Here is a 125,231-nt window from a genome sequence, read left to right on the forward strand (position 1 = left end):
AGTGGCCAACAGCTGGCCAGCTGTGCAGGATCTCAGAGTGGTGGGAGCAGGCTTGGCGGGGTCCACAATGCTAGCTCTGAAGCAACAGTGTCCTGGGGACAGAGAATTGACCCTGTGAGCCTCCATCATCTCTCCTCGGGCTGGAGTGCCATTGGGGAGCCAGTGGCTGGCCTGCTCCTGCTGGAACGGACAGCAGTGGCAAGCTCAGGGAGTGGGCAAGTGGAAGGGCGGGCGTCGGGGGGAGTCGCACTGCAGCCCAAACCTCAGACTTAAATGCCTCTCCCCCGGCACGCTGCGCTATCCTATTAGTCACACCGTAACTGTACAACCATTAAATGTGCCTTGAAAATGACTCATTCCTAAAAGGAAACTATTTCAGAGGTACTATGGGATGTCTCCTGCATTTTTCACATACCTGTAGCATTTTCTGATCTTTGAAACCAAGCAGAAGGAGGCAGGAAAGTGGGGCCTTTTCAACATGCCCTTGTTACCCGGACACAAACACAGTCAGATGTATTTCAAGTTAGTGGCTGTTCTCACGCTAGGATCATAATAGTAAAAATAAGGTCCTACTGGAGTAGTTCCTTGGACAATATGGAAAGAGGAAAAAAAGAGAAATGAAGAGATAGTTAGCAAAATCGAACAATGGAGCAGATTCGGTGCCATGTAGAATTTAAAAAAAACAGTGTTTGCCTGAGTTATCCAGAAAACTCGATCAACAGCAGTTCTGTACCTACAGCATCCTCCAAACAGCATCCTCTTCACCAGCAGGGAGGTGAGCACATGCAAAAGCAGCCCCAAATAGGGGCGCTGACTGGCCCCTGACTGGTCACTATGCCACTTGGGCCCCTGTAACCCGTGGGCGATGGCGGCATTCAAGTACTCGCTCCGCTCTCACTCCCAGCTTCCCGTTGAGCTAGCCTGGGGGGCAGCACTGTTTTGAGTAACTGGATCGCTGCTCCCCACGTGGGAGACCCAGAAGGAGCTCCAGACGTCCAGCTTCAGCACTTGGAGTTGTTGTATTTGGAGGAATAATCCGAATCTATGCATTTATTTTATTGATTGATAATTTTTTATTTTTATTTTTCATGATATAATTCCTTAGGCTCAGGGATTTCCCCTCTAGCCTTCCCCCAACTGCTCCTCCACCGACTGCTTGCCCGTATCTTGTAACAATAGTTCAGTCCTTCAACAACAGTCACAAGCCCATCATTCTGCTATTGAAGTGTATCCTGACATTGTACGCACAGTAATATGAAGCCCAGCATTCTAGTGTCAAGACAGATTTCACAGTTTCATTGGAGTCTGTGTCTTATCCAGACGTACAGATTCGTGCTGTAATGTATCTCCTCTTCAGAGCATACTTGCCTACATTTTACAGACGCTCTATAAATGTCTCTATATATGTGCTTAGCTATGTAGCCATTGATCTTGTATTTTGCAGGAAGGTTGTCTCGTATCAGAGAGAACATAGGTTATTTGTCCTTTTGGCATTGGTTTATTTCACTGAGCATAATAATCTCTAATAGGACCATTTTGATCAAATGGTAGAATTTCATTATTTTTAGTGGCTGGGTAGTATTCCATAGAGCAGCTGTATTAGTTTCTTCATCCATTCCTCTTTTGATGGGCATCTGGGTTGTTTCCATGTCCTTACTATTGTACATTATGCTGCTGTGAATATAGAATTACAGGTCACTTCCTCATGTGCAATCTCACTTCCTTTGGCATTGCCAGAAGCAGGAGAGCTGGGTCATATGGTAGCTGCAGTTTCAGCTCCCTTAGCATTTTCCAAATGGACTTATAGTGACTCTCCCACCCACAGTGAAGTCAGGCAGGTTTCATCTGTTGCTTAATGAATGTCCCAGCGTCAGAGTTCTGCTTGTTAGCCCCAGCTCAGGTTCCCTCTGCCTCGGTTGCATCCATGTTTGTTCATGGAGAAAGCGAATGCCAGCCGGGCGTGTTGTGGGTCAGCAGTGTGGCGTTGAGGGTCCTCCCAGCAATGCCCGTGAACCCACTGAACTCTGTCCTTTGTCCCCACAGGAGGATGCATGCACATGAAGTGTCCGCAGCCCCAGTGCCGACTTGAGTGGTGCTGGCACTGCAGCTGTGAGTGGAACCGTACCTGCATGGGCGACCACTGGTTCGATGTGTAGCTGGGCACCGCTGCCCCCACGGCCACCTTGTTGGAAAAGCACAGCATGCTGATTTCATCCATGGCTTTTCACCCTTCACACACATGTGCACACACACACACACACACAAACACATACACACATGCTGAGTTCTCTCTAAAAGTAGAACATCATGGGCTCCAGGACCCTTTGCGCTACATCCATGGCAAGCAGCAGAGCTGACTGGGACCCACACGAGGGACTGGCAGGCCCCAGGATTATGGCACAGCGATGCCACAGCACATTACAGAGGCTTCTCACGCTCCATTTCCAACGTTTCACTTTTAGTAAACACCATGAAATAGCCGCTGGCGAAGCAGAGGATCATCCCCGGGACGGCTCGCTGTGGTTCTTTGTCACTAACTGTGACAGAGACCCAAACCTGTGTTCATCTCTTTGTAAGAGCAGTGCACTTGTGAATTTTCGCACATAGCTTCTGTTCCCCAGGAACCCTGGGCAGCAATCAAAACCACCTGCTCATCCCCACACGCCTCCAGGTTCTTTGTAAAGGACCCTAAGTAAGAAGCATTAACTGCTGGTCAATTAAATGAGGAAATGCTGAGCTCATTTGAGAGTTGAAAGTTTACAGGGCGGGAAGGAAGTCAAAACTCAATCAGCTTCATTCCGCTTAATCGCTGGGGTCTTCAAGATAATGGGTTTCTCTGGGAACGATAGAGAATCATCACTTACTCCTCAGGACTCACACCAGGAGCTCCACGGTCAGTCTGTTTCATGGTGGCATGCAGTGTTCACAGGACACAGGCCATGGCTCTGGAACTGTCAGCAAGGAGCATGTCCAAGGCTGTGGACACACCCACGTGCCCCAAGGGCCGGTGCTCCCTCCCCGTGCAATCCTAGATGGAGGGCCCTGCTCTCAGAACCACACACACTCGTGGTCACTATCACTCCCACTAACACGGATGGATTGCATCCAAGTGTCAGTCAGATGAGGCGTTCGCAGCGCCGAAGGGTCTACACCATATTCAAGAATCTGCATCTTCCACCACACAGAGTACAGGGGCCGTGTAGACAGGACCCTCTGCAGGCCACACAGCGAGGACGTCTGTCGCTCCTGCCTAAAGTGCCTCAGCTGGGCTATGCCTTCACACAGTGACAATCCCTCCTGGCTCCCATTCCCCGCTCATCGGGGCACTGTGGGGCTCTGGTGCCATGTCCCGCAGCCTGGACAATGACACACAGTTGCACCTGAGGCCATGGGGAAATGCTGGAGGCGATGGGTTCCATGTGGGCACTGGGCCCAAGTGCCCAGTCAGGGCACCGTCAAGGCTTCGCATCACAACAGGCTGGTCATTTCAGCTCAGCTCCTCCCACTGCCCCGGGCATGACAGAGGAGAGAGCTGGGCATCTTTGCAACCCACAGCTTGGGTTCCTCCCAAGATGATCCTTTTGGGACAGTCACCTTCTACCTCTGCAAGGGCTACTGGACACACCACAGGGTCCAGGAGCTGCTGGACCATCCCGGTGGTCTCTGTCCCTACCTGGGCCTTCCTGGGTGATCTCTTCTTCCTGCCTAGTAGCAGGAATCTTTTCTTTCTTGTTTTCCCTTGAGAATAGAACAGTGATGCTTAAGGTAGGATTTTAAAATCTCGGCGCTGTACACGAACACGAATGCCACGCAATCTGAGCATGGAGTGTGAATGGTGTGCCTGATGGGGGCATATTAGAAGAATGGAAATACAATCTTTTGTGCAAGAGCCCTTATTTTCCCCACCCCCACTCCCCAAGAAATGTGCTAAGAAGTCTCTGATGGCTGTGTCTAAGGTTTGTGCTCAAGTTGACAATAAAAGCATCCAAAGAGCTGTGTCGTTGGCTTTGAGGATTTGTTTTCAATCAGCATTGACCATGTGGGAGGGAAGCGCCGCTGTCCCAGGGGGCACAGAAGAATCGCCTGGTGATAAAATGGCCATTTTTATCTCTGTTCCCAGCTCCAACTCAGCCTGACAGCTTCTAATTTTAAAATGAGGTCATCACAATTTGCAAGGACCCTGAGAAGCAGGTGCTTGTGCCCAAAAGTAGCAGAAGGTTTCTGATGGGCGTCAGAAAGCGCAGTCGCGTTAGGAAGGATTTCTTGCCTGACATTTTGGAAGACTTGCGTGACTTTGTTCTCGATCCAAGGGTGTTGACCCTGCGTTTTCATGAACTGTCTTAGCAGCCATGAGTGCACGCTGGAGTGATGTGAGTGCCATTTTAATTTAATTTTGGTTATCTGCAAGGCTGAGAGACCGGGAGTGAAAGAGCTCCCATCTGCTGTTTTCACTCCCCAGATGCCCACAATAAAATGCTAGAGCTGGGTCAAGCTAAAGCCAGGGACTGGGGCCTCAGCCTGGGACTCCCACATGGGTGGCATGGGCCCAACTTCTTGAGCCTTCGCCTCCTGCCTCCCACGTGCACCAGGCTGGGATCCGAAGCAAAGAGAACACAGACCCAGGCTCTCTGATGTGGGTGGGAGCAACACCTTACCCACCATACCAGACCTGGCCCTGAAGTGCAACACTCCTGTAAGGACGCGAGTCAAGCAATACACACCCAAGGCCCCTGGGTGCTTAACACTACAGGTGGCACACAAGAAATCCAAAGGATGGCATGACCCAGGGCCTGGTGTGGACACAGTCCCAGGGAGTGAGGTGTGTGTCCTGAGACGGGAGTGGAATCGCCACCTCCATCCCCCACCTGTGTGTGAGCATCTGCCTCATCGGGCTGCTGGGATGGCTTATTGAATTGAGTCGCTTAGAACGGTACCTAGTGCACAGTGAACTGCTCACTGTTATTAATGGAAGAACAAGTCAACAGCAGCATCAGAACGAGCTAACCCAAAAGCCTGAAACGAATGTGAGTGTCTTGACTGGTGCCAAGTGCAAAATGGGACCATATCTGTTTATTTGAACTTTAGCCAATTCATGGTAGATACAGGGGTGAGTCGTGTGGGTTTTACGTTGTCAGGGTCTTCCACACCTGGTCCCAGAGGTTTGGCTGGAGAGCCGAGTTGGAAGCTGCGCTAACTGCGTTATTTATGTGTGCACGCACATGCAGAGGACAGCCACTGTGTCAATGAAAGAACTAACATTTTGGCTGCATGTGGGTAAGCATGCCTGTGAAGAGACAAGCCAGACGCTGTAGGTGATGCCAGCAGTTACCGGGGACGTGAGTGCAGACCAACACCACCACCCCTAGGAGACAGCTCCTGTCAGCACAGAGAATACTGATGCTCAAATTCTCCTTTAAAAAAATCATATTTCTAAGTAACATTGATTCAGGCACAGGTATTGGCTGCCCAGGCATAGGTATGTAAGAGTTGTGTGTGTGACTGCAGTTTGGGAAATTATGAAAAAGAAAGCAGGGAGTGACGTCTGGGACGGCCTGCCTGACCACAGATCGGAGGCCTGGGCTTGCAGACCCCCGGGATTCCTCGCCCTCAGCAGCTACTGCCACTGCCTGGAGACGTGGCTGGACCCAAGATGACTACACACACTGGCCCAGCTGGTAAGAGGAGAAGATGTGGAAGGCTGAAGGGTGAGTGCATGACAAGTCTGCTCAGTGAGAAGGGCGCCCCCTGCTGTCACCATGCTTCCCATTCTGTGGAATTACGTCTCCGCAGCTCTGTCCTCACCCTTGGCTGGCTGGCGCCTGGGTGCAGGTTCATCAACCTCTCCACCACATCTCCACCTAGGCGCCCCTCTGCATGTCCTGCCCCAAGCGTAGCGTTGTACATGTGAACTTTAACCTCTTACGTACTTAACCCCACCCCACTAGGGACAGATATGGAGGACAACAGTCTGCGCTCACCACAGTGCAACTGGGACCAGGCCAGGCACCTGCCGGATGTCATGGCAATAGAGTTGCCTTTGGAATTCTGAGCTCATCTATGTGGGAAATCAAGCTGTGCATGGAGCTTCCAAATGCAGCCAGGACTTAGCTGCACTTCCTTGTCAGCATCACCTGGCCAGGTGCACCTGCTCCATTAAAGGTAAGGATGGCCCAGTTGGAAACCCTGGCTCTCAGATCATGGTACCCTTAATTCCCAAGGTGCCAGCAATGCATGGTACAAGGGGCCTGACCTTGAACTACCTCCCTCACACACTCAGTGGCCCAGCTAAGATCACCTCAACCGCACTCCAGGTCATTATGAAAGCCCCCAGAACCCGACACAGGCCAACGCAGATGGAAAAATCTACAGTTCTTGGATTCTCCAGTTCAAACTCAGAGAGTGACTTGAATGTATTGTTGAGATGCTATTTAGTATCTATCACATTTCCACACAGTAGTTCTGTCCCACAAAATGTTCCTTATATTTTTGCTTTATTTTGCTGCAAATATCATGTTACTGCATGTTGCTTACACAAGGTAAAAAGAAGGAGTTAAAATAAAACCCACCCTCCAGAATGAATTACTTTGCCTCTTGTTTCCACTTAAGAACACATGTCAATAGATTTATAAAATGACAGCTTTTCAAAGCATCCCTGTGGTCTGTATCTACCGTACTTGAATGCTTCTTTAAATGCCCAGATCTAATCAAAAAGCCTTCTTTTTTCTCTGTGAGCAGTCATATAAATGCTTACATGTGGAAACCTGTACCAGATGTAAACATGTGTATGATGCAATGCTCAGTGACAGAGCTGGTCAAAGCTTTGTGCATTCTCTAATTGCAGTTAGATTTTTTTATATATATAAAGCAAGTTTCTGTGAGCAGTACCTGCAGGATCACATGGGTTTCCTGTGCACTCCTATGCTAAAATGCTGCCCCCCAAGGTGATGACAGAGTCACATGGAATTAGCACCCTCACAGAAGAGGTGAGCGAGAGAACCCCCCGTTCGCCCTCTCACCAAAGACACCATGAGAAGGCGCCACCTCTGGACTGGGCGTCAGTGAGCACCTTGACCCGGGTTTGGAGCTTTCAGAGGATCATGTTTCCGTTATTCTAAGGGCACCCTTTGGTGGCGTGTTGCTAGCACAGCCAGAACAGTCTAGGGTTGGACCCACTGAGAGGCAGCTTCCTGCGGGGAGAAGCACCGAGGCGAGTTTGTACTCGTCTCCCCTGCCTTTATGGCAAAGTGACAACAGCATTTACAGTAGGATCGTCTTAATGTCCGTGACGCTTGAAGGTGCCCATATCTCCTACCGCTTAGCAGCAAAGATTTCCCAATAAAAGTCTGCTCTCTGATGACCTGAACTTTAGCAAAATGATTGTGAACCCTAGCAAAGGCCTCCCACTGCTTCTTTCAAAGGAATTTTTGCTAAATGAATTTGAGAAAAGATGGGGCAATGTGCAAACGATTGAATTTCCATCTCCCTGGCTGCTAAGCGTGGCATTTCATGACATTTCCATGTATGCTGGAATGGAGTGGACACCTCCCTGCCCCACTGAAAATATGAGAGGCACCAGGAAGTAGCCGGGCACCAACAGGCCTGCTGTGGGCACCGCAGCCATCAGCCCAGCCTGGCTACATGGGCCGCTCCCACTCATTCCTCTGCAGGTTGCCTCTGAAACCCACCTGACTCTCCCTCAGCCAAACAAACCAAGACGCCGAGGTCTCTGACACCAATGCCTCCCAGAGGGGCTTGTCCAGGAGGGGATGAGTGGCATCATTGGCATGCCCCGTTTAGTCCCCCAGGGATCCACCCAAGGTGCATGGGGGTCTGCCCTCTGTTGGCACCCGGCTGCGTTTGCTGGACCCTTTTTCATAAAAGCGTTCAGGATTGCTGATTTCCTGTGATTCCAGCAGATTCGTTACATTGGGTGGAAGGGTAATCCTGTTCCTCCCCCCTGCATGGTGAGCTCCTTGTAGGTCTCCAGGCGTGGCATGTTCTTCCCACACGCAGCTTGCTCCCTCGCCACCAGCAGGCCTTGCCACTTGCCCAAGGAGCTTCCCGAGCCAGCGCAAGTCCAGCTTTCCATGAGCCTTCCAAGGAGCTCGTCCCTGTGAAAAGGTCTGATTGCCTGCAGGATAAGCTCACAATGGCTGCTCCCTGTCGGGCTTGCTGGCTTGCAGGACACCGGAGTCCTTGAAGAGGACGTTCCCGGCCCACCTGCCAAAGCCCAGCTCCCTGGGATCTGCTGAAGCACTTGATCCCATGGTGCCTGGGCAGGTGGAGCCGCCCCTGCCAAGTGCCATGGCCATGCTATTGCTCCTAAGGTGTGGGTGACAGAAGTCATTGCTGTTTCATCTTCTTGCCTTTCCCTCTTAGAAGCACAAGGTGAAATTTCGTTTGTTGGTAGGCAGGCTTCCCCTCGCTTTTTGTCTTAGTGACCCAAGCATCTTTTCCTAAATAATAGGATGTACGAAGCCTTCCAGCAGTTGGATCTTTCCTGCTGCCCACTGCGCTTCCTCCAGTGATGTGGCAAATGAGAGCCAGTGCAGTATCATTTCAACAATGGCAGGAGCTTTGCCTCGGTCCTGTGTGTGTGATGGTAGCTCTGAGCCCAGGCAAGTGGAGCTGGCAGCATCCAGGGACTCTCGTGTGGAGTGGAGCGCACACTGTTGGTGAGTAGCTGTGGGCGTGGCTCACTCAGTGGACCTCCAGTTGTTGAGGAGTACCTGACAACTGCTTGTGGTTGTATCATCAGGCCCCAGGGGTCCCCAGAAAGGAGTGACAAAGGCACATCGACAAGCTCTGGTGATTCCTGGGCTAACTGCCTAAGGACGGCAACGCGTTTCCTTGAACTGCTTACCAATACTCACCGCTGTCCCTGAGGGTGACACGGATGGCAGAGATGGAAGCAGGTAATGGGGACGACCATTGCAGAGTTGGCCATGGCTGTGTAGGGAACCCTGCTCACCAGAAAGGGCTCTGGCAAAGGCAGCACTCAAGCAAGCAAGGAAGCCAGGAGCTGAAGTGGGTTAGTGACTCCCAGGTGCCAGAGACCAGAGAGCAAACAACATGGGCTTTGCAGGCGTAAGTCTGTCAAAACTATGCAAATGCCGCAGGTTAAGCCACCGTCTGTAAACACTAGCATCCCACGCGGGCCCAAGCAAGTCCTGGCTGCTCTACTTCTCGTCCAGATGCCTGCCAAGGCACCTGACCAAGCAGCAGGACTTGGGTCCTGTCAGCCATGTGGAAATCCAGGTGGAGCTCCAGGCCCTTGGCTTCAGCCTGGCACAGCCCCAGCCACTGGGACCATTTGGGAAATAATCAGCAAATGAGAGATTGTTCCTGCTCTCACTCTTGCTCTGTTGATCATTGTCTCTCCACAACTTTGCCTTTCAAATGAATACATCTTTTCAAAAGATCGTTCAGAATAAATGATACAGCACAGCCTTTACAAAGCAAAAGCAGCCATAAACAGGATGCAAACACTTGTGGCTATTCTCGACCCAAGAATCAACCAACACAGGTGCCGATGGTGACATACACACATGCATCACAGTCCCTGGAAAACCTCCTGCCATTCCAAATGTGAAATCACAGGAAGAGAGATACACAAAACACCACAGTTAGCAGCTCGGCAAGTAACTCTTGAGCACCAAGATGAGCTGAGGGCCCGATTCCCTGGGTTCAGCATTCCTCTGGGCCTGCAGACAAGACCAAGCCAGGCATCTCACATAGCAGCAGATCTTGTAGAAGCTGTGCTAGGTCAAGGTCTGGCTTGGGGAGTTTCCTAAGGGCAGGTTGGGCAAGAGTGAGTGGGAGCCAGTGAGGGACCGTGGGAGGGAAGATGCAGGGCACGGGTCAGTACAGCTGCTTCCCTCAGAGGAGGAGCAGGGACTGGGAGAGGCAGACATGGGCCAGCTTCAAAGCCAGCTGAGCTGGAGGGTGTCGGCTTTGTCTTGCAGGTGATGGGAAACAGTCAGGGGAAGACACAAAGGAAGCAACAAGCAGTTAGCAGTGTAGAAAGATCATTGCATAGGCCATGGCTAAAAGGATATGGACAGAGAGAGAGCTGAGACAGAGGAGCTTAGAGCCAGAAGCCAGGCAGCGGGCAGCAGCCTCATCGGGCAGCGCTGCTGTCCTACACCCTACCAGGCCCCGTTATGTAGGATGTTAAAATTAGGTGAAGCTGGGTGCCGTGTACAATGGAATACTCTCTCTACCTGCAAAATTTCCATAAATCCAAAATCACTCTGAAAGTTAAGGGCTTCAAATTTTTAAAAAGTTGTGGAATTTGGTCATCAGTGGGTTAGGTTAAAGGAATCAGAGAGAAGCCCAGGCTGGGTCCTTGTCCTTTGCCCCTTGCCTCTGGAGCCTGGGGAACCAGGAAAGCAGTGGTTCCTGCAGCTCTGGGCCAACCATGCCTGCTGCTAGGAAACATCTCAGGAAATAGCTGAGTCTTAGGAGGCACATCCCCAGAGGCACGCTCTGTGTAGCACTCTGCACTTCCTAAAAAGAATTTCTAATCCAGACCTCTCAAAATAACAAATTTCAGGCACCTTAATACATCTTCATGTGTCACCCTTGATGAAATACCTGGACAAGCCACCTCTGCCAGAGAGAGGTTCGTGTGGTTCACAGAGGTTCCTGTTGGTCACAGCTCAAGGTGGAGGGATCCCATGGGGCTCTTCTCTGATGAGGGCCGTGCATGGCAAGGGTAGAGTACCTGGAGCAGAGAGAGGCTGACTCTCACACACCCCCCTCTCACCAGAATCACCTCCCAAGGCATGCCCAGGGCCTTAGGGCCTTCCTCCAGGCCCACCTGCTAAACACCCTAATTGCATCAACTTTCCCCCCTCTTAGCACCACTAACCTACTTTCATGAATGCATGCTCCAAATAGGGTTTAAACCAAGTCATCAAAATTAACTCAAAGAATTGACCAAAGAATTGACCTTAAACCATGTGTGCAAGATCAAACACGTGTTTCTAGTCATTCGCTGCACATCATTTTAGAATAAACAGCCTCCTTCCCAGCGAATCATCTGATTACCTGATTGTAAGTGAATGTATTCTTCAGTGAGAGTGGACAGGGGTCGTGGCCGGTGGCCATGTGCTGAGCAGCAGCTCTCCCTGGGCCAAATCAAAGACAGGATTAATGAAAAGGAAGCAAGCAAACCTGGAGGAATTGTTCACAGCACTGAAAGTGGGCAGGGAGTGAGGTAGAATGTTGGGGAAGGGAGGGTGGAAGACGGGCATGCTCACTCGCCTTTGCAGAGCAAAGCCAATCCAGATTGTCTAAAAGGAGAAAATGTGGCAAAAGGAAGGTAGTCTTACTCTCTGGGTGGTGATTGCAACCCTCTGACGCTACTTTAGAAACCATCATATCTTGTGAAGGAATATTTATATATGCTTCCGCTCAGCCGTTCATTCCATCATACTTCATCTTCTTCCGCTCCCCTTCCCAGGTTAAAAAAAATAATGAAAACAAGCAGGAAAAGAGAGCCCTCTCATCTGAGTCCTTTTTTATTAGAACAAAATTCTGATTTGCAGTCATAGATCCTTCCTTGAGCGCTCGGCCAAGGTCGACTATTGGAGTGCTGCTTACCATAGCAAGGCTGGCGGTGAGATTTGGGGGGGACTTTTTATCTGTATAATTTTTCAGATTACTTGGAAACTTTTGTAACAAGAATGCCTCTTGGGCCTGACATGATGGCGTAGTGGTTAAAGTCCTCGCCTTACACGCCTGGGGTTCCCATATGGTCGTCGGTTCTGATCCCGGTGGCCCTACTTCCCATCCAGCTCTCTGCTTGTGGCCTGGGAAAGCAGTTGAGGACAGTCCAAAGCCTTGGGACTATGCACCCACGTGTGGGAGACCCAGAAGAGCTCCTGGCTTTGGATTGGCTCAGCTCCAGCCGTTGCGGTCACTTGGGGAGTGAACCATCGGACGGAAGATCTTCCTCTCTCTCTTCTCTTCTCTGTATATCCACCTTTTAATAAAAATAAATAAATCTTAAAAAAGAAAAAAACAAAAATGCCTCTTTGTTCATAGACAGCAATGAAAAAGTCCAAGAGAGAAAGCCTGCAGGAGCCTACAGAGCAGCCTCGCTTACCGAGGTGTGCTGAGGCGTTCTCAGCGGGGCGCTGACAGTGTGTGGGTTGGTGTGAATGTGTCCACATAGGTCTGATTAGTGAGTTAATCACCACCAGAGCTCCTGAGGGCAGGACATTAGTTGTGGTCCAGCCATAGAATGGAAGATTTTTTGGCTATAAAGAGGAATGAGGCAGGGAAACGTGTTGCAACAATGATGAACCTTGAAAGCAGTGTGCTGCACGGAAGAAGCCAGGCCCAAGTGACTACCTATGAATTACACCTATGGCTCCCCACTTATACAAACTGTCCAAGCAGGCCAATGCACAGGGACAGGGAGTTGCTTGGTCGTTTGCCTGAGGTTGGGAGCAGGGAGTGGGAGTGGCTGGTGAGGGTTGCAGTTCTTCAGAGGGTAACAGAGGCATTCACACTGATGATACTGGTAGGCACACCACTCTGCAAACATTCTAGAAGCCATTAGCTCGTACACTGCAGCGGGTGGCATGTGTGTGTGGATTGCATCCCGGCAGAAATATGCCTAAAAAGAATGAGAAGGAGCAGAAGTAGAGAAACAAACAGGCTTGACCGTCACCTTTCGGAGACCTGGTGGGAAGAGATGTGAAGGTAAGTTTAATCTGCAAGCATATTTATGCCAGGAACCACAAGTTGTACACCCAGAGGAGTGACTGAATGTTCCAGAAAAGCAAGGGCAGGATTAACACAAGCACCAGCCCAAGCAAATAGGCTGGCCAGGGATCCGATAGGCACTCTGCTCATCATTGTCTCCATCCTTCAGGCCCCACCAGGGGGCTGGAGCATAGACCTGCCCTACACCGCTGTGGGCTGCAGGGGATGGGCTACCGGAGAGAATTTCCTTAGAAAGCATTAACATGGGACAGACACCAAAGTCCCCACCCATTCAAAACAAGGCTCTGGGCCCGGGTATTTGTTCTCTTCTGGAGAACAGCGATGGGAACAGGAAACCCTGGCACCTGCAGGACAGCGGCAGACCACGGAGACCCACAGTTTGCAGGCATTTCCAGCCCTGGGGATGACCTCTAAGCGTGCTCTTTGCCTTCGTGACAATGTGGCAACAGCACGTGACCCCGACTTCTGGTTAAAAACTAGGGCAGCTTTGTTCTCTTGGTGCTAGAACTCATACTTTAAAAAATAGTTTCCTAACCATCAGCTCTGATAACGCACACACCAAGAAAAACTAACCTTGAGTCTCCCAACACTCGCCTGCAATCGGCTGATAGATAAGACAGAAAGCACCTACATGATGCAAGTGGGAACAAAATTTTGGGCTTGAAAATCTGTGCCAGCTCCTGATGGGTCCCCTGGATCAAAGCTGACTTCATTTTCTACACAATTCTCCTTTTCACAACTTCAACCAAAATGTTTGGGAGTCACTTCTTTAGAAAAGAAAAGGTTTGCTTCAGGTCATGGTCAGGGGACTGGCCAGCCCCTAGTCCAGCATCTGATGAGAGCTGGTCATGGCAGGTGTAGAGGGTAACCCCCTGCTGGGGCAGGCAGCAGAGCAGACCTGGATGTGGCCGGTGCGCTGTGGGTTTACGCAGATGCTGGCAGCATGCCCATTGTCACCCCATACACACACTCTTGGTGACAACCCCAAGTGTCTCTAGACATTGCCAAAAATCACTCCCTGAGAGCACCCACACCCTGCCCTACTTCTACACGCCTGGATGTTTAGATACCGTGAGTTCAGATCTTCCCTTCAGAGTCACTCGGGTGGAGATCTGGCTGGTTTGTGATCCACATCTGTGGGCAGTCATCTTGTACAAGTCCTGGGTAAAGAGGGGCACCAGTAGAGGAGTGGCGCTGTGGAGAAAGCCCCCATGATTCTGGTAGTGAATAGTCAGCTGCACTTTTCACTCCAGGTGAGGTGGCATCGGGGTGGAGGTAAAAACCCACCATGGAGCCATTGGTGGCCTAGAGCACGCCCTCTGCCTGCCTGGGGCTGCCCCTTGCCGCAGAGAACCAAGGACTAACCTCAGGTTCTCTGGGACTCCTTCCCAGCCTTGACAAGACAACCCGGCTGTCCTCAGAACAGAAGTGCAGGCTCTTCCACAGCACATCCGCCAGCTCTGGGGGCCTGCTTGACCAAGCAGGACCATCTGTTTCTCAGCTCCATTTCCAAAAATGCGCAATGGCTGAAGTCCTGGCCTCGAACACGCGGGGACCCCATATGGGTGCCGATTCATGTTCCAGCAGCCCTGCTTCCCATCCAGCTCTCTGCTTGTGGCCTGGGAGAGTAGTCGAGGATGGCTCAAGGCCTTGGGACCCTGCACCTGCGAGTGGCAGACCCAGAAGAAGCTTCAGGCTCCTGGCTTCAGACCAGCTCAGCTCCAGCCATTGTGGCCACTTGGGGTGTGAAGCAATGGACCGAAGATCTTCCTCTCTCTGTCCCTCCTCCTCTCTGTATTTCTGGGTTTTCAACAAAAACAAATAAGAAAAAAAATGTGCAGATGTGTTTGTACTTCTATAGCTGAACTCACTCCCTGAGTAACAAAAGGGTGTGTCAAGAGCAGAATTGATCCATGTGGCCTTTTACCCAATATTACTTTCACAATCTCACGTTGATGACTGTTTTTAAAGCTTGCTCTCAGCTTGCACTCCTACGAGACAGACAGAACATTAACCCTGCTGCCTGATGGGAGTGCCTGACCAGCTGTGCCTCCCACCCAGCCCTGGGTGCTGATAGAAAGCCTCACTTGCTGAGATCCCAAATCTGCCACATGGAGTCGGTGCTCAGCCCGAGACACAGCGGTTCACTCCGCCCTGGCTGAAAGGTGGCCCCTGGGGGACTTCCTGGGCCAGGCAGTGTCAGTTTCCTGCACGGCTCACCTAAGGACACACTACTCTGCGAAAACCCTCTGGACTGGGAATGTAAGGAAAACAAAACACGAGGCAGCCTCCCTTGGCTGTTCTGCCGTTTCCGGGGGAACAAGGTCCATTTGCCGGGTAGGAGGAAAGCACAGAGCGAGCACCTTTCAGGCTCGCTGCCCTCAGCAGCACTTCTGTAAGTCTTCCTTCGGTTTAAATTGCGTTGTTTGTTTAAAACAGAGATGAGGTCTTCCATCAGCTGCTTCACTCCCCAAGTGCCTCAAATGCCCTGGACTGGGCCAGGCTAAAGCCAGGAGCTGGGAACCCAGTCTGGGTCCCCCAAGCGTAGCAGGAGCCCAACAACCCGGGCCTTCAGCTGCTACTTCTCAGGGCACACATTTACACGAAGCTTGAGTTGGGGATGGAGCCAAGCCCCCTGCGACAGGATGCAGACAGGCCCAACTGCATCTTGGGAGCTTTTCAATGTCCTACTTCCCTTACTGCGCTCTGAGCTTGGGTCTTCCCAGTGCCATGGGAGCCACATTCTCCTCTTGTATCCGAGAAGTCAGCGCTCTCATCAATGGCTACTTTCTGTATCAGCGATCGTGATTGTCCACTTTGCAAACATGTTGCTGGGTTTAGCAAGATGAAACGTGAGTAACATGATGTATAAAAATCACTCCGACATAATTGTTAGGTCCACCGCTCGAACATTAATCCTATCACTTATAGGAAGCCATTCTCTGGGACAATAAGATGAGAAAGGCGCGATGTGTTTTGTTGTCATTCATGCCCTTTGCCTCCAGCCAGGTAATAATCAAAGGACCAGCATGCAGGAGGAAGCCCTGGGGATTTAGTCTTGGGCTCTGCTGAGCAAGCACAGTGATGGAGAAAGGAAAGGAACACCCAGTTTGCTGTAGGATCTGGTACATACAGTTCACCTGCCAGAGCCACCAGGCTCCTTCCTCTTCATTTGATGAGCAGAAAAACCTTCCTCTCAGCCTGGCTCGGAGGTGTGGCTTCTTGAAAAGAAAGCCGCTCTTGACTAGACAACGGGTGATTGTCCTGCTGGGGAACGCTTTGTCACTGGACAATGAGCTTGGACCATCAGTCACGCCTACCCGCAGATGGCTTCAGATGTGAAACAAATGAGGCTTTCACCAGGACACATCACAGGGAGAGTTCTAGAAGGAACCCAGAGGGGGGAGGATGCAAAAATTCCCCCTCTGACCCGAAGAGTCAAATCTCAGGTTGTTCAAAGAAACTGGAGGAAAAAGGCCCAGAGGCACCGAGGAAATGTGTTCATAACTTGGAGTTTCCTACAAGAGTGATGCTTCTTAACACAACGCTTGGCGATCATGGCTTTGATGAGCCTGCAGGACATTTAGAGCAACTCCTTGCTGACCTATTTATGCTACAACCAGGGATGTGTTGGGCCATGATGCTCAGGACGTGGTGAAGGAAGAAAAGGGAAAGAACAAACTGAATGGGGAGAGATTGACACTCCGCTCTTCTAAGCTTGAATGCTGAGTCATCGTGACAGTGACCTGTTTTTGCTACAGTCCAATGTTCCCAACCCCTCTCTCCCATCCATCCCAAGGCCACTGGCAAAGGGGCATGCACAGCCCATGAGAAAATGCCAATGACCTCCCTGCCCTGGACACAGATGTCCCCAGCTCAAGGTCACTCTTTAAACCACAGTCTCTCCTGGAACTGACCTCTGTACACAGCCACCACCCAGCCAGGGAATGGGAGCCCGGCGGAATCCTCCTCCTGCCTGCCCGTGCTTGCTTGCAGGGCGGTGGCCTGGCTGCCCTTGAGGTGCAGGACACATGAAGAAGCAGGGACACCAGCCTGCTTCTTTTTGGCCAAGCTGCTGATTTTCTCAACCACTAGGGACTCAGTGTCCCCTAATAAAGTCCACAGCCACGGCTGCGAAGCACACCCTACCAGGGGCGAAACTTCAGTGTAGACTGGGAGAACTGGTGGGGGGAGTCACCCAAAGAGCCACCTGTCTTTTCCAGTGTGAAGAGGCACAGAGGGGGTCTCTCATCCATTCGCCCCCCCTCGTCCCTCCTTTCATTCAGTCATCTGGCACTCCCTCAGAGGTTTCCACTGGCATCGTCTTCTGGCAGACCCTGAGTTGGGCTAGCTAAGAACGGGTTCAGGGTCAGTGGCGTGGGGGCATGGGGCAGGGAAGAAACAAACGGGCAGATTTGAAAAATTTGAAAATCACCTCCTCTCTGAAAACAAAGCCACATAGAAGACAGTGGATCAGGGTCTAATTAGGGTCCAGTATTTTTTTTTTTATTAATTACATTGTATTATGTGACACAGTTTTATAGGTACTGGGATTCCCCCCACCCCTACCCTAACCCTCCCCCCATGGTGGATTCCTCCACCTTGTTGCAAAACCACAGTTCAAGTTCAGTTGAGATTCCTTCATTGCAAGCATATACCAAGCATAGAGTCCAAATAAGTTCAACAGCTTCTTGGGGTTCAGCAAAATTATGCCTCAATGCTATAAAAGGCTAAATATTATAGTGAAAATAGACACAAGACAGCTGAACAGTAATCTATAGCTATTTTAAGATGTATAGAACCCGGTTGTATTTAAACTAAAATTGAAATGTCAATAAAGTAGTCACAGGATGTGGTTAAGAACTTGCATTTATTTTTAACATATTGGTTACTCAATACTATGTCAATTAATTCCATAACGTTATAAATTATTGCTGGTGTTATGTTGGGGCTTTTAATTGATCAGGATTTTACTCTGTTGGCTCTAGCTTCAGACCAGAGAGGGTCCAGTATTTTTTAAAAGTTGATTGGACTGATTGATGCATTTTGAAAGTCAAAGAAACAGAGAAAGAGAGACCTTTCAGCTGCTGATTCACTCCCCGACTGCCCACAGCAGTCAGGGTTGCCAGGCCAAAGCCAGGAGCTGTAACTCCCAATGACAGTTCTCGAACCATCTGCTGTCCTCCTCTCCTCCCCGTCCAGCCCTGCCAAGGTGTACAATAGCAGGCAGCAGGATAGGAAGTGGAGGCGGGGTGCACACCCAGGCACTCTGAGGCGGGATGAGGCTTCCCAAGCAATGAGCTGCCTCTACCTGATGGAGTCTCTACAGATGAATTCCTTCACCCCTTCCATTCTGTTCCTTTTCAAGCATATCTTTCTCAAACAAGGAGCATGTCAGCTGGAGGAGTTGTGAGAGAAGAGAAGGAAGTTGCAGGGACGAAGGATGCATCGAGGACCACCAGCTCTAGTCTCTGCAGTTCAGGACACTCGCAGCTCGTTTGGCTGCAGGCTTCTTGGTGAATTTGAGGATGAACAGGAACAACAGAGGTGCAAAGGAAGAAGTGTGGTCTGGCTGCCCTGCCAGAGTCAGGGCTCTGAGGTAGGGATGCAAGGACGCGACAGGGTCGTACAGGCTGGCTCTGGGTCAGGGAAGACAGTTGTCCCAGGGCTCAGGGCTGAGCTGAAGGCTCAGCAGGTCCTACAAAGACCGGATTCCTGGCACTGAGTCCCCCGTGCCTGTGAAGAACTGTGCTCATCAGACAGATCTTATCTCCTCTCTGCCCAGCACCCAGATGACCACCTGGCTGTCCCTGGAGGGGGAGGCACAGGGCTGTAAGGGGCCTGGATCACGTGATTACTGCCAGCCCTGCCCTTGTCTGTGTCCCTCAGCACAGTTCCTGCTGCTGCTTCAGCATGATTTGCAGTAAGCCTCACAGCCCTACCCTGCAACCACACCCACTTCTGTCTCCTCCAGACTCCAGCCCAGTCATTTGATCTCAGCCACCCGTTGAGAGACCTGAATTGAATTTCTTGCTCCTGGTTTGAACCTAACCCAGCTCTTGCCTGACAAGCATTTAAGGAGTGAGACTGTGAATGGCAGAGCTCTCTCTCTCTTCCACTCCCCCTCCTATTTCTCTTCTTGTCACTTTGAGTTTTTTTTTTTAAAAAAGGATTTGGGGGGGAGGTATTGAATTATGTCCTCCAAAATTTACATGCTGAGTCCTAATCTGTGGTTACTTGATTTAGGGGCAGAGAAATGTGAAAAAAACACTTAAGTTAAGGCCATTGGAGGAGTTAGGGGACCAGGCAAGTCTAGAGGAAGACTTACGAAGGCATGGCAGGATCCCAGCCAGCTACCTCCGCTGCCTCCTTGTTCCCAACGTCAGACCCTAAAACCATGAGAAACAAAGCTCTGTGATCTGAGCCACCTCATAAAACCCAGTCCTATGCATCAGGCCAGAAGGGGCGGGGGTGGGGATTCAGAAGGCAGGGACATTGTCCAGGCAGGGCCACAGATCCAGGGCAGCCAGCATGGGCAGGGAGGGGACAGGTCGTGGAAGAAGCATGACTATGTACCTGGCAGATACAGGCTGGAAGCCAGCTTACCTCTAAGGTCCCTTTCTGTAATGAAACTCTCTGGTTTGGATTCATGATTGGAGTTCACAGTGAATCCACAAGAAGAGGTGAGATCCCATCCAGCTTCCTGCTGATGCCCCTGGAAGGCAGCGAATGACAGCCTGCGTGCTTGGGCACCTGCCACCCATGTGGGAGACCTGGTCAATTCTGGCTCTCGGCTTCGTCCTGACGCAGCCTTAACTGTGGTGGCCGTTTGGGGAGGGGAGCCAGTGGATGCGAGCCCTCGCTCACTCTCTCCCTCTGTGTGTATGTGTGTGTTATTTGTGCACATATGCACATGTGTCTTTCTGCCTTTCAAGTAAACAAAACAAACCTTAAAAACAGGAAGAAAAAAAAGATTTAAGTGGCACCAGTCATGGGGATACTTTTTCCAGAAGAGCTGATGTGAAATCTGAGCGTTGGAAAGGGGCTAAGCTTAGGCTGCGGGCAGGTGCGCTGCACCTGGCGGGGTCAGTGCGCCAAGGAGCTCTCCCGTCCTCAGTCTGGTCCGCTGGCTTCCGGGATCCTCAGGCATGCGATCATTTGTCTGTGTGCGTTTGATCACCGTGTGTGGGGACACAGGCACTGAGAACAGAAAAAAACCCACTCTGTCGAGTTTGTCTCCAGGAGGGGCTCCAGCCAGCATACAAGTAAAGCCCCTAGAACTCTCATTGCATCTTGGTGTGGATGAGCTTAATCTGGCATGGCAGGCTCCTGGGGTGGCAGACACCAGAAACATATGGTATTGCACATCATGGGGCACTGGGAGGCTTTACCCAGGCCACCCATGGCTTCTCCAGTGCCAGCACGTCTTGATGGAGGCCTGAGGGTCTCCTCCGCTCTGATACCTTCCTCCCCGGCCTTCCAGGGCTGTGTTCTCTCATCCCCCTCCATTCCGCATGTTAGCCCTCAGCCCGTTCTCTTCCTCCTCTCATTCTCCTTGTGGAGTTACCACACTTAGCAGAGAACAACGCAAAACTCCATTAGATTTGAATTTCAGTTCAACAGCATATCATTTTGCAGCGTTCAGTGTTTCCCAGATACTGTAAGTATGTCCCAGAGAGTGCATGGCCCCAAATATTTACTTGGCTAGCATGTAAATATTTCATGAAACATGTTTTACTAAAACTGCTTAACGTACTTATGACAAACATGCTTATGCTAAATTATTCACTATTTGAATTCAGATTTAGCAGGCATGCTGTGCTTCATCTGTCAATCCTAAAATGATGCCATCCAGTTCTGTGGCTTTAAACACTATCTGTGTTCTGGTTCCTCCACGAATGTTATCTCTAACCTAGATCTCACTTCTGAACTTGAGGTTCCTACTGCCCTCACCCCATTGCACTGGGATAGTTAACAGGTGTCTCCATCTCAGCCTGTCAACATCAAGGCTAACCTTCACCTCCATTTCAGTTCCCAGGCTGACCATGATTCCTCTGCGTTGCCCATACCCCCTGTCCAATCAGGCAGCAAGGCCTTTTGCTCCCACTGGGTTGCACCAGCAGCACTTCTTGCCTCACTGTGTCCTGTAGTCACCTCATGCTACTCAGCATAACAGTTAGGGGTCCTCACCTCACCTTACAGTGTCCCCGCAGTCCAGCGCAACGCCCATCTTCCCCAACCTCAGCTCCTCTTGCCTGAACTCCATGCCGCCCCACAGCTCCCTGCTCCTGCTGCAGAGCCTTGGTCCTAACCTACCTGCCTGCCTCCCTGGCTGCTCATGGTTTGGATGTTTTGCCATGTGACACCTCCTGTACTTCCCAAGATCTCTCCTCCGATATCAGATTCTCGGTAAGGCCAGCACTGACCACCCTGGCCATGTGCCAGCCTAGGCACCCACCAGCATTGCACAAATTCCTTCCCAAGTCTTCATGTTTCCATAACGACCAACTTCTAACATATCATTTACTGCGGTCATTAGTTGTTGCTGTTCTCTCACCACTAGAAAGCTCCAATTCCCTAAAAGACCAGAAGAGGGCCTGCTTCCTAGCAGACAAGTAGCTTTGTTGGCTAGATGGACGGATGGGCAGATGGGTGGGTGGGTGCATGGACAGGTGGATGAGTAGGTGGGTGAGTTGGGGGGTGGGTATTGCATGAACGGTGGGTAGATGGATGGATCAGGGTGAGGGAATCTACAGGAAACCCAGGTCCCTGTGAGCTTATACTTCTCCCCAGGCACTGGGTTAAGACAAGTCCCTCTGAGAACTAGCTGGCTCCCCAGTGCTCACTGGTAAGCACAGGTAGGTTAAGCGTCCACCAGCTGAGCTGTCTTGGGCCATCAGCAGGAGGAGTCTCAGCCACACGTGAGGTCGCTGCAGAGAGGCCCCACCTTTCCTTCCCCAGAGGTTAACTCCAAGGTTCACAAAGAACTGTTTGTTCTTGGGCTGTGGGATTGGACTTCATTTCTCAGGGGCTGATGGGCCCCTGGGGAGCCTCCGGCCACCAACAGAGCACACCCAAAAGAATCTGGCCACCTTGGGATTGCAGCAATGTGACTTGGTTAATAAGAACTCTTTTCTCAGACAAAGTTGCAACTTTGAGATCTGAAGTATCCTTGGAATGCTGTGTTTGGGAGACTGAGATAGGAGGAGAAAGGATCAACATGTTTGCTGGAATGACTCCCTAAGTCCCTGGACTCACTTCCCCTGTAGTAGCATCAACGCAAGCACATCCTCCTGGGCACGAGGACAGGAAGTCCTGGGAGATTAACTGACCTGGGCTTAGGTCCAGCTCTCCTGCCTGCGGTTGCTGTAAGCCTGATTTTCCTCTTTGTGAAGTAGGGATACTGAGTCAAAAGGATTCATACAACTGCAATACTGAGATTTGTTCAGCAAATAAGAAGTGTGTGTGCTCATCTTGCCCGGTTTGATGTGACGTGATTTGGGTATACACTGTGAGATGAGAGCATAGGCAAGCAGCATGTCCTTCCCTTCACATAGCTCCTTTTCTGAATGTGTGCGGTAAGATATGAATATTGTGTAAGTAATGTGTGTAGCATGTACTCACCATGTTGTACATTAAGTCTTCATCTCACAGCTGAAGGTTTACCTCCCCATTTCCCAGAGGCTGCATTCTAGGGAGACTCTGGGATAGGCATTCGACACAGCAGGGAAGAAGCTACTTGGAGCACTCACCCCGTAGCACCGCGTCTGGGTTGGAGTCCTGGCCTTGCTCTCAGCGGCAGCTTCCTGCCTGCTTGAATTGCAGTTGATGGCTCAAGTCGTTGGGTCCCTGCTACCCAAGGGTTCCTGGCTTCTGACTTTGGCCTGGCCCAGCCTTGGGGGAGTCAACAGCAGAGGGAAGCATGCTCTCGCTCTTTCTCTCTAACTGTCTTACAGATGAATAAAATGTTGCAACAATGAAATCATACTTTAAAAATGAATGCTAGCTTCCACATAAAACATCTCTGCTATGGCCAGACACATCAGGTTCCCGCGATGACACTGTGGGAACAGGCTGTAGTGGCCGGTACACTCCAGTCCACTTGCATTCATCCAGATTGTGACATCTTTCTAGAATCAAACTGTAACCGATTCAGACACTGCCAAATGTTTTGCAATGATAATCAAACCAGTTATACTAGAGGCATGATAAAATATATTGGTTTTTTTTTTTGGTTGTTTGTCATAAAGAATCCTAAACTGCAGGAGTCCACATACTAAAGGAATAAAAGTAGACCATGCTGGGGGAGACACAACCACATGCAATAAAGAATTGCTAGTGAACACACACCATTAGCATTCACACTGTCTATCCAGACGTAAGTTTGCCGTGATATTCATCCTGAAGTCCTCGGGACAAACCAAAGCTGGAACCGGCTCCATTTCTGGGAACGCTGAACAAAGAGACATCTGCCTCAAAATCAGTACCTCAAATCTGTTGTGCTGGAGGGGAGATCCAGCGCTGTTTCCTGGATACCAGATGGAAGCACTCTTATTAAATGACACGAACACACAGGAGGGCACAGCTCCAGAGTGTACATCTCAGGCAGTCCCTCACACAGGACACCCCCAGACAGTGACCCTACTCCCCCAGGAGCAAAGAGAATACCATCAATTCCTCCGAAGTGTCCTTGGCCCCCCGCCCACTTCCCCATCGCTGGAGCCCTGACCCACCGCACGTGGGCTTGCTGTCCCTGGGGTCAGAGTTCTCAGTGGGTCAGTGGTATTTGTTGTTACACCAAGGTGAATTTTCACTGCTGAGTGCCACAGTGTATTTATTTTGTGGCTGATGAACTCAGGTTGGTTGCCATTGTTGCAGCTAAGGCTGGGGAAGTTACTGCATGGGGTTTGGTGCTGGAGTATCTGCATTTCTCCTTGGTGTGGAATTGCGCGCTCACAGGCTACGTCTTCCACTCTGTGAGAACACGACCCATTGTCAGTCTCCAGGGTGGCGAGGCTGCAGCAGCCCACCTCCCTGTTCTGGCCAGCAGCCGGTCAGCCCATCCTTTGCAGTTACGCAGATGATGGGTGCGTGCAAGTGGGGTTGTCCGTAGTTTGCAATGGTGGCCAGCGGGGTGGATGGTGTCTTGTCAGGTGCCTGTCCTAAGTTTCAACATTGTACCTCAACATCCACCCCCAAGGATACTTCACTGAATGTTGAAGAAGGGGTTGTTGCCAGTTGTACTCGTTATAGGTTCTTTCTGGCGCTGTATAGTTTGCCTCCTGATGCTCTTCCTAGCATCTTTGGAGGAATGGAATTTCACGTGAAAGCAATACAATTTCTCAGTTTTACAATAAACGATTTTTGAATCCAGTTGAATAAAACTGTCTCTCTGAAAATACATATATGTATATGTGTATATATGTATGTATGTATGTGTATAGTCCTCAAGATGCTGTATTGTTGCATTCTTTGTGTTTAAATCCAAGGCAAATGTGCATGACTTCCACCTGCGGTGGGAGCAAGGCACCGTGTTTGGTTTTTTGTCTGTGTGGCCATCAGTCAATACAGCACTGTTTTTGTAAGTGACTATTCTGTCCCCCACTGCCCTGTGACCTTCCTCATCAATCAGGTCCCTGTAAATATCGGGATTGATTTCTGCACTATCTGTTCTATTTCATTGGTCTGGTTTCTGTTCTTGCACCATCTTCATCACTGTAGTGACATAACGCATGACCGCAGTGTAGCCCCCCCACACACACCTGATTCTTTCTGGCTATGCTTGTCTCTCTGTGTCTCCACGTGTGTGTGAGAAACAGCTTGTACGGCTTCATGCCTTTGAATGTGGACTCAAACTGCTGACCATTGTAGGGGAAATTTACAACTTTGAATTTGCATCCATTGCAGATTCCCCTGGTACTTTAAATTCTTCTTCAATCTTCCCTAGTAGAAGTTTAGCTTTCTGATGTGAAGACCTTACTCCCTTCTGATTAGATTCCTCCTTTGAGAGCCGAGCTTTTTGATGCTGCTATAAATATTTGCACTTGCTAAATGTCACTCATCCGTTCATTAGGGCTGCATGCCTTTGCTCTCTGAAGCCATGTCACAAACCAACCCAAGCAGCAGTTACAAGGAGCAACAGCCATTTCTGCAGGCTCCTCTGTGCACACACAGTTTAGGCAAGGCCTAGAGAGGAAGGCTTTTGTGTTACAAGCAGTCCGGGCCTTGCTGAGCCAGCTCTGACCACAAGCCTTCAACCCAGTGCCTGGGGCTGCGGTAGACGGAAGGCCTCTTTGCCCTCGTGCTGGGCACCTGGGTTGGAGCGACCCTCAAGCTGAGTTCAGCTGGTGCTGGTCATTAAGCCCTATAACCCGACCAACATCAGAGGCTGGACTTTCAGGTTGCGGGGAGCCCTGAGAGTGACGTCCGGAGGCCGAGCCCTCTCCAGCCCCCCAGGGAGGAAGCCGCGTGGCTATCTCAGATGGAGCCCTGGGAGACACATGGTGTCACTTCTCCCACATTTTCAGTGACGGTTGAGTCACAAGGCCACCAGGCTGTAAGGCAGAAAGGAAGATAAGTCATACTGCCCAGGAGCCACAAGGATGGCGGGCATTACTGGGCACCTTTGGAAAAGGCAATCTCGTCCAATGTGGAGACTCTGCGGCTTTGTACATGCTGGTCTTGCCCAGTTTCTTCATTTGTTCTACGAACTTGTGGTTTATTTCAGAATTTCACCCAAGCATGGCTTCTGCAAATAGTGACACTCGCCTATCTTCTTTTCCAATCTCATCTCTCCCTTCCTAGTCAACAGTGTCTTTGCTGGATGGTAACTGGTTCTGTTAGGTCGGCAGTTAGAAAATAGCGTAAGAAAAACAAGGCTTGACCACGGAAGACACTGTGGCAGCCAGCTGCAGCCCAGGATTTTTCACGTCCCATCCTGCCCATATCCTGGTAGCTTTCCAGGTGCTCCCAGCCACCCCTCAAGGGCAGTCTTCCCTGCCCAATGCCATGCGGGCCAGCACTGGATTATAAAACTTTGGGAGGCTCTTTATAAAACTTTGGGACACCTCGCAAGCCCTTTGTCCAGGAGCAGAGCAGGTCAAGCCCAGCCGCGGTCTGTGTGAGCTGCACGCTCAGCCCTTTCCTGAAGCGCCTGCCTGGCCCTGTCCTGTGTGTGCCCTCATCAGACCGTGCCACCTTGCATGTCCCAGGCTGAGTGACTGGAAGGAGGTCCACTCTCAGATCCCGTCTGGAGAACCTGGCAGGTGACCTGCGCCCTGCCCCCTGTCCGGTCAACCTTGCTACTTTTGCTTACCATGGCTCTTCATCTCACATCTGAACTCTTTCTTGAGCAATGAAAAGAACCTATTCCACCCTTCTCTGCCAACTTTCTGTTGTTCTTCTGGATTGACTCTGCCTCCTGTCTCAAGATGCAACTGTTTTGAAACATTGTGGCAGGGTGGGAGCATGCTGTGATTACAGAGAGAGCGGAGCAGGAGCGGGTGACGGAGAGCAGCTGGGGCCACTTTCTTCCTAAAGGGGAAGTTTTGAAACTCTCTATGGTTTCCCTCTCCCCAGAGGCGCAACGAAAAAAATGGTTTAAAATATTTATTTCATAATTTGGCTAAGCCTTGGCTGTTAAGGAACCCACTGGAAGATTGCTCCGAGAGACAAATCAGAAGCTTCTCTTCTTCTCAGCAAAACTGACCTGGGGGGGGGGGGGGCGGTGGGGGAAACCCTTAGGAAAACCCCAGTCCTCTTCCCCATCTCCATCTGTTTGCTGGGGCAGTGCAGCATGGACTCATCAGCAGAGGAGCCAGGCGGCAGGCAAAGGCTGAGGAGGAAGTCAAGAAACTCCGTCCCACGGCCCCACAGCCCCACGGCCCCACGGCCTCACAGCACAGCGACTGTGGAAACATTCCAAGGCAGGTCCTCCTCCAGAGCCAAGGCCATCAGCCAAGAAGAGGAACTGACAGCATCCGCTTTCCGGGCAATGCCCCTGGAGGAGGCACCAGGGGCTCCCAGGGAGACAGGCTGCAGCATCGGGAAGGGCGCGCTAAAGGGAGAAGGCACCAGCGCCTCTCCCCGGCCTCTTCCTGGAGGCTGGCTGGGTTCTCCTCCGCTCGGGGTGGGCCTGTGCCCACTTGCTTGCATTGTTCCTCCGGCCAGGAAGCTTGCTGCTCAGCCACTGGCTCCAGCCCTCTCCCCTTGGCTCTGGGAAGTCCAGCAGCTTTTGCTTGGCAGGAGTCAAGTCCTCCAGCCTAGGGGCCATGGAGAACAAGGAGGATGAGGGGACGCCTTGGACTTCCTCAGCTTTGTGTTCCTGAACCCCAGGGGGAGCAGGGTCCGGGGGGGGGGGAAGGTCACCCCGGACTCCCATGGGATTAGTCTCCTCCTAACCCACACGTGCTTTCTTTGAAAGCCCACAAAAAGATGAAAGGATAGCACCAACGATGCTGCATTCATTCGGTTAGCATTTATACAAGTGTATGGTACCTATCCCTGAAAACAAGGACCTCCCCGTTACAGACTGCAGGGAGTACACACAAGACAACCAATTACATTCAAGCTGAAGCACATTTCTAGCAATGAGGGTAGGAAAGCAGGTATTGGAGGCTGGAGGGGGTGGCCCCTGGGAAAGTGTGGGGGAGGCAAGTGCTGGACCCCGGAGAGAGAAATGGAACTGGCTTGCATCATCTTGAGATGAGCATTCACAGAGAAAAGCAGGAGAAATAAGGACGTTTGTCCAGGTCCAAGGCTGTCGGCAGTGGGGAGGGGCAGGGAAGACACATTCAAAACATACAGAAGGAACTTCCATCATGTTGCTTCCTACAATGTCCAGAACTGAAGTAAAACTTGGTCTTCTTTACCATTTTAATCAATGAATTTTCTTAGATGCGCCTTTTAATCTGACATCTTTAGAAAACAGAATGGGAAGAATTAGGCAAGACTCCTGCACCTGCCGGACTTAATCAGCTGTCTCCTGGGACAAGCAAGCACGGCCTTCCCGGGCTGAGGTCCTTCCTCTGAGCTTTCAGTGACCTGCTTCTCAGCCCTCATGCGTACCTCCACCTCCTGGGAGGCTGGCTGACTCACGGGCACTGGCTGGGACCGAGACTGTGTTTCTAACATGCTCCAGGTCAGTGCCCATGCTGCTGGTCTGCATTCTAATGTGGTTGACCACATGGGTGCCCTCATGCCAGCAGCTTAAAAGGAAAACATTGTGTCAACAGCTGATAGCAGAGCATGTTTGCTTTAGATAATGAGAAGTCACTTGGCTTGTCTGCTTACGGATGTAATGCAGGCCTCTCTCTTTTTTCCTAAAACAATCATGCCATCCTAGCAAGTGAGAGCAGTGTTAATCACCACCCCGGCTAGCCCGTGCTCTCTTCATGCAGCAGCGTACGTGACAAGCGATAAGCTCCGGGATTTGTCTTGTGCTACCTTGTCTTTTAAAATGAGATCATGATTTTTTTTTCAACATGCATTTTGTGAAACTATTTCAAAAACTCTGATACGCGTGGATTTCAAGATTATTGTGCACCAAAATAGATTTCTTTTAATTCCATTTTCCACGAACCTCCTGAAACAGCCTTTATATTGTTTAAAAAGTCAATCAGAGTGGATTAAAAAATGCAACTAGTAAAGATTATATGGCTTTGTTCCTTTCCACTCACTCTCTCACAATCACTGTGATAAAATATCTCAGAAGAGCACCGACGTAAAGGTCGTGCAAGGTTCACAGCATCTGCTACCGCAGACGGGCCTTTAGACAGTCTCCAGTCATTATTCATAAATGGCTCAGAGCAATATGTGAGTCCCCAAGTCTTTGAATCGGTCTCTGCTTATTTCCTTGGTATAAATTCTAATGAGCTAAATTATTGGATTATGGAGCATAAGCATTTGAAAGGCTCATGAAAAATCTTGTTAAATTGAATTCCAGAGATTGTGTCGAGTTGCTGTTACCAGCCAGAGAGCAGCAGGGGCGCTGCCGCACCCTGCTAACCCTGCACGGTGCACTGTCTTGAATGTTTGGCAGCAGGGCAGGCAAATGGCTTCTTGTCGTTGTATGTTTATAAGCTTGCATCTCTTTTTATTTTCTCTCTGTGCATCCTTCTCTGAGAGCCTAGCTCAAATCCCTGCTTCCTCCAAACTTTGCTTCTTCTCTGTTCACTTACAGGTTGAGTAGATTTCCTAAAGTCCTTGACATAACAAGGGTTTTGGATTTCTTAGAATTTGGAATATTGAGCCTGGCTCAGTAGCCTAGTGGCTAAAGTCCTCGCCTTGCATGCACCTGGATCCCATATGGGTGCCAGTTCATGTTCCAGCAGCTCTGCTTCCTATCTAGTTCCCTTCGTGTAGCCAAGGAAAGCAGTCGAGAACAGCCCAAAGCTTTGGGACCCTGCATCCGCATGGGAGACCCAGAAAAGGTTCCTAGCTCCTGGCTCCTGGCTTCGGATTGGCTTAACTCCAGTCATTGCAGCTGCGTGAGGAGTAAATCAATGAATGGAAGATCTTCCTCTCTGTCTCTCCTCCTCTCTGTATATCTGACTTTCCAATAAAAATAAAAAATAAATCCAAAATAAAGAAATTGGAATATTTGCACTCATTATTACATGATGATGTGTCTTGGGCACAGGATTCACTGATGTTCACCGCCTGCAGATTACTGTACGTTCTCTGTCTGATGCACCTGCATTTTGACTGTGGATCATTGTGGGATCAGGTGTGGAGTTTTCAATTTGTCAAAGATCAAAAAAATTGGATGTTGGAATATTGCGGACTTTCAGCGTTTGATTAGGGATGCTCGGTCTTTATTTGCTTTTTAAAAAGAGGTATTTATTTCCTACTGCTTTGGTGAAGACTACACTAGCCACGTTAATCCCTTTTAGAGCTGGTCTGAGCTAAGAAACTATGGCTGCTCTCCTCTTTTCCTGCTCTCTGGGCCATCTCTGAAGCCATGAAGTCACCAGGCAGGGCCTTCCTTGTCTCGTGATTTGAGTCTCTTCCCCAGCTAAGCTTCTGGCCCTTCAGGGCCATGGGCATGGTTTCCCCAGGTTTTCCTGTCTCCGGCAGCTGACATGGCTACCCGATAAGTAACCGTGGGTTTGAATGGCTGGCTGGTGGCTAGCGACATGGACAGTTCTCACTGGGAAAGACGGCGCATGTGAATTAGAGACGGACTCCAAACGGGACTCCGAACCACAGTGCCCAGGATGTCAGCCAGGAACCTCGCGCTTCCGCCCTACATTTTTAAGTGTGGTAATTTTTTTCCTTACACATTTCTCAAGAAAGACAGTGAGCAAGATTTTCCAGAAAGACAAGATGTCCCCAATAATAAGCACGATGATAATGATGATCCTACTAATGGATCTTAAGGTATTAAGATCAGAGTTGGTTTGTCAGTGTTTAATCCCTCTTATTCCCATTACTGTCGTTGACTATATTCATGGTAAAGCAGCTCATGAATTCATCAAACACGCAGAGTTCCCAAGGAGCACGCTTTCAAAACCCAGCCACGCAAAAACGGAAATCCCCTCTCAAGTCTTCACCATGCCTAGGCGCCAAAGGATGGTAAACTGGAGAATTTAGGAAAGGACTCCTGGAAACTGCTGGGTGGGAAGGACCTTCGTGGGAGCCAGGTTTCCCTGTGCGCTGGACACCACCTGCACACCAAGGGAAGTGTCCCTTTTGTGGGCCTCGGAAGGGCCACAGCAGCGCCCCCTCCTCTCTCCTGGCAGCGCAGCGCGGCGCGGGTCTCGGGTCCCCGCGGCGGATCGCAGGACGCAGAGGCCCAGCAGGTGAACCTCGGCGGAAATTAGCGCACAGCTTTCACCCGCTCGGAAGAGGAGAGAAGGCGTGATTTCGAGGAACGCCGCGGTGGCCAGCAGCCCGCCGGCTCGCAACGTGGCAATGAGCCAGCAGCGTCCTACCTCGGGCCAGACCCGCGCGCACTCAGCGCACGTGCCGCGTGCGGGGTCCCGCTCCAGGTCGGGGCCTGCAGCTCTCGGCCTGGCGCTGGCTCCCGCCCCGGCAGCACGCACTCCGGACAGGGGACTCCGGCAGCGGATCACAATGGGAGCCCGCTAGCCCGGGGATGCAACAGGCCCGGGGCAACCTGCGGCCCGGCTACAGCGCCGCCCGCCCGGTAGGACCGCGAACGGGGAAGCGCCCTGGCCCAGGCCCTAGCCTCCCTCCCTCCCTCCTCGGAGCTGCTGGCGGATCGTCCGCGGCTTTAAAAGGAAGTGACATGGGTGGGGAGAGACGTCAGCCGAGGACCACTTTCCCCCCACCTTCCCGAACGGTCCACCCCTTGGGTGGAGTCTGGCCGCGGCTCGCCAGTGCGGGCCGACTTCGCGCCGCTATAAACCGGCGGCAGCTTCCGCGCGAGCCGGCTAGCTCGCTCGCTCGCAGCTCCATGTGCCTGGCTGTCCGAGGAGGAGCAGGAGAGGAGAAGAAGGTAGGTGCTGCCCGCGCCAGCCGCCCTGGGTGTGGTCACCGGGCGCGGAGCTCTCCCGCCACCGGCGTCCGTGCAGGGGGAGGCGGAGAGAGGAGCCGGGTGGATGGGCAGACGGGCGTGGGCGGCGGGGGGCTCCCCGTGCACTCCCGGCTGACTGGGTCCTGCCCCGGAGGGTTTGGGGCGCGGTCCCCGCCCGCGAAAGCGGGAGCCAGGGAGACGCCGTGAGCCTTTCAGGGACGGCTCTCTTTTGTGTCTGACAACGCGGTCTTTTCCCTCGCCAGCGTTCCTATGGCGACAGCGGGACTGGCGACCCCCCGCCCGGGGGCATCGCGGTGGGCTGCGGGTGAATCTCCGTCTCGAACGCCCCTCACCGCCCTAGGGGCGGCTCTGCGCCCACCGCGACCCCCGGGGCGATCGGGAGCCCCCACCCCCCTCGCGAGGGGCTTGGCGGCCACCCCCTCCTCACTTGCATTCTGCTTTTGCCCCTTGGCGGGGGAGGGCAGGGTGGGGGGAGGGGTCGTCAAGGAAACGGGTGTCTGTAATCACCTCTGTGTTGATGGACAGTTTGCCTCGCGGGTTGGTCCGTCAGAGCCTGGAATCTCCTGGAGAGGCCGGTCCGTGTTGGGGGAGGGGGTGTGTGAGATCCTGGGTGTGTGTTTGACAGCCAAACATTTTTCAAGACGCGATGGTGTTGATGATGACGGTGCCCGTCGCCATCGGTCCAGGCAGAGGGTACTCTGTTCTCTGTAGGAGGCGAGACCCCGCCCCTACTCGGGCCTTGGAGTTTCCAAGGGAGGGCACTGGAGGGTGTGCGCCCCTGACCACAGCGACTCCGGCTGTGCTTGCCGCCCAAGTGTCCCTGCCCTTCTCTGAACTTAATTCCGCTCACAATCCAAGTTCAGGTGGGGGCAGGCAGGAGAGAACGGAGGCTGCCACGCAGGAGCCTCTGTTTCTCCTCCCGCCCCATAACCCATGCTGGTGTTTCCTTAAGGGGAGGAAGGGTTGATGGATTCTCCCAACACAGATCAGGAGCAACCTAGCTGTTGGTGGAAAAAACGTTATCTTGAGACAGGGGAGAAAATGTGTGTGAGACATGCATTTGCAAGTATATGCTTTGTGAGTGGTGTGTGTGTGTTTGTGTAGGGAAGTGGGATGATACTCAGGAGTCAGAAGTGTTAATTAACAACTCAGTTCTTTATGGGGAGAAAACTGATCTTCAGAAACAAAAAACGTGAAATAGGAGAAAATGAGTAACCACTTAGTAATAAGGAAAGGTCAACATGCTTAACTCAACACATCGCCTAGAGAGATGCTGGTCCAACGGCCAGGTGAGCTGCCGCTTCACTCAGCGCATCTGAGGAGGTCTTTGATGGCACTACCATCCTCTGGACAGACTTCTCAGATGGCAGTTAGGCTTTGTAAGATAGGCCAGCCAGCATCCCATCTTTGATTCTTTATCCTTTCAGATACAGGTTTGTGAAGGTCATGCAACCCTTAGCTACCGAGGTCCCCAAATGGCCTTCACCACAGCGTTGACTTGTGAGGGGCCAGCAGCGCTTTGGTGGGGTCCTGCTTGCGGAAGTCCTAGTCTCAACATGCTGTTATCTGTGCCTTACAAAACTCAATCCTGTGAGAGGCCTGGGGCGTTTCAGTTGCAACACTGGAGGGCACAGAGTGGAGTTAGAGGTCTGCTTTAAAAGCACAAAGCATGCAAAGTATGGCTGAAAACAGAGCCTGCCACTCATTGTGGAAATGAGAGGAACGCTTCTCACGCAGAGATGGGGGCTGGGCTGTGAGTTCTACGTTTGTAACAGATTCTAGAACACAGTCTTTTTCCAGCCTGGAAATTGTGCTTACCGCAGGACCTTCCAAAGCTCATTGACAAGTTTCTCCACTCGGGAATTTCCAGCTGAAGACCTACTGGGCTGCAATTCAAAGGAGAAGTAGCCAAAACTGCTCGGAGGCACAATCCAGGGGAGAGAGAAAAAGCAAGTGAAAAACAAAAACAAAACTGTGTTCCGGTGTGTAGGTCCATGTAGAGGTTAAAAAAGTGCCCCTTGCGCAGGGGCTGGTCAGTGAAGCCGTGAGTACTGCAGGAGGTGACGCCAAGGGAATGACTTCTACGGACTCATGTGGTCAGCGCCAGATCTGGGCTCCACACCCGGCAAGGCTCTCACCCAGCTGCTGTGAAGCTGGTCATTTGGAAAGTGGAAGGTTTGTTTGATTCGCGGAGTTGAAGAATCCTCTGAGGAGTAAGATAAGCAAGCAGGTGTGCTGGAAGAAAACCAGGAGGGGTGCGGGGGAGAAGCAGATACCTCAGCTGCCAGCGATGGATGATAAGAAATGGCTGAGGGGTTGGGGTGCTTGCTCAACACAGCGAGAAGTCAGTTTCCAGTGTAGAAATTGCAGGTGCCTCATGCCTGCCGAGAATAACAATCCATTCAGGACAAGGACTGGTAAGAAGCAACATTACTTGGAAAGAACAAAAGGTACAATCCTTTGTAAGCCAATAATTCTTTTTTAAACTAAAGACTAAAGATGAGCCTCATACCAAACTTGAAACAAGCAATCTGGGGAGAGGAAACCGCAGGCTTACTTAGAACATCATCCTTAGAATTTTCTGGTTGCTGTTGCCCTAAACAGTGGAATGTGCGGATGAGTGTTTGGTAAACAAAGTACATTGTGTTCTAAAGAGGACTTCCGGTGAGTCTGGCCAGAAGCAGCAGCGAGTACATTTCAGAGTGGTTTTTTGACACCTAACATGTTTGGAGAAGTCTGTGACAGAGCCTGGCTTGGTAGTCACCTGATTTACCCAGAGCCTGGGGGCCTCCGAACTCACTTTCCCTCCGAGTCTGAATCAGCTTGGAGAGAAGAACGAACGGAGGTCGGCTGGGATTCGCGTGTTGATTACGGCTGACTCCGCATCAGGATCAAGGAAAGGGAAAGATTAAAGCCTACACTTGAACAAATACTAATGTATCTGTTATGGACTCAATTGTGAACAAAATAAGATACAGTTTAGCTACAATTTTCAACTCTGCAGAGTTTTAAAGGGCAATTCTGGCACTGTTCCATTTTATTCTAGTTATGTAGTAAGAGGAACTATCTTAAAGCCAGAATGCTTTTTTTTTTTAAGATTTATCTATTTTTATTGGAAAGTCAGATATACAGAGAGGAGGAGAGACAGAGAGGAAGGTCTTCCATCCGATGATTCACTCCCCAAGTGAGCACAATGGCTGGAGCTGAGCCAATCGAAGCCAGGAGCCGGGAGCTTCTTCTTGGTCTCCCACGCGGGTGCAGGGTCCCAAGGCTTTGGGCCGTCCTTGACTGCTTTTCCAGGCAGGGAGCTGGATGGGAAGCAGGGCCACCAGGATTAGAACCAGTGACCATATGGGATCCCAGAGCATGCAAGGCGAGGACTTTAACCACTATGCTATCGCGCCGGGCCCAGAATGCTTTTTGTTGAACATTATCATGCAGCAAAATGTGCCCTAGCTCCACATAGGATTTCCACCTATTTCATTTTTGACCTTCCTTTTGCTCCTCCAATCTGGTTTGCTTAGGGTCTTCCCATTGCCTTTCCTGCCTTTCCTCTGTGTCTCCCTCACTCACAGGTACCTGTCCACCTGTCTGCCTTCTTGCTGCCCCCCTGTCTCCTCCCATGCACATGCTGCTGTCCATCTCTGTTCAGATCCTCAACAGAGTTGAGTGTCATGTTTCTGGCACTAAATAGTCTGGGCACAGCAATAGGTGGGAAGACAGTCCTTTCCTAAAGGAACTGGGAAGAGTCAGCCCCTTAAACCAGAGGGGATTGCTGTCAGTGCGGGCTGGTGACACTCAATGTGTCTTATACCCAACAGGTTCATTGTAGAATGTGCTGGACAGGAAGGGCCCAAGTGATTAGCTGTTAGTTATTATAGTGTATTTCATAATTTTCTTGTGTCTTCTGCACTGGTTGGGTGAAAAGATGGTAAACATTTTTAAAGGAACCAAATGGGAAGAAGTGGCATTTGTCACCTGGGGACGGAGGGATGCATTCGTTTCTGTAGAAGAGCAAGGGGCATGTATGTGGAAGGACCCCGCTTGACGCAAGCTGTGCGTAAACATCCGGGGTCCAGTTTCCTCTCCAGCCGTTCAGAAGAATTTTTGTAAAGAAAAATTCCTGCTTGCATCAGAATTGCATATGCTTTGGTTTGTGTCATTTGGAGCTTACTTTCTGTAATGCAATGCTGGTCCATGTGGTGTTTGTATCAAAATCAGCAGGTTTCCTTGACCACATCCAGCCACATCGCATGCCCAAAGCTATTTGTCCGAGACCAGTGGGTGGCCGAATGGCGACACTGAGGAGGGCAGAACCCTGTGCTGCCTGCTCCATGCTGTTTCTGATGTCTTGATGGGCCTCCTCATAGAATTGTCTTCTACCTATATCCAGGAAATTATATGGACATGCAGAGTGTTCACGGGGAAGGCCACGGCCTGTGCTTAGCTGACCTACTGCAGGAAGTGCTACTTTGTTCTTTTAATCCTTCCTTGAGTACAAGCTGTTCTCAGTAACTCTGGTTGCCACACATCTGTCCCCCTACTTGGGTTGGACACAGTAGCTGTCTGGTGGATCTATGTGTAAGAACCTGTAAGCCTGCAGGTGCATTGTGGATTCCGTGGGAGTTTAAAGCTGGACCTTAAAACTGCACGTAGTTGCTTAGCATGGGGGAGTGATTTTTTTAAAGATGTATTTATTTTTATTGGAAAGTGGCTGCGATGATTAGAGCTGAGCAGATCTGAAGCCAGGTGCTAGGAGCTTTTTCTGGGTCTCCCTCGTGGGTGCAGGGTCCCAAGGCTTTGGGCCGTCCTCGACTCATCCTTTCCTTGGCTACACGAAGGGAGCTATATAGGAAGCAGAACTGCTAGAACATGAACAGGCGCCCATATGGGATCCAGGTGCATGCAAGGCCAGGACTTTAGTTAGCCACTAGGCTACCACTGGGCCCAGGAGGGAGTGACTGGTAACCAAGGCATCCAAGGCATTGGGGCCAGCCTGAGCCCAGGTGAGCAGGAGTGGCCTGCCCAGTGGTGTGGGGAGTATGTGTGAGCCTGTTGTAGTGCATGGACTTTCCACTGACTGGTTTATTTTTATCCTCACAACCCGACCAGTTTTGGAGGCTGTTCCTGTGTCTGTCTCCTGGCCACTTGCTGTGCTTTGGGACTATTGATCACTGTGCCTACAGTGTGTGGTACCTGAGACCAAGCACTCCACTCTATCTGCTAGGTGCACGGATGGATGACAGACGAATGCATTGGGGACAGCTCCCCACATTGAAGTTTAACAGGATAAAGCAACTCACCAGGGCTGAAGAATCTGAGCTCTCTGCTTTCCTGATTGCTGGCTCTGCCCCCACATCTTGCTCAATTGCGCCTCCCAGAGCCCGCTGCTCAGAGGTATACCACATGACTGTAAAGTCAGGAACAACTCTGCTGTGTACACCTGCTCTTACGCATCTTCCATCTTTGATTTTATCTTTTAAGATTTGTTTTATTTTCCAGGGCAGTTAGAGTGAGTGTCCATCCACTACTTCACTCCCCAAATGGCCATAATAGCTGGGGCTTGGCCAGGGTGAAGCCCGGGCCTGGAGCTGCATTTGGGTCTTCCACATTGTTGACAGCTTTCACCTTCAGCTTTCCCAGGCACATTAGCAGGGAGCTGGATCGGAAGGAGAGCAGTCAGGACTCCAGCCAGTACTCGCCTGCCACACTGGCTTTGCCCGCTGCACCACAGCGCCAGCTGCTCTAGCCTGCTTTTCAGAGCTGTGGGAGAGAAGAGGTTGTTAGAACTTAGGGAAAAACCAGTGGCCACGTTTCCAGGGCTGCTGTGCTGCTAGGGGAGTGTTGCTTTTCCCTGTTGTGGTTTAGCCAAAGATGTGACTTGGCGGGCAAGAGAAGGCCTCCGGGCATTCCAGCACGGTGCTTATGTGAAATTACAAATTGGTGCAGGTGTGGATCTGTGGACGTAGCTCCACGGGCGGCTGCCCTGGGGCGGTGGGGGCAGCTGCTCCTGCAGTCCCTGGGCTGAGGAGGGTGGAATGAAGCCGGCTCCCTGTCCCTGTGCTCTCAGTGCATCCGCATTCAAAGGCCAATCATTACCTTGTATGTCATTGTGAGGAGTCCGGGAGGGGAGCTGACCAGGAGTGGAATTTGGTCTGTTTCCCGGCTCTGCAAGCCCCTCCAGAGCTGTGGGTCCTCTGCAGGCAGAGTTCACTGAGGTGGCTGAAATGTTGAGAAAGCATCTACTCTGGGTGCACTGGGCTTCCTGGGGGATGGGGTCACTGCCATCGAAGCCATGCCCTTGTCCTGAAGCCCAGTCCTGGCTCCCTCCCGCCTCTGGGCCCTCTCCCCAGCCTCCAGGCTCTTAGCCTCACCTCTGCCCTACACTCCATGTTCCACACAGAGCTCTCTCTCACTGACTGTGGAATTCCAGTCTTTGGCAGTCCTGTCTGACTCTGGACTGGGTGCTTCTTGTAGGCCTGGGGCTGTAATTGTGCTGAATCCAGTCAGACAGAGAACAGACAGGCGGCACAGCCTGGCCGAAAGACGAACAGGGCAGCCAGGGCCTCGCCTTGCCAAAGCCAGGGCCTCCCAGCCACACTGGCCCAGGGCCGTGCAGTCTTGGCACCATGGACCTTGTTGGGGATGCCCTGCAGAATGCTTGGCTGCATCTTTGGCCTTAGGTGACAGCTGGCCTCCTAGAGGACAGCAGCACTCCTTGTAGGAGCCACAGCCCTGGGAAATGTGGGTGGTCCTGCTCCTGACCCAGGCAAACCCATTGAGCCCGCATGCCCAGACCAAGCCTGCAGAGGGGGGGGCTCCAACCTGGATGGCCATTTGTTGGTTTACATTGGTAAACCCTTTCATTAGGAATTGAAACACACACACATACACACACACACACACACACACATAACTTGGGCTACTGACAGACAGTAGGCAGAACAGAATTGAATGTCCTGGCAGAGCTTGTGGGGAAGTGTGAGGTGACCTGGTCAGCCAGGCAGGAATAGCTGGATGGTGTCATAGGGGTGATCCCCTCCATCCTGTCCCTGCCTCCAGTGCTCCCAAGCCCCGGGCTGAGACAGCTCCTGGTGTGGTAGCTGAGTATACCCCATTGGCTTACCAGCCCTGCCCTCTCTGCCTTCACTGAGTGGAAGCAGCCACCACGTGCCAGCGGTGTGTCGTCGGGCCTTCCCCGCCTACGTTGCTTGGGGCCGCTTTCTCTGCTGGCTTGGCCTGGGCTGCCGTGACCTCTGGGAGTCAGCCCTGACTTCCAGAACTGCTCTAAAGCCTCCTTACTGCCCCTTCCTCCCTCTCAGGACCCAAAAGCTCAAAAGTGAGTGAGGTGAGTGCTGGGCTGAAGCTCTGCGCACTGGGAGTCCCTGCCATGGCACTCCCAGGGAGCCCGTTTCTTTGCCAGGCACTGGGGCGTGAGGAAGTACCAAGTAAACCCAGTGGCCAGGAGGGGGCTGCAGCCCAGAAGGCAACACACGAAACCGAGTGGCTCCTGTGGCCTGTGGGATGGGGAGTGTGCGCGCAGGGACCGTGGTGGCCACAACCTGCCCTGGTTTCTGTTAGAGAAGAGCCAAGGCCTCCTGTGTAGTGCGCACACTTCCCCTGGGGAGGGGCCTCGCAGGTGGAGCAAGACAGCATTCTGCAGAGTCCAAGGAGGGCACCATGTGGGCCGTCCCAGCAGAAAGCAGAGACCACAGTTAGGCTGGCCCTAGTCCAGGAGACTGAGATGCCAGGCTAACCCTGGCCTGGAGAGGGAATCAGAGACGGAAGTTGTCTGAGAATGAAGCAGGGCTGGGGAACTGGTTGGGTAGAGGCTCCTGGGCCCCCTGGCACAATCAACACATAAGAGGCCTTTTCTAAGGTGTTCTTCCCAAGTGGTCGCTTTTCCAATCACCTTTGAAATGCGGCTATTTCTGGACTTCGGTGGAAGTTGTACGTGGTGTCTCTCATTCCGTCTTCATCCAGGCCTAAGAGTTGTTGAGTGATTCTCCTCTTGACGATTGGAAAGCCAAGGCACAGAGAGGATGAGTCACTTTCCTGGAGTCACACAGCTGGGGCCCTGAGCACACTGGAACTATTTCACCCTGTAGTCACGGCTCGGATGCTTACATTTCCTGAAACCTCCTGGATGTTCTTTCTGGGTACAGAGAGTTCCCTTCTCAATCCCCAAGCAATGGGAACATTTGAGTTGCCTAGCCCTCACATAGTGTCATGAGTTTTGTGTGTGTAAGCTGGCCTCTGGTTGGCTGTCAGGCCACAACCTGGCCCATGTGTGGCACTAGCTCGCTCTCTGGTATGTGCCCCCCTGTGCTGGGAGGTGGCTCACCACAAGTCCCTAGGCTGGATCTCATTTCTGACCCAGTCAGCTCGGGGTCCAGGGGCCATGAAAGCTTCCCAACTAGTAGCTTGCACGTGGGGCAGATCTAGCAGAGTTGGGGTGGTGCACAGAGTCACCCTGGGGGTGCACCTGGCCTGGAGCTCGCTGTAGGAATCGAGGAAAAAGGACAGGCTGTGATGTATCATACAGAATGGACGTGAGCGCTTCAGACCCAGCACGGGGCTTCACACAGAGTGACCTGGGCAGTGTGCGGGTGCAGCTCCGAGCTCTTCCAAGCTGCGCTCCCTGCTGCCAAGATGGAGTAGGCAAGGCGAGGTTTGAAAGGATGCATGTACATCCAGGGAGTTAGTGGTGGGAAGGAAGGGCAGGGAAAGTGTCAGGTAGATATAACAGAATGTGCAGGTGCTCAGAAGCTGCTCGGGAAATTCCGAAAATGAGCCGTCTGCTGACCTCGCTGCCCGGTCTCGCTGGAGTCAGGAGTTGCTGTTGTGCTGCTTGTTTCGGAACACACTGCACATTCCAAGAGCAGGAGGCAGCTGCCCTTGGACTTTGTCATTTGAGTTGCTTGTCATGCTTTCCTGCTGCATGAGAACAGTATGAGAAGTCTGTGGACAGATACAATGGAGACCCATATTGATTTTGATGTTAAAAAAAAAAAAGCCTTTTGAAGTTCGTGCATGGTATTTTCACCAGGTGACTTCTTCAGGAGGACCCCTTACTTGGCAGGCTGCCTGGACCTTTCCTGTGGTCCTGGCCCCCGGGGTGGTGCTTCAGTAAGTAGTTGGAAGAACAGGGCCAAGGGGGCTGCTCACAGGGTGGGGCCTGGCGGCTTTACTGCCACCTGCAGCATCTCAGGTGTCAAGTGAGAGGATGCAGCACCACCTCGGGGCTTTGTTCTGTGTACATCCCCCCCCCCCCCCGCCCCGGGACCATCAGCCCCAGATGCTCACGTGATGTGAGGATGCCATTCTGCCCATGGGGCCGCTCCTGGGCAGGTCTGACAGTGACTGCTGCTTCATGGGTGTGCAGCCTCTGCAGTCCCCCACCCTGCTCTTGGGGAGATCCTACTCTGGATTGAAACACTCAATGGGTTTGGAAAGGAATGTCCACGTTTGTCAATGTGGTGCAGACCCTGCACTGAATATGAGCTGCTCACTGCTGTGTAACCAAAGGGTGTAGCTGCCTGCTGGTCCTGTTAGTTCTCGACTTCACTCTGATTGGTTCAGTCTCCCTAGCCGGTATATGGGGAGACGTGAGTGTCACCAACGTAACTACCCATCTCTTTGTTCAGTTGCCCAATTATCTGCTGATTTCATCAGAGAAGCAAACATTTGACCATTTACCAAACCTCATTCATTTCACCTGGTTCTCCTGTGTTTCCTGGGGAGCCCCTGGGCATGGCTATTCGCCTGATCTAGCTACAGCGGAATTTCTCTCGTGCATTTGAGCCCTGACTTTTCCTCTGGGTCTGATCATGGCCACATCCCCGTGGCCCTCTGTTACTCAGATGTGGTGAGGGGACCGTGGTGAGCCTCAACAGGACCTTCAGCCTGAAGGGAGAAACAGCTTTGATCCTCAAAAGATGTACTTGGGTCTTACTGATTCTTCCAATTGGAGGTAATAGCTGTAGGCTTGGAGAACTCTGGCCAACTCTTTATTTTTTTAAATATTTATTTGAAAGGCAAAGTTGCACACACACACACACACACACGCACACCCCTACTCCTGCTGGTTCATTCTCCGGATGGCCACAACAGTCAGGGCTGGGAGCTCCTTCTTGGTCTTGCACGTGGGTGCAGGGACCCAAGCACTTGGACCAACTTCCACTGCATTCACAGGTATGGTAGCAGGGACATGGATCAGAAGTAGAGCAGCTTGGAACGCAAACCAGCTCCCATACGGGATGCAGGTACTGTAGGCGATGGCTTAACCCAGTGTACCAGAACACTGTCCGCTGGCCAGATCTTAATCTCCTTGCAGAGTTTCCTGTCAGCTGTCCTTGGCATTGCAGTTGAGGGCCAACCCGCTCTGCCTCATGGCCTTATCATTCAGACACTATCTGTTTAGGTCGATCTGCCTTACTTCCTGCAGGTGCTTGGTGGACACGAGCCGTCCCAGCAGCAGGGCACAGCTTGCCCTGTGCCCTGGCAGAGCGGAGGCCCCTGCTGTGCAGGCAGATGTCCTGAGTGTGAGAATACGTGTGGTCCCCTTACTCTGCCCATGTTGTCTTCCATTTGGCCCATGACTTTTTTTTTCTTTATTAAGTAGCTTTACTGAGACATAGTTTATGTGTCCTGAAATTCTACCATTCAGAGTCTTCAATTCAGTTGCTTTTAACATTCTCAGCAGCACCTGACCATCACCATGACCTATGTTTACACATCTCTATCACTCCACAAACAAACCGTGTCTGCCACACCGCACATGCCAGCCCTGGGCTGCCACTCGTCTGCTCTTTGTCTGCAGTTTTGCTTCTTGTGAGCGTATCTCACGCACACTCATGCAGGTACAGTCGTTTGTGACCGATTGGGCCATGGGTCGATGTTCTTTGTTGAGACAGGGTACTAGTCCGTTCCACGCTGGCTTTGTCCTTGAATCGGCTGTTGTGCGCTAGGGCTGCCTCTCCATGCTAGGAGCAGTGCGAGTGAGTGGCAGGGTGCTGTAGCGACTCCTACAGCACAGGAAGGAGGACACAGGCTCTTGCTGCCCTCCCCAGAACCTTCTCTGAGGTTCAGGAAGCATCCTGGACAAACAATGCTGGGGGGCTGTACGTATGCCACATCCTAGAAGCAGAAAGGGGGCAGGGTCAGGCTGGCCCTCCCCTTGCATAGGGCTTGTCACGGGGTACAGGGCCTGCCCGGCCCTGGGGCACCCTTGGAGGGGAGGCGTGGGAGCTGCAGCCTTGGGAATGATGGTCTAAAACCAAGTGCTGCTGGGGGTGAACCCCAGTCTCCTAGGACTCCTTGAGCCCCTGTGCTCTGATTTCAAAGAATTAAATTCCTGGGAAACCTTGAGCCCGAGGAGGACGATATCAGGGTGCGCGAGAGCACAGCGCTCCTGGTGGGAAGGGCCAGCAGAGGTGGTACTTTGGGGATTTGAGGATTTGTAGGGTGTGTGTGTGTTGATTTCCCAGTGTTTACTTATTGGGTACTGTGAGCAGAAACGTGATAGAAGTAAACAGGACTATGGAGCAAGTTGCCAGTGGTGCTGTCTCCGTGTTAATGGAGTGAATGAGTGTGTGTGTGTATGTGTGCGCGTGCGCATGCACATGCTCACGTGTGCACATTAATCACCTAGATCTTTCTTGGTGTGTCTAACCATCCTGTTTTATGGCATAAATAGATTCAGAGAAGGTGGGCAACTGAATGAATTAGTGACCAAACTAAATAAGTCTTAAAACTTACCCAAGCCTCCATTTTCTTAACCTGAAAAATGGATGTGCTAATAAGCCTAGAACTGGTTCACCGTCAGGTGACAAACATGAACACACTTATGTAATCAGGAAAGTACAGAAGTTTGTTTATTTTTTAAACTTGAATGTGTTGACCAAGTGATATATCATTTTTGGCAGAGTAATTGGAAAGGCAGGAACCCTTCCAGAAGTTCATGGAGAAATGGAGTGAAAGTACCGTGTGTCTGCTCCATGAACTTTTGGAAGACTGTGTATAAAAGTCCAACACTGCTTGGGGTGAGCATTCCTGGAAGCGCCCCGTGTTGCTGTGTGCTAACATTGAATGGGTGTGTGTTTGATGGTGTGGTGTTCAGCTCTGTGGTCTCCAGGACAGTGGGACAGAAACAGCAAGCCACAGGGTGCTCACTGTGCAGTGGTGTAAGGAGAATAGGATGTGGTCATAGGAAAGTGCTTTTCCTACTCCAGATGGGTGCAACTCACCATGTGAAGTCGAGATGTCTTGAGTTACAGAAAGGCCATCACGAGGACTTTGGAGGTTGTGCAGTCTGTGTTTTTGTGAATTCCTAGGCTTGCGATAAGAGAACAGCAGCATGGATGGGGAAGTAGCTTCAGTCCTAGGACACTGAGGTTTTTGAACTGATGAAGCATACACGGCATGACGTCTGTGTGAGGAAACACACGCTGTTCAGGTGCTCAAACACGCTGTCTCCTCCTTTCACAATAGTTCCGACATTAAGGGAAAGCTTGACAAGTGAGCGGTTGGACTGGCTGTCCTTGTTTCAGTCTCTGCGTGGGTCAGTTGACCCTGTAGGTCAAGCTGCTGTCCAGTCCCTCTACTGCTGCCCCGGCCAGTGCAGCTTACTCACATGTGGGCTCTCTGAGACTCATTTCTAGAAGCAGCCAAGTCTCTGGGCTGTCTTCTACCTGTTTATACTTGCTGCTTTTAGCTAATTCTTCATGACAATAGGTGACTTAGAGCCTGTTGGCCACTGAAGGGGCTCATCAACTAAAAGCAGAGACCAGATTCCAGTCTGGTTCAGGCAGAACACATGGAGCCCATTTAGTGTATTAGGGTGTTCTCCAGAGACTGGGATTCACTCCATGGAAGGTTCATTGATTTATCAATGACAGCCTTTCATCAACAAATGTCTCAGCAAGAGGACTCGCCCCCACACGATCAGAATCCAGCCTGATCAGCTGGCCCAAGTACCTACAACTTTCTCTGTCCCAGGCCACAGTCCTTCAACAAGGCATATGGCCATGGCCTGTCCAGGCTTTGTCTGCCTCGCAGGATGGTTTTTAGTGCTAGTGCTTGGGATGCAGCAGTTCAAGAGGCCCCCAACCTTGTGCCAGTTTGGGGCTGCTGTGCCCTCATCCCCGACAGGTGCAGTGTCCCCTTTAAAGTTCTGGGCCTTGAGTCCTGAGCATCGGCGCCGTGTCTGGAGTAGCAAAACCCTTCGCGTGGTGGAGAGCACATCCTCATCGTTGCTTAGGAAGCTGAAATGTAGCCTCTGCAGCCCCTGACCAACCCCTGTCCATGCGGGACTGGAGGGAAGAGGGGAACTCCGGAAGCTCTGGATCAAGTTCATGTCCCTGTGCTTTGCTCCTGGTGACAGGGGCTGATCTGAGAGCATGACAGATCGAGAAAGAGAGAGAGAGGAAAAAAAAGAGGAGAGGAGAGAGAGATAGAGAGCTAGAGGAGAGAGAGAGAGAGAGAGGAGAGAGAGAGAGAGAGAGAGAGAGAGAGAGAGAGAGAGAGAGAGAGAGGGAGAGAGGCAGGCCATGGGATATTCAGGCCAGGGGAACCAGCAACAGGAGCAGAGCCTGGGTGGCCAGCCTCACCGTGGGTTTTCTCTACAATGAACAGTTACTGTGCTGATTCTTATTACTGTTTAGTAACTTTAGTAACAGTGTATCATGGTGTTGCAGGTATAGGCCAAGGTAGAACATCTAGTATCGTATTGTCAAGGTAGATGGAACTGTTTCCATTGGGAGTCCTCCCTTTATTCTGAAGTAGAGATACATGCTGCAATGTAGCCTCACTTCTCCTAGGCTAGTCTCCATAATATAGTTAATTTATGAGAATACATGTGTATACATTTTGTTGTAAATGGTAGAATTTCATTTTTAATGGCTGAATAGTATTCCATTAGAGCAAATGTACCAGTTTCTCTATCCACTCCTTTTTTGGCGGGCATCTGGGTTATTTCCATGTCTTTGCTATTGTAGATTGTGCCGCTGTGAATACAGGATATACATGTAAGACCTCTTTTTCAGAAGCAGATTTCATTTCCTTTGGTTGTGTTCCCAGAAGTGGCCCGCCAGATCATATGCAGGCCAGTTTTCAGTTCTCTTAGCAGTCTCCATACTGACTTCACAGTGGCTGTGCTAGGAGAATCCTCACTGCTGAGGAGAGTGTAACCCAGTGGGTGCTGCCACACTGCGGTGGGGAACGGAGATCATGCAGCATCTTAGCATGCTTGTTCCTGGGGCCCGGAAATCCCGGCTCTGGAAACATATTCCAAAGAAATAACCCAAAACTCAAAAATGGGAGAGCTTTACACCCAGAATTGTTAATCACTACATTAATTATTCTTGAAAAGACACAGAAAACAAAGCCTAAAGTGCAATAATGAGGCCATAAGGTAATAATTAGGGTAATACAAGAAGGATCATTTTATCACATTATGGAAATTGGATATGATTTCACACCAAGGTTATGAAAAGGGCGTACAAGTTAATAGAACGTTAGATCTCAGCTGTGTTTTTAAAACAAAATACCCTCTGTAATTGTATTATCCGGCAAAGACAAAAAAGCCTGCACATGCACCCAGAGAATAGGGAAGAATGTCACTGGTTGTTGTAGGTGGTGAAATTTCTACATTTTAGAACATTACAGATTTTCATAACAAATGTGAATGACTGTGATAATGGGAGAAAATCACCTTTCGAAGGATTCATAGGTTTGGGTAAGTGACTCACACTGAGTGTAATTTCTTTTCCTGGATTTATATTTTAATGGAAGAACCTTTGTTCCAAAAAAAAAAAATAGATCCATTCTGTGTTCCTCGGCCAACACCCAGCTCCCCCACTTTGGTGTAAGTAGGTGATTGGCTTTCATGCTGGTCATTTGCACGTCGAGCTGATGGATTGCCTTGTGCCATTTCAGTGTTTGTAGATAAAGACTTTTCGTGCTGCCTCTGCGGTGTGGCAGCTGAGAGAACCCTCATGTGGTGTTATCTGCAAGGTTGTGCAGGGAGAACAAACTGATGGGTCATCCACCCTGGCCTTAGGGTGATGGCACAAAACCCAGGACTGCATCAACTCATGCTGTCACTCCTGCCCGTTTTTGACACATCAGAGTTGCCCACATGGAGGTTCCGTTATATGGGGGAATCAGATTGCGTCAACAGTTGTTAGGCATCTGTCTTCAGTAAGAGATGGAAGGGTGGGAATTCACCCTGGGCCTGGCGGTGTCCAACGTGGACCTAAGGCGAGGAGTATAACTGTGCCCATGTTCACCACTCCAATGAAGTGCTATTATGTGAAAAGCTACGGTTTCAATAGGAATCAATGAAACTTTAACTTATGAATGAGTGGCTGGCTCCATGGACCAGGCAACCTGCGGGATGAATGAACTTCTCAATGGATAAATAAATGTCTGAATGACTTCAGGTTCCTGGTCCAGGAGTTGGCTTGGAAGCTAGGAGGAAGCTCACTGCTTCTTCCCCAGCCACTGCCTGAACTCTGTGAGTGGAGTGAGCACAGGAGGGAGCCAGGAGGCTTTCTCTGCCGTTACACCATGAAAGCCTCCAAGAAGTGGCTGGTGCGTCTGTGGGGACCCTACTGCCACCCCAGGCGCTGGGCTGCTCCGAGTACCACAGTCTTCTTGTGCCTGTATTTCAGAAGCAAGGATGCTGTCGGTCAGCTTTATTTGGGCACTCACAGCCTGTGGTGCCTCCTTCTGTAAATGATTCATGCCAGGGAAGCGGGTAGATGCATTCGTGGTCTAATAGGTCTCTCCTCGGGTCCATTAGACGTGAACCGACTTGGGGAAATGGCCCAGGCGAGTCCTTTGGCTTCTCTTTATGAAGATCAGGGCAATGAAAGATTGAAGCTCGACACATATCGATTGCCTGCCTTCTTTGCCCTTCTTACCTGAAAGGAAAGAATGACAGCCCCAGGGTGTCCAAGAACTCAAGGGCCGAGGGCATGTCAAGAACAAGGAAGAGGATAAGTAGCGCCTGGCCAAAGAGATGAGGAAGGACTGGCGAAGCCATTTGCTTATTTCTCATGCGCCAGCTAGGCTCTCAGAGCCCAGGGCGGTGTGAGAGCTAGCAGGATGCTCTGAGCTCTGCTCCTGGCTGATGCTCCAGCAGCCTGCAGCATCTGCCCCTGCAGGCCAGTACCATGTGCAGGGCATGCAGACAAATGGACACGCTTCCCATCTTCTGGGCTGTGACAGTGAGAACCAGCGGCAGGATCTTCTCCATTGAATCCCTTCTTGCCCCTCAAACTTACTCAGCTCTGCCACCCTGGGCTGGGTCGGTGCATGCTCAGTGACTTTGCTAGCCAAGGAAGCTGATGTTTCCAGGGCGAAGTGGCCCCATTGATAAGGACACATGGTGACCAGGCTCTAAACACTGAAGAACCCCCTTCTGCATTCCAGGGGTTTCCAAGGGAGAATAAGTGCCCATCAAGGCACACTGAGCATGCTTGGGCCCCGAGGCAGCTCTCTGCCGTGGAGCCTCGCCTACCCCTGTGGCTTTGTCCCACAGCCTTTAAACGTGGTTTTGTCACTTGGCCTCTTTGCTTTGTAAGATAGCCTGTCTCTGACCCCGAACCTCCCACCGCATGATGGTTTGGCCCACCTGTCTGTGGCCAGTGATGGCCTTCAGTCGCAAGTCCTGCTCATGTGGCCAGAGTCAGGTGACACACAGGCATCACTGCCACCAGAATGGCTGGCCCACGCAGACCGGCTGCACGAGGCCGGAGTGAAGGGAGAGGGCTGGGCAGTTGGGCGGCTTTACCAATAGCGCCAGAGAGTAAATGGATTTGTGTCACTTCTGTTTAGAGTGTCAGTGTTTTATCCTGTGGCTCCCAGTCGCTGTACTCACAGCGCCCAGAGGCCTTGTTTAGAGAGCTGCTGGCTGCACGAGGGTTCCAGAGCTCCTGGTACTGAAAGGGTGCTGGCCGTGGCCCTTTCCCTACTGAGTGTTCACAGTGAAAACTCCAAAATAACAAAAGACGCTTAGGGAAAGTCCCAGCAGTTTTGAATTTTGCCATTGAGTCTTTACACTTTCTACCGTGACTTATTTTGTTTTGGAATATTAAGGCTCAGGTTTTGGTTCTTTGGTTCTTTACGTATTTGAGTGCAGAGTTACAGTGACAGAGTTTCATCTGTTGTTCACTCCCCAAATGGCCGTAAAGGCTGCAGCTGGCGGAACCAGAAGCTTCTTTCGGGTCTCCCACATGGGCGGGAGGGATCCGAGCACTTCAGCCATCCTCTGCTGCTTTCCCAGCTGTGTTAGCAGGGAGCTGGATCAGAAATGGAGCAACTGGGACTTGAACAGAAGTCTATATGAGATTTTGGCACAACAGGCTGCAGCTTTATCCATTCTACCACAACTCTGAAGTTTTTTTTTTTTTTTTTAATTATCTTTTTGGGTGCCGTCATTTGCTGGTAGCCTAAGAGGAGCTGGCCTCTTGCCTTGTTTCCAGACGTCTTGCACTGCGTCGTGGGAGACAGGTGTGTGTTTACGTGTCCGCATTCCCAGCCCATATGTGTGAGCACATGTCCTGAGCCCCTGTTGGCAGGCTGTCTGAGATGGGACATTGGGTCTGTCTGCAGCGTGTGTATCCCCAAGGCTGGTCTTGGTCTTGTTGTACGGGCGGCACTTCTCTTCAATGGGGCGTGCAGAGCATCAGTTGTTATTGCCTCTGGTAGGGGCACAGCCCCCACCTACTCAGGGGTTGACTTGCTTTGGGCCGGGCATAGGGGTGGGAGAGTTCCCTTAGAGCTTGCAGGGCGCGTTGCGGACTCTGCCCATTGGATCCAAACCCCGGGATCATGTGGAGCTGTGTGAATGTCAGAAAGCAAGATGTCTGGGAAAGGAACCTCTCCTGAAAGCCAGCTGACCCACCAGTGGGGCCACAGTGGGTGCCTGGGGGGCTGCTGCCCACACGTGTGTGTTTCAGTTGCAGCACCCCCATGGGCAGGTGTTACCCCATGAAACAGTCGGAGAACGAGCCTGGTGGTGGAGAGCAACTTGCCCACGGCCACACAGTCAGCACCCAGGGCCTCTCCACATTTGCTTTCGCCACCACTGTGCATCTTTGTGGAGCTGTGTGGGAGGGACAGCTGTGGGCACTGGCTGACCACGTTGTCGTGGTGATGCGGGGTGTGGAGTGGGAGGCGGTTTCTGTGATGAATGAGCTCTGTGTGTGTGTGTGGTGTCAGCGGGTATACCCTACTGTGTGTGTGTGGTGCCAGCTGGTAGTGCCAACCCCACCCCCCCGTGCCTGCTCCTGGAGGCCCAGGCCATTTGTCTTCATTGACACCCACAGGGGACAGCTGGGGGCACAGCTGCTCTGTTGCCTTCCATAGCTTCTGCCCACTGCCAGCCTTCACCAGTCTATTGCTGAGTTGATGCCCACTGACCCGAGGTCTCGGACACGGCCACAGCGGTCCCGATTCAGCACTCATGTGGCCACTCACGTGGCCTTCCCTCTGTGTGCCAGATGCCTCTGTTCAGACCTGCACAGTCCTCAGGGCAATGTAGTGTTCCTTCTTTCTGCCCCAGGTTCACAGTCATGGGTTTTTCATCAGGTCTTGAGGACAGTGTATAGAAACTTCCGTGGATTGGACAGAACTGGAAAATATGCTTTCCACTGAAAAAAACTTTTTTGTATTAAAAAAAAAAAAACTTTACTTGTGAGGCAAAGTAACAGAGAAAGAGAAGGAAAGATAGAACTTGGGTCACTGCAAGGCCCATCCACTGGTTTCCCAGGTACATTAGCAGGGAACTGGGTTGGACTTGAGCAGGTGTCCATGTGGGATGCAAGTGGCTGCTAGGCCCCTGCTGAGCAGCTTTTGACAGGGCTCATTGAAGCTTGGAGATGCAAATACACTTGCCCGGCTGGCTCCTTTCCACTCAGCCGGAGCTCTGCAGATCCCAGTGTCCTTGGTGGGCGGGACTTGGGGGCAGAGCATGACTGTGGCTCTGTAGAACTCATTGGTGGAGGGCAGGACCGGGCTGGTCCCACATGTGCTCCTTATTTGACCTTGGCCTGTCACCTTGTCTAATTAAACCTGGCTTGCCTCATCTATAATACATGTGTGAAATATCTTATGTAGTAGGTTTTGGTGACAATTAATGAGACATATGAAACATTTATTGCCGAGACTGCTATACTGGTTACCACCCCGAAAGCCGTAAAGTTGAACTCTTAGAGTATCCATCTAGTCAAAGCTACAAAAGTCTTTAGAAAATTATCTAATTCCTTTCTGTTTTTCCTTTCAGGAGGGAAAGCTGGATGAAAGTAGGGTTTGCCCCTCACTCTCAGGTTCCATGGTTAGACACACAAGCTCTGTACAATTTGCCTTTGTCTCCCAAGCCCTCGGAACCAGCCATTAAATGCAAACTCCGAAGTAGCCCTTGTCTGTTGGCATCTGTTTTTAGCGTCCTGCGTCTAGACCGTGGCGAGGGGCTTAGAGTCACTCCTCAGAGAGCCTGAGGAAAACCCTAAGGTGACTGATGGCCTCATCCGAGTTGGGGTTGTCTGAAGGAACACCATGTCTTGGCCGAAGACGTGGAACAACGGGATCTTGTATAAAAATTTAAAGTAAGCTAATTTTATATTGGCGTCTGCTGAGCCCTTAAACATCCATGACTTTTCAGTTGAAGGATATTGTTGTTAGAGGTGGTTCCTGGTGACACTTCTGTTCAGTTGAGTTGAGCATTCTCCCTCTGGTTTTGTTCTGGGAATTTAGGCTCCTGGGTCTACAGGGATTCACACCGTAAACTTGGGGCTTGGTTTTGGGGACCAACCGCTGAGGGTCTCCTGGCCTGTACCCAGGGTTCAGTGTTGTCTTAATGGAGATGCTAGCAGAGCCGCGGTCAGAATGGGGATTCCTGGGGCACCGCCTTGCTCGTTTTCCCGGCACCATCCCCACCCGACTCTGTTCTTATGGGAGATGCTGTCGTCTTTGGGATTCTCTGCTTTGTAGACCAAAAGCAGTAGGTCGAGAAGTGTAGTTCTCTGGCTCCCTGTACTGTAACTGCTGGTCCTTGAAGGTTTTCTCTCCTCTGGTCCCCTGAGGAAACCTGGCTGACCCAGGAACGTGCTACACAGAGGGCAGTTGGGGGAGAGCAATGGAGGGAACCCTGTTGTTAGCATCGCTGGGGAAGGGTCATTGGAATGCAGAAACCCTGCCTGGGTGAGCATCCTTTTATTCCATTTGTCAAGGCTCTTAAAGCCAACTGGCTGGTCCTAGGGACAAAGGTGCTGGAGCAGGCCTGGCTCCACTCGGCCAGCACGCATTGAGTGTGTGCACCTGTGTGTGGGTGTGGCTGTTTACAAGGAGAGCTGCTGTTCCTGTTTGGGTCTCTTGTTTGGGTACACCGTTCCTTTTCTCCCAGCTGGCTTTCTTCCTAGGCTTGTTTTTTAATGCTGTGACTATACTGCTATGATCTTATGACATTTGAACCTGATGTTTCATTCATTGCCTTGGATGGACATCCCATCACTCATTTTTCATGCCAGAATATGTCCGTTCTTGGTGGTTGTGCATGGAAGCTGTTGGTGCCATGTGATATAGAGCATTTCCTTGGAGCCTCTTGGAGGCTCTTGTGTCTGGCAAGATAGGCAGAAGTTGTTCCCGTGCCAAGCGGTGGGAAGCGTGTGGGCTGCTCGCTTCTGCAGAGATGGAGGGCTTCGATCTTTGGACGGATCTCCGAGTCCCGATCACCCCGTGTCCTTTAGACTGTAGTCTTATCCTTTAAGATAGAAACTGCAAACAAATCAAATGAGTTTACCTTTTTGTGTGCTTTTTTGAGTTCTGGGTGTTGAGTTCAAAAGAGCCTCAACGAAATGTGCTGGGACCCAGTGTTAAATGGAGCGTGCATGTTAGTGCAGTACTTCTGTTTGAACTGGTTTTTTTTGGAAGAAAGGGTTTTTGCTTCTTCTACATCCTGACCTGGTTTAGTGCAATAATGTAAATATTTAGGAAGAAAGCAAGCTAAAAACACCCAGTCCTTCACAACAAACTACTGAAAGTTCATTCTGCTTGAGGTTTAGTGCGAGTGAGGCCTTGGCACATGGGGGAAGCCTGAGTGCGAGTGAGGCCTTGGCACATGGGGAAGCCAGGAGACGCCCATCCCCATAAAGGTGCTCCTGATTTGTCACCTGGTTTAAGCCTAAAGCTGACAGTTGTATGTCTGTTGGGAGAAGAAGGACTTGGAATACTCTTGAGTGAACCTGAGCTTGCGTTCATCTGCCAACATTCCCAACCAACGCAGGCCTGGTAGTTTGTGCACTGTCTGTGTTGGCAGCCCTAGCTTGAGTCAGGCTTCCCTGGGCGGGCGGCTCTGCTCACGTGTGTGTCTCCAGCTTGCTGTGTCCGCGGAGTTTCATGTTGTGAATGTGCCTTGAGAAATGAGCTGTAGTCTTCCACTGGCTGTGCTTTAAGATGGTGACCTGGAGAGGAAGGTGAAGTGTAGAAGGAGTTTTGTTTTGTTTTGTGGGTACATCATTTCCCAATTCTGAGTCACTGGCAGGAAAGTATGGGTTAGAACGAAAGCCCAGGGAAGGACATGTCACCATGCAGGAAGGTAAATGATGGGAACGCTGGCGCTGAAGCTGTGGTCAGAAGGAAGACGGCATGACTTGTGTCTGACTGGCTGCCCCAGAAAGGCCAAAGTCGTGGGTTTTAGCTGCTGCCTCTTGGCCCTTCTCTTCTCTTACACATGCTCCCTGCTTCAGGCATGTCCATGTTTCAAATACAGGATTGCCCTTTCACCCCTTGAGGCTATTATTTGACATCGCCTGAAGACATTGGGGGCTAGGGAACTAGAGCAAGGTGTGCAACTGTCAGGTGGTGGAGCTGGACTTTGCAACCCGAGCTGTCCAATTCCCAGGGTCCCTCCTTGGTGCCTCACATCCACACCTGCAGCGCTTGGATCCCGGTGGCCACAGTGGCCTTTGCATGTGAGAATGCTGACCCAATCATCCTTCCTCATCGAGTGAGCTACCAGCCTGCTCACCCCACTGAAACTTGCCTTGTGCGTGTGCATTGCCTGATCGTGGGCAGGGGCAGTGGGCAGTGGTAGTGGAGGTTTGCCTGTACTAGCCTAGGAGCTGAATTTTGCTGCAGAAGCTCTTGGCGGATGCACTTCACATGCTAGGGCTCATGCTGAAGGTCACAGGCTCGTGTTGAGCAAGGGGATAAAGGTTCGATGCCATTTGGAGCCTGCTGGTGTGCAAACCTTGCTGTTGCATCATGGAGGGACCAAATGCCAGCAACAAGCAATATCATCGTGCTGTTGTTGGTGATGAGAAATCACTTTATTCACGGAAATAGGACATGAAAACGGCTTCAAGATTCTTTGTTGATTTACAAACTCTATAAATTACCTCTCTCATCTTCTTGGAAGTAGTACAGAATTCTTCATCACATCTTTATCTCATATAATAAACTGCTAAGGTGGATTTATTGAAAAGGGTCTCTCCATAATGTTCTCTGTATTTAACGTGGAAAGAAAAATAGGCAGCATCTTTAAAATGGTTTCTCCTTAGCTATTTTCATCACTGGTTGGATATTTATACTGTCTTTGCTCAGTGTGATGCTGTGTTGGCCACACTGGAGGAATAAGTTCTCTTTCATTCAAGATGAGAAGGATGGCTGCACCCCAAGCTTTCACCTGAAATAAACGTAAGACATTCAGCACACAGTTATCTCCTGCATGCCTGTCTTTGTTTCACTGATAGTAATTGGCTTCAGGATTAATGTCACTTAGTTATTAGCAAGCCTCCTGCACATGAATGAATCCAACCCCTAAACTCAGACAGATTCATAAATGAATGGTACTAAGAGGATGGAAACTTCATCCTGCAATCATGTGGAGCAGGTGGACCTGAAGGGGTTTGCATCAGGCTCACTCACAGGAGAGTGACCCTGCAGGCCCGTGGTTGGGCCCAGCCTTGTTCTCTGCTTTCCCTGAATGTGCTCTGCCGCCCACACCCTCCACCCGCATCAGAATCCTAACCACATGGGACCACCCGGTGTGGACCTTCTACATGCAGGAGTGGAATAAACCCCTTTCCTCCCTGAGTAGCTGAGCTCAGGTGTTTTGTTGTAGTAACAAAAGAAGCTGACTAATACACATGAGTCACCTTGTTCCACAGGAAGGAACTTGACGATTTTTGTTCTTTGTAATTTTGACAGTCCATTTTCCACTGCTGTAATAAAACGCCAGAGGTCAGGTCATGTAGAAAAACAAGTTTAGGGGCCCGGCGGCGTGGCCTAGCTGCTAAAGTCCTCACCTTGAACACCCCGGGATCCCATATGGGTGCCGGTTCTAATCCCGGCAGCTCCACTTCCCATCCAGCTCCCTGCTTGTGGCCTGGGAAAGCAGTCGAGGACGGCCCAAAGCTTTGGGACACTGCACCCGTGTGGGAGACCCGGAAAAGATTCCTGGTTCCCGGCATCGGATTGGCGTGCACCAGCCCATTGCGGCTCACTTGGGGAGTGAAACATCGGATGGAAGATCTTCCTCTCTGTCTCTCCTTCTCTCTGTATATCCGGCTTTCCAATAATAATAAAATCTTAAAAAACAACAACAACAACAAAAAACCAAGTTTAGTTGGTGTACAGTTTTGGAAGTGCGAGAGCATAGTACCTGCTTGCTTCGTTCTGGCCGGGGCTACACGGCGCCACACCAGTGGGGCCCTGTGCAGGAGACTATGATTGCATGGGGCAAAGGGCTGGACTTGCTGTTGGGTACCAGCTCACTCTCAAGAGAATGGGCACTGTTAATACAGCACTCAGCAGAGACCCGAAGGGTCTGAATGATTTCTGTGGGGCCTGCCTCTTAACATCCCAAGACTGGGGACCCTTGGGACAGACCACATCAAACCCTCCCTCTCAGCAGGTGTGAATTAGGCCTCATCAGAGGGCTAGTTTGAGTCCAGGCTCCTCTGCTTTCTGATCTGGCTTTCTGCAGATGCCCCTGGGAGGTGGCGAATGATGGCTCCAGCACTTGAGTTCCTGCCATCCACATGGGAAACCCGAATGGAACTCTGGGTTGGTTGCCGACTTGTCCAGCCCCAACAATTACAGGCATTTGGGGATTGAAACTGCAGGTGAAATCTCTTTTCCTGCTGTCTAGGGCGCTTGTCTACCTTTCCAAGATGCCAGCAAATAAATCTTTAAAAGAAAAATTGCACTGGAGTAGATCCTCTTATCTCTGTGTGGAGAGAAATGGAGGTTTGGAAGCACTCATTGGTGCTGGGAAGTACAGTGTCGCCGCCGCTCTGGCAGCGGCAACACTAAAAACGCCGAGTCATATTCTTGGAGGTCCGGGAAAAACTGGCAAAGGCGGCTGTGTTTTAAAACCTTTTCTCCGCTGCTCCTGTCCCCGTCTGTCTAAGCTTTCCTACCCGCTTCTTCGCCACCCTTCCTCCCGTTTTCCACCACCCTTCTTCCCAATTCTTCCCGTTTCTGTATTCCCCCCGTATGGGCCACCAGAATGCCACGAACCAAAAGGTAGAGAGACAAAACCAAAAAGAGAGGGCGAACCAAAAAAGGCAGACGAGCCAAAAAAGGGCCTTATTGCTGAAAGCAGGCTGCTTATATACAGTTCTCCACCAATCACTTCTCCCTGTGGTCCACAGGGCGCTATCTGATAGGCCAGCAATTGCAGCGAGGGAGAATTAGCCTATCCTTGTGACTTCCTGCCTGCCCACTGGCGGGACAAGTCCTGCCTCCTGGCACTCGGCCAGCCGCCATCTTGAAGCCCCTCATCCATGTGGGGTCGGCCGCTCCCCACAGTACAGCCAACAAGAGAGCTTCAGACATAGGCCAACGGGAGCAGGCATTTGGCCAGTGGTTAAGGCGCCCGTGGCCCTCATCAAAGTCCTGCTTCCAGCTCCCAAGTCCAGCTTCCTGCCGATGCCTGTCCTGGCGGCAATGATTCCAGCAGTGGGTCCCTGCCACCCACAGGCAAGCACCAGCCTCACCCATCTCAGGCCTTTTGACAGTGAGTCATTCGATGGCCCCTCTTTCTCCCTCTGCGTCTGCCTATCTCCCTCTTGTTGTGTTTCTCAGAAAAACAAAACAACTCACAGGAGGGGCTTCCCAAACCGGGCTCAGCCACCTGGTCTAGGAAGAGACCTGAGACAAGGCCTGGCTGCTGGATTCATCTCAAGGCTTGTCCACAACTCCTCTAAACACCGCCAGTTTTGTGTTAGACCCTGGGGCGTGCAGTCCTTGTGTATGGAGGGGTGGGGAGAGATGGGGGAGTATGTGGGTAGGATTTTACCTGAGGGCACGATGATCCTGGAAACTTGAAGAGGAAAGAAAAATCTCACTGTGTCCATAATGCAGTAACACAGAACTGGACATCGAGAGAGGCAGCTGTGATCCCCAAGGCAAAGTATTGTCAAGCATTTCACATATGCCATACCCCATGTGCCCAGTATTGCCATCTTGAAGCTGTTAGTGGCTCATCAGGGACGTTGGATGAGTTGCATGAATATCGAGCATCAAGCTAGGGAGGCAAACACACAACAGTGACTTTTGCCTAACATGGCTCTTGGGGTCAGGTGCACCAGGAATGAGCCACCTGCTTCACACCTGCTCCTTGGAGAGGACTGGTGCTAAAGCCACTGGAGGGATTTCACAACCTGAAGATGTCTGCCAAAGCGGCCCAGGGAAGGCTGGGATGTGGTGATTCAGACTTCACGGTGGCTGGCACGGCATGGTGCCAGTAAGTGCAATTTCTTGGCCACAGAGCTTGCGGCACCCAGGCTAAGGGGATGGCAAAGAAGGTAGGCTCAGCCTTCCCTCCTAGCAGAGGGAATGGAGCTGTGAGCTCCAGATCACCCCACCCCTTTTTCTTGGCACAACCAATGAAGATTGGGTTAAATCCAGACCCTCCCAGCTGTCACTGTGAGAAAGTTGACCTTCATGTTTGAGCTTTTCCCAGCACCAATTGGCAGTGACGGCCTGTTCCAGGAGAAGCCAGTCCTGGTCCCACGGTCGTCTGCTTTGTTCATGCGAGTGTTCTTAACCCCCACCTCTGCCCACTCCTTGAAGACCGAACTGTGGAGCTGAACAGTGACATCGTCTTACTGGCCCCATTTGGAGGCGGAACACTGAGTCTCGTTGCTTTGTGTGTGTTGGGCATCTTCCTGATCTTACAACTCAAGGAGGGTGTGTGTGTGGATGGGGAGTACTGGTCGGGGTGCAGTAATATATATCTGTATTTTTTTATTGTATTTTTATTTTTGATGATTTTTACATAGTTGGTTAGGGTGCAAAGGGTCAATAGAGCATGCAGTGGTATTCTTAAACATGCATTTGTTTACTTAGTTTTCATTAGCTTTGAAAGGTAGACAAACAGCAAAGCAACCCACTCCCCACATGCTCACAGCAGCCAGTACTGGGCCAGGCTGGAGCCAGGAGCCAGGGGACAAGGACTCACTCTGGAGTCTCCCCTGTGGTGGCAAGGATTCATGTACTTCAGCCATCATTGCTGCATCCCAGAGTCCGCATCAGCGGAGCACTGGAGTCAGAAGCTAAACTGGTACCTGGGTGCAGGCCCTGAGATGTGGGTGGCAAGATGCGCCTTTTGTCTTCCTAGTTACTTGTATTTACTGATATCCTCAACGTCCAGCCTTGTCCACCTTCATTAAATCACTCCGCAAAGATTCTTTAAAAAAAAAATCAAGCTGCAGTCACCCACCAGTGACCACTCAGGTGTTGGGGAGGACGATCTGCCAGCAGTCCAGGTCCTAGAGCAGGTGACCGTCCGGTGGGGCATGGAGAACAGTTCAGCAGGCCGTCATGGAATACAGGAAGTGCCTTCCTGGTGTAGGGGCCTTGAGGGGTAGAGCTTGACCCAGGTGAGCCCCCTCATCCTGCCTGGGCAGCAGGTGTGGTTTCAGAGATGAGACTGCCAGTCTGAGAGCTGGAGGAGCTGCAGAAGTGGGGAGAGGTGGGATGGGCATGGGCCAGAACCAGGCTGGGCCTGGGTGTTTGCTAAATAATAATGTCTGCTACTGTGGGTGTTGATCTTGGGGAAGACGTTTGCTTTGAAGAGGTTTGTGTGTGTGCCTTCAAAACCGTCGCCTACTCTCCCTAACGCTGAGCGTTGGTTGTGTTCCAGACGCTTCCCCGAGCCTCGGGTCTCCCTCTCCGTTCCGGACGCGCTGTGCGGCGGGCGGCTTGCTGACTTGTGAAGGAGAGCAGCCCGCCACCATGGACCTGGCCGGCTTGCTCAAGCCCCAGCTCCTGTGCCACCTGGTGCTCTGCTACGTGTTCATCGCCTCGGGGCTCATCATCAACACCACGCAGCTCCTCACGCTCGTGCTGTGGCCCATCAACAAGCAGCTCTTCCGGAAGATCAACTGTAGGCTGTCCTACTGTATCTCCAGCCGTAAGTGCCCCGTCCCCACCAGGCCCATCTTCACCAGGCCGTTACCTCTGCCGCTTGGGGCTGTGACTACCACGGCACTCCTGGCGCGCCTAGCTGACTCCCACCGGCTGCCCAGCAGGGTCCTGTTCTGTGTTTGCATGTTGGGAACGTTGATGCTGGTCCCCACTCTGCAATGATTACTTCTTGAAGGAGCAATGTCGACAGCCTAGCACTTTAGCGGTGCACAAGAATGTGCTGGGAACACTCACTAAGCACCTACCCCCTGCTCTAGGTCTCAGAGCCATCGTTGTGACGAAGTCTTAGTTGTCTTGTGTACAGGTGCCTCTGAGAGTGTGCACACATGCAGCGGTGTATATGCACAAACATAGGCAGACTCTCTCGTCTAAACCAAATGGCAATATCCTGGAGTGTCTTCTGCTTTGCTGTTCCTTCAGCTTTTGATGTTGACTTACTTGCAGATAAACAAACATACAGTTATTAGAAACAAGAGAAGTCACTTATCCTTTGGAGTTCCCCCAACACTAACGTTTGCATAAAATTCCATCCAGAAAATTAACATTGATATGATCTACCAGCCCTGTTAAGATTTTCCTACCTGTATATACGGGAGTTGCTCATAAGTTGTAATGCTGTTAAGATGGAAGTGTGTTGGATCCACCTGCCCTACCACGCATCCTGGCTGAAGAGTGGAGCATTCTTCAGTGTTGTTTGAATCTGCTGAGGGCTGACCCAGCTGTGGCCACCGCCACTGCCCCTCTGGGCAAGAGAGGAGCCTAGGGTGTGTCACTTAGCCCAGGTTAAGGTCTAATTTAAAAGCTGAGACAGTTTCTATTCATATGCCACTTTGACTGATTTACCAGACCAAGTCTCGCCGGTTATAAAAGAACAACTGGTGCATTGGAGTATAGAGCCGTGTTTTGTCGTTGCTGTTGACTCATCTTAAGTGTGTACCTGCTCTCAAGGGAAGAGAACATAGTGACTCCCTAGCAATGATGTGTATGTGCAAGTGTATTTCAAAGTAGGAGCTCCTTGGCAGGCGGGGAGAGACACCCAGTTTTTATTCCAAAAGCTTGGAACTATTGGTATCTTTTTAAAAGCCTTCAATGAAGCACATGACGTTTGGTGACGATTTCTGACATGGTTGGAGCACAGGTCCTAGTGGGTTTGTCAGTGTTCTATGTAAGTATGTCTTAGAAAATGCTCCTAAGACCCGAAGGCCAAGTTACAGCAATGAAAAAATATATGTAGATGCTTGCGTCTGCGGCCAGTGTTATGCATTCACGTTCCGCCCAGTGCAAGCTGATACACTTGATCTTGTCTCTTATTTTCCTCTAACCTCAGTCTCTAGTGTTTAGGTGCTACACGTGCCACACAAAAAGGAGGAGCTTGTCCAAGCAGGGCGGGAACAGCAGGAGGTGGGCTGGTCTGGGTGGAGAGCGGGCTCCATTGTCCAGGGAAAGTAGACAGTTGCTGGAACTTGGCCCTCTAATGGTAAAGTCCTTGTATGGTCAAGAAAAACAGGTTACTATCTAAACAAAAGTTAGTTTCAGCAAAGCCTATGCTGATTGTACTTTGCATTGAAACCTGCCTGTGTAAGATTGGTACAGAACTCTGGAGTCGCACCGATGTGTCAGAGCATGTGTGTGTGTGTGTGTGTGTGTACTTCTGCTGTCCCTCTCGCAATTCCAGGCAGGTGGTGAAGAAGCACATTTCTCTGGGCAGTTAAGGAGAAGGGGTGGATGTAGGATGAGAGCGCCTGAGATTATTTTACTTTGGCTTGTTGGCAGACACAGTGTGTACCAAAGTTATGGTAGGATCGTGTAGATGCTTTCCTGGGGATGCCTTTGCCTCATTGTAGCAAATGGTGCCATCGCTGCGGCACAGTGAGGAGCTGCGACCATTCAGATAGGTAAGATTGAGTTGGCTGCTTCACTTCTGATCCAGCTCCCTGCTGATGTGACTGGGAAAGCAGCGAAGGGTGGCCCCAGTCCTTGGGCCCCTGCACCCATGATCCTAATGGAATTTCAGGCTCCTGGCTTCCGTCTGGCCCAGCCTCAGCTGTTGCAGCCAGTGAACCAGCAGATGGAAGGTATGTCAGCCTGTCTCCAACTCTGCCTTTTAAATAAATAATCTTAAAAAAAAAAAAGACAAGTAGCAAAGTCAGAAAATAGGCTGGATTATTTTCTCCCACAAATTCTAAATGAAACTCAAGAATCAACTACCCAAGCCACAGGGGCCTTGGGCTAAAGGTCCAGGCGCATCACACAGTGCCCGGTCACTGCCTGTCCCCCACAGGAAAGCAGCCCTGAGCTTGGAGCTAAGCAGTTGCAGAGCTATAACAAACTGGAAGAAGAAAGCAAGATTTTTTTTTTCTCTAGATCTTTCCTGGCTCCTAGGCCAAGGGGTCATGGTGGGAGGGGAGGGCAGTCTCCCATGGGTGCAGCTCATGGGCTGGTCAGTTTAGTCTAGTGACCTTGCCCACCCTGTGCAGTGCTGTCGTTGCCTGGGGTCCCAGCAGGTGTTGGGTGGCAGGACTGGCCTCATTGACTGCTCCCCTTCCTCACTCTCTGTAACTGACAGCTCTCTTGGCACCCTGAGTGTTTTGCCACTGTCAAAGCTGTGTGAACAGGTGTGCTGTCAGGGATGCTTGGCAGGGCCATTGTGCCTCCTCCGTCCCCCCTGTCCGCTGCCCCTGCTGCCCCCGCTGCCCCTGCTGCCCCCGCTGCTCGCAGGTTCTTCTTGGGCCCAGTGAAATGAGAGCCACACACCTGGAGTGTGGCTTCTCCTCTCGGGGGACGCTAGCAGCTGTTCGTGGTTTGATGGTGTCTTGTGGCCTCTGACTCGCTCTCAGCGTGGAAAACTGGCAGCATTCAGCACATGCAGCCAAGCTGGTGAGCAGGAAGCCCGAGGAATGGTTCGCTCAAGACACAGATCCCCCATCGCCCCGTCACAGCCTACAGGAGCTTGCGCATTGTTCCTGCGCTCATTAAATATTGAAGAGGTCGGTGTTGTCACAAGCAAGTTCACATCAGCCCCAGCCCTGGCTGGCCACGCTCAGGGAGCAGAAACTAATGCGATTGACGGAGAGCCTGCTCACGGAAGACCCACTGAGCTGTATTGTAGGTCAAGGCTGAGTAACTGAATGGAATTTCAGGAGTAACTAACTGTAATTTAATCTGCATGGCTGGCTGCTTCTTAGGTGGTTAGCTTGTGGCTACTCAGTGTGCTAGGCGAGGAGGAGGAGCAGGGTCAGTGCAGGGTGGAACAGAGAGCCACCATGTCACAGATGACGGCACCAGGGAGGGGTGGCTGAGACGAGCTTTTTCATTTTATCCTGATGTTGTGGGTTAAATAGAAAAGCAACAGAGTCGGAAAGCCTACTAAAGTGGGGGTGGGGAGCGGTGCCCATGAATCCCCACAAAAAGGGACACCCCTTATCCCTATTCCACCCTCGCCTCAGCCCTGCCCCCACCCCAGCATTGCCCAACCCCGTCACCCCAGCCCTGTTGCACACTCCACCTTCCATCGCTGTCCAGAGTTGCTTCTGCGAGTAGACACAAGTGGTGTACCACACTGCCCTGGGCACAGCTCTGTAGGGTTGGTCACGGGCAAGGCCACGCACGACAAAGAATGCTCATGGCACGAGGTAGTGCCTGCCCTCCTGGTTATAGGCTGTGTCACCTTGGTACAGCCAGGCCAACGCTGAGCCCCCGTCACAGGACACACCCCTGAGGCACCAGAATGCCTTAGCCCCTGCTCACAGTCCAGCACCCACTCAGCTGAAAGCACCAAGGAGAATGAGCAGGTGGGCTGGGAAGCCTTTGTGTTTTTAAGGTGACTTGCCAAACCACACTTGTGTTGGAAGTCACAAGGATGAACTGGCCACGAATCCAGTGTTTTTCCAGCAAAAGGACCTGTCTTGCACTCATACGCACCCACTCCCAGCCTGTAGTACAACTTGAAAAAGTCCCTGAGTATTAGAATTAAAAGATGAAGCTTACCAAGATGTCAAAATAATAATAATAATAGTGCCTTGACACTTGTGTGCAGTCTGTCTGTAGTGTGTCTTGTCCTTGAACTCTCTGGAGACCCCTTCGTAGGTACTGTTGTCTGGAAGTGCTTGAGCTTAAAGAGAGAAGGAGGCCCTGAGACCAGGGCAGCAAGCACCTGCAGCCTGCATGGGCGGCTGTTCTGTCCTGCTCAGGAACACCTTCACCAGGAACAAGCACCTGAAGGAACTGGGCATCTCATGGCTCTCTCCTGGGTAAGGGTGAAGGTCCCTTGGTTCCCACCGTGCTCCTGTCCTTTCCTCTCATGACCCCGATGTCACCAGCTAGGTCTGATGGCCCTCCTGGACAGAGAGAGTAGAGCAGGAGCCTTCTAGAACTTTCCAAGCCAGTCTCGGGTGTGGTCTGAGCTTGGACAAAGTCTGTTGTCCATTACATTTCCCAACACTGCAGCAGCTCATAAAGCAGAGTGATTGGTCAGGAGCTGGAAGCTGTGATCTCGCGTCTGGCCTTGCCTAGGGAGGGGCAGATGTCAGTGCCAGCCTCGACCCTGCACCCTAGAGACAGATAGCAGGGCTGGGATGGTGCACAGAAGAGACCTCCACGCTTGGCTCCGCAGTTTAGCCAAGCTCAATGACCCTCCCAGGGCCCCGTTCTCTAGTGGAGGGGCAGCAAATCTTGTGTGGTGTCTCCCTCTGACCCCTTTCTCTATACACAGGCCAGTGCTGGCCTCTGCTACCCAGTGCTGGAAGGTAAGGATGGCAGCTGGCTCTTGGGACGGCATGTCCTCTGAACCCATGCCCAGTCGCTCTGGCTGCCTGCGTGTCCTTGTCCTGCCCCTCACTCTGCCCCCAGCCCTAGCTTCCACTTTCCGGGTACATTAACCAGTCTCAAGGAGCAGCAACACAGTGTGCACTCATCATCTGGATCCCAGATGTGGCTCTTTGAAAGTTGATCACCTGTCCTGCTTTGGCAGGGGGTGGGGTGGCATTAATGTCCCCAACCTGAGGATGTTGGATAGATGTAAGGAAGATTGTCCTAGCAGAAGCTAAGAACCCTCTGGAAGGAGAAGGTCAAGCATCCTTGGTCACCGTTAGGAACCCAGAGCTAAAAATGCTGAGCCTTGAAGTCCAGGGCAAGCAGGTTCCAGCCCACCTTGAGCAGCGAGCTGCCCTCCCACCTGCAGAGTCTCCCAACCCTGCCCTGCCTCCTCTGTCTGTATGAAGGATGAGCAGGTTGGACTCTCCTATATGCATGGGTTTGGGACACAGCTTGGGGGAGGTGTCTCACCAGGCTCCAGTCACAAAAGGGATTCCCCGGTGATGGTTTCAGCAACTGGCAAAGGGAGCTCTTCTGGGTTTTTTGGTCCGACAGGGTTTCACTCTTCAAAAAAACCTTGTGGCAGATCTTAAATATTATGAAAAAAGCTGTGCTTTGGTTTCTAAGTGTGTTTGCCTCAAACTTGATCTTTTGAATGCCCTCTTCTATGAACGCTTTGAAGCACCCTTGTATGTCCTGGCAGGTACCAAGCAATGACCGTGTCTTTGAGGCTTTGCTGGGTCTGGCAGCAGTGCCCTGGCCCTGAGGAACTCTGGCTGGTGCCCTCAGCAGGTGCCAGTGTGGGCAGGCTTGGCCCTGGTGAAGTTGTGGGGCAAGGGGAGTTACTGTTCTACCTGCACAGCTGTCTGTGGCTGCTGTGGATAACGTGGCCTTGAACTTATCCTTGTCTGTTGCTGTTACTGATCTGCCCTATGCGGTAGCTTGTGCAGTTGAGAGGCTTATGCAGCTTACGGTTTCAGAAGTGGGGATGTCTGAGGGCATGGTGCCGCCTTCTGGGTAGACTCACTGGCTGCAGTGTGACACTGCTCAGGCGTCACCTGGGGAGAGGGAGCAGGTGTGCAGCTCAGGCCTCTCCTCCTCTTCCGGTGAAGCACCTGATGCCAACATGTGGACCCCCTGCCCCCACCATGCCACACTCAATCTGAGCTCCCACCTCCAAACTCCATCCTCATGTAGATTTGGAATTGGAGTCTCCACTTGAAAACTTGAGGTTGACACAGTGAGACCCAGCGGCCTGGCCGTGCCTTGAGACTATGATGTGGGTGAAGAGGCCTTCGGAGGCCCCCATGGAGCCTGGAGGAGAGTGGGCGTGCCTGCAGGGGTGCCCAGCAGTGGCTCATTGCCATTGTCACTGTGTCCCCAGATAGGTCCCCAGCACTGGGAACATGAGTTTACCGCAAGTGTTATTTTTGCCTTGCCCTTAGCAACGTTACACAAAATGTGCCTGGGGAAATAGCTGATTTGTTTTCTTAAAAAAAAAAATTCCTTTCACACCTAATCTAAGGAAAGATACCCAGCTGGTTGTTCTCTGGAACTGCGTTATACTTTAAACCTAATATTTAGTCAGAATAGCATGAGGCCAAGCTGCTAGCACGCTGCAACATCGAATGGGCAGATCGGAAGGCAATTGATCAGAGTGCTATTTTTAGATATTATAATGCGAGATGTTTTAAATCACCTTTGCTTTTGGAATGTCTCTCATTTGATGGCATGTATTTGGTAAACTGAAAAAATAAAGAAAACCCAAAGACCCAATCAAAGGAATAAAGGACTAAAGAGAAAAGGGAGTAAAAATGGAAATGGTGTATGTGTGGAGTGAATGTGATGACCTTGAGTCAAAGCCTCGGCTTCATTGATTGATTACTGGCTGATTGCCCCTTCTTGCCTGGGTGTGTGACAGGCCCAGACGACAGGATGGCGGTTTAGGCAGTGGCCTGACTGGGCCTGAGCAGAGCCAGACTTGGGGGGTGGGACTGAGAGGCGAGACTGACATGAAAGCCGTGATTCAGGGTTGGGGTCTGCGCTGTGTCCCCTCACCCACCACCCTGTACCCATGAATGTGACCTTGTTTGAAAATAGGATCTTTGCAGAGGAGCGGGTTAAGTTGAGGGCAGTGGGTCGACATCACTAACCCTGCACAGCTGCATCCCAAGAAGGAGGACCTTTGATGATGGAGAGGACGTGCGTGGAGGAAGGCAGCGTAGGAATGGCAGCACTACCTCCAGAGGAGGCATCGGGAGCTACCAGGGACAGGTTCCCTCAGGTGGAGGCCACCCTGCTGACGCTGTGCTGGTGCGCTCACAGGCTCTGGAACTGGGAGCCAGGGGCCCCATCCTGGAACCCCTCCCCGAGGGAAGGAGGCCACACCTCCCCCTAAGCCGTCCTCCAGTGTGCTGAGTGGTGCAGAATGGAGTCCCACTTGAATGCCTTATGCCTGTCTCTCTCACCCTCTCTGTACCCCCCCTCCCTCCCATGATGTGGTGCTGATGACCCAGGACAGGAGCGGTCATGCAGATGAAAGGCCCCATGTCACCCCTGCAGGCACCACGGACAGGAGTCCCTGTTCTTGACTCTTACAGACAGGAAGTCCAGCAAATGAAGATTGGATGTGGTGGTGACACCGGACATGGGAAAGGGGGCAGCTTGTGCAGGAAGCATGGGCCCTCTCCTCGGCGGAGAGAAAGCTCAGTGTTTCTCCCCTGCAAGATTCCTTTCCAGCCCTTGTATCCATGGTCTGAAGCTTCACAGCGCCTGTCTAGGGCAGACAGACGAGACTTAGTCCTTAAGACCAAGAGGTGACCGATCCGGTGAGAACATGGCCTGCCTGTGAGGCTGTGTTGGGTTCTGTCTCACCTACAGCCTCTCTGGCCGAGGACAGGGCAAAAAGCCATTGCTTCCTTGGGGCTTGCAGCAAAGCTCTCTTGTCGAGGCAGCCTGTGTGTGTGTGTGGCCCGCGCTTCTCCTGGGGTGTGTGTTCTGAACGACGGAGTCTCCTGTCTGCCACATGCATGGCAGAGGTGCTCTTCTCTTTCCTGGCCCCATCCTTAATTAGAACTGGGCTGGGCCTTGCTGAGCCTTCTCACATGGCACTTGCTACAAAATCAGCCCTTTGTGCTGGCATTGGTAGTGGGATCTGCTGTTTCCAGTTGTGCTGCGGCCAGCTGGGCATCAGGTCATGCCCAGGGCTGTAGGGCTGACCTGCATGGTGTGTGGGAGACGCTGGAACCATCTCATTGAATGAAGGCAAGTTCCAGTTTGTAAGAAGACTCATGCAGCCCTGGCTGCGTTGAACATTGAGTGCCCTGTAGCTCTAACTTAAATGTGTGTGCGTGTTCACTCTTCTGACATGCAGCTGTGTCCTTTGGTGCGTGAAGTGGTCTCCCGCGTGAAGTGGGGAGATGCATGCTTCCACTCAGACCACTGAAGAAACGGCACGTTTAGGAGGGACACAGGCGTGAGGCTGGAGTGTCTGAGGCTTGGCTTCAGGCAAGTTGCCTTCATTATTGATGCAGTTTATAAATAAATTATCTTCAAGCAAGGTGCCCGATTGGTTTTGTGACTTCGGTTACAGTTCTCAGGGGAGTCTTGACCTTGGTGCCCGGGCTTGACCTTGGTGCCCGGTAACTTTATAGGATGACTGAGTGTACTCCTTGTAGTGGATACGTCTGTCTGGGAAGGGAATGAGACATGCAGCCGGGCACAGTGGCATCTTGACCCTGTTTATGTTCTTTTACTCTGTACCTGGCTAGGATAAAATAAAATGAACATACTTTTATATTACATAAAATACAAATGTTGCCTGAAGAGAATTGGCATATTTACTTCTAAAACATTTGAAGTTAGTTGCCTTAGCCAGTGGGTCTGGGTTGCAGCATAACGGAGGTGGCACTCACACGACGCAGTTTGAAGCATCAAGTGGCATCAGTTTCATAAAAACACGTTCCAAAGCCAGGGAGACGTCGCTGGCAAAATGGGTCTTCATAGGTTCCTTTGTTTTTGTTTGTCTTGGGCCCTCATGGGCTACAATGTGATTTCGAACATTGTGAGGCTGCTTTTCTCTGGTTCTAGCCCTGCTCTCCAGAGAAGAGGGGGCAGGGTTAGTTTTTGTCACAGTATAAAAATGCCAATAGGCCAGCATCCAATATGGGCACTTGTTTCAGTCCCAGCTTCTCCATTTCCACTCCAGCTACCTCCTGCTACTGTGCCTTAGAAAGCAGCAGAATATTGCCTCAACCCTTGGACCCCTGCACCCATGTGGGAGACCCAGAAGCCCCTGGCCTCAGCCTCTCCCAGCCCGGCTGTTGCAGCCATGTGGGAAGTGAAATCAGTGGATGGAAGATCTCTCTCTTATCTCACTCCCTCTTTCTGTTTTTCAAAGCAAAATGAAAAAACAAAACGATGCCCTCAGCCACACTGTGGCTGAAGTTACGATCATGTGACACGGAGGCTGCCATGCTGGCAGCCTTTCCCCTACTCCTGTTTCCCATGCATGCCATGCTGTGTGGGTCAGGAACCACAGTGGTGACTCAGCTAGTCTGTGTCTTGGTTGCTGTTAATAAAATAAGGGAAACTCATTGTAACGTGCTGCTTAGATGGGAGGTGAGGTTACTCATGCCTTTATGCCTGCTTCGCTGGAGCTCGTGTGTTTTCCCAGGGAGCCCTGACACCTACAGTGTGCGTGGAGGAGGTGGCCAGGGTGGAAGCACACAGAGCCGTGGCCTGGAGAATGCATGGTTGTGCTCACGTGTCTGGATGAGGAATGTGCTGAACTCAGACATCTAGGGGATGGGGAGGGACAGGCTGAGTTCCTTCCCGTGTGACTTCCCCTGGCCAGTAACGGGGCTGGCTGCCTGTGGGTCCTTCCGACTCCCATGTACATGGACGAGTTGAGCAGGTGACAGGCGAAGTCTCTTCAGGCCACGAGAGTCTGCGTGAATAGGTCTACTGGCCATGTGAAACCCACCATGGAAATGCGTTAAAACATATACTGAATATTGCATAAGAACACAGAGATTTGTTTCAAGTAGGTTGATGAAAAGCCAGGGGGGTAGAATGATGCAGATGTTGGTGGGATAGCAGGTGGAAGGATGAATGTAGCAAGTTGTGTTAAGAACAGATTTAAGTGTGCGATATCCTAGTAGCTGAAGCCCTCACCTTGCATGCGCCAGGATCCCATAGGCACCAGCTGCTCCACTTCCCTTCTAGCTCCCTGCTTGTGGCCTGGGAAGGCAATAGAGGATGGTCAAAAGCCTTGGGACCCTGCACCCACGTGGGAGACCTACAAAAATTCCTGGCTCCTAGCTCCAGATCAGCTTAGCTCTGGCTGTTTTAGCCACTTGGGGAGTGAACCAACAGATGGAAGATCTTACTGTCTCTTTGTCTGTAGGTGAGACTTTCCAATTAAAAATAAATAAATCTTTGAAAAAAAGAACAGATTTAAAGCTTCTGGCAAGATCCAGTGCGATAGTTCAATTGGCAGATCCTCCTGCTTCAGGCACCAGCACGCTTTTGGGTGCTGTTTGGTATCCTTGCTGCTCGTCATCCCGTCCAGCTCCCCACTTGGGCCTTGGGACTCTGCACTCACTGGGAGACCTGAAAGAAGCAGCTGGCTTCAGATCGGCCTACTTTGGGAATGAACCAGCAGATGGGAGATCTTTGTCTCTTCTCTGCAAATCTGCCTTCCAAATAAAAATAAATACATCTTTTAAAAACTCGTGGCAAGAGAAACAAATAGTAAAAGTGTATGTGTCAATCTGTTATTTACATTGTAAAGTTTTGGCTGAGGTTTGAATTCCTTGTCGTTGAAGCTCTTTCAATGTAGTACATTCATGGCCTACCCTAAAATGTGTTGCTTTCTTTCTAGGGTGGAAAACCAAAGGCACTCCTTATGTCTCGTGTTCCTTGTAGGCTTTTGGCTGCATTACTGGAAACCTCGTTAAGGGTTTTTGGCAGGGTGACACGGAGGACAGGGTGTGGAGGTGAGCTAAGCCCACGTTGTACAAGAAGGGTCCTTCGCTTCCCGAAGTCTCCTTCCAAGAAGCGAGTAGTAGATGAGGGGAGGTGAGAGTTGCCTGTGTCATCCTCCTGACTCAGTTCCAGCTAGTTGTGTGGTATGGTAATCTGAATCAAATTTATATATTCATTTATGTCCCTCACAAAACAAATTGTCGAGTTTTTGCTTGGGCACATTGAAGTCCAGGGAGGATGCGTGAGTTTGTGTAGTCTCCTTAGCATGGTTCAAATAACCAGCTGAACAATTATAGAGCAGTGAAAAATGCTTTTTAAAAAGTCCATACACCCCTGGCAAGAAAAATCATGCTTTGAACCAGCTGGAGCGTTAGGAAACTCAGTAAGGGGGTGGGCATGGTGGCAAGGCACGTTCAGGAACCGCTTGTTGCGGGCATTCCCTGTAGGAGGGGTGAGGGTCAGTTCCTGGCTGCTCTGCTTCCAGTCCAGCTTCCTGCTGATGCTCTGGGAAAGGCAGCCACAGGTAGTCCAACTTACCTGGGTCCCTCCCACCCTGTGGAAGGCTCTGATAGAGCTCCAGAGCTGCCCATTGGGCAGTGATCAGATGTAAGTGACTCTCTTTCTCTCTCTCTCTCTCTCATTCTTGACTTGAGATCCTGCAGGTGGGCTCTGCCTTCAGCAAGCCTCAACAAGCCTCACCCATCATAACGTCACTTAAAATTACAGCAGACTTATTTCACAGATTGTAATTAGCTTTACTTGTGGTTCTAGGATTCCATAGCAGCTGGAGTGAAGAGGGGCTGGTGTGGTGGCACTGGTAAGCCACCTGCAATGCCAGCATCCCACGTGAGCGCTGGTTTGGGTCCTGGCTGCTCCACCTGCGACCCAGCTTCCCGCTAGCACACCTAGACAACAGCAGGTGATGGTTCAAGATGGTCCCTGCACCTGCATGGGAAGCCTCCGGGCTTTGATCTAGCCTAAACTGTTCTAATTATTTGGGAGTGAGCCAGTGGATGGAAAATCTGTCTCCCTTTCTATCTGTGCCTTTTAGATAAAAAGATTATTTTTTTAAAAAAAGTAAGTTAATGAAAGCAGAAGTACTCAAGACTCATCACTCCCAAGGTGGTTGTCCATGTTCCAGTACTTTCTGTATGCTGCTGAGGTGATTCAGAAATGTCCTAGAACTGTGTGCCACTGCAGCTGTGCCAACCTCTCTCTCAGCTCCGGCACATTATTAGCTCAACCTTGGCCATGGTGTGAATATGCACGCTATGGAAATTGACTTTTTTTTTTCTTTTTTGGGGGGAGGGCAGTGAGCAAAACAAGATTTACTTAAATCAGAACCCTCCTGTTGCAGTAGTCAGAGGGGGGCAGGGCACCGCTCAAGAGGCAAACCCCTGGCAAAGCTTTACACTGAAGGTCTCCTGCTTCCCTCGGCCAAGAGCTGGCTGTTGAGCATGTCGGGGCAACACACCACCTGCGCTGTCATTGTACACAGGACACAGTTCTCTAGTGACCCTGTCCAGCCTGCCCACCCACTTCTGAGCTGGGGTTTCCCTTGTAAGAAATAGAGGGCCCCCCACTGGTCACACAAAGCCACTGGCCATCACCAAGTGAATGGTTGTGACGGTGGTCTCTACAGGTGTCAGCAAAGTGTGTGCCCTGTACCAGGACTTGGATGGGGTGAGGAAACCACAATGACAGAACTGCCCTTCAGCCCAAGGCAAGGGCAGCCCCATGCGCTGAGCAGTGCTGGAGCAGGGCAGTGCCCACGTGCTGGCAGTATGTAGGGGAGGGGACCCTGGACCAATGGACCAGTCCTGCTCAAGGCTCGAAGCACTTCTCCAGAAATCTGAATGTGCCGGCCTGATCCCCGGGCCTCCCAAGGAAAGCCTTTCCCCAGGGCTACCAGGGCAAAGTGCAATTATTCCTGGAGTGGCAGCAGCCGCTTCCTTAAGCAGAAAGAAGCTGATTGAGTGCCTCTCAGGGGAGCAGAATGTGGTCAGGAGGAGACCAGGGAGGCCACTGGCGCTTATGCTGGCCACTTAAGCAGAGTGGCCCCAGGAGAGCATGAGGGCAGGCGTCTCTCCTGGGCTGTCACGTTGGCCACATGCCAGGGGCTTTTGCTCGTTGCCACCTCATTCCGCTTCCAGAGCCTCGTGCAGGTGACTGAAGGGTTCTCAAAAACACTTAGGCAGTGGGCTGCCTTGCATTGACTGGGCACCTACTGGTACCATCACCAGGGACTGTGTTCTCCCTGCTGGGACCTGGAGACAGCTGGTGCCAGTTCCTACCATGAGACCCCGTTTTCCAATGTCCACTCCATGTGCAGGATCCCTAGAGGATCCACCATGTCCTCCTGACCCTGCACCTCCCACTGTGCTCACTCTCTCTCCCCTCTGCTCAGGCTGCCCCACACCTCCCCCTCCTGTCTACTCAACTTCTGTAGCTGAAATGGCCAAGGGAGTGGGGCCAGAGGAAGGAAAACCTGGAATGAAGTGGTGACCAGGGATGGGGAAGGCTGGGCATGAAGAACAAGCACATCATGCAGAATACAAGCAGGTGGGAAGAGGCGAACCACAGCAGCATGCGGAAGGATGTGTGCTGGGTGGGCAGAGAGGACGCCTGGCTGGCGGTGCACCACAAAGTGTGGGGAGTCAGGCTGCCCACGTGTGTTTCGGGGTTCTGTGAGCTGAACTGGTTGAGCACCACGTCCCTCTGCCTGTGTAGCAGAACCTAAGCCAGGACTGTGCACTTGCAGAATCAGCATGCTGCCCAGCCTCCCCTGGGCACTGGCCGCGGGCATTTGCTTGGCCAGGGATACTCGCCTCTTTCCCCTGTGCCCAGCCTCCGTCCCCGCCTCCCCAGGGAGCAGAGACCTCCTGACACGGAGACGTCGCCACGCGTGTCTGCCAGTGTGAGTCTGCCTTTGTGTCGTGAAAGAGCCTTGTCTAGGCGGGGAGAGCCAGCTCCTGGCAGCCTCGCGAGCTTGGCCGTGGTTGAATGGCATGGCTCGTTTGTTTTCTTTGATCCCTGTTGACGGAGCACTGGACAGAGGCGAGCGTGAGCAACTGCAAGGAGCATCCCCATCCTGCCCTGCATGGCCTGAGCCAGAGAGTGCCTTTTGGGCATTAGGGGACTTGGTGCTGCATGCGCCATGGTTTGGGGGGTAGCTTGAGAGGTAATGATGTGTCAGAAAGAAAGAAGTGAGAGCGGCGGCCAAAAAGGCGAGACCATGGCACCTTGGTGACTGCGTAAGGCTTTTCCGAAGGTTTATGGAAGATGCATGTGAGGACAGTATGTATGGGTTTTTTTTTATTACATTTCATTTTGTGACACAGTTTCCTAGGCTCTGGGATTCCCCCAGCCCCTCCCCGTGTCCCCCCCCCCCCATGGTGGATTCCTCCACCTTGTTGCAGTATTATACTTCAAATCCAGTCATGATTCTTTCATTGCAAGCATATACCAAGCAGAGTCCAGCATCGTATTGTCCAGATAAATTCAACAGTTTCTTGGGGAGACCATCTCTGGTCTGAAGGCAGAGCTGGCAGAATATCATCCCGGCCAATTAAAAGCCACAACATAACATCAACAACAGTTTACAACATTATGGAGTTAATTGACATGGCATTGAGTAACCAATATGTTAAAAAAATGAAAGTTCATAACCACATCCTGTAACTACTTCATTGACATTTCAATTTTAGTTTATAAACAACTGGCTTCTATACACCTTGATATGGCTGTAGGGTACTATTCAGTTGTCTTGTGTCTATTTTCATTTTAGTATTTAGCGGTTTATAGTTTTGAAGCATAATTTTTACTGAACTTGGCGGATTTTAGGGTAGTCCAAACTGGCTTATAACTCTGACAAGACATATATCAACAGTCAGGGTGCAGAACAGTTTTAGGAGGGGTGTGCAGAGAAATCTCCAATACCCTAGTGGGGAGTAACTTATCTTTGTGTCCTGCCTAGTAAGGTATATGTGAGTCCATGCTGACTGCTTCCTGTCTGGTTCCAAACTTTCCTTGTTGTTCTCTATCTATTCTAATTTTTTGTTGTTATTGTTGTTTGTTTATTTGCTTGTTTTGGGGGGGCGCTCCGGAGCGACCCTGATGGTCCTTGCAGGAGAGGGTGGGGTTCCAAAGTTGGAGCTTGGACCAGAGAAAGCTCCCATCCTGAGTCCCAAAGGAAGTTTACTGTTCTTCTGTTTCTACAGACCGCTCAGGGCTCCTGGCTGTTGTTCCGAGGACCTTGGATTCTGTGAGGAAGGATTTGGGCTTCTTCCATCCCATGTGGTAGATCCAAGCGTGAGTGGATGACCTCAGAGTTCTTGGCCTCTGAAGGCACTCCAATTTCCCGTGGTCTCCTTGGCAATTGGGATGTAGTCCTTGGTGCTCACACTGATAGTCCTTGGTGAGGATCCGGGAGTCTCCAGGGTTGGGATACAAGCCTCCTCCTGTCCCCCTGCTCCACTCTGGGGTCCCTCCCTGCTCTGTGCATATGACCTCCTGTTAAGAGGTTGTCAGGATCGCTCTTGGTTCCCCCTGTATGTCTGTAGTTTTACTAATGTCTAATGCTGATTCGAGTCTGTTGTCTATAACTTACCTGTTATATTCTTAATAGTTTGTACTTCACGTCTTCCTCACACCTTCTAAGGAGATGGAAGATTTCTCTGCTCTCCCACCCCATTACTGAGTGACATAGGGTCTTTTTTTTATTCATTAATTACATTTTATTATGTGACACAGTTTCATAGGTACTGGGATTCTCCCCACCCCTCCCCAAACCCTCCCACCATGGTGGATTCCTCCACCTTGTTGCATAACCACAGTTCAAGTTCAGTTGAGATTCCCTCATTGCAAGCATATACCAAACATAGAGTCCAGCTTGTTATTGTCCAGTCAAGTTCAGCGGCTTCTTAGGTATACACTCTCTGGTCTGAAGACAGAGCCAGCAGAGTATCATCCCGATCAATTAAAAGCTCCAACATACCATGAGCAAAAATTTACATCATTATGGAATTAATTGACATAGTAATGAGTAACCAATATGTTAAAAATAAATGCGAGTTCTTAACCACCTTCTGTGACCACCTCATTGACATTTCAATTTTAGTTTATACACAACATATAACATACATAACATGTTATACATAACATCATATCATCTTAAATTAAGGCAAACATGTGGTATTTAACCTTTTGGGATTGGCTTATTTCCCTTAGCATTATGGTTTCCAGTTTGGCTCATTTGGCCACAAAGAACTGCATTTTGTTTTTTTTAATAGCTGAGTAGTATTCCATGGAGTAGATGAACCATAGCTTTCTTGTCCAATCCTCTGCTGATGGGCATTTTGGCTGCTTCCATGTTTTTGCAATTACTGATTGTGCTGCTGTGAACATAGGAGTGCATGTTGGTTTCTCATAAAACAAGTGTTCTGGATATATTCCTAGGAGTGCTATTGCTGGATCATACGGTATGTTGATTTTGAGTTGTTTGAATGTTCTCCATACTGATTTCCATAGAGGCTGTACCAGCCTGCAGTGAGCCATTCTTACTGGCGTTAGGTGGTATCTCATTGATGGTTTTTGTTTTTTTTAAAAAAGATTTATTCATTTTATTACAGCCAGATATACAGAGAGGAGGAGAGACAGAGAGGAAGATCTTCCGTCCGATGATCCACTCCCCAAGTGAGCCGCAACGGGCCAATGCGCACCGATCCGAAGCCGGGAACCTGGAACCTCTTCCGGGTCTGCCATGCGGGTACAGGGTCCCAATGCATTGGGCCGTCCTCAACTGCTTTCCCATGCCACAAGCAGGGAGCTGGATGGGAAGTGGAGCTGCCGGGATTAGAACTGGCGCCCATAGGGGATCCCGGTGTGTTCAAGGCGAGGACTTTAGCCGCTAGGCCACGCCGCCGGGCCCTCATTGATGTTTTAATTTGGATTTCCCTTATTGCCAGGGAACTTGAGCATTTTTTCATATGATTGTTTGCTGTTTGGGTTTGTTCCTTTGTGAAACGTCTACCCATTTCCCTTGCCCATTTCTTGAGTGGTTTGTTTGTTTTGGTGTTTTGATTGTTCTGGAGTTCTTTGTATATTCTGGAGATTAGCCCTCTATCACCATTCTGGAGATTAGCCCTCTATCACCTACGTAGTGTGCAAAGATCTTCTCCCATTCTGTGGGTTGCTTTTTTACTTTGTTGATTGTTTTCTTTGCCCTGCAGAAGCTTCTTAGTTTGATGAGGTCCCGTTTGTTTATTTTGGTCTTGATTTTTATTGCTTTTGGCGTTCTTTTCAGGAAGTCCGGGCGTACCCCTAAATCTTGCAGGGTGTTTCCAACATTTTCTTCCAAAAGTTTGAGGGTTTCTGGGTGTAGGATTAGGTCTTATCCATTCAGATTTGATCTTAGTGTTTGGTGAGAGATGTGGGTCTATCTTTTTGTTTCTGCAGGCTATTAACCAGTTGTCCCAACAGCATTTGTTGAAGAGACCTTCCTATTTGCCTGGATTGTCGTCATTTTTTTTTGCCAGAGATTATTTGGCTGTATCTGTGTGGGTTTCCTTCCGTCCTCCTCTCTGTCTTTGTGCCAGTACCAGGCTGTTTTGATAATCACTGCCTTATAGTATGTCCAGAGGTTCGGAAGTGTGATTTCCCTTGTTCACTTTCTGTTCTTCAGGATGGTCCTAGCTATTCGTGGGTTTTTTTTGTGTGTGTGTGTTTCAAGTTTATTTTAAGATAAACTTCTTTTAATCTTGTGTTTCCACAAGCTTTTTGGAATCCCCTGGGATATTGGACTCAGATTTTAGACCCTGCAGTTTCTGCCGCTGCGCTGGACTGGGATGCCCCTTCCACAGAGTGGGTCACATGGACTTAGCTGCCTCACACATGTTGGGCATCAGGTGTGTGCTGGGCCCCAGGCTAGAAATATTAGAGTATTTGAGGTTCAGAAAGAGCTTATTATGAATTTAAAATATGTCTGTAGGGCCGGTGCCATGGTGTAGCAGGCTAAGCCTCTAACTGTGGTTTCAGCATTCCATACAGGCACTGGTTTGAGTCCTGGCTGTTCCACTTCTGATCCAGCTCCCTGCTAATGTGCCTGAAAAAGCAGTGGAGAATGGCCCATGAGCTTGGGGCCCTGCACTCGTATGGCAGACCAGGAAGAAGCTCCTGACTTGAAATTCACCCAGCCCTGGCCATTGCGGCCATGTGGGAAGGAACCAGAGGGTTGAGGAGCTCTTTCTCCTTCTCTCTTCATAACTCTGCCTTTCAAATAAATTAAAAAATTTTAAAAAGTATGTCTGTGATATGTGCCAGAAGTACTGGCCTGGAAGCAAACATGAAGATGCCAGCTAATTCGGTGGCATCAGCTGGCCCGGAGTCTCTCACTGTGTGTCCACACCCCCTGGGGGCCAGCAGGTATTCTCCTGTCGGTGGCAGATAGCAGAAGGAAGAAACTGGTCCCAGGGAGCTTGGAATCCAGCACACATAGGGATCTAGGAAGAGCTTGGACCACCAAGTGGGTGGGAAGCTGTGATGCAGTATCCTGGGCTTTATGTAAGGGTGGCATCGTGGGTGCCATGGCAGAGTGCCTTTTGATACATTATGAAAACCTGCTTGGTAATGAACATTGGTGAAGTACTTGGGAATGTACGAATGGAAGCAGTGAACTTTACAAGAGACTCCGATCAGTATTTGAGCTGTTAAATAGCCTTGGCACAGAGACATGCTGAGCACCATGAGTTTGGAGCTGGGCATGAAGGTGATGGAGCTTCCATGACCGCTGCAAGTGGCCCTGTCCTCTGGTCAGTCCTGCCTCTGGGAACTAACATGGCGGGCCGGAGGCATGGCCTGCTGGGTGGGTAAGTCTGGCAGCTCCTGGCACAGGGTACCGGGATGGGACCTCAGCTCTGGCCTCCTGCTCGCCAGCTTGGGTCCCCACTTTGGCCTGGGGATCTGCATGTACCACCTGCCCTGTTTTGTCTCCTGGCATCTCTCCGCTGTTGGCCTGACCCATCTGGTCCCTAGCCCCAATTGTCAGAGCCTGTCCCATCTGGTCCCTGGCCCTACCTGTTGGAGCTGGTCTCGTCTGGTCCCTGGCCCCACCTTTTGGAGCTGGTCCCATCTGGTCCCTGGAGCCACCTGTCGGAATGTGTACCTCGATTAAGGTTTTTTTTGCATCGGGCAAAACCTTTGGGGAGTACGGTGCTGAAGCCAGTCCTGCTCAAGGAGCCCTTCCCTGCCCTGGGGCAGAGACCTTCTGGGAGCTGGTAGGCTGACAGGGAGCCCCCAACGCTGGGCTCAGCCAGGCAACTCTGCCCTACCTATGTCCTTCCAGGCCTGTCCTGGCCTGTGGCTTCAGACGCTGCCTGTTCCGTTCATGCCCAGGGTCCACGGTGCCCAAGGCCCACGGTGCTGACGCTCCAGGTTCACATCAGAGAAACAACAGTTCCTTTCTGTTGCCTGGGGAAGGATGGCTCTTGTCCTGTTGGTAGATGTGGGAGGCGTCGCCAAACTGCTCAGCAGCGCTTCTGCTGTTGGCGGGTGGGGATGCAGCCCTGGTCCCCAGTGTCCCCGGGTGCTGGAGAGCTCCTGGACGCAGGCCAGCCCTGGGGAGGAGGAAGCAGCCAGGCACTTGGGTGATGCATCTTTGTCAGTACTGATTGGGCTTTCTGCACAGGGTTTCTCCAGGGGGCTCTGGAGGGAGGGAGGGAGGGAGCCCCCAGTGGAAGACATCCCAGCCTAGTGCGGTGGCTGAAACAGCCTGCTGTGTGCGGCTGGCTGTGCCGCTGATGTGGAGAGAGCGCTGTCTCCCTGTGCACCGTCCTGTGGCTAACCTGAGGTTTAGATGGTGGTGTCGGGAAGGGGGGCCTTCACATGGCAGACCACATCCACGGGGAAAGCGTGCGGGGCAGGGTAAGAGGGTTATTCCGTTTGCTCTTTGCTCTTTCTCAGTTTCTTTTTTCTGCTTTTCTAGCCACCAACAAAACCGATCTAATTGCTGGCTCTAGAGGAGGAAAAGGCGTAACGGATTCTGACAAGCTCAGCTTCCCTGAAATCCAAGCATCCGTGGGATTCTGAGGGAACCCCTGCTTCCTCCACGAGCCACAGAGTCACCCCACTTTGTCCCGCCTCCACTGTCCTTGTGCCCTGCCACCTTGAGGCTGCCACGCAGAGGCTCTTGGCAGGCAGCAACCGCAGCCTGGGTTTTGATTGACATTTTGTGATTTAATTAGCATCTGCAGAATTTAGGATTGTTAAACTTCATCCCGGGATAATGAGATAATGAGAAGTGCGTGCTGTTTCAGGATTTCTGTCCTCAGCTGGAGGGTAAACAGGCCTAGGGAGGGAGTGCTGGGGGGTGTGGAGGAAAGCCTGGAGGTGTGCACTCCGAGGGTGGTGCTCATTGTCACCCCATTACAGGCGTGTTAACTAGAGGCCGTCCTTATTAGAGCCAAGAAAATAAAACATACAGGCACCTGGCAGATAGAAGGAGAGATGGAAGGGAGAGAGAGAGAAAAAGAGAGAGAGAGAACAAAATCTTTCATATGCTGGTTTACTTCCCAAATGGCCACAATGGTCAGAACTGGGTTGATCCAAAGCCAAGAGCTTCCTCCTGGTCTCCCATGTAAGTGCAGGGGGTCCAAGGCTTTGGGCCATCTTCTGCTGCTTTCTCAGGCCATTAGCAGTGAGCTGGATTGGAGGTGGGGCAGCTGGGACTTGAACCAGTGTCCATATGTGATACAGGTGCTGCAGGCAGAAGCTTAGTTTGCTGCACCATGGCTCTGATCCCTGGAAGGGCTTTTAAAGACAATGATTGCAGCTTTATCCAAACCAACTAGAAGGTGTATTTCTTATACAGTTTACATTGCTGGAGAAAGACAAAGCAATGAATAAACAGAACCCAGTCTGTGCATTTCTCTATGTACAGTTAAGGACACACATCTGAGAGGAGTCTAGGTTTGTGAAACGCACCTTCCTGCTGGTGTCTTTAGAACCGGGAGGTTAAGCTAGCTGAGGACTCTGGGATTCTGTTCTACATTCTGGACTTTGTACTGAAGAGGGGGTCTTTGGCTTCAATCCCCCAGGCCCTCTGCTGTGGTTATTGCTGCTTATACGTGTCGGCAGCATGCAGGCCTGTGTGTGGCTACCAGCATGTTCCTGACGATTCGCTCTCCGTGGGAATTTAGGAGGTTAGAAGAAGGCTGGGTTGGAAGCAAGTGTTAGGGGTGGGGTGGGTGACTAGCCACTTGCTAGTCATTCAATAATCATCTCCTAAGCATGCATTTCACGTCAGGTGCTGCCTTTCTAACAGCGACACGCATTCTTGACTCCGGCTGGACACAGAGACTGCCCACAGATGAGGACAGGGCTGAGTGTGTGTGGCATTCACAAATGCCGGGTGGCAAGTCACCTCGCAGCTCAAGCAGTCCCTCCCCGCTGCCCATGGATTCCATGGGTCAGGAGGTAGGACAGAGCCCCCCGGGGATGCCGGGCCTGACTCTGGGATGCTGGCTTCCTACTGAGGAAGATGCAGAGCTGGGAAAAGGAGTTAGCACGTGGGCTCTCCACTCCCAAGCCAACCAGTGGACGTTGGCTGTTAGACGGCACTTCTTCTGGTGGCCCGGGCTATCTTGGAGCATGGGAGGCACCAGGTAGTGGGTTTCAGCTGCAAAGACGATGAGGGAGAGAGCTCCCAGGGCACATGGGAGTCTTTGTTTCCATCGCATTCTTCTGGGCACCAACAAGTCCGTGACGTTCCCAAGTCAAGAGGAGAGGGATTTGAGTCTCAATGTTTGTAGAAGGCATTGTGGGATTTGCCGTCTTGTTACAGCACTCCCCACCACCGTTACTCGCCTGCCCTCACCTCAGAAAGTTATAGCATGTTGAGGATGAAAGAGAGAGAGTGCCAATATGCTGACTTACTGCCCAAAGGCCCATGGCAGCTGCTGTGGCCAGTAGCTAGGAACTGAATTCAGATCTCCTGGGTGAAAGTCAGGAACCTCTGAGGGAGGTTCAGCCTCGCAGGGGCTTCAGTAGCTCGAGGCTGGGGCCAGGATCCGGACCCTGATGTGGAGCCCAGGCACCGCAACGTGGGATGATGGGATCAGAGCCACTCGGCTCACGAGTGATTCAAGCCCATAAAGGGTTTAATCATTTTTAAACCTCATTAACAATCTTCCCTTAAAAAAAAAGAAGAAGAAAAGGAACTTAATTTTGCTAACTCTGGCAGAGTTCTGGGTTTACTTCCCAAGTGACTGGGCTGGAAGCCAGAAGCCTGGAACCTATCCAGGTGTCCCACATGGGGACAGAGGCCCAAACACCTAGGCCGTCTTGCCAGGTGGATTAGCAGGGACCTCGCTTTCCTGTGGAGCAGCCAGGACTTGAACCTGGGCCCATGTGATGTTGGCTTAGCCCACTGCGCCACTGCACCAGCCCCCGTGACTAGGGGATGTAGACTGGCTCTGTGAGTCTCTCGCATCGTGGCACCAGTGGCATGTGACTTCCTGGGTAAAGGTGTAGAGGGTCTCACTCCTGCCTGGTGCCTGGCTCTGCTCCCATTCTGGAGGAAACCAGCCAGCACAGCAATCAAGCGGGAGGTATTCGGCTCCCTGAGACCACGGCCGGAGGAAGGCCCTGACCTGGGCAGCCTGGATTGCTGGCCCCTAGAGCTGCCTGAGCCATTTGCACCCATGGCTCTTCCAGGCTGAGCTGTGGACACTTGTGATGTTGGCGATGAGAATTCTGTGGTGGGGCCTGCGTGCTGGGTGTGTGCACCAGAATCCCCTTTGTGGTCCAGGCTCTTGAGGTCTCACAGGCTTCCCGGAGGAGGAGGCAGGTGTAGTAGAGACCCGGAAGGGCAGGCCGAGGTCTGTGAACAGACACGCCAGAGAATGGAGGAGAATGAATGGAAGAATCCCCAAGTCTAGATCAGTACCCCCTGGAGCTGCTGGGAGTGCAGGTTCTTGGGCTGCAGGATGAGTCCCTGTGATGTGTCTGGGCAGCCCTGCTGCAGGGGGCAGGCTCTGTGTGCATCCCTAGGAGCACCCCTAGGAGCACCCCTCCCCTGCACCCTGAAGGCAGCGCGTGCGCTAGGTGGAGGTGGATGACAGCCGTAAAAGCCCAAAGTGACCAATCAGAGAAATGGAAAACCATCTTCCCTGGTGTGTGTGTGTGTGTGTGTGTGTGTGTGTGTTTCTCAAATGATTTCCTTCTCCATGCTATTTTTAACCTGAAGTGCTCTTTGAATAAAAATAAGACTTAAAAAAAAAGAGAGAGAGGACTTGGTTCCTGTAATTTCCTTTTCTACTCTTGACTGTAGTGTGTCCCTTGGGAGGGCGGGCGGTGCTCATTAACCCAGTCCCCAGGATGACTGCCACTTTTCATTAGTGGCTTCTTAACCTTCGCTTCATCTGATTAGTTGCAGAATTAAGTCTCTCTGTCGAGGAGCCGCCACTCCCTGTGTGCCTTCACCAGTCTGCTTTCCCCAGAAAGGACCCAGGCATTGACTCTGCTGGGGAGTCTGAGTCGATCAATGGGACCCGATTTGGGGCAGCCTCCTCGGTGGAGCCCACAGCTTGAGCAGGCAAGGGTACGGGCAGGGCACCTGCAGGAAGCACCGCTCTCACCATGTGCTCTTACCGTATTGCCGAGGAACCCTCACCTGGCTGGCCCGTTGGCCCTGAGCGGGCCCCTGGACTGAAATGTGTTGTTTTGGTTTGAGCAAATGACCTGTGACAGGGAGCTGCAGGTCTGACACGGGGAGCACAGACAGATGAGAAATTAGAGCCAGGTAGGACAACCAAGCTATGTGGTGGTGGAAGCACGTGGCTCCAGGATCCAGGCATGTGATTCTTGGACCAGGGCAAGGGACAGGGGTATGTGGTGTCTGCAGCCAGTGTGAGAGCTGGGACCGTCAAGAAGAGGCACAAATCATTCCCTCCGCAGCCGTGTGCAGCAGCCAGGAGGTGAGGGGTATGCCACAGCAGGTGCCTTGTTCCCGGGGGAGGGGTTGGAGAACAGCTTCACCCGCACATAGCCAGTTGCTTCCTGCAGGACTGAGCGGAACAACGCTTGTTGTTTGAAGAACAGCCTGGGCAGTTGTTGCCATCTAAACCCCTTCCCATGCTGTTAGGACGAGGCTTTCAGCTAAGTACTCATGGCCCTCAGGGCTGCTTCCTGGGTGCCAGGCGGGTCCTTCGTGCTGGGTCAGCTCCCTCTTGCAGTCTGGCCATGCTTCTTCCTTGCTCTTCCCACTCAGATGCACCAGCTGTGCAAAGTCAGTCACCCCGGGGACGCCTCGGGGCTTTCCCCCTTGGCAAGTTCCCGTATGCGCTGCCAGCGCTCAGAAGGACCTGTGGCCCTGAGCCAGCCGTTACCCCAGCCTGGAGACTGGGGAAGGTCGTGTGCGTGTGTGAGTGTGGGCTTTGCAGCTGTGTCAGGTGCTGTGGCTGGCTGACAGAGGAGGGAGGGGAGTGAGTGTGGTCCATGTACTCTTGCCCTTGGCCAACCTCTGCTATCGCTGCTGTGGATGGCTCTGCTGGGCAGTGTGCCCAGAAAGCCCACAAGGCCATGTGGCTGGGTGGTCTTAAGGTGCGGACAGCAGGCTGTGCTGGCACGGGCCTCCCCTCATCCGGATGGTCTAGCCTATGACCGGGGGGCTGCAGACCTGAGGAGCATGTCAGTGCGGTGAACGTGCCAGCAGTGGCAGCAGGTGGGAGATAGTTGCCAAGTGTATCTGAATCCAGAAGAGGCACAGGGGGGATGCAGCGGGAGAGGCATGGATGGCGCATCTCTGTGGGGCACCTGCCACGAAGGGCTGGCGAGCGAGGCATCGGGTGCATGGGGAGTGGAGGTCCATGGCCTGTGTCCTTTGTCCCCAGCGATGCCGCTCTCCTTTCCAGGTTCCTGGGACGCCCTCCCTCCAGATTCACCTCCCCCAACTCTCTGGGTCCTGAGTTTCCTTCTTGTGGGTACTGGCTCAACACTCAGTGTCCATAGACTGGCTGCTCTTCACGCCCTGGCTGCTACAGAAGGTCCACCCCGCCCCTCCCCACCTCGAGATGAAGAGCCACGTCCTCTAGGATGCCCATGGAGCTGCCTGTTTGTTTCCTGTTTAAGGCCCATTAGGCTAATGCCTCAATCTAGGCCCTTTAATGGTCCTATAATACCAGGGTATGTGGCCACCACATGAGTCTTGGAGCCTTTGATGGTGGGCTGTCCAGGTCACCAGGCAAAAGCAAACTACTCCAGGGGGAAGGACCACCTGCTGAGCCCTCCTGCCTGCTGCCTCATGTCCCACGCAAAGGGAAGTGACTCCAGAGCAGCGTGCAAGGCCGTGGGCTCTGGGGAGCTTCTTAGGTTTCTGCGCTGTGTGCTGTGTGCAGGGCTGGACCTGAGAGAGAGGTGGACAGGAGAGGCTGGCTCTCCTGGGAGCTTTCCTAGAACTCTGCACATCTCCCTGGGAGCTGGAGGTGACAGAGGCATGGTACTGCCCTCACACACTTGCTGTGCCAAGGTGGCTTTGCTCCATCTGTGTCTTCGAGCACTTGGTGAAGTTCCACTAAAAAGGCTTTCCTTTTTAAAAATTTTATAAAGATTTATTTTCATTGGAGAGGCAGAGTTACAGAGAGAAGGAGAGCAAGAGAGAAGTCTGCATCCAGTGGCTTACTCCCTGAGTGGCTGCAACAGCCAAGCTGAGTCATTCTGAAGCTGGAAGCCAGGAGCTTCTGCCAGATATGCCACGTGGGTGTAGGAGCCCAAGCACGGGGGCCATCCTCTGCTGCTTCCTGGGCTAGAAGCATGGAGCTGGATCGGAAATGGGGCAGCTGGGATCACGGTGCCGTGGTCTCTGAGTGGTTGCCTGCTGCTCCATGTTTGGGAATTGTGCCCCTGGAAGGGGAGGGCCAGAGTTGTGGATGGGAGCCAGCTTTTGTCCTTGAGATACCCCTCAGCTGGGTTTGGAGTTAGAGGGGTTCTAAGTGGTGTTTCAGGTGCTGAGTTATATTATACTCTTTGGGAGGATTTTCCATTTTGGAGCTGGACAGTGGGAAGCACTCCAGTGGAGTTCTGTGAGCAGCACCTTGCTCAGTGGTGCTCCTAACAATGTAATTCACTATGCAGGTGGTTCACTATGCAGGTGTACAGGCAGTGGTGGCCATGTTTCCTCTACTAGCAATAGAGCGTAACTCAGAGTCCGCGGCTTTGTGTGAGAGCCACAGGGCAGAGAGGCAAGTGTGGATTAGCCAGCTCTGCCCCAGGGTCACAGGCGGGGCTGGCCCCGGACAGCCTCCTCTGGTCAGGGAGAGTGGCTTGTGGGAGAGTGGAGCTCACAGTTGAGGAAGTTTGCAGCCACCCTCGCAGCCTTAGCAGTCGCAGGAACCACCCACTAATCCCAGGGTAGCTGTGAAGGGGTGCAAGAATGGGACGGGGGTGCTCCCCCAAGGAGCGACAGGTGCGTCTGTGAAGCCTGCTGCCTCACGTCCTCAATGTCTCAGGTGTTTCTGGAGTTTCTACCGTGTACAGACATGCAGTCTAACACGACAGACACCAGGAAAGTAACTCCCTTCCTTCAAGCCGTAGCGTGAAGTAGTTGTCGAGGAAGCTGGCACACGTGTGTGTACACATGTACAGACACATACTTGTGTGGGCACACACACACCTGTGACCCATACATGCAAACAACCACGAAGGAATGGTGACCACACGTGACAGAGAGGCCGACACAGAACCCTTGTGAAGGGTTGTTGGATCGTTGCCCGGAAGACGTGCTGTCCTCTAGAAAGAGAACAGGAACACACACACATACACACACACACACACAGTTCCTGGAGGCTATATTAAAAAAACTCAAACAGGTGAGATTCCTTTTGTGTGTGAGAGATTCATTTTAATGATAGATTGTGAATCTACCCAAAATATTTAGAACTAGATTCAGTATGAAAAGTATCAATGGGAGCTTTTGCATTCCTTGTTTTGTTGGAAGGCTTCAAGTTCTAGCACCTTGTTCATGCCCACAGCAGACCTCTGCGCGGACGAGCCACATTTGAGATGTGCAGCAGCCACATGTGGCCAGTGGCTGCTCTGCTGCGTCTCACAGTGGCAGACCACAGCACTCACCCTCACTCGACAGGGAGAATGATGGCTCAGGAAAAGATATATCTGTAAAGGTTGATTGATTTGAAAGAGTAGGAGAGAGGGAGAGGGCAGGAGTGAGAGTTCCTTCTGCTGGTTCACTCCTCCGATGACCACGACGGTCAGTCTGAATTCAGGATTCTGGGGCTCCATCTGCATTGCCCATGTGGGTGGCAGGGAGCCAGCACTTGGGCCATCTTCCGCTGCTTTTCCAGGTGTGTGAGCAGGGAGCTGGACCAGAAGCAGGGCAGCTAGGATTCAGACCAGTGCCCTCGTGGGATGCCCGTGTCACAGGAAGTGGCTTAGCAAGCCATGGCATGACACTGGACCCTGGCTTAGAAAAATTAACCACCGGCCCGGCAGCATGGCCTAGCGGCTAAAGTCCTCGCCTTGAACGTGCTGGGATCCCATATGGGTGCTGGTTCTAATCCCGGCAGCTCCACTTCCCTTCCAGCTCCCTGCTTGTGGCCTGGGAAAGCAGTCGAGGACGGCCCAAAGCTTTGGGACCCTGCACCCGCGTGGTAGACCTGGAAGAGGTTCCTGGTTCCCGGCTTCGGATTGGCACAGAACCAGCCATTGCGGCTCACTTGGGGAGTGAATCATCGGACAGAAGATCTTCTTCTCTGTCTCTCCTCCTCTCTGTATATCTGACTTTGTAATAAAAAATAAATAAATCTTAAAAAAAAAAAGAAAAATTAACCACCTAAACATAGAGCATCGTTTCTAAGAAATATGCCAGCTGCAGTGACTTGGGCCAGTGTTTCTCTAAGCAAATGTAAACACTGGATAAAATGCTGATTTAACATCTTCTTGCAAGTTTTCAAAGCATTCTCAAGACAGTATGTGCATCCCAGAAGGACTGGAAGGGCGGGTGAGAGCACCAAGTTCTTGGAGGATGCACACGGGCTTCAGAAACTTCAGCAGAAAACATACTTTTTAAAGATAAGTTTATTGGGGTGCAGAAATTCTGAAGATAGTCTTGCTTGGGTTTTTCATAAGTTGCGTTGTCTGTGAGCTTTCTGTGAGTCTAATGTACTGAATTGGGCAAATTTGCACCTTCCGGCTTGTGGCAGCAGCAGCGACAAGGCCAGCAAAGCTCCAAGCCTGAGGCCACGTTGATTCTTTCTCCTTCCCAGGGGAGCCCACCCCACAGGCCTGGGGGTCTGAGCTCAAGTCTCTGGAGAGTGAGCTGAGCAGCCAGCCTGCAAGTCTGCAGTTAGTGTTCATGTGGCCTGGAAGCTCTGGGACTGTCCCAAGCGTGAGATGCAGGCCAGGTACTCTTGGGCTTGACACCTGCTGCCTGTGAGGAACAAGATGCAAGAACAGCCATGGCAGGTATTTAAATGAACCCAAAGAACCTGGAGAAATTCTTTAAAAAAAAACCCAAACTACTCAGTTTAAAAACTATTTACAGGATTAATGTCATGTTAAATGCAGTTCAGTGTCAGTGACCTGGGAAGCACATCAGAAGAAACTATCCAGGATGTAGTCGAGAGAAAGATATCAAAATGAAAAAGAAAAACAAAAAAGAGATTGTGCCCCGTCCAGGGAAGGGGACGGGGAGCAAGACACTGCAGCACCTGACTGAGAGCTTCCTAGAACTGATGATAAGCCAAGATTTGAGAAGCCCAGCAAAACCCAGGAACAACCTTATTCAATACAGTCACACTTGGACATATGGAGCAAAACTGCAGCACGCCAGGGCACGAGCCAGCCGCCGCACCCCCAGTCTCCCTTCCTGCCAGCAGCGGCAGAAGGAAGATGGATGGTCTTGTCAATGTGGTGCTGACAGCAGAAGAAAATTCTGACCTAGAATTCTATACCCAGCAAAAATACCTCACAGCAAGACAGGCAAATATATAAAAATAAAAAGCCCAGTGCCTGGCTTGATCATGACTGAGAAACTTCAGGAAAGAGGAGATGGGTGGTCTGAGATGTGAGAATACAAGCTAGCAAAGGGTGCCGCCTGAGCAATGGACCGCCATGCCCCTCGGTTGTCAGCCTTGTCCAAGTAAAGCACTGAGATGCCAATACGAGGCCACAGTTATATAAAGGACAGGAGGCAAAGTTTTAACTGGACAAAGTTTTAACTGTGTGATTTATAGGCTGGCACGGAGGATCACATGGCTGTCGCAGAACAAGGTGAGAAAGAATAGAGAGAGAGAGAGAGAGAGAGAGCCACCCTGAAGGTGTGGGACCGATGGGGTGTAGGAAATGCTGTCCCTCTGACTTGGAGAGAACATTGCCCAGCTGTGGCCCCGTGGGTGCGGGCGACTCAGGTGTTGGCAGAGGGTGGCTGGGCTGGTGGCTGCAGGAGCAGAGAGTTCAGAGTCCGAGCTGGGTCCTGCTGGCTGCGATCTCTGCGGTGTTGCCGAGTCCCTCCTGCAGCTGCTTCTCCCACGCTCCACCGTGGAGGAGGCCGTCACCGGGCTCGTGTGATCTCTGTCGCTGGGAGTCTGTCTGATTGGCATGTTAGCTGCTAGCAGCAGCTCAGGCTTGATCGCATCCTTCATGTCATCAGTCGCTGCACGCAGAACTGTGACAGGTGGAGAAAATCAATACCCATCTTCACTCTTGTCTGGCTCTGGTCTCGCCCACCCCTGGAGATGCTGGCAGTGGGGCGTCTGCCTGCTTGTATTGTGTGCCGGGCATTCTCTTTGCTTCGTGCACTCGGCATCCAAACTTGAGGGCCTGGGGCTGGACAGCTCTCTGGGGGCTTGTCCACTCCTGAGTTTCTGTTGGTTGCAGTGGTGTGAGTTTCTTGGTCTAGTCTGTGTCACGTGAAGGTGTCCATGCGTCTGATCTCTAATGTGCAGGACAGCGCTGGGGAGAATGTGGAGTTTGGAGTCAGACAGCCTGGGCAGGGCTGGATTTGACAGCTTCCGGCTCTGTGACCTTGAGAGCTGTCACCTGTCAAGGATGCTGGGTCTGCCTCACTGCAGAGAGAGTGTTGGCACAGCAGGTATCACTGCCCTTTGCCTGTGTTGTACACTTAGTGGATACATCGCAGTCAAGTTGTGAGCCTTTGTAAGACCCTGCCTGCAGACCCCGGAACTTGCAGACCCAGATAGTGATTCTGGGCAGATTTAAACACAAGACGAGCAGCAGGCTTGATGCGTCGCCTCTCACGGGAAATCCACGCTGGGAAGATCTTTTCCCTGGTTGCACTTGTCAGGTGTGAAGAACCGACCTTGACCTTCATCACAACCTTGGCTCACCATTTGCTAGATAAATCCATTTGTAACTGGAGACCGTTGGCACTGACTGGCCTATGACTGGTCCTTCCTACTGGTCTCTATGCTGGAGTCAGGTGTTTCAGGCCCTGGACGAAGTGTACATCCTTCAGTGGGGTTGGCATCTGGCTGCCCCTCCTCCACTGTGCTTGTGGTCACAGAACAACATTCAGGTTATTCGGAGATGAAGGCAAGACGAGATCTGTCAGCCCCGTGATGAGTTTCCTAAGAGCCTCGGTGGTGCTCCCGAGAGCATCCTGTTAACTCCTTTCATTGGGCAGAGATAACAAAAGCTGAACTTCAAACAGTGCTTTGTACATCTTCTGTAACATGTTTACAGGAGAAATACGGAAAGATCAAGTCACCTTGCCCTCTTTTGACCTTAAATAATAGACTTGATTTTTAAGAGCACTTTAAGGATCACGGAAAATTGAGTGGTTCCCATAAACTCCGCTCCCCCATGCACAATTGCCCCTAGCAGTAACCTCTCACACAAGTGTGATATTCTTGTTAATGAACCCATGAGTGATATCAATTCTAGTTGATACATTCTTATTTATCAGTTTACATTAGAGTTATCATCCAACAGGTCTTAGCAGGTATGTGATAGGACATTGTCACGGGGCCCAGGATCACTGCCCCCAAAGTCGCCTGTGTCCCTCCATCCATTGCTCCCTCCCCTGGACTCCTGGCTCTTCCCAAACGCATGGCCAGCTTGTCTGGGTGACATCAGCTTGGTAGTCTTAGCTCTTAATGCCATGTTCCCTAAGACCTAAGACAACTTCCAGTGTGAGGTGCATCTTTGTGATGTAACTCCAAGGAAGGGAAAGAGGCATCCCACTGAAATGAAAATGCACCCTCCACAGCAAGACCCCAACCTTCATCACAACCTTGGCTCACCATTTGCTAGATAAATCCAGTTATAACTGAAGACCCTTGGCACTGGCTGGCCTATGACAGATCCTTCTTACTGTTCAAGTTCAAGTGTGTTTCAGTGCAAACCAGTAAGTCCCACAACTGACAGAATGTAACACAGGTCAGTAAATACAGGGCCTTGTCAAAAATGGAGACAAATTGGAACATTACAAGAAACAAAAAGAAGTGCACTGTGTTCCCTGGCACAATGGCTCAACTGGCTAATCCTCCCCCTTCAAACCCTGTATGGTGCTGGTTCATGTCCTGGCTGCTCTACTTCCTATCCAGCAACCTGCTTGTGGCGTGGGAAGGCAGGAAAGGATGGCCCAAAGCTCTGGGACCCTGCACTCACGTGGGAGACCGGGAAGAAGCTCCTGGCTCCTGGCTCTTGGCTTCGATCAGCTCAGTTCTTGCCGTTGTGGGCACTTGCAGAATGATCCAGCAGATGGAATATCCTTCTTCTTGTCTCTCCTTCTCTCTGTAAAACTGCCTTTCCGGTAAAAGTAGGTAAATCTTTTTTTTTAAAAAAAAAAGCACACTTAGAGTAGGAGGGGTTGGGAGGACACGGGAGAGGACGGGATAGCATGCGTAGGACAGGGTGAGGGCTGGACCCGGAGGACAATGCAGCAGCAAGCAGGGATGGTGGACCCGGAGGCCTGGGCCTGCCTGGTGAAGTGCCCTGAACAGGGAGAAACCTGAACTCTGCGTGCTCAGAGGTGAGTACATGGCCTCCCTGTCTTCGTGTGCATGGAGAGGAGTACCAGTGCTGACAGAGGGGCTACTGGGTGGCATAGCCCTTCTCCTCTCCATCTTACAGGTGTCCTCTCCTGGACGCCACCCATCCCACCCAGCTGTGTGACCTACCTCTAGTGCCACTGCTGTGCCAGCCTGGACAGGAGTGGATGCTTTAGGCTGGCACCTGCCTTAGATGTCACACTGACTGGGTGGGAGGCCGAGACGGTTTGCAGGCAGAAAGGCCTCCTGCTGTGTTTCCTGGGCTGCCTAGCAGTGAGGGTGTGGTGCTGGTACTGCTGTGGCCACTGGCTGGCACGGCTGGGATGGACAAAGCTGCCATGAACCTGTTCAGGATGGGAGGTGACAGAAGCACGAGCTGCTGTTCAGGCTTCAGATCCCAGCGAACAGGGTGTGCATGTGTGAGACCACAGGGGAACTAGAACAGGAATGAACGTGACCTTGGGAAAGCTGGCAGTCTTCGGTGTGGCACCGGCAAAATGGGATATTGATGTCCTGTGGCCAGCTGGCTGTTGCGGGTGATGGAGTGAGGGTTGTGGGAGCCCCGTATGACCCTCCACGCTGCCTCTCCACCCACCGCAAGCTTTACCCTCAGCCTCATCCCCAGGGTGTCTGCCACAAGCCACGGCCTTGCTTGTTGCCATGACTACGGCTGAGTTGATGAGGACCAAGCCAGATTTAACAATCAGATGTCAGGGTAGACAGTTACGCTTCCAACACAGATAAACACTGACTCGTTTGCTGGGTGTGTTCGAGACACGACACGGTTCACGATCGAGCGTAAGCATGTGTGCAGTTTTGTGTTGCAGGGAGCACGCTTATGCTGGGGAACAATTTGAAATTCACCTGGAATTCAAACCCAGCTGAGCACCTTGTGCCTCCGTAAGGCACGTGACCGGACCGCTGGCAGCCATTGGCCCTGCAGCATTAGGGCCATGCCTCAGGGCGCTCCTGCGCTCATTTCTGCCTGGCCTAAGACAGAAGCGTGCCGTTGCACATTGTCACTGAACATTCTGAGCTGTCGGTGGAAGAGGTGGGTCCTGTGTTAGGAAGGAGACAGAGCCGAGTGCCAGGAGCCCTAGGCGCAGGGAAGGCAGCATGTTGGGCATGGGGATGGCTTTCCACCAAATGCCTGCGGCACCTTCGCCCTCGTGTCTGCCTGTCCCAGCGATGTTGGTCACCGTGTCTACTTAGCGTCTTCCTTCTTATCCTTTTCATAATTATAAAGGTGTGTGTGAGTGTGTGTGTGTGTTTCCCTGTGGGGTATGAACTTGAATTATGGAAATGAGTCTCATTCTACCCAGGAATGGGGAGACGAGAAAAACACGACGGAGCTGACTGTCCTCAGCAGATGTCTGTCTTACCGAAATCCTGAAGTGTGCTTTTTTTTTTCTTTTAAGATTTATTTTTTATTTTTATTGGAAAGGCGAATATACAAAGAGGAGAGACAGAGAAGAAGGTCTTCCGTCCAATGATTCACTCCCCAGGCAACCACAACGGCTGGAGCTAAGCCAATCTGAAGCCAGGAGCCTCTTCCGGGTCTCCCATGCAGGTGCAGGGTCCCAAGGTCCTCGACTGCTTTCCCAGGCCACAAGCAGGGAGCTGGATGGGAAGCAGAGCTGCCGGGATTAGAACCAGCACCCACATGGGATCCCAGTGCGTGCAAGGCGAGGACTTCAACCGCTATGCTGCTGCGCCGGGCCCCAGAAGTGTGCTTTCAACACTCCTTGCTGGAAAGACACTGAAGCGGGTTCTCGGACTGTTCAGGTGATTATCCGCACGGGCTGGGTCCCGCTCTGTGACTTATGCTCTCAGGCTGGCTGGTGAGTGGCAGGTGGGCGAACCCTGCCCTGTGTGCCACGAGCAACAGCAACGCTGTACGCCGGCCCAGGCCCCCTGCACGGGGCAGAAGAACAGCAGAGCAGTACACCTGCGGCTGGAGCGTGAGAGACAAGGGTGCGGAGAAGGGGAGCAGACCCGCCGGTGCCGCGGCCCCGCAGCTGCTTCCCAAGCGCCGGGCTTATCGAACATGCACAGTGTTCTCTGGGTATTGCTACCCCCCCTTTTCTTTTTTGTAAATATTTATTTCTTTGTAAAACATCTGTCATGAGAGAGGGGGAGATTGAAAGATATCTCCCATCTGTTACTTCATTCGCTCAAGTAGCTGCAGCAGCTGGGACTTGGCCAAGCTGAGGGCGGGAGCCCGGGACTTGATCCCGGGGTCCACCTACATGGCAGGACCTAAGCTCCTGGGCCATCCTCTGCTGCTTTCCCAGGCAGAGGAAAGCTGGATTGGAAGAGGAGCAGCTGGGACTCAAACCTGTGCCATGATGTGGGAAGCTAGTTCACTGGCAGCGCCTTAACCCCGTGCCATCATGCTGGTCCTTCTCATCCCGTTTCTGCAGAGAACAGTGGCAGCCGGAGAGGCCCAGGATCCTGAAGCTGGCGGGTGGTGGAACGGGACTTTGATCCAAGCCGCGTGTCTCTCACTGGGGATGTAGAAGAGGCGCAAACAGCCTCTTTCTCCCAGTGATGGATAGGACAGGTCCACGCTAGAGCTCTGCTGAGCTGAAGGAGGAGGCCTGAACAGGTGCAGGCATTCTGGGTGCTTTCAGGAGCTGCGTGGGCTCCAGCCATGTAGTAGGAAAGAAGGTGAAGAAAGAGCGGGTAGGCCAAGCACCTGGGTGGGCAGGGATATCTACCTTCCACCTGGCCAAGGGTGAAGAGCCACAGGGGCAAGGAGTGGACCAAGGAGGCAGCAGGGAGACAGAGAAGGCGGCCCTGGCTGTGGAGCAGGTGAGCAGGGGTGGGCCCGGCGGACCGAGGCAGGGCAGGCTGGATGGCGGAATGAGAACGGATGGCCCAGGGAGTTTTCCCACTCTGGTCTGGACCCCGGGTGTTTAGGGTCAGAGACTTACAGTCACTTTTGCCGGGCTCTGTGCAACAAGCCACCTTGTGGGGTGCTGATGTGCACAACCAGGAGTGCAGCTAGCAGACCCTCAGTAGGACTGTGTGAGATGGCCCAAGTACTCTTTGCATCCCCCAGGCCCAGCCACCTGTGAGGCCAGTGACGTTCAGGAACCGATGAGTAGTTTGCAGTTGCAGCCCAGGATGCTGGTGCCCAGCGCCACCCATGGCAGGGACTTTGAGGCCATGTGCGTACCCAGTGGCAGAAGCACTGCTCCCCCCGAGGTCCCTAGGGGAGGACCGTGGCCTTGACGTGATGTTCTGGCCCCAGGCTCAGGTGTGGGGCAAGAGTGAGCACCTCAGCACATGACCACGACCTGGGGACATGCCCCTTGCTCAACTCCATCCCAGTGGCACCTTGGGGAAGCAGCCACCATCCTGCCCTGTCTGCGGGACTCGGGGACTGAGCCATTTCCCGCACGTGTTTCCACAGTGGTTCCAGGCTCTGGCACCTTCTCTTGCCGAGCAGAGACACAGACAAAAGTGGGACAGAGGTCATTTCAGATTTGCTGATTCAGTCCCCAAATGGCTACAGTAGCCGAGGCTGAGCTAGGTCAAAGCCAGGAGCCAGGCGCTTCCTGTGGGTCCTCCTGCGGGTGTAGGGGCCCAAGGACCTGGGCTGTCTGCTGCTGCTTTGCCAGTTGCATGAACAGGGAGCTGATCAGAAGGGGAACAGCCAGGACTTGAACCAGCACACATATGGGATGTGGTGCTATGACTTCATAATGAGAATTACAGGATTGTCCATTGAACAATTAAAAAATGTGGACATGTTATAAATACCACCCCAGATTATCATAAGGTATGTTCTGTAAAGAACAAGAACCTACAAATATAACCACAATATGATTATTGAGCTGCTAAGGTCCTGGTACTTTTCAACAGTATGAAATGCCACTTTCATTTGTAAATGTCCCAGTTGTTTCTAAAACACCATCTTTAAAAATACTTGGCCTGTTTAAATCGGGATTTAAAGAAGCCCTGTGCATTGCATTTAGGGGTTGTGCTTTGGAGAATTCCCTTTTTCTTACTGTGGATTCAGTGGATGGTTCCAGATGCGCATGCGTGCCCACTGGCGTGGTGTGTGGCCCCTCCCCCTCCTGGTTTGCCTATAACTTGGAGGGGGGGAGGCAGGGTGCCTCCTGCAACAGCCATGTTGGGCACCGCTCCCCCCTCCCAGCCCAGCTGGCAGCAGGTGCGTCCCCGGAAGGAGGCCTGCCCTGCCTTCGCCTCCTGCTGTCCCCCCACCTAGGAAACACCCGCAGGCAGTGGGAGCATGACAACTCTGCGTCTATACCTGGAAGAGTTTGAGGTTGAAGGGGTCAAGTTTTTCCTCTTTTAAAGATTTTATTTTTATGGGAAAGTCAGATATACAGAGAGGAGGAGAGACAAAGAGGAAGATCTTCTGTCCGATGATTCACTCCCCAAGTGGGTGCAACAGCCAGAGCTGAGCCGATCTGAAGCCAGGAGTCAGGAGCTTCCTCCAGGTCTCCCACTCGGGTGCAGGGTCCCAAGATGAGAGAGGCCAAGTTTTTAACCTAAAGGCAAAATCAAACAATTGTTGTGAATAGAGTTACACACACTTACATAACAAACACACAAATGAAGTCCCCTGGCTGTTCTGCAGGATGAGGGCCCAACCAGGCTGTCCACCTGCACCCTGGGCAGAGCTGTTGAAGGCTTAGCAAGGTCGGGGAGGATCTTCCTAGAAGACTGGGCATGGGGTCCCAACAAACTTGGAACTGGAAACAGGGTGGAACCAGGGTGAGCTGGGACAGCAGACAGGCTCCCCTGGCATATAGAAGTGTCACTGGGCAGGGCCGCGTCACTCCTGTCCTTCCTGCCCAGTGGCCTCCGCTGCACCCTGCAGCTGTTGCTGTCGGCAGTGGCCTCAGGAGTGGGGAAGGAGCTAGCTGTGTGCGGTACCATGGGGACTTGAGCGTGTTTGATCTCCACGGTGTGCCCTGCCTGCGTTGGACCTTTGCCTGTTCGTGTCACAGAGGAGACCCCGAACGAGCCCAAGACAGAAGATTATATAGGCCCTTTTGGGCTGGGAAATACATCAAAAGTAACAACCTTAGACATGTTAATTTTTTTATGGCCTTCAGGCACAGAGAGCCTGTTCCGTTCCCATGCCCACTATCTTTATGGCTCATCCCATTCTCACACCCTAATCTTCCTCCTGTTCCTGGGACCGGAGAAGAATTGCGTCCTTGCTCTCCCCCCCAACCCCCACACCTGGGTTCACAAAGTTGCAAGGCAGCAAAGAACAGATTTATCGCTGAAGCAGAATCCTCCCAAAGTCCGGGCGCCTCCTGGCCTAGCAAAGTAGCAGTTTTCCTCAGTACAAGGGAATCTCACACTGCCCAACAAAAACACACTCTTCTAGCGTACTAATATACTATCATAGCATTTACCTATACTCCAACAGACTGCTTTCCCAGGCCACAAACAGGGAGCTGGATGGGAAGTGTAGCAGCCAGGACATGAACTGGTGCCCAAATGGGATCCCGGCTCATGCAAGGCAAGGATTTAGCCGCTGAGCCATCATGCCAGGCCCTGGATTACTTTCTAATAGGGATGCCAAAGGATGAATTAGAAAGGAAGCTAGTGCCATTTCTAGGGAGGAGGGAGCAGATCAGCGAGCTGGAACAGTTCAAGGTCTGCCACTGCTGGCCGCTAGGTGGCAGTAGGGGCAAGAGGAAGCTTGCGCTAATGCTGATGGAGCCAGCCCACCCTGCAGATCCCAGGGTATATGGCTGAGGGCCTCCCCCTGTGCCCTGGGTCCTGGGCAGGTACCAATCTGCCTTGAGTGAGAGTGTCCCAGCTCAGAGAGGGGTTGCACAGTTGGGCTGTTCAGCCTGAAGTTGAGGCTGCTTGACCGAGTTGACTCAGGGTTGGGGGGTTTGCTGGAGAAGGCTCTGGTCAGCGTTGACTGAGCCCTGGGCAGGTGAGTGGACTCTGCTGCCGTGAAGGTCGTTGTCATCGCTGCCCAGCTTCTCGAAAGAGCATCCAACTCTTCCCTGTTGGTGTGTCTGTGTTGCAGAAACTGTGTTTTCAAAACTGTTCATTTCCGGGCCTGGCACAATAGCATAGCGGCTAAAGTCCTTGCCTTGAACTTGCCTTGGGATTCCATATGGGCACTGGTTCTAATCCCAGGGGCCCTGTTTCCCATCCAGCTCCCTGCTTGTGGCCTGGGAAAGCAGTCGAGGAAGGCCAAAAGCTTTGGGACCCTGCACCTGCTTGGGAGACCTGGAAGAGACTCCTGGCTTCGGATCGGCACGGCACTGGCTGTTGCAGTCACTTGGGGAATGAATCATTGGACAGAAGATATTCCTCTCTCTCTCCTCCATTCTGCATATATCTGACTTTCCAATAAAAATAAGTTAATTTAAAAAAAACTGTTCCTTTCCAAAGGAGTCTGTTGCAGCATGTGTTGTGGCCATCGCCAGCCAGCAGCCGCAGGGCTACACAGAGCATGCCGTGTCCACACTCCCAGACTCATGAAACTGCTGTTCTCACTGTTTGTGCATTAAAATGTGGCAATTTCCTATTTTGACCAAAGAGTGAGACTCTGTTCTCTCTCCCTGTCCTCGTCTTTATCGTGGTGAGAGTGGCACCCGGCGGTCACTGTGTGGTACAGACGGCATGTAGAGGCGCCCGCGCCCAGAGCTCAGCCAGTGCTCGCCAGTGTCACTGTGTACGTGCCTGGAAAGATCTAAAATGTGCTGCATGCTGAAGACAAATGTGTGTATGTTTACAGATGTTGGAGGGGCTGGGTGTCTGCACGAGTGCTCAGGGAAACGACTGGACGGCTGCTGGCATTCTGGGTGTTCACCGTGGCTCACCACTGGGGAGGAGCGAGATTCAAGGGGCAGGGGCGTCGAGAACGTGTCTCAACTGGGTTCATGCCAAGAAGCAGAGCCTCTGGGGGAGTCCTGTGCAGCCAGGCATGCACCCATGTGAGCCTGGTCACAGGGGACCCGCCTTGTCCACCTGTGCTGCTGGCCGGTGGCCCCCCAGGCTGCTGTGGCTGCCTCTGCTGCAGGAGCCTGGAATCCCCAGGGCAGGCAGTTGTTGGTGGTGGTGGTGGGGAGTGAGGGCGCTGGGTGTCAACTCTCGGGGAGCCAGAGGTTGGAACCCCAGGCATGAGCCAGGGCCCCGGGAGAATGAGCTGGCACCTGTGCCAGGACATGGCTGGCGTGCACATCCTGTAGACACGGGGCCCTTGGCACAGAGCCAGTGTGGAGTCTGGGGGAGGCGGAGCAGCCCAGGCCCAGATGCTGCTTGCCGCTCCAGCTGTGAGTCAGCAGATCAGCGACAAGTGAGAGCTCCAAGGTGCACAGCCCCGCTCCTGCCCTCCACGCCTACGAGTGGTGGTGCTGGCCCCGCTGGGCGTTTCTGCAAAGCCATTGAGGAGGGGTTGCATTTCCCTGTGGGCACCCTATGCCATCTGAATCCTCAAAGGCATTGACACTGGCGAAAGGCACAGAAGTTGGTGGGAGGGAACAGCCCTCCTCCACCCAGTGAGATGGGGAGTTTGTCAGGCCGCCCACCGTCCCCTCTGACTGGCACCACAGCTATGCCTCCCATTCCAACCTGTTCAGGGTCAGCAGTGCTTGTTGCGTGCCACTGAGTACCTCTCTAAAAATGCTCCCCTGCCTTCCTGCCCTTTGAGGGCAGCCTTAATCGTCACCTTGGTCAAGAAGTTCTCAGTATGTGCTCTGCAGTCTCTGCCCCCGTGCCCCAAAACATCGCATTGCAACAGTGTGTGTAGCAGTCCTGTGTAGGACTCGCCATGTAACAGTCCTGGAATCACTGAGTCTCCTACTCTGCGTGGCATTATGCTGTGCGGGCAGTTGGCGACCCTCAGGGCAGCGCTGTCCCCTGCCCTTTCGCACTGCTCGTGGCTGTCGGGCCTCCTTCCCTGTGGGCAGCAGGCTTGCAGGACAAAGGTGTGGTCTGTCATTCAGTGCCCGTCTGCAGTGCTCCTGGGGTACTCCCCGTGCTGGAGACATCGAGGTGCAGGTGCTCACTGGGCACTGAGGTCAGAGTGAACCCAGGCCCTGGCTGTGATCTGTGGTTGGGGAGAGGAGGCTGTCGTGGGTGCTGGGGAATGCGGGCGTGGTGTGTGTCGGGGTGGGAACTGGCCTGGCCCTTGGCTGCATGGTCCGCACCAAGTCACACCGGGACACTCAGCTCTGTGCTCCTGGCGGGCTGCGTCCCTGTGCCCCTGCTGCAGAAACCCCGGCTGTGCTCAAGCGCCTCCCTGCTGGGCTGCTAAATCGGTCCCTTTGTCTCCCTCCTGCCTATCCTGGACTCTGGCCCCTGTGTCTTGGCTCGTGACTTGTGGCTCGCACCCTGGTTGTTCCCTTGGGACAATGCAGCAAGCCGTGTCTTCTGTTGGCTCCTAGAAACAGGCAGGCACTTTGTTTCTTGTACCTGGGAACAGAAAGGGAGGGCTCCTTCTTGTGGCTAACAAACCCGATGGTCTTGAAGCTTTGGTGGGCTTGTGTTCTCCCAAGCCTGGTGAGGTCACTGCATCCCGAGGGTTAGGACACACAAGTGCTGTGAGTTGACCTGCCCAAGGCTTCCTAGTGCTCTCTGCTTAGACACAAGGCCATGAGCCCCGATGAGAAAAGATTCTGAGAGCAGCTGCTCAGGCTAGCGTGAGGCAAGGCTGATATCAGGGTCAGACCCTTGGCCTTGGGGGGGGGGTGGATGAGGGAGCCCGCTGCAGAGGGTGGGCCGCAATCCCCAATGGTAAGACCCAGGAATGGTCGGGAGGAGCTGCACACTCCCTCCCACCTGCCCACCTGCAGTGCCACGTGATCGCCTGGCTGCTCATCCGCCTGTCTTTGCTAACAACAGGCGTTTTCCCCAGTCTCCCAGATTCAGGGTGTCATTAGGGCTGCAGTTGGACTTGTCATTTGCTCCTGGAAAAAGGCTCTTGGCCCTTCTGGCTGTCACTGAGGCCACAGCATGACAGCTGTATGTGGCACTGGCTGTTCCAGGGCTGGGATCCATATGGCGTTGTCCATGCCTGCCTCCTGGTGGTCTTGAATGTCACACCTGGGCAGGGACAGTTGGGTCTTTGGTGTCCGGGGATGGAGTTGCTAACTGTCGCGGTTGGTCATGGACCACGCTGCCTGCCGGGGGAGTGACACGGGTGTGGATTTTCCATGGATCTGAGGTTTCTGAATAATTTCACGCATGGTCCTTAGTCAAGGATTCACGTCCCAGGGAGGCCACCTATGCCCCCTGCTCCTTCTAGAGCCTTCCAGGAGCCAGAGTCTGGGCTGACAGGGTTCAGAAATGGCCCCTGTCATTTTGGGCTGGGGACCAGAGCCTCTGGCCAGGTGGGCTGAGCATGCATGGGCTGTTGTGTTACAGAGCTGGTGATGCTGTTGGAGTGGTGGTCGGGCACGGAGTGCACCATCTACACCGACCCACACGCCTACCCCCTGTACGGCAAGGAGAGCGCCATCGTGGTCCTCAACCACAAGTTCGAGATTGACTTTCTCTGTGGCTGGAGCCTGGCCGAGCGCTTTGGGATCTTGGCGGTAAGTCGGACCTGGAGTCCCTTCCCCTCCCCCAGCCCCAGCGGCTTCTCCACACTGATGCTGCTGCTTCTCACTCCCCCCAGCCCGCCACTTTTGCACTTGACTGTTGAGAATTTTCTTGGAAGCAACAGCAGAGGTTGCATGGAGTGCTCTTGGTTCTGCGTTGGCATTGAGGTTGAAGTCTTCTCATGAGCCTTGATAAGAGGTCCCTGCCCACCAGGGGTTTTACACACAGTCTGTGGGTTGCAAGCTGAAGACACCCTTCCTTTAAAAAGTAAAAAAGGCATAGTTACACATGCGCTGCTCGGGGTCACACAGAGTTGGATGTGGCTCTGCTCTCGGTCCCGCCTCCCTAGCCACAGGCAGGCGTCTCCTCTGAGTTTCCAGCCTTGTGGGCCTGCGCATGTGCAGTGCCCCAGACCAGTCTCTTCATTTTTGCGAAGGGTCTGATGGTGCGTGCAGCTTGTAAACCTTTACCTCTCTGTCCCCGAGTTCTCTGTGTTCAACACGTGGACAGATGCCCTGGCAGGCACCCCTCAGGAAGGTGGGAGGAAGGGCTGATGGTTTGCACCAGAGCTTGGAGACCAGTGGGGTGGGAAGGACCACTCATGTCACAGGGGGCTGGGGGCTCACAGCCACCACGGCCTGGAGCCACGCGACCGTGGAGGAACGCAGAGGCTGGAGGACCCTGGGGGCCTGAGTTCTGGGCTGGGGGCAGCAGCCTGGCCAGCTGACACCTCCCCGTGTTTCTGTGGACACTTGTGGACTTGGTGTGTGTGTGTTCAAGTGTATGATTAGGCACCAAAGCAAAGTTCTTCACATTGACCTTTGAGAGTCCCTGTGGTGTTCAGAGCTTGTCCTCTGGGGGCAGTGTTGAGGCAGCTACAGCCGGGTTCCTGCTAGCAAGCTAAGCTGGGTGAGCACTGTGGTGCAGGCGCCCGTGACCGAGTAGAGCGTGCTGGGCTACAAGGCCCTTTCCATATCGTGGCTCTAGTGCTCGGTCTGCGTGTCACACACCTTGTCACACCCCTGCCCATCGTGATAAATGAGCTCCTGGTGCCTGGGGTTGGCTCTGCAGTTCACTCAAGGACAGGACCAAGTGAGGCTGGGTCCCCAGGTGGGGCTGGGAGGGCAAGCCAGGCCCAGGCCTGGAGAGACACTGAGGCGAGCGGCTGCATGCAGGACCGGCTGCCGACCGCATGGGGTGCCCGGCGTGCCCCTGGCTGTGAGGTGCACAGGGCTCCTGGGAGGAGCGGAAGTCACCACTTGGGGGAACAGAGCTGCAGGGATGATAAGCCAGGGCCACAGAGAACTCCCTATGCAGCCAGGGAGCAGCAGGCACAGAGGTGAGGAGGGAAAGCCTGCAGTGGGTGTGCAGGGGAAGTGGCACAGAGAGAGGGGACCCAGGGGCCCAGGGGACCAGGGGCACAGGGAAGACCCGGGCCCTGAGGTCATAGAACCCACACTCGGACACACCCTCTGCGTTTGCCTTGATTTCTTCTGGGGTCAGGGGAATTTGCTTATTTGCTTTATGTTTTAAAGGAAGATTTGTTTTATTTGGAAGAGAAGGAGAGACAGAGAGAAACTTCTACCTGCTGGTTTACTCCCCAAATGGCTGCAGTGGCCAGGCCTGAGCCAGGGCAAAGCCAGAGGTTTCTTCTGGACTCTCCCACATGGTCACAGAGACCCAAGCACTGGGGTCATCCTCTGCTGCTTTCCCAGGCACATGAGCAAGGAGCTGGGTTGGAACTGGAGCAGCTGGGACTCCAGCCAGGACCCCCAGGGGATGCCGGCTTACCACCCCAGAGGAATTGATTTCCTGGAGAAAGGAACACAGGCTCCAGAGCAGGCGGTTCTCATGCTCGCCTGTGTTGGCGACCCAGAGGAAATGAGTGTTTGGGAGAATGAGGGATGTTTGCAGAGTCTGTTGCATTAAGGGGTCCTGTGGCAGAAGGCTCCCCTGGAACTGGCATGTCGCAGCCAGAGGAGAGCTCCCGAGTCCTGGCTTGGGACATCTCACGGACACTTTCCTCCCCCAGTCGGGGTGGGGGCAGCATGAGCCAGGGGCAGCTGAGGAGTGTAGACAAGGGTTGCAGTTCCTGAGCCTCTGTGGCTTTTGTCTCAGTAAAACAGCCGTCAAGTCTGACCCCAGTAAGCACTGTAGCGTTTGGGTGCCCGGCTGACACTGTTGTCACGCTTGGTCTGTTGGAGCAGGTGAGTCCAGCCCACACTCCAGGAGACAAGGTGGCTCTACTGGGGCCAGGAGGACCCTGGGAGGCTGGGATGCTTGGGCCACTCTTGGCATCTGTGCAGAGCAGGAGGGGACAGCATGACACAGCCTAGGAGCAGATGGACAGGGCTGCATGTCTTCATAGAAAATGAGGAAGGGTGGGGATGCTTACGACATCTGCAAGCTCGGCTTTTTTAACACAGGGGGACCTTGGAGGCAGTGACGGCCACATCTGCCAAACCCCGCCCCGCCAAGGGTCAGTGTGGGCACCAGGGGTCAGACACAGAGCATGGCTTCCAGAATGGCATCAGGTCAACACACAGACGCATGCACACAGGTGTCAGTGGACCCCAGGCACAAGGTGGAACATTTCCCCTGGGCAGCAGGGTGTGGGCAGGCCTGGCTGGCACCCAGAGCATTTAGCTGCAACCCATTCAGCACCCTGGAGGGGGCCTGGGGGTAGCCTGATGGGTGTTAACCCCTTGTGTGTTGGGGAGGCCACTGGGAGCAGCCCTTGGAAGCCTGACAGAGGCTGGTTTTTTTTACCCCCCTTGCAGAACTCGAACACTTTCCCAGCAGGTGCAGCATCTCAGCAGGGTTTACCTGCCCGCTGGCATGAGTCCCCACCCGCCCAGGACAGCTGAGTGACCTTGGAAGGAACCCTGAGCTGTAGGAGGGGACAAGAGACTCAGGGAAAGGAGCAGTTATGAGGCAAGGGAGGGTGGTGGGAAGCTGGAAGTGGGGAGATCTGGATGATACTCCCACTTAGTAAGGCTCTGTCCACCCAGTGGCGAAGGTCGGGGATATGGAAGGGTTGACCAAGACGTGTCTGCTGGGGCGGGGCTGGGCACACACACTCCGCTCAGTGAGCTGCCTGCCAGCTGTGTACCAAGGTCACTGTGGGGGTGACATTGCCTGCCTGAGCCAAATCAGTAACAAGAGCCCAGCACCAGCACAGCCCAGGGGCCACCTGCTTAGCTTGCAGCCAACCAGCACACAGGCGTTGTAGCGCCCTGGGACCTGGGCCTGGAGCCCCAGCAGCCAGTGCTTGTCCCCTGAGGACCCTGAAGAGTGGTTCTTATCGTGCAAGCTGGCGCCTGGGTGGAGACTAGCGTGTCTCAGAACTTGACGTTGCTAAGCAATGTCACTGCAGGACACGTCACATCTGCTGGTGAAGGCTGTGGGACTCTTAGGTCCTGGGGTCCCCCAAACTGTAGGGCACCCCTTGGGGGATGTCAGTGTGTTCTGTGCTCAGGGATCAGATGTGAGCCGGTCTTTTATCCCTGCCACTCGCCTGGGCTTCGTCCCGGCTCTGTGCACTTAACTCTGAATCCTGCATGTAACTGGCCGTGGGTCCCTGGAGGGGGTGATCTGAAGCTAGGCAGACAATTCCCCTTTTGAAGTGTTTGTGGGATTGTGGGGGGAAAATCAGAAAAAGGCTCAGTTGTAGTGGCCAGTGCTAGTGGGGTGTGGGGCCTCGAACTTCTGCTGGCTCTGGCTACTGTCCCCCTTCAGCCACTATCATAAAAGGAGGGCAAGAGCATGGTGGCTCGAAGGCTTGGCTGGTTTACCGCACTGGGTGTGGCCAGAGGGAGCTCCGGGAAGCCTCCCTCACCCCACCCCACCCCCCGGGTCATGGCATATGTTGTGAGAGCCATGTCTGCACCATTTCGGCACACACACCTGCTTGTCGTTCAAGTTCTCTGGCCACAGGGAATGGGGAGGATGGTGTACCAGGCACACCTGCCACTCTGGTTTGATGGACTCTTGTGGGCATGTGGTGTGGTGTGCACCACCTTCCGTGTGTCACCTGAGTGTGTGTGTGGGAGGAAGCCTCCCCTACCCCGCCCCACCCCACCTCTGCCAGCCTGGGATGAACCGGGGTTCCCGCTGCTGCCTCTGCCATTGTGCCTGGGTGGGAAGGGGCTTCAGTCTGTGACACCGCCAGTTTGTGCCAGGCTTGCTGGTGTCTGGAATCACACATACGAATGAGGAACCCAGGGGAGCAGTGGCACACAGACAGATCCAGGGCAGGAAATGGGCTGCTCCCAGGAGCACAGTGCACCTGCATTGTCCAGAGCGTGAGTGTCCTCCTAGAAATGTTAGTGTGCACTTGGTGAGAAAGCAGAGCCGCCAGGTGGGAGGCACTACGACCCCAGTGGCTGCTGTGAAGGCAGGCTGGCTTGGGGCAGCCCTGGCTCAGGGAGCTTACACAAGCCCTGACTCCATCCTGTGCCGCACTGCCCCGTGCTGCTGGTCAGCCAGCTGCCTCGAGCTCAGGGCCCTCCTGGGCTGCGGGCTGCCTTTGCTGCCTACCACCGTGGGTTTGGCAGACACCTGCTGCCCAGGGCACTGGCACAACGGCAGGAGCTGCTGGGGGCTCCGTCCTTCCATCGGCTGAGGACCAATGCCATCCCAGGTGGGATCTGAGCTGGCTGCTTGGGTGGGAGGCTGGGAAGGAGCCCAGGGCCCCTCGGAGTGGGGCTGGGTGTGGAAGGTGAGTTTCCGCTCAAGCAACGCTTGGGTCCCCACTGCACGTCTCAGTCTGATGAGGCAGTGGGACAAAGGGAGCGGGGACACAGCTGTGAGCATCCCCTGCACACTCGAGGAGCGTGTGTGTCTGTCTGGGAGCTGAGTTCTTGGAGGGCATTTGCGTGTCCGGTTAGTTAGACCTTCCCTGTGGCTAGATGCCTCTGGCAGTGCAAGTCCCCATTGGCGAGGGCAGGGGGCAGGAGAGGAGCCGGGACTGCGGCACGCTCAGGTCAGGGGCACGGCGGCTCTCCCCGCTGAGGGGCAGACACATGCGGACAACAAAACACAGACACCTAGGCCCAAAGACACACACATAGCTACAGTCACACACACTCATGTATACACAGGCACACATGCATGGGCCCACCAATGCACATAGGCGCACACACACAGACAACTCAACACACAAACATATGTGCATATAGACACCCACTTGTACACATAACAGGCCCAAAGGCACACTGGGGGACTCCTGCACATAGGCCCACACAGACACTACAACACACGCATATACAGACATACTTGTACACACACAGGCTTAAGGACATGGCACACAACAAGCACACCCATGGACATACAGACAGACATACATTCATACATGCAAGGCCACATATACACAGATACACACAAGACACAGACTCGTCAGATTGACATGCAGACATAGGCAATACACACTCACAGATGAACATACACATATAGGTACCCGCACGCACCGTATAGCTAGGAGACGCGTGCGCGCACACACACACACACACACACACACACACATCTTGGCTTCGTCATTTGAAGCTCCAGTCTCCTCTCACTCTCTTCAGGGACTGGCTGACCCTGAGTGTCCCAGCAGTTCTGCCTGGCCTCTCTCCGGCAGGTGCATGGGTCTGCTGGCACTGCACCTGCGGGGCCGATGGCAGAGGTCAGGGAGGCCACCCTGCTGTTTGCCTTGTCCTGAAGGATGCTGGACACCTCCCCGCTCCCCGGCCCCTGGCCCCTGGCCCCTGCCCCCCGTCCCTGGTTCCCAGCCCCCGGCCCAGGAGCAGCCCCTGCGTGCTGTGAGCAGGGAAGCTTTCTGGGTCAGAGGAGCTGACTTTTTCATTGCAAACACGACTTAGCTTCATTTTATTTAAAAGGCAGAAATTGAAGAGGCAGACACAGAGCGCTTTCTCCGGGTGCTGGATCACTTCCCGGTGCCTGCGGCAGACAGCTCGCTAGCCAGGCTGGAGCCGGGAGCCAGCACTCAGTCTGGGTCACTCCAGGAGTGGCAGGGACACAGGGCCATGACCATCACTGCTGCCTTGCCTCCCAGGTGTGCACTGGGAAGAAGCTGGAATTAAAGGTGGAGCCAGAGCTCAAACTCAGGCACTGTGATGGGGCACCCCAGTGGCATCTTACCCACAGTACCCAGGTTGTGGCTCAGAGGCCCCACTGTCGGGGCTGCCCGGCTGCTCCCCCGGCTGCAGGGGCTGCAGTGGCTGGGTGAGACGGCTTGGCTAGGCCCAGCAAGCCTCACACGTGCTACCGGCAGTTGAGAAAAGAGGTCAGAGGAGTGTGGACACTTCCGTCTTATTATTTTCATAGTCCCGCATGAGAGACCCCAGTTTGTATCCTTAGTAGAAATCAGCTTCCCGGGGTGATGCCCATGACTGGCGGGCGACCACAGTGAGGAATCTTGGGCAACAGGTAAGGCCTGTGACCAGCCTCAGTCCCCGTCGCCTCCTCCAGGGGTCGCTAGTGGGAACTTCCAATAGGAGAGGGATCGTGGGAACAGGACTGCGCAGGATGCTGCACGCCAGCACCATCACATCCTGTGTATACTTTCCCATGTGGACGGCCAGGGCGGGGACAATAGGGAGCTCCCCACTGCTGGGTGAGGCCAGACCCCAGGGGGCCACATGAGGGGTTCTCAGTGGCCTGGCAGTCATGGCACAGCAGTGCTCTGGGTCCCCACCCTCAGGTCCCCCCATGTGACTGTCAGAGTCCTTTTAGTGGCAGCTCAGCGCAAGCCAGCCTGAGGCCCACGTGGGTGGCATGGGGCGGGCAGAGGCGGGCGTTCACAGCAAGCTGGCTGTGACTCCCCGCCTAGCAGGGCGTGGATCCCTCTGCCTTCTGGCCCTTTCACACAGCCCCCGGTGGTCTTTAGGGTGTGGATTCAGGTCTACGAGGACTGTAAAGGCTCATCTACCAGGAACAAAAGCTTCCCATTTGTTAGGGAGGGTGCTGGGCTCTGCTTTCATCTGGGAGGTCGCACCCTTGGGAGGCAGGGGGCAGAGGCACAGGAGCGGCAGGGGCATGTCCCTCGCTGACGGGAGTGGGGGTGAGAGCCCCAGGACCATAGCTCCTAGGGCAGTAGCCATGGGGTACGGCTGCCTTGGAGTGGCAACATTCCCTCTTGCTTTCGCCAGAGGGAGCAGGACGATTCCGAGGGCTGGCCTGGTGGGCACAAGTGTCATGCGGCAGAGCATCTGTACGCAGCAGCCAGCCCCGTGTCCGAGCCCTAAAGATGCCCAGCCAGCAGCTGGGGTGTGCCGCCCGGGGACAGCTGCTAGGTGGGGCCAGCAGCTGTGTCCCCAGGCCGTTGTTTCCACAAGGTGACATCATGGTCCGGGAGCCCAAGTCTCCTTTTCCTGGCTGTTGGTTGCATGACATGGGATTGTGGGAGTTAGGTTATGGCTCTGAGCCCGTGGACCGTGTGGAGAAAGGGCTCCTGTTTCTGGATTCCCCTGGCGTGGCCGGCCCCAGGCAGTTCTCGGGTGTAGAGGCCAGCTGCAAAGCCAGCCCAATCCTGATCTGTGATACTGACCTCAAAGGTGACAGGATGCTGGGAGGCTCGGCCCCGTGCAGCAGGGAGAGGGGCGCAGGCCTTGTCCCTGTGCCAGACCGTCCCTGAAGCTGCTATGGTTAGAAGGGAGAGGAGGCAGGGGATCGAGGGGAGAGGGTTTTGGGGTAGCCAGTGACACTTACCACTCGGGGTGTCTTAGTTTGGGGGCCACATCCCCGACAGGTGTCATCAGAACAACTCAGCTGCCCTGTCCAGCACACCTCCGCAATTCATCCTCCCGGTCCAGCCATCGAGGGACACGCTGGCCAGTTATGCCTTTGAAGTGGACACATACAGAAGCCAGCTTTTCTTGATAAGGGCTGTGCCTTTTCTCCTGTCCCTCCTGATTTCCTCAGCATAGTTGGTACCGCCTGAGCACAGCTGGTTAGGTGGATGGGGCACTGTGTGGCTACTGGGACTTGGGACCCATTTAAGAGTCCCCAAAGCAGCCCTGTCCATTGGTGGGACAGCTTCAGGCCAGCCTCACACTGCTGCACTCATGCCATGTCCGATCGGGGCATGGCCAGAGCCCTGGGCCCCAGATCCACATCCATCTCCTCCATGTGGGCATGGCTGGGAACCTGGCTGGGTTCCATCTCCTGTCTGCCTCGGCTGCTGGAGACGGGGAGCTGTGGGGACAGCGGGAAAGGGCCCGTGCACCTGTCACCAAGCTGCAGCTTGGCTCAGTGGCCCCAAGTGACTTAATGATCCGGAGCCCCTGGGTGGCCTTACAGGCCCTCCGCTGGGAGCCTGCTTCTGGTTGGCACAGCAGGACATGGCCTCACCCTCCCTGTGTTCTGGAACATTCTCCCTTTATAGTCCCTGAGGTCAGCAGCCATGGGGCATGACCTCATGCCCACCTCCTGTTTCAGAACTCCAAGGTGCTGGCCAAGAAGGAGCTGGCATACGTACCCATCATCGGCTGGATGTGGTACTTCACCGAGATGATCTTCTGTTCGCGCAAGTGGGAGCAGGACCGCAAGACTGTGGCTGCCAGCCTGATGCACCTGCGCGACTACCCCGAGAAATACCTTGTGTGTAGGACCAGACGGCCACACCCTCATGGGTCCTGTGAGCCACGCCGGGCCATGGGTGGGCTGGGACCCCTGGGCTGAATGTGGCTGATGCTCCTTTTCTTGTGTGGTCCAGGCTGTCACTGTGGGCTCCTGTGTGACTGTGAGGCCGTGCGTGGTCATGGTCCCCGTGTGACTGTGAGGCCGTGCATGGCTGCGCCCCCTCTTCCTGTGTGACTGTGAGGCTGTGCGTGGCTGCGTCCTTCCCCCTGTGTGATTGTGAGGCTGTGCATGGCTGTGACCCCCTCCCCCTGTGTGACTGTGAGGCCGTGCGTGGTTGTGGTCCCCTCCCCCTGTGTGACTGTGAGGCTGTGCATGGCTGTGACCCCCTCCCCCTGTGTGACTGTGAGGCCATACATGGCTGTGGTCCCCTCCCCCTGTGTGACTGTGAGGCTGTGCGTGGCTGTGCCCCCCTCCTCCTGTGTGACTGCGACCGTGCGTGACTGTGGTCCCTGGGTGACTGAGGCTGTGCATGGCTGTGACCCCCTCCCCCTGTGTGACTGTGAGGCTGTGCGTGGCTGCGCCCCCTCCCCCTGGGTGACTGAGGCTGTGCGTGGCTGCGCCCCCTCCTCCTGTGTGACTGAGGCTGTGCGTGGCTGCGCCCCCTCCTCCTGTGTGACTGAGGCTGTGCGTGGCTGCGCCCCCTCCCCCTGTGTGACTGTGAGGCTGTGCATGGCTGTGACCCCCTCCCCCTGTGTGACTGTGAGGCTGTGCGTGGCTGCGCCCCCTCCCCCTGTGTGACTGTGAGGCTGTGCGTGGCTGTGCCCCCCTCCCCCTGTGTGACTGTGAGGCTGTGCATGGCTGCGCCCCCTCCTCCTGTGTGACTGCGACCGTGCGTGACTGTGGTCCCTGTGTGACTGAGGCTGTGCGTGGCTGCGCCCCCTCCCCCTGTGTGACTGTGTGCCTCCCTTCCAGTTCCTGATCCACTGCGAGGGCACGCGGTTCACAGAGAAGAAGCATCAGATCAGCATGCAAGTGGCCCAGACTAAGGGGCTGCCCAGCCTCAAGCACCACCTGCTGCCCCGCACCAAGGGTTTCGCCGTGACCGTGAGGTGTCTGAGAGATGTAGGTGAGGCGGAACGCTGCGTCCCCCGGGGTGCTGGTCCGGCAGGGAAAGGATTTCGGTGCCCTTTGAGCTGCACAGGGCTCCCCCGGGCTGGAATGGCTGCGCCCTCAGGATCTTGAACACACCTGGCTCGGTTGACTGGCACCGCTGCCTGGTGTCTGCGCACACTGCCCTCTGCTGCTCTATGCTGGTACTGCAGGCAGTGGGGATGGTGTCACCTGGGCTCCAGGTTGCCCCCTTGGGTTTGGTTTTGGGTTTTTGTTTTTGTTTTTGCATCCGCTGCCCACAGATGGAAAACCCTTTCCCTGTCCTCTGTCCCAGCCACCCCTTGGCTTGCAGCCCTAAATTACTGGCAGTGAGAGGAGAACTTCAGCCCATAACTGGTGTCTGGCTCCTTCCTGACCCCCTTCCTGCCTCTCCCTTTAGCCTTCTCCTCCCCAGCCTCCTCTCCTGGGGCCACCTGAGCTGCTCAGGCCCACACTGGGCTCAGGGCTCCAGTGGGCGGGGCTTCCCATGCTCTAAGCACCTTGAAGCTGCAGGTCCTCCCCACTCAGGCGTGTCCAGCCACCTGCAGCTCAGCTCCTGGAGGAGTCTCTGGTCTCTTCTTGTTTGCGGGTTGCTCCTACGACAGTTACACCACTGTAACTCGGACATGTCTTCCTACCACTCCCCTATCTGTTGACATGCCGGCTTTGCCAACCGCAGCGAGGGTGGCGCCTCTGCGTGTCGGAAGTGGCAGATTCTCATTGTCATGCCCTGGAACTTACCCAGCCTCCACAGTGGCTGCTTCCCAAGGCCAGGTTGCCGGAGGGACTTCCGTGGACAGCTGTTGCATGGCGAGCCCAGTTTGCGATTTGACTGTTGTCTTCCAGTGTGCATGCGTGTATGTGGGCAAAGTAGATTGGGTTCACACGCTATATACTGCTTTGTGTTTGTTTTATCTTTGTAGTTTCAGCTGTATATGACTGTACACTCAATTTCAGAAATAACGAAAACCCAACTCTGCTGGGAGTCCTCAACGGAAAGAAATACCACGCCGACTTCTACGTGAGGTGAGCTGGCTGCACACCCCACAGGCACCTCAGGGGACAGGCGACAGCCAGGCCGTGGCTGCTCTCCTGCGCTGTTTCATGCCGAGTGGCTTTAAGGGCTGCACCTGTGTCCCGCACAGCCACTGGGTCTCATTCCGCCTGTCCACATCGGAGTGGCTGGAGTACCCAGGTGGCTGCTGTGTCCAGTGCCTGCTGGGAAACAGCCGAGGGAGAAGCTGCAGCAAAACCCGCAGCGCTGAGGCCTGAGCTGGGGTGGGCGCAGCAGCCAGCTGACGTGCCCCCAGGCGACCATTGCGAGTCAAGCTCCTTCTTGAGGCCAAGGGACAGCGAGAGCCCAGTGGCCCAGCGTTCCCAGGAGGCGGTGGGCGGGACACTCAGACTTCACCAGAAGTTTTGGTGGCCGAGATATCTCGCTTCCCACCTGGACACACTGCTGGCTCTCCCGTGGAAACCAGGGGCACCACTGCTCATCTCTTTGCTCCATCCAAAAGCCAGGACCCTGAGCTGGGTCCTCCCTGGGGCGGCTCGGCCCCAGCTGCCTCCGGGTCATGGGAAGGAAGTGGAGGGGAGTGGAAACCCAGGCACAGGAAGTCAGAACCCCAGGGGGTGTCGGCTCTGTGGCACAGAAGGGGACACCCTCTCCCAGGACAGTGTACGTCTGAGCCCCTGAGCTCCTCGGACCCCATGTCTGTGTGGATCTTAGAATCATCGCGCCAAAATGCACCCCTTGATGGCGTTTGGCCTGAACTTACTGGACTTCCCTTGTATGGGGGATCAGAGCTGATGGCTGCCATGCGCCACAGTCAGGCTTGTTCTCACCTGCCGGCGAGATTGGCTTGTCTATCAGTGGGCAGCCTCTGGAAACACGGAAGGCCAAGCCAGTTCACTTGGGCCTGTTTGAAAGCCAGCTGGCATCTCCACAGTGAACACTCCGTGTGCACTCACTGGCATGCCTGTGACGAGCGCGTCAGCGTCCAGCCTCAGGCCACACGGCTTCTGCCGAGGGCCAAACCAAGACAGACTGGTGCGCGGGCGCCCTCACCCACCTCGAAATGCATGCTCAGGCATGTGCCTAACTGGAAATCTAGAGGCAGAGCCCGAGTGGGAATAGGAAGTGGGCCTGGTGACTCCTGCCCTGCCCTTGCCCCTGCCAGCTCTGGGCGACTGTGCCATCTCTGGGTCCCGCCTGGGGACAGTATAGTGCAGAGGGGCCCTGCCCTTGTCCCAGCCTTGCTGCTGCCAGGCAGCCACCTGCGGATGCTTTGCCTCTACCTGGCCAGGTGACTTTGAACATGGTGGCCCCCAGGTGTGAATCTCGCACTGTTCACTGTGGACAGGTGTACGGCTCGTCCTGGGAGGTGGAGTGTCTCCTCCTCAGACAGGGTGTCACTGAGCTGGGCCCCTGGCTGCATGCCTGCCTCACCCTGTCCCTCCAGTTGCTTTCCGGGCTCTGAGGCCCCAGTGCTTTGGAGGTGCGCGATGGGCCACCCAGCGCCACCTCCCTGCCAGTCACTGTCTGCTTTGCAGGCGGATCCCCATGGCAGAGATCCCGGATGATGATGACAAGTGTTCCGCATGGCTGCACAAGCTCTACCAGGAGAAGGTCAGTGGCCCCGGCGGGGGCCAGGGAGGGGCTGCTCCCTGGTGGTGGTGGGGAGGACATGGCAAGCTACAATTCTTAAAGGGGCTTCATGAGCAACGTGAAGCTAGCGTGGGCCTCCCTGGAACACTCCTGTGGGAGACTCTCTGGCCTCCGGCTCCACACTGGTTGCCTCGTATGGTCGGAGAACAGAGTCGGTTCGAGCAGGGACCCAGCCCTGTGAGGCTCACAGTGGCCCTGGCCAGGCTCAGCTCTGCCCCAGAGCAGGTGTTAGGATTTCGGTCCTCCCATGCGTAAAGGTGGCTGATTGCCCTTTGTCTCCAGGGCTTGGGCGGCTCCTGGGCCCGATGCTCTGGAGTCTGAGGGAGGCTCACAGATGTGTCCTTCCAGGAAGCTGCTCCCAGAGCAAGGTGGGGCAGGATTCAGCTTAGTAGCCACAGATTCAGGGTTCATGAGGTGCTGTGCCCCGACAGCAGAACACCACGTGCACTCGTCCCCCTGCTGGCAACCATCCAGGCACTGTGTTCTTATAGTGTTTCCTGGCTTAACCCCAAGGGCAGGAATGCCACTTTGGCCGAGAGTCCCACAAACCAAGATGCTACGCCCACTCCAGGCAAGTGGCACCTCTCCCCTGCGTCCAGGCAGGGACAGCATGGCTATTGTGTGGACCAGCAATGAAACACTGCTTCTCTAGGTTCAGGTCTCAGGGTCTACATGACAGCATGCAACTTGATAGGGCTTGTGACAAGAGCATCCGAGTAGGCTGAGGCCTGGGACATGTTGTGATTTGCCAAGGTTGAGCAGTTTGTGGGTCGGGACCCGGGGCCATGGGCCAGGGACCAGGGGCGGGTCCTTCCTCCACTCCACGGAACATTTTAGCCTCACCGCCCAGTTACCAGGGCAGGAGGCAGCCCCTCTCCCTCTGAGGGTTGAGTGTTGAGTGGGAAGCAGGAGTGGGAAGTGATCACCACCCCAACAGTCTGCTGCCCACATCCAGCCCCGAGTCAGCCCTGTTTCCTGGGGCTCCGCAGGCACACAGTCTGTGTACAGAGAGGAGCCTGGTGACGTGGGCCTGGCAGCTTAGGGCAGCTGTTGCCCTCAGTTATCTCGATTCCACAGACAAGTCGAGTGTTCTGCCAGTGTGGTGGTGGATGACAGGTGCTCACCCAGGCTGTGCCAGCATGCTCTCTGGTCCAAGCATGCATCTGACAGAGACGCTCCCAGATCCCCCAGTAGGGCAGCATGCAGGGCCCCACAGGCACAAGGCCTGGTCTTTGGGAAGCCATCAGAGTAGCTCCTGGATGGACTCCACCCCCGCTGCACCTGCTCTTCCAGACCATCCCTACTGCTGAGTGTGGCCTTTGCACTCCACAATCCTGTTCTCTGGCTGTCGCTTCAAGCTTGTCGCGGGCCTTTGGGAATTAGCCCTTGGTGGTACACACTGAGACATGGGCGCAAGGAAGCAGCACCCAGACTGCCGTGTGGGTGTGAGTTCTCGATAGTGACCCAGGTCAGGATCAGGTGTGACTGAGTGGCCAGAGATTGTAGCAGAGTCATGTTTCCAGGGCCCTCACCTGAAGGACCAGGTAAGCTTGAGCTGGGTTTTTCATTATGAGTTGGGCAGGGAAGGCTGGCCCTGGCCCTACACTCTGGCTGGTACCTGGGCTGCAGGATCCCACCCCCTCCTGCTGTGCTGCTTCCCCAAGGCCCTAAGAGGACTTCACCTGGCTGAGGTGTGCGGGTGGGGATGCCCCTCGTGGGACCCTGTGGGTGCAGGCCTCTCCCTGGGGACACACCAGCTGCCCTCCCCTGTATCACCTTGCCTCCAGGTTCCACCTGGTGGTCACACATAGGCGGAGATCACAAGCTTAGTTAATGGTCCTCTCTCTGAAGGGGCACACCTAAGAGGGGTCTGAGAGAGTGTTCAGAACAAGGCATAGGGCTCAGTAGTTTCCATGTGAGAATAAGCAGCCTTCAGTTCCATTGCCACAGACTTCCTGCAGCAGCATCCCCTGGGGTGATGGAGTGAGTGATGGGACCACGCTAGCTCACACGTTTGTTGTTTCTGGGGATAGGAGTTGGTCCCTGGTCAGCAGCTCACTGGCGAAAAGGGAGGATGTGCCTTCGGGACAGAGAGAGCAAAGCTTCAGAACAAACAAGGAGCCCTGAGTCCAGCTGATCCCCAGAAATGGCACAGATGGGCAAGTCCGGCTCAGCGGATGAGCTGGAATGCACGTCCTTGACCCCCCTTACCCGACACCTCCTGGTTAGCAGGCAGGCAGCGTTGGTGCCCCCTTGTGGACATCACGCGCTCCATCCACTCACTGCTCAGCGCCCTGTGGGTTTGGGTTCCCGCCCACAAGTCCATCCCGCTCTCTGGGGTTCCGTGGATTCTCCCATCACTGCTCCACTACTTGGTTTTCCGAGGAGCCCTGGCCACTAGCCCAGGGTGCCACAAGGAAATGATGCCTGGGCCAGCTTGTCTCCCATTGGACATCCGCAGGCTGATTTTAATGAGGGTTCTGCGAGACCAAAGCACCTGCCATGGTTCTCAGGACAGCTGGCAGGTGAAGGAAATGCGTATGTTGTACCCTGGACCTGCCTCTCACACCGACAGAGGAAAACTCGGCACTCGGGTCAGTGTTGGTTCCACGGAAGCTCATTTTCCAGAGAACTCGACTCCTTGGCAAATGGGGATGTTTCTAGGCCAACCCAGCTGGGGCTGGGCCTGGCCACTTCTGGCCCCTGATGCTCCTCCAAGGGGCTGAGTTAGTTGGGTGCCCCAGCCACCAGCATCACCCCCGTGCTGTCAGGTGACAGGGGTCCTGTCATGTCCCTGCCTGACAGGGAGGCTGAAGCCTGTGTCTGAACTGGGGGAGCCCCACTGCATTACTGTGGGGAGGGGGCCGTGAGGCTCGGTGTGTGAGCTGAGCCCCAGGCAGTGACCCGGTCTTGCCTGTGGCTAGCTCTGAGCAGGATGCTGGCTGGCTGCTCAAGGTCCGTTATAGCTGCCCATGAGCAGAAACCATGCTGCTTGGTCCCAACTTGGGGGAGTGCATCCAACGGTCCCCAAGGAGCTGCTCCCCAGCGACAGTCGCCAGGAGGGAGCCTGTTGGTCTCTTTGGCCATCCTGGGAGTCACAGTGCTCACGATCCTGGGGCAGGAAGGAAGGATGGAGAGGGCTCTCCCCGGCCCCTGCTCACCACAGGCCAGCTGTCGCTCCTGGCCCCAGGGCTTCCCTGCTCGATCTGAGGAGGAGTCCAGGCACCTGCTTGAATGGGTCACTGAGGCTAACTGAGGACTGGGCTAATGGGCTGACCGGGGCTAACAAGGGAACTCAGCTCCTGTCCTGCAGGGATGGGATAGGCTGGGGAGCCGTGGCAGATGCCCACCGAGGGCTCTGGGAGAGACGGTGGCACCAGGTCGTGGCTGAGGGCCCCCTTTCTCTATCCCAGGACGCCTTCCAGGAGGAGTACTACCGCACGGGCGTCTTCCCAGAGACGCCCCGGGTGCCCCCGCGGCGGCCTTGGGCCGTCATCAACTGGCTCTTCTGGGCCTCCCTGCTGCTCTACCCCTTCTTCCAGTTCGTGGTCAACCTGGTCAGCAGCGGCTCATCCCTGACACTGGCCAGCCTCGTCCTCTTCTTCTTTGTGGGTAGGTGGGCACAGGGGGCTTGGGGAGTGGGGAGCAGAGCTGGGGAGCAGCCCACCCTGGCTGTTGGGGCCTTTCTGACTGCACCTTCCAGGAGTGGGAAGGCATCATGGGCTCTGGCACAGTCCCTCCGCGCCCCTCAGCCTATAGCACAGGGTGTGTCCTAGCCCCAGGCACAGCACCCAGGCCCTGGCTCAGGAAGCACAAGGGTGCCCGGGGCTCGTGTCTGCTCACCTCCTGTCTCTATCAGGCAGCCTTGCCCTGTTCCCTGTCTCACAGGAGGTGTGACACATCTGGGGAGGTGGCGGGGTGGAGGCTAGGGTCCTGCTGACCCCACTCCTTCCATCTCCGCAGCTTCCATGGGCGTCCGATGGATGATTGGTGTGACGGAAATTGACAAGGGCTCCACCTATGGCAACGTGGCCAGCAGGCAGAAACACAAGGACTGACTGGCGCAGCACGTGCCTCAGGGGACCTTGGGGGACTGGTGGCCCTGGCCTGGCCCCTTTGCAGAGCAGCCCCATGCTGGGAAGGCCCACATCGCACCCTCCCTGGCAGGGAGACCCATCACAGCTGCACTAGCAGAAGATGCTCTTAAATTCTTTTCCTCACAACTCAGTGGGTTTTCTGGTCTTTTCTTCTTGGTGTGGGGCCGAGAACAGGTGCAGCTGGAGGGGGAACCCCCAGCTGGCCTGGCTCAAAGACTACAGATGCTGGGGGGCGGCGCGGGCTGTGTTTCTGTAAGCCTCGATGGCCAGAGGTGGTTAAACAAGACCCAAGTTGTGCCTCCAAGAACAGCAGAGTCCTGTCTCCCACGTTCACAGAGATGCCCCCTCATTCTCCATCCCACCTCTGCCTTGGGGTCAGTCCTCATCCAGGGAGGAGCTGCCCAGTGGCAGAACCAGGCTCCAAGGCCTGCTAGCATCCATGGGGCAAGGATGGCAGGTCCTGGGAGATGGTTGATGACAAAATCCCCTGGCATGAGCGATGTGGCGATGTGTGAGCCCCTTACACCCCCTGCCCCCCAGGCACAACACAGCTGGAGGCCACTCAGCACTGCCCCCACCCTGCACCCCCCCCACACACACCCCTGCTCTGTCAGACACTGCAGTGGCAGCCCTCTGGGTCCTGGCGAGCCCTACTTCCCCTCGGCTCTCACCTGGTGCTCCTGGGGCTCCATGGTTGGCATGTTGGGTGTACCATGTGGTCCTGAGCAGTGGGCAGGCTGTTACTCGCCCAGAGGCCAGACCTATACCAGGAAGCAGAAGGGGAGGAGGCAGTGTATTCTCAGGGCGAACAGGGAATCCCTGTAGGGTGCCTCACCCCAGCAGGCCCCAGCTCTGCCCTTGGAAGAAGCCACGTATTGCCCGGACCAGTCCCCACTCCGCGTGGTTAAGGAGGCAGCAGGGTGCTGCCCAAGTCACGGGATCACATATACACTGACAGCATCACCGGGTAGTGACCAAACCCTGTGAACCACCTAAAGGACCCTCAGGTGTGGAGACAGATTCTGGCTCACTCAGGGAAGAGCAGTGGACACCAGGGCCTGCGTGGGCAGTTCATGGTGACAGCCCAGCCAACCTGTCCAGTGCAGAGATCCCCAGGCACCAATGCAGGAGTGACCACCACTGGCAGCAGGCAGGACCCTGAGGGGTGCTCAGGTGTGCGTCTGGGGGCCTGTGCGAGGCAGTGCGTGGACCCTCACCCTGCGCCTCACTCCTGCCTTTTCTGTGACAGCATCATTCTCCCGGGGCAGCATTTTGAGAACCCTAAACAGCAAGAATCGGGCTGCCAGCCAGCTGCATGCACTGCAAGGAATGCTCAAAAGTTACCTTGTAGGAAAACCAAGTGGCTCTTCCCGTCTCTCCTCCGTTCAGCACAAAGGGGATCTTCTGGAACCTGGAGGAGGGTATCCACACTTCTGTGTTCCTTTGTGAACTGGCTCTGGCTTCAAACGCAGAGCACAATGAGGAAAAAGCAGCCAGGGTTGCCTGCTCGCGTGGCAGGTGCGGACAGCTCTCCTGGGAAGGACAAATGGCAGGGAGGGGTGGGTGGGTGTAGGGGCTGCTCTTTCATTGTCTTGGGACACAGGAGAGCGTGGCATTGCGGGGAGAGATCCCAACAGTGTCCCGGGCCTCTGATGTGCCAGGAGGAAAGGGCTTAACTTGCACCGTTTCCCTAAGCACAGGAGTGGAAGAACTACACTGCCATCCTCCTTATCTCTGCCCCACGTGCAGGTGGCAGGGGGCCCACAGTGTCCTGGCACCATGAAAAACCCATGGTGTTGGGTCACCTTCCTGACCCCTTAGCAGACTGGCACGGCCTGAGAGCTTTCGCCTGTCCTGCTGGGGCTCAGGTCAGCCCTGCCGAGCCTGCTGTGCAGGCAGGCCAGGGACTGTGGCAGAGGAAATTGCATCTTCTACAGGAGCTCCGTGGTACTGCAGACTCAGCCCTGGAGGCCATGGCCATAGGCTGGGCCCCTGCTAGGAAGTCACGGGAGGAGCCCTCCCACACCAACCTTCCTATGGATCGTTGACTGGTTTATTTTGAGCCTATTAAACAGATTAGTCATTTATGACTTAAATATCTGGCACTACTGGAGACATGTAATACCATTGTTTCTTCTGCCAAGAAAGAAAAAATGGAAAACACCGAGCTTTAAAAGCCCAGCAACGAGGGGCCAGCCAGGTTAAGGCCCAAGCCACCACCTGTGGCACCTGCATCCCTCATGGGCACCATTTCTAGTTCTGGATGCTCCACTTCTCCAGCCCACTGCTAATGGCAGCCGCAGAGGATGACCCAAGTGCTCGTCCCCCTGCACCCATGAGGGAGACCAAGAAGCAGCTGCTGGCTTTGGCCTGGCCCAAGACCAGCCTCTGTGGCTGCTTAGGAGAGTGAACCAATGGATGGGAGCACTCTGTTTCTTCCCTTGGCTGACATGCCCTCACTGAGACACCCTGGGACACAGCCCAGTGATCGTCCACCTGCAGGCACTGTGCCCAGGACCCTGCTTCCTCACCGCTGCTCTCTGCTTGGCCAGCAACACGGACCCTCTCCTGCTGCTGTCCCATGGGCTTCCTCCTCTGCCTCAGCCTCTCTAGCATGGCTGTCTCTCCTGCTTGGCGGATGCTCTCAACATCCAGGTCAAACCCCAGTGTGGCCAGTCCCAAGGGCAGAGTTGTTCCGGGGATGTCAACTGGTGGCAAGAACTTGTGTCCCAAGCAAGCACACTAAGATCTGTGCAGGGGATCTGATGGCTGCATGGAGGCCCAGGAATCCCTGCTTTACAACCCAGGTGTGTTGTGCAAGTGGCCAGCGTAGGACTCTGGGGAGAGCCCTCTGCAGGAAGCACACGGGCCAGCTGCTGACTGCTGCTGGGCCAGGTAGGACGGGCTCGTCCTCATGTATCCATCAGTGTCCTCTCTGGTCATCAGATGTTTGTAGGCAGTCTGCAGATGGACCCCGAACAAGTGCCCTGGTCCATGTCATCCAACTCTTGGGCCCACAGCATCCGCTGGCCCTGTCTGCCGTACAGTATACCCAATGCAAGGCTCCAGTGCACAGCTCCCAGAGGCCAGGCCAGCCCATGAGGGCCTTTATTAAAAGAAACCATGGGGCCCGGCGGTGTGGCCTAACGGTTAAAGTCCTCGCCTTGAACGCGCCAGGATCCCATATGGGCACTGGTTCTAATCCTGGCAGCTCCACTTCCCATCCAGCTCCCTGCTTGTGGCCTGGGAAAGCAGTCGAGGACAGCCCAAGGCCTTGGGAACCTGCACCCACGTGGGAGACCTGGAAGAGGTTCCTGGTTCCTGGCTTCGGATCGGTGTAGCACCAACCATTGTGGCTCACTTGGGGAGTGAATCATCGGACGGAAGATCTTCCTCTCTGTCTCTCCTCCTCTGTCTATATCTGACTTTGTAATAAAAAATAAATAAATAAATCTTAAAAAAAAAAAAAAAAAGAAAGAAACCATGGCCGCCACACAGCTTCTCCTTCAGGGAAGGGGTGGACTCCTAAGTGAGCGTGTCGTCTGCCACCTGTTTACATTTTGAGAACAAAAACAAGCTTTCTCACACAACTCCATGGTATGGACTCCAGTCTCTTGACCTCTTCATCCTGTAAAGCAATCCTGGGAAAATCTTGAAACTAGTAACATTCATGTTTTTCTAATGGATCCACAAGTGGGGATCTGAAGGATAGTGACATCAACGGAAAATCCAACGGCAATTCAAGATGACCATTCAGCCAGAACTCAAGAGACATGTGACGGACATGAAACAGGCCCCCAGATGGCCTCTGGCCACTGGTCCCCAGGAAGGCAAACAAAACAGCCTGGGATTGAGAAAGGTTCCAGAATCTACTCAAATACAGGCAGAAGCAAGGAGGAGGAACGGTGGAAATTCTCCAGGGTCCCGACTGCTGCCTGGAACAAGACAGTCACGCCAGCTTGCCTGCAGACATTGGGACAGAGCCTCCCGTCACCTGCTAGGTTAAAGACAAAGTGAGACAGCTCCAGTGGGAGCCTGGCAGCTCTGGCACCTGCTGTGGGGCCAGATGAACAAGGTACCACCTGCTGTTGACTTGGGCCCTTGCATCCTTCCCCAAGAGCTTTGAGCAGAGTGCCAGTCCAGGTGCAAATATGTAAGTTCCGGTATGACAAGCAGGTCCCCGGCACTGCCCTGTTAGGTGTCCCTGCCTCACTAACTAGAATGGAATGATGTCATCCACCAAGAACCTGGGAAGCATGAGGGCAACCCGGTCCTGCCCTCCAGTCTCGGGCATGGCTCCTCGCAAAGGGCAGAGGTGGCCGAGTGGTGAGGTTGGGGCCACAGCTGGGACCTGCCAGTTTGTGGATGGGCCAGACTCTTGTGTGGATGCATGCTCATATGCAGAACAGAAAGGAGTTGCAAGTGTCCTGATGTGGTAGGGACAGCTGTGGCCCTGGCTGGGCATGGGCACGAGCGGGCTGACAGGCAGGCTCTGCAAGCATTGCTGTATTCCAGGAGTTACTTGGAGAACAGCAGCTCAGACTCAGCTCTGCTCCTTGCCTTTGCTCATGCAACACTTGGTCAGCTGAACCCAGTATCTCTTGCTCCCTTTGTTTCTGGATTCTTTTCCAGCTGCAGATACGGTGGCCAGGTAGCTACAAAGTGGGTTACACCACAATAGAGCCGATTCCTGAGCATCTTCTCAGAGATGAGCGAGGCTACCAGCCCATCCTTTCCAGCCACACCAGGCAAAGGCCAAGGCACCGCCTGCAGTGCCAGAACTCCGGGGACGGGGAGGGGCTGGGTCACCACATGGCCTCCTTCGTCTGCCCTGTGCCCGAGACCAGCTGCTATCCAACAAGTGCCCATCCCAGCTCTCATTCACCTTGGCACATACACTCTTGCAGCAGGCTTGGGTTTTGCCTGTTTACAGGTAAGTTGCTGCCCAGGTCAAACACGGTAGACATTCCGCAGCTTGGCCCTGCCGCACAGCTCCTGGGACGGGAGGTACGAGGACTGAGGGCGTGTCACTGCCTCCCCTGGTCCAGGACATTCCATACTACTCAGTGCTTGTCACAACCTGGCACAGAATGCTTTGGGTACTGAACAGTGTGATGTGACCATTATTTTGGCTAAATACAGGAGGACATCATAAGTGCCACCCAAATAGCTGGGGTGCGTTTGGGTGTCAGCTGAGGCCAGGGATGGGCTCATTGCTGCGGTGACCCTCAGGAACACTGACAATCCCTGGAGCAGGAAGGACCCCATCACAGTTGTCCTCTGATGCCTTCCCCCAAACAGGACAGCACGCTTCTAAAGCACCACTCAGCCAAAGCAAGGCTGTGTGCTTTCTGCACGCTCCACACTTGGAAGCATCGATTGGCCAGTGACGAAACAAAGCTGCGCTCCAGTGAAGGCAATGTGGCTCCCAGCAGGCGCCCCTCGGGTCCTGCAGCCTGTGAGAACCGGCACCTTGCTCCTCTCACCCCTGCCTAAGTGGCTCTGCCTCCAGGAGGGCGTCTAGCCATGCTGGTGCAGCTTTATTCATCTTCACCATTTCATCAACCAGGGCACAGTCTTGTTAGACACTGTGAAGTGACCAGACATTCCTGGCCACCCACACTGTTGAACTTGAGGGTGAACTGTATGAATGCCAAGTATGGACTGCTGAGTGGTCTTAAGCTCCAGGGTGCTTGAGGTATCCAGCTCTCTGCCAGGAAGAAAACCACCAGTGGGATCTCTATCTTTGCAAAGGAGGAGGCAGAAGAGCCGGTCAGGCAGTGCAGGGTCCAACCTCAGGTCCCAACACGGCAGAGCTGTGGCCTGCCTGGCGGGCTGTGAACAGCCAGGGCTCCGTTTCCTGCATGGGAGGCAGGAATACAATGGGTGACATGGGGCCCCGCAGCTGACGGGACGCTCACAGGACACAGAGTTGCTCCCTTGCCTGCCTGGGGATGGGCAGGGTAGGAATGAGGACTCCATGTGAATGGTACATTTTCACCTCATCCATATCAACTTCAAGCAGGGAGCACAAGGCTGAGGAGGCCACAGGCACACACGTGATCCCTTAACAAGCAGACTTGCAGGGGAAGCACCTTGAAGACGGAAGCAGCGACTTCCACGGGTACCCTGAGGAGTGGATGGTCTCCCAGCAGGCGTGAGAGCGCAGCCACAGTGCGGGAGGTGGCAGACAGCCTAGGGATGAACACTGTTAGCCTGCCCAACTGTGCCTCATCCAACACTCCGCCAGAACACGGAGCTGGAAGGCACCAAGGTGCCAGCCTGGCACAGCGGGTGAGTCCTTGGGGGACTGTGTACCCTTTTATGGGATGGACAGTGGCTTTGTCTCATAAAGGAGCCAGAACTTCAACCCAAGGCACTGGGTTGAATACCCAGTGGAAGACTGATGGTGATGGTGGGCTGGGGGCAGCTCTTTCTTGCAGCACTAGCATCAATACAGGCTCCTAGCATGGAGGGTGGCACTCATACCAGCTGCTCTGGGTGTGGACATGGGTGGTTTGGGCCAGACATTTGGCATAAGCCCACATGGCAGTATCCAGCATCACAGTCCCTGGCCCCAGCATCCTACCCAACGCAGACCCAGGCAGGCAGCAGGAGATAGCTCAAGTCACTGGATCCCTGTCACCCGTGTTTCCAGCTCCAGCCTGGCTCCATTCTGGCTGCTGTAGGCATTTGGGAAGTGAACCAGTAGATGCAAGCTCTCTGTTTCTCCACTAACTTTTTTTAGAAACAGTTGCAGAGAGAATTTTGGAGACGAAGGGCTTGCAGCAAGAGGAAAGAGCAGCACTCACTCATGTGTACAACACTCAGGGATGACACTAAGGCTCCCCAAGCTCCAGATCACACTTTGCAGTAGTTTTGGGGGTTCGGGAATAAGGAGGGAGTGATCTAGGAAAGCGAAGAGTGAGGAACACAAGAGTGCAACCCAACAGTGTCTCCTGCAATGGGTGACAGCCACTGTGGCCCTTGTCCAGCAGGAGGCCACCATCAGGACAGAGGCGTCAACAAGTCAGGGAAGGGCCCGGCGGCGTGGCCTAGCGGCTAAAGTCCTCACCTTGAATGTGCCGGGATCCTATATGGGTGCTGGTTCCAATCCTGGCAGCTCCATTTCCCATCCAGCTCCCTGCTTGTGGCCTGGGACAGCAGTCGAGGATGGCCCAAGGCTTTGGGACCCTGCACCCGCGTGGGAGACCCGGAAGAGGTTCCTGGTTCCCGGCATCAGATCGGCACGCACCGGCCGGTTGCGGCTCACTTGGGGAGTGAAACATCAGATGGAAGATCTTCCTCTCTGTCTCTCCTCCTCTCTGTATATCCGGCTTTCCAATAATAATAATAATAATAATAATAATAATAATAATAATAAAAAAGATCAAAGAATCATTTAAAAATAAAATAAAAAAAGAAGTCAGGGAAGCTGCACTTGCTGAGACAGGGCTGGTTCTCACCAAGTGAAAACAGACTGACTGAGGACACCCACAGAGGACATGTGGCCAGCAGACCCTGTCCAGCGAGGATCAGGGACCCTTCTGGGGCTTCAGGGGCTCCAGAGATGGAGGAAGTGAGGAGCACGTGGAAGCAGCCAACGGCAGGGCAGCGTGGCTCCCCAGTGAAGGAGTGAGGTGCATGCTGGTGACGTCAGACACCAGTCAGGAGCAAACTGACCCACCTGGGATGGACACACTCATCTTTCCTTGGGTGAAAGAATGCTTCAAGGGAAGCTGCTCAGTCCCCTTAGTGGGAACACGTTCCGCAACAGCAAGCTTCTAGCAATTTCCAATGCCTGTGCCAGGGCTAAGTGCACATCTACTTGCTTTAACCCTATCAAAAAACATCTATTTCAAATAAGACAGGCAGTAATTGGTTAAAACTCAAGCTATTTAGAAGAAAGTAATGAGAAACACACTCCATTTTTCTACCAAATTTCAAATTTCCCTGTCCTCTCGGGATACACACTGGTCAGATATTCCCAGTAGTGCTTTGAAATTCAGCTGTGTTTTATTTTTTAAAGAAATTTCAGTCTTTTTCTTTCTTCCAGAGAGATACAGTTACCATTAGGAGTAAACTAGGGTGTTGTAATTCTGTTTCTTTCAGTAAATATGTGTGCCTTTCTCCCAGCAGACATTGTTACACCAACACACTATGCTACGTTAAAAGTGGCAGAGCATGAAAAGAAAATGTGACATTTTAGGCTGGTTTAGGGTGAAATACTGACGGATTTATGGTGAAATACAACACTACGGCAAGGGAAAAATAGCGAGGTTCATCATCCCACCAATAATGTTCACTTTCTTTTCTTTTTTTAAAAAAAATTTATTTTTATTGCAAAGTCAGATATAGACAGAGGGGGAGAGACAGAGAGGAAGATCTTCCGTCCGATGATTCACTCCCCAAGTGACTGCAACGGCCAGAGCTGCACCGATCCGAAGCCAGGAGCTTCCTTCAGGTCTCCCACATGGGTGCAGAATCCCAAGGAATCCCAAGGCCTTGGGCCGTCCTCAACTGCTTTCCCAGGCCAAAGCAGGGAGCTGGATGGGCAGGGCTGTGGGGATTAGAACCGGCGCCCATATGGGATCCTGGCGTGTTTGAGGCAAGGACCTTAGCCACTAGGCCACTGCACCAGGCCCTAATGTTCACTTTGAAAACAAACACCACGAAGG

The 125,231-nt window shown here is 53.2% G+C and overlaps 2 protein-coding genes across 2 annotated transcripts in view; both read left to right on the plus strand.

Moving 5' to 3' along the window:
* PRKN (parkin RBR E3 ubiquitin protein ligase) overlaps positions 1 to 2,171 on the plus strand; it is a 1,179,505-nt gene extending 1,177,334 nt beyond the window's left edge. The window contains exon 12 of the mRNA XM_058656181.1: positions 2,044 to 2,171. Within this exon, the coding sequence (XP_058512164.1) occupies positions 2,044 to 2,156 (113 nt within the window). The 3' untranslated portion in view covers positions 2,157 to 2,171. The remainder of the gene's footprint in view (positions 1 to 2,043) is intronic.
* Positions 2,172 to 58,398: 56,227 nt separating this feature from the next.
* AGPAT4 (1-acylglycerol-3-phosphate O-acyltransferase 4) lies at positions 58,399 to 116,679 on the plus strand. The gene is made up of 8 exons (XM_004595487.3): positions 58,399 to 58,664; positions 99,877 to 100,046; positions 108,496 to 108,657; positions 109,612 to 109,765; positions 110,712 to 110,814; positions 112,342 to 112,417; positions 115,870 to 116,068; positions 116,420 to 116,679. The coding sequence occupies exons 1-8, from the start codon at positions 58,487 to 58,489 to the stop codon at positions 116,512 to 116,514; spliced, it is 1,137 nt and encodes a 378-aa protein (XP_004595544.2). The 5' UTR covers positions 58,399 to 58,486; the 3' UTR covers positions 116,515 to 116,679.
* Positions 116,680 to 125,231: the final 8,552 nt, after the last annotated feature.

Source organism: Ochotona princeps, chromosome 1 (genome assembly GCF_030435755.1).
Source record: "Ochotona princeps isolate mOchPri1 chromosome 1, mOchPri1.hap1, whole genome shotgun sequence".
NCBI classification, from domain to species: Eukaryota; Metazoa; Chordata; class Mammalia; order Lagomorpha; family Ochotonidae; genus Ochotona; species Ochotona princeps.

Excerpts from the sequence above, each read along its gene's own strand:
- AGPAT4 (XM_004595487.3), top strand. The coding sequence starts at position 58,487 with ATGGACCTGGCCGGCTTGCTCAAGCCCCAGCTCCTGTGCCACCTGGTG. Across the intron at positions 109,766-110,711 it reads GAGGTGTCTGAGAGATGTAG|TTTCAGCTGTATATGACTGT; the intron begins GTGAGGCGGAAC and ends TTATCTTTGTAG. Across the intron at positions 116,069-116,419 it reads CGTCCTCTTCTTCTTTGTGG|CTTCCATGGGCGTCCGATGG; the intron begins GTAGGTGGGCAC and ends CCATCTCCGCAG.